Below are 142,078 nucleotides of genomic sequence, written 5' to 3'. Positions count from 1 at the left end.
TTTCCAGAGAAAATATCACACTTCCCTCTTCCGAGAATGGCAGGACTACATCGACAAACTCTGCAAAACTCTGATTGTTTCACAGATTTAATCGGAGTTCTCTTCATAACTTCTCATCGTGTCTCGACGCAGGGTAAACTCAGCCCATTATAACGAAATAGAGCGCGAAATGCAAAAAGTGTAAACCTGTAATTTTTACAGCTCGCCGTTCAACGTGACGAAAAACAGATTTAGCCGGGATTATAAATTTAAAAATTAGAATTCTAATTTAGAATTATAGAAACAGATATATTAATCGGATTAGTGAACCCTGAATAGGACCAGGTTCGCCTAGAGGCTCCTCACTTCGTTTGTTGACTCCACCACATCTCTCTGCGTTTTTTCATTCGTTTTCTCGTTCGTTCATTCATTACCTTCTTGTTTTCCTGGATAGTGACTTTTGGCTGGTTTTCGGCGAAGGTTTTGCAAATATCCTTCTTGATATTCTCGACTTGGAGTTTTCGGAATATCCCCAGACCATCATCCCTATAAAGGCCTATGAACGCTCCGTACTTTGGTTGTAAAAGTGATAACATGAAGCATACCACCAGTTCGATTCCGCACCATCGAAACTACCCATTGTTACATCGAATCCACTGTTCCCTTCTTTCTTTCACCACGCGTTTTCATCGTTTAATACAATCGTGCGTTTTGCATGAATGATGGTGTCTTTTTCATGGTCCTGAACAATATAGAGTATTGTTTGGCGAAGTCGATCGCTTTTACTAGCAGCTTTTCCGTGATCGACGGTTAGAATTCAACGATGTCAAAACTAGCTTCCTTCTTGTTTGCTTGAGAAATTCCGATACCTCTTTAGTACCTCACGAGTACTCTTCCAAAGGTTTACCCTGGTTTGGTCTACTATTGCTTTCACCAACCTTCCAAGAATGGTTTTACTGACGTGTCCTAGCTCTGATTTCGTTGGACTAATCAGTCTGCAAGCTGGTTTGTTGTCAAAATTTGGCTTGTGGTCTTTTCAGGTTAATGAGTACATTCTTTTCCGCGAGCTGTTCTATGCGGTCACTAAGGCCGATTTCCTCTGCGATCCACTTGGTATACTGGCCAGCATACACCTTACATGAAACCAAATAACATCCTGCAGTATGTGAATATCAAATTTAACCAGCCCCCTTCCATACTCAAGAACCCAGGGCAACAACAAGCGGCTTTCTGAGATATCATCCAAGAAGGAAATATTCGACAAGGCTGCGCTCGCATCAACCACGCCACACACCTGAGAGAAGGACCAGAAAACGAAATGTAATCTGGTATAATTCACCATACGGCCGAAACGTGAAAAAGAACCTAGGGAAAGATTGTTGACAGCTGCTTCACGCCAACTAGTAAGTTACACAAGATATTTAACGGAAATACGGTCAAGCTGTCGTACAGCTGCATGCCGAACATAAGAACAATCATCGAAGGAGATAACAAGTGAAAGCTTTAATGCGACGGGAACCCTGCGAAAGAGAGAGCGTGCAACTATCCGAAAGGCAAAGCATGCCCCATGGAAGGGCAGTGCCTAGCTAGAGACATTGTCTCCGCAAGATACTGTGGCTTGGTAGACAAAGGGGAAACATACGTAGGACAGCCACAGACTTTAAAGCGAGACTTGCAAACCATAAGGCCTCTTTCAAAGCGGATTCTAAGCGCAACGCTACTGAATTAAGTAAGCACGTCTGGCAGCTCAAAGACAATAGCTTAGACTATGCAATCAGGTGGAAAATCCTTTCGCGCATCGCACTACTCAAACGAAGCTATGTATCTTTTGCATGGCGGAAAAGTTTTTCATAATGTGCAAACCTCCTTAGCGAGCGTAATAAACGCAACGAGTTTGTAAGCAAATGTAAACACAGGGACAAATTCCTTTTGAATAATTTAAAGTAAATAAGCCGACGCCGTGTATCGCGCCATTCTAGCTCCACCACTGATAAGTTCAGGTCCGCCTGTATGAATAAAGCCATAAACAACAAAAGTTAACAGCGTCTTAACTCATTATTCATTCATTTATGTATTTATTTATTTTTTTTTTTACTTATTTATTTATTAGCAATATTTAAGCAGGCCACCCAATTCAGCATAGCTGGTTTAAATGGAGTCCTGACAAAAATATTAAATAATACAGAAAAATATACGATAAGCTACAATACATTACATAACAGGTTACAAAAATTTGCATGGAGCTAGTTACACAGGTATTGTTTGAGTTTAGACTTGAAAGCAGGTAGGCGCTGTTCGTTTGGCCAAGGCCACCCCAAACCACGCAGCAGCAGTCAAACAATGGAAGTATCATGGACCTATACAATGTGATACAAGCCTCCCCCGGAATGACCTTGTGCGCTTTACACAGCATACAGAGACTGAATAAAATTTGTGGGGAAATGTAATCTTGGTCATTCCAATAAGGGTTTGGATCAAGCATGACCTTAAGATACTTGAACTGATATACTCTACTTAGGGCTTTATCATATGCGGCGATGGGAAGGCTGCTTACCCTGCCAAGACGCTGATGTGTACCCACTAGCATTATTTTAGTTTTGGTGTAGTTAAGATAAGGACGGTTTCTTTCCAACCATCTGATAATGTTAATGAGATCTACAGATAAATTTAGTTTAATATCGGCCACAGAACTGCTGCTGAAAAAGAGTAGGGTGTCATCCACATAAAGCTGAATCTTACAACTGTTCACGACAAATGGTAAGTCATATGTAAGAAATGAATAGCAGGGGAGCGAGCAGGGACCCCTGAGGTACCCCGAACGCGATTGGTTGGGAGTCTGAGATGACACCATTGACAAAAACACTCTGGATCCTGCTAGTAAGATACACTTTGAACCAATTTGTAGCAGAACTAGAAAACGCTAAATCTACAAGTTTGTTTAACAGTATATCATGGTAATTAGTGTCAAATGTCTTGGAAAGGTCTAAAAAGACCATCCCAGTGAGTTGGCCCTTGTCCATGCTGTGAAAGAGCCTGTTTGTGACGTCAGTGAGGCTTCAGCCAGGGACCGGTTGATGAGGGCGGTCAGAGGCGGTCTTTGTTGCCTATCATGAAGAAAGCTGTGGTACCAATTGACTAAGTACGGATTAAGTGATAATTGTTTCAGCTTCTGCGACAAAAGATCATGCTTAACACAGTCAAAAGCTTTGCTAAAGTCCATCGTAAAGATCCTAACAGCTTTGCAATCAAAATTATCCATGTATTCACACACTTGATGTTGGATGGATATCAGAGCATTTGTGCAGTTCCCTCCTTTTCTGTAAGCGAACTGGGAGGGGCTAAGGTTAGCCTCGACGGGTTTCCTGGCGAAGTTTTCGTATACGACCTTTTCAAACGCCCTTGCGATGACAGGTGTGATGTTAATCCCTCTATAATCCTTGTCTTTCTTAGGGATGTCCATCTTCGGTAGAGGGTTTATGTTCGCTCTCTTCCATGACAGGGGCCATTCCTGTGTAGATAGAGATAGATTCCAGATTTTGTGTATTACTTGTACGAAAATTTCTGAAAAGTCTCTCCATATCCAGTGAGGTATCTCGTCAGGTTTCGTTGCAGTTTTCTTCAAATTTTCAAGGGTTCTCCATACCAACCTCTCAGATATTACTGGCACCTCCACATCCTCTGCAATATCTAAGTCAACCGGCTTCGTATAGTTGTCGTCACGGCAGAGTCGCCCGAAATACTCGTTAAGGCCGTCTAAAGATGTCTTAACCAGTGCGACCGTAGAATTGGAAACGCTACGTTGAGATTTGGAATCGACACTCGCCCACCAATCGCGACTGCCTAATATGGCAGAGGGATTCTTCCGGTTCTGGCTAATTATCTCCGAAATCCTGTGATTGATGACTTTCAAGCGCTCTTCGTTATTTGGAGTAGTAGCTATTCTCGACTTCGCCCGAAACAGAGATTTGACTAGCGGCGTCATCCATGCAGGGTCTCGTGTTGTCATTTGTACTGATCTTAGTGGCATGTGCTTGTCCATTAGTTTGTGAATTCTTTGTTCCAATCCTCCCACTGCTACGTTTACATTTGTTGCCTTAGTAACATCTCCCCAGTCCGTCTCAGCCAACTCCATGTACAGCGCCTGTTTCCGGTGTTCCTGCAATCGCGCACTTGCACTTTCCTGCGTATGGGCTTCAATTTACGGCCCGCTGGCAGCGCAAACCCATTGTGGTCTGTTTTGATAAGCATGTGAACTGGATATGCTTTTCCAAAGAGATCCGGGCGGTTGGTCAAGCAATTGTCAAGAATAGCATCGTCCCTCGTGAGGAAATCAACCAGAACGTCCCAACCAGACAAAGTCATTAGTTCTTGTAGGTTCAGTCTATTGAGATCACTGCCACATACCACAACAGTGTCAGGGTTTTTGTCCAACACAGAATCCACAAAGCTAATTAAATAGCTCATTAGATCCTCGTCACGGTAGTCATGCTTTGGAGGATTGTAAAGGCCACAAATTAGCATGCGATGCCCTGAAGACAAAGATAGAGTTAAACAAATCATTTCATAAAGTTTAGAACGATAAACGTCCAAAACCTTCAAGTTGTTCCGTAGATAGATTGCAACTCCGAAGCTGACAAGCCAGGCGCATGCTGCACTGTCCTTCCCAAAGGGTGCACCGTCCCCACCAAGAGAAACAAAAAAGGGGCTGGTTTCCAAACCAGCTCAACTAATAGCCACTGGTTTTGTTTAGGTAGAATTTGGCTAGGATCTGCAGAAATTCCTCAAGACTTCGATAATAGCCACTTACCTTGTGCGAACCAGGCATTCCTTCACATAGAATATGTTTAACACTATAAAGAGTCCCAATAGGGATAGAATTAATAAAGGGCGTGAGCTTATTGTACGAAACAAGCCTAGGAAGGGCTTGTTTCGCACGTGAAGTCTTAACTCATTACTCAAAAGGTGATTATATGCACTGTACCTTCTCTTACCCACCCCCCCCCCATTATAATACACAGCTACACTCCTACGCATATTTTCATCTGAATGTTCATATCTCCTTATCTCTTGTATTTTCCCCTGCAAATGATTTGCTTCCAGTAGTAACATAGGTATAGGTAGGAGGATATAGGAGGAGGGGGGAGGGGTGGTCATGGTGAGCGGTGATTGGTGGATATATGGTAGGAGGTGTGACGTCACAGCCACCGTGAGCCAATGGGAGAGCGGGATATTCGGGAGGAGGTGTGACGTCACGGGTGAGCTGGGATTGGCCCGAGGCGCCGCGACGTCACGGGTGACGTCTGGGTGGGGAAGAGATATAAACCGGGTCCACCAGACGAAGTAAAAAAAGAATATGGCGGATAACTGCTGCCCAAACAGTAACGACTTAAACGGCCCAGGCCACCCACACGACCCAGGTTGCCCAGACGAATTGAACATCAACATGTGCACCCTTACCGACGAGGAGTACGATTACGAGTTGGCGTTAGAGGATGGTACCACAGTACCACTAAACGAAAAAGAATACCAAACGCTACTGGAGAGGCATACAAAAAAGTTCACCCCTACCTTCAGGGATACAATTTTAACTGAGATCCTCGGAGAACCAGAGGGCGAAAAAAAGGCTAGATGCCCATGCCGTTCGTACAGATGTCAAATTTGCGAGGAGGCCACCACCGAACACGCAAAAGAAAACGAAGAAAGGAAGGTGAAGGAAAGAACGAGGTCATTAAAGGAATGAGGTGGTTTAAAGAACTGGATGACTACATACGCAGCGACAGGCCAAGGGGTAGAGGAAAGCCAAAAGAACAAGTGGAAGAAAAAGAAGAAGAGAAGAAGGAGCCAAAAGGAGAAGAAGCAGCAGTGGGGGAAGATGCCAGTGCCGAAGTTGTCGATGGTGCTACCAACAGCGGAAAAACAGAAGAAGAAGAAGAAGAAGATGCCAAGAGGAAGAAGAGAGAAGAAGACGGTCACGCCGCACACCTTTCGTACTGCGAGTTTATGATGAGTTTGCAAGAGGATCCAATCCAACCACCACCACTAGAAAAGGACTCTAAAGAAAAAGAAGGAGAAGAAGAAGAAGAGAACCACTACATCCGTGACGCTGGGAGAATGTTACAAGTGATCAACTACTTCGCCTTTGAGCATGTATCCCTCGACGGTTTTGGCTACCACCTTGTAGGTGAAGTGCACGAATGCTTCTTCACCGACACAAAGCGTTACAGGAAGCGTTGGGACAGGTGTTTCCACCATGTCCAGTCGTCGGCGGGACCAGTGATTTGGCACGGTTGCAAAATATTGGCCAGGGTACTGAGGGTTCCGTTAGGTGCTCACTGGGAGCCGTACATCGCGCGGACACTGGAGCTCCTCACCCCTGATGAGATGATAATAATCATGCAAGACTGGGTGGATGGACATACATGTGTACCAGAGATGATGAGGAGGGAGAGAACGATGGCCTTCAAACTCATCAACGAAGTTGCCAAGAGCATTGTGGATTCGTTCCCCTATACCGTTAAAAAAAAAAAGGACATTAGTCTTATATCTGTAGTTTTTGAGTATTTTTTTAATAAAAAGTGTGGTAAAAGAAAAAAGTTGTCTCATTACAATATAACTACTCCCTATTAATCATCTTCGTAGTAAGTGTTCATTATCAAGTCCGTAACAAAGCGTTGAAACCTTTCTATATCCTCATCCGTGGGGAGGTATGCTGATTCAGGTAGTGGTCTGGGACTGTTTTCTGCCACGAGGGTGTTGACACGTTGCTGTGCCATTGTGTTTATGAAGGATTGGACCTGGTCGTAGGTTCTTGGGTCTACAAAAGAAGGGGAATCGTTTACCGTTAAACGATCCAACATAAAGGATTGGTCCGGAGGGGAGGAGATTTCCACGTGCAGGGCTACCTCTGGTCCTTGTAGGAAGGGGTTGGGCGACGTTGCAGTAGGTGGTGGTGGCGAGGGGTTTGTTCCTCTAGAGGGAAAGGATCAGGGGTGGTAGGGCTGCCTGTCCTCTGCGTTGCATTAGGCGTTCTCTGCGCTCCTCCGTGCGTTGGGTGGTGGGTACTTGTGAGAAGGGGTTAGGTGACTGTCTTCTGCGTCGCGTCTGACGGGAGGATGGGAAGGGGTGTACCGTCCTACCCCTGCGTAAGTTGTAGACGACTTGGTCGCTTTGCAGGGGAGTTGGGGGGTCCACAGCCTGCGGGAGGGAAACAGCGTGTTAGATGTATCTGCACCCCACCAATACTATCAGTAATATCAGCGTTCCCTCTATGGCCATTCCAACCAAGTTCACCATGTAAAGTAAATATCTTAACCGCTTCTGGCGTATCACCTGTTGTTGGTTGGGTGGTGGTGTAGCTGCTTCCCTGTCAACCTCCTCATCGCTGTCGGATTCACCGTTTGTTCTGTTAGCACGGTGCGCTTCGCGTACTCGTTGGAGGGTCAGTGCAATTTGTTAGAAACGGAATTCTTGGGTACCACGTTCAGCCCAAGTCATGGGAGGGAAGCCAACCAGTTCTTCCTCATCCTCCGTTTCCTCGTCGGTATCGTCATTGCGTTCCAGGTCGCGGTTCCAGGGATGGTTGCGTGCTACCCAGGCTATAGGGTCCCGTGCGTACTCCTCCCACAGGCAATGGCCATAGGGTGGTGGTGGTACCTTGGCGGAGACATCGTAGTGTTTCAATGACCAACTTCCGTTTGGGCAAAAGTTCCACGCTGCGGTTGATTCTTTGAAAGCGTGAATGAAGGGTAGCGCTGCAGGCATCCCTGGTTGGATGAGTTCGACTTTGATATCTTCCATGAAGGCTATTCTATCGCTTTCGTATCGCGGTCTCTTGTCGTGCCCTCAAGGGGGTGGTGGAGGGATGACGTTCTCCCTGAGCGAATGGTACTCGTTGTTGGCGTCCACGTCCCAAAGCCACTCCCCGTACTTGGCAATGTCGTTGTTGTATTGGTTAGATTTCGGGTCTGGGGAACGGCGTGGGAGCAGAAGGGGAAGCTCGAAGTCGTGGCGGTTTTCCCTCTCGCACATTGTGTAGGCAATGGGCGCACACTTGTCGCACATCACTCCAATAAAGAAACGTGCTCTATAGTGGGCAGGGTAGAGTGCCATGAATTTTTTGTACCGGTCAAAGGCTGGTTGCATTTTGGTCTTCTCCTCTAAAATAATTTGCTCAGCAGGGTGGTCGTCGTACTTTGGCTTAAAGTTACTGTCAACCCACAGGACAATTTCTTTGGTGGAAGAGGGGAAGACATGCCTGCAGTGTGGGCAGGTAACAGCTTCGGTGCGGTGGTAGTGGGCCCATTTCCAGAAGCATTGCTGGTGGCATACCTGTCCACAACAGGGTAGACGATCGAGTAGGGTGACGGATGTGTTACTGGTAATCCTACCGTCTTGGCAAATGACACACGCCAAGTCCTCGTAGTTGTTAACCGCTTGTTCGCAAAGCTTTTTGTAGGTGGGCTCTAGGTCTATTTTACTCTCAGCCATGGTTGTGCTGTTGTGAGAGTGTTCGGGGCTGGCGGGTGTGATTTATACTATTGGGGTAGGTGACGTCAGTACTGACGTCGTGGCGGAATTGTGCTGTGATTGGTTTAGGTTTACGATGCTACTCTCTTATTGCCTTAGAGTGTTTCTTTGTGATAGAACGGAGTGTGTGATTGGTTGGCGTTATATTTTCAATGCTGATTGGTCCGTGGTGGGTTTCTTGAGTGTATAAAAGGGTAACACCTTGCTTCCGTGTTTCTTTATATTCTCATGGCACCAGTGTGGGAGGAAGCTTTAACCTCGTTTACCCGGGGGTGTTCGTTTGGAGTTGGGCTCTTTTTTGGCGCACGTGTTACTATTTTCTTATTGTGTTGGGAATTTACGGAATGGCTACAGGGAAAGATTCCCGTGGAGAGCAAGAGGATAAAAGATGGGTCAGTGGATGGGAAGAGTGGGGACTGATACCAGGCATAACATACTATACCAAGTATGTACTGTATGGTCCCTTTGACCCCTGTGTTGCGCAAGAGGGGGTCTTCCAGAACATCACATGCATTCTTGATGAAGATGGGTTTTATGTGGATGGCGAGTTTTTTTGCAAGGAAGTGGGATTCTTCCATCACAATGATGAAGTGGTTGGTCGGCACTTCACCTTCCCAATGAGATACAGCGAGCTCTCCCAAAAAGATAGGAGGTCAGTACGCTTTGTTACCCGGTTTGTCACAGGGATGAATTTTGATATCGCCCCAGGGTCCAGCGTTCCCCATGTCCAGCTTGAGCGTATCGTCAAGGGGTGGTACGACATCTATGGTCAAGGAGGGATCGTCGCCTACAAGGATGGTAACTGCGAGCGCAAACTTCTAATGGGTCTCGGCATCCCTTTTGTGAACTTGGAAGTGTTTGGCTGCCCCAAGTACCAAGAGTTGCATGAGCACTATAGCAATGCTCACGTGGACTTTATAACGGAAGCCCATGAGAGGGCTTGTCGGCACCACTTCTATTCAACCTTCTCCGACACCCCTAAGCACTGTCCCAAGGCGGAGGTATACTTGTTTGGCAAGTGGCTTAAAACCAATCAACGCCGGGTGTGCATGTTTTCCGATGCTGAGGCCTGTCATTACCACGAAAAAGGGGACGAGTGCAGGTGGCTCCAAAGGAATGTAGAAGAATGTAGTAGGATACGGAAGTGTACGCATGAAGTGTGTGGTGGTGTGGAGATTGTAAAGGGGGGAAAGAAAGAAAAGAAAGGGAGTGGGCAGAGGGAGTTAGTGCTACTGTGACTACATTAGTTAGTAAAGTGACTACAGTACACATGTATTAAGGTGTTTTATTGCTATTAAAATAAAAAAAAGGAGAACCGTACATCACAGTGTATTGTCTTTTTTAAAGGTCATCCCATCTTTGCGTTGTTTTGGCTATCCGTTTCGACACACGTCTAGGTGGCTTCGGGGTGGATGTTGGTGTAGGGGGCATCCAGTCTTCCAAGGGATGATGGGGTGATGGTGTAGTAAGCAATCGCCTTTTCTTTTTTGGTTTTGGTTTTGGCATTGGTGTGCTGAAGGGTGGTGTTGGTAGGGCTAGCTCGCCATGTGATATTGCTCGGGATGTGCTTGGTGTACTGTTTGGTGGTGAAGGGAGGCCGTGGGGTGCCCCAATTTGGGGTACTGCCTCTCTGTTTACGCTTCTTCCACTGTCTTTGGCTTGTTGTAACCAATTTAGCCATTGGTTTAACGCACTGTTGTAGAGGCGTATTTTGGTCTCCAGCGGTAATGCTTTGTTGTTCAAGATTTTCCGCATATCTTTGTCTAGCCGTGCCACAATGCGTAGTTGAGGTGGCATGGTAGTGTTCTCTTTAGTCATGAGTAGGTCAAGCACGTGTTGGGGTACCATAGCCATGCGATAGGCTCCCCCTTTTTGTGTTGACATGGTGGCTACCTTGGGTGAACTGAAGGGGTTTGCGTTTGCTCCTACTCTATTTATAGCCTTTTTTATATTTTGCCAATGAGTTTGTTAAGCAGGGGTATCCCTGCGCTTGCGCCTAGGGCACCTAGTAAGAGGGGGACAGCCCATCCACCTCGTTGGCTTACGAGTACCCCTTTCCTCTCCTTGGCTGTTAGTCTTTTGTTTGCCAAGGTACGTAACCGGTTCTTGTGGACACTCAGTCTATTCCGCTGGGCTGGTGTGAGGGGAATGTTACCCTTCAATAGGTTGTGGGCAACTTCCCCCAGGGCGTTTACTTGCTCACCGGTAGCTTTTTTTAAAAGATGTTGTCTCGCCCTACCCCTGGTATCCGAGAGTTTCTTCAGGAACTTAGCGTTCCTCTTCATTCGGCGTGACATGGTGAAATGGTATTGGGGATGGGGTACCTTCCCTATTTATAGAGTCACAACCATGCAGGGTCAATCTTGTCCAATTTGCGTCCTGTTGCCCAGAGTTTCCGGTAACGGCCACCCTGTTGCGTTACCTTACTAACGTTTAAGCGCCTACGGGTACGTCGTTTACGGGGTTTACGTGTGGTACGTTTCCTTGCAAAGCGTCCGCTCCTTCTCAGGGCCATGGTAGAATGATGCGGGTAGTTTAGGGGGCTTGCTATTTATTCGGTTCCCAACCACTAAAACACCCTTTTGAGCATTTCACCCATAGGTTGGGTAAAGGCGCCATTAAACATTTCCCCGAAAGACCGACCCCCTCTACCACGTTGACTCACCCTTCCACCCCGCTGCCTGTAACGGTAGGGCTTCCATTTTTTTTTACACACTGCTTTCCGTCTAGCGCAACGGGTTCGGCTCCTTCTCACACGGGTACCCATAGTAAAATGGTGTGGTGACATAGGGGTGTCTGCTATTTATAGGGTCACACCCAAACTGATCTCCATGGCAAGTTTCCCAGAGCGCTACCACCGCCAACTTGTTGGTTGTCTACACGTTGGGTGGTGACACAATTTGTCTTGGTAACATTGGTCCCATCCGCACGACGTCTTTTACGGGTGACGCACCTTTTCGTTGTTGTGGTGGTTCTTCCACCTCTCGCCCCCCTACCTCTACCCCCACGTCCGCCCCCACCCCCTCCCCCGCCATCACCGCCTCCATCCCCACCTCGGCGTCTTGGTCTCCCACGGAGGGAGGGTGTGCTGATACTGCTTCCTGTAGAAGGTGTAGAGGGGGTCCTGGTTCCTCTTCGTGACCCCCTTGGTCTCACCAGTGTAAGTGTGGAGGGGGTGCTGAGGTGGCCTGATGAGCGTGATCGGATGGAGGGGGTACGTGGTGGTGGTGATGGTTGGAGGTTTACCCCTGACAAATAGTCAATAGTAGATGCTTCGGATGGGGGAGGGGAAAGGGAGATGGAGGGGACGGGTGAACCCATATATGGTAGGGGTATGGGTAGGAGAGCACGGGGGTTACGTGGTGGTGTTTTTTTCTTAGTACTAATGCGTCCCAAGGCGCTCGACGTCCGTCTTGGGGTACCCACTCTCCGTTTCCGCTTTCTGGCTGGGTCACTGTTCACCCTCCAGGGGGATGTTGGCGGAGATATATCGGGTAGACCCATAGGGGTTGAGGAGGATAGGGGTGTAAGTGTTGGTGCCAGTGATAAAGATGGTGACGATGATGACGATGACGATGATGATGATGATGATGATGGTGATGGTGATGGTGATGGTGATGGTGATGGTGATGGTGATGGTGATGGTGATGGTGATGGTGATGACGATGACGATGACGATGATGATGGTGATGGTGATGTGCTGGATACCCTAGATCCCCTAGGTGAAGAGAGGGGGGAGATTCCCTCGGGTGGTGTGGGTGGTGGCAACCCATGGTTGATTGAGTAATGCTTCAGCTCTGTACCGTCCGCGGGCAAATGCTGTTGGGTCCCGCCTTGCGCTTGCCGTAGGGCGCAAGCGTACCGTTGGGGTCCACCCACCCCTTGGACCTCTTCCTCGTACGTTAGGCATCGTTGACTGAGGTACTGGTTCTCTTCTAACTTCTATTTATGCAGTTTTACCTTTAGAGTCTTTGGGTAAGTATGCGTACATGGGACACTGGTCGGGTAAGACGTGAGAACGGAGACGGAAGGCATCGGGGTTTTTTTGGTGAAAGTCCATCAACAAACAACTATAGGGCTCTTTAGTGGCTTGGTCGTAGGCGTCCATGACATAGTTTAATTGCCCCGGAAACGCTTGCTGCGCAAGCGTACGCACCCCCAACTTGTTCCTAGGGTCTTTGAATATCACAAAACAATGGCTGTTGATCGACGCGGTGCGTGATTTTCCCCCAGGGAATAGGTTCTGTGATATAAATATGGTTGTGATGTCGTGGTGGTGGGATTCTTGGGTGAAGATTTTCAATGCCTTATCGATTTGGTCCATCAGATCGTTTATGATGAGCAAACCAGGGGTGTCGTGTTTCCCAAACAGTTCGGTGACGGAGTCGGGCAATCCTTGGTAAAATTCTACCCCCAATTTTTTCTGCATCCAATCGTATTTGGGTTGCCATTGACCGTAACAACAGACTATTTTACGGAATTGTTTATCGAAAGCCCTGGGGGCTTGTCGCAACAAGTTCTGTACCCATGTGGTTTTCCCAGATTGGCTTGGACCTACGACCATAATGGCACAGGGACAACGAAACCGCCGGTCCTCCATCCTAGACGTAATTGATTTGGTGCCAACCACTTTATTTCCCCCTTATATAAGCAGTAGGAAATGACGACACAAGACACAGGTTTCCCAACACATGTTTTATTGTAATTATTAACTCTACACTATTACCACATTCACAAGTCACCCCCCGTACACTAAATGATGTTGTCTGGTAGCACACTGAAGCCAAGGGCAACGTCGGTGCGGTCTACCGTGTTGTGGTACGTCTTTCACATGGAAAGTATCGTGTACAAATGAACACACTACTTGATCGTTCCAATTGTGGTGGTTACTAAACCTCGAGATGATTTCCCTTAAAGTTTCCCCACAAGAAGAACAGGCAATACTGGCCACACACGGCAGAGTTTAAAGCTTGAAGACGGTATGGGTTCGTTATCAACCGGGGGCGCAGGGCACAAAAGTTCACCATCACCTGACCATACGCTTCTGGACCAAATCCAAAACTGTCAAACCATTCGCAGCGGTCTGGTGTGAAGAGGGCTGCTAACCAGTGGCTGCCAGGCTTGTCACTTGGGTCAACATTTATAATGTATGCCGCGTATCCATACCCATTTTCTGGGATGGTAGTAGGCAGGAGGTCTGAAGGGAGTACCCCTTCGAACACGGGTTCTATGCAACGATCACTGAGGGCCATAGCCTCCAATTCCCCTGTCGACATTGCATCCAGTTGGAGATCAGCATCCATGTCTCCTTTTTTTTTTCTTTTTTTCTCTTTCTGGTTTATCCTTGGATGTCGTACATCACATTACGTCCGTTATCTATCTCCATGGTGTTGTTGAATTCCCCGTACAGCACTACTGTGAGCACCACGGTAGGAGCTGTACTGAAGTTCAAGTCCAGTGACACCGTGCCTTTATACTGTGGCTGAAAGTACCCGGATGATGAGTTTCCTGCGGGTGTGAAGTCGTAGACAACCAACCCGTACCCACCAAAATACTCTTCCCGCGAGATGTTCAGACCTTTTGCGCGGGCTGCTTGCCCATTGACCCCCTCGTGCATCATGTAGTACAAATCTATAGCATCCCCAGCAATGTTTTTGATGTTTGAGATGGGTGTTTCGTTTCCATTCACTCGCACCTCAATGTTAGTAACGTTTGGGAAGTGAAAATTGAAGGGGTTCTTTGTGTAACTTCCAGCATAGGCCTCATTAGTGACGATGCCAAACACCATTCGCTTAGGGATGAGACCATTCCATAGATCATTGAACCTTATGGTGTGTTTCCCACTTTCAACCTGCTCTGTTTTGACTACAGCTGTGGTTACAGGGTACTTGGCTAAATTGTTGTGAAGCAGTTCGTTGGCGTGGCCCAGCGCAATCGTTTCTAAAGGGGTGACGTGATACAAACGGAGGGTTGAGCCTGGGCTGATTACGAATTTCCCGCCCCCCATGAGGGCAAAATTTGGTTTGGACATTTCCATCCTGATTTTCATTGGGATACCACTCAATAGGTACCGACCAGATTTGAAGATGTCGACGTCTAGAGGAATGATAATTCCGACTTCAGCGCTTTCAGCCGTGTAGCTAGCAAGTTTTTTTAAACCTTCGTTTGTTGCCCCAGCTCCTGACACTTCAGCAATGTCCATGTGACCAGCAGTATCTTTGTGCCAAATACCACAGACCAAGAATGATTCTTGGCCTTCTCTGGTGTAGTTTAGGAGGTTACTGATGTAAGCTTTGTATGGGTACGAGTCCGTTTGCAGGGTAACGACTCTGTTATTCAATTCTACCCTGATTTGTCTGAACATTGTATGGCCAGCATTGTTCACAAAGGCGGCATGCTCGCCGGCAGTGAGGTTAGCCCCATCGGCTTTGGTAATTTTCACTTTCATTTTGATGTGTGTTTTCTTGAGATCAACGTAAGTGGAAGGGGGGTGAATGTACCATTCAATGTGCTCGGAGCCTTCGTCAGTAGGGGTGTATGGGATAAAATGACCATCTTTTAAGGCTACGTCTGTGGCGGGCATTGTGAACAAACCCACACTAGGGTTTGCCACCTGTTGTGACCCTGAGAAGACAGTGGCGTCACTCATGGTGGAGCAGCAATAGAGGGTAGAGAGAGCTCTTCTTCGTGGCAAGGGTGGGCGTTAACTGGGGATGTGACGTAACCAGTAGGTAGTTTTATCTTTTTTTTTTCCCTAGTCGAAGATATCCATGGGCCTGGCCCCACCCCTTTGACGGTTGTAGGAGGGTGTGACTCTACGGCGGCGGTGGCGGCGGTGACTTTGTGGTCTTGGTTTTGTGGTTACAGTCCCAATAGGAACAGTTTTCGGCATAATCTTCACTCTATGGGAGATTTGTTTCTTAGCGCTAGGGGAAACGCTTTCGTACGTTGAATGTGTGATGGGGATGCTCCCTGAGGTGTCGAAGGGTAAGTCTGTGTGGAGTGGGCTGAGGCCACCACCTGTTTGTACTACCACAGGGTAACCGCTGAACGCTTCACCGTGACTGCTCCCCCACCCCAGTTGTCCAATGGGAGCCCCTTGGAACGCAGGGCTCCCCATACCGCGCTGCTCCCAATCAAGGAAAGGAGGTGGGTTGCTGATATTGTACCCTCTTATTGTATTAGTACCAGCTATTGCATGGGAACCACTTTCTTTTTGGCCACCAAGGAGAGGACCAAGAAGAGGGGTTAAGAGAGTTCCAGCTACTCCACCGAGGATATCACCTATAATATTCATGATGATGACGTACGTCTGAAATGAACTGTCACCTCAAAGCTCCCCGATGAGAATGGTATCATTCTCCCCGTATCGTCTGTTATATAGATATGGATTTCGTCGATGAGTTCTAGACGTAAAGGGAAATAGAATGGGCGGTCGAAAACCCGTTCCACACCCCTTCCACCAGGCGCACCCTTGTCTACCATCACGCGTAATACATTCCGGGTGCGGCTCCCTAGGATGTAGTTGTTGTTGGTGATATTTGAGTACAAGTACATGTTTTGGAAAGATTTGATGTCAAAGACGGGATGGTCCCTGGAGGGGTACTCGCGGGTGTTCGCATTGTTTGGCAATTGAGGAAGGGAGCAATCGAACACAGTCCATTTGGGTAGCAGATGTGGACTAACGATTCCCTCCGGTAGATTTGGGGCCTCTGTTCCGGTGATGGGGTAGTCGGGGGGGAGGGCACCCCTTATCACTATTGGGTGGGAGACACCCCCTACATCGTTTGGGGGTAACAATGTAGCGTAGAAGGGTCCCTCGTCGGAGAGGCTGGCGTCGGTGTAGCCAAGCCTTGCCGCAAGTCGTTTCCGCATCAACACACGGCTCCCCCACCCTACTTTGAACACCACTTTTTCGTTGTACTCATCAGGTACCATTTCTAGGTCCAGATAATTCTGTTGTAGCGCCTGCCTCGTGGCTTGCCTAGATATGTTAAAGTCGTCGATAGCCATCCGTAAGTTGGTAGTTAACTGTTCCCAATTGGTTATCTTCGATGGACGTAGGGCAACCCGGTGCCATTGGAGGTAAGGTACAGCTGTTGATGAGGGAGCTACGATTTGATGGTCTAGATGTTTGCACATAACCCAGATGTCGTGCTCGTCGGACGAGAAGATGTCATAGTGGGGTTGATAGTTGACGGAGGCAACCCCAACCTCCCATCTCCCATTACGTAGATCAAGCGTCTGGGAGGGTCTTACAACAAAATCACCAATTTCACCCCCCTCCTCCCGATCGTTACTAGATAAGGTAAGTATATACTTCCCACTTGCCATCGTTTAAGCGAATCGGGTGCGCCGAAAGTGTAATGTTCCCACAACAGCGCCAGACTGGAATGAAATGGGCTGTCCTTTTTCATCGGCTAGAAGTGGATCATATCCACGAGTTGAGTGCGTGTCGGGAAGTAATAAGGTGCGGTAAAATTCCGTTCCACAGCGTCACCATAGTTTCCTTCAGGTGTTATCACACGTAGGAGGTTGGTGTCAGCACTCCCTACGACGAGGTTCCCCTCAGACATGTTGGAATACACGTACATGTTTTGAAAGGGTTGTAGATCCTCGATGGTAATGTCACTCTCCTTGGAGGCAAAGGGACGGGATGACGGTGGGGTAAAGTCCCCGGACCCTGGGAACAAGCTCAAAGCATCGTAACTAAAGGGTATCCAGTTCAACAGAGTTCTGTGTGCTTCGGTTGGGCCAAACTGATAATCAGGTGGGAGGACACCATCGTCAGGGTGTAATTGCATGACCCATTCCCCCGAAATCCATTGCTTGAACCCTATAGCCATGGCTACCCGTGGTCGTAGGAGAAGTTGGTTCCCCTTCGCTATCGCTATATTGGTCTGTTTCGTTAATGTGTCTATTGCCACAAGCACATCCACCACATCACCTTGACCAAGTTGCTGCCTCACTATAGCCCTACCAGCGTTGAATTGGTCAACAGCCTTCTTGAGATTGAAGGCAACTTGGTGCCACTTTGGGGCTTGGAAGCCGTCTAGTTTGATGTGCGTCCATTTGTTATTTATTTTTTCTGGGGGTATAAGGGAACTAGAATTGTTTTTGTCAGCCCAACTGGCGTACCAATTGGGCTCAGGCACCTTGTGGTAGATCCAGATATCGCTATCCTCGGGTGGAAACTTTAACCATGTGTTAGGGTAAATAACCTGAACCAGCCCCACTTGCCATTTTCCCTCACGTAGGTCCAAGGTTTTTGGCGTTCGTATGGAAAAATCACTGATAGTGTTACCAGGGAGAGCATCTTGGATGGCATTGCTGGGTAACGTTACGTAGAATTGCTGTTGATCCGTCATGGTGCATGAGACAACTGAGGGTGAAATGCATGACTCATGCGATTTTATGCACTTGCTGGGTAGACACCCAACTGTTGTACTTGGCAGGCCACCCGCGCCACTTCACAAGGTACTCTTTTTTCTTCCCCTTTCCACGTGTCTTGATTACCCTCTCGATGCGAAACAGTTCCTTTTCCTCATCGAGGTGAACAGGTTGCAGTTCGGGTTCGTAAAACCTCCCTTCTAACCATGTCCCATCGTACTCGCGGAGCCGGTACTCATAGTCTTTCTGTTTCGGATCGTTGTACCGCTGTCCCACCGTAAACACCTCTTCTGTCCAGTTAGGGATATACCCTTTGGCAAAGACGTGCTTGACTTTACTGATCCGTACTTTATCTCCGACGTAAAATTTAGGTGGTGGTCTCTTCTTCTGGGCTTTCACCTTTGTCTTTTTCTTCCCATACAAAATACCCCACACCTCCTGAGCATCGTCATACGTAACTACATCCGCAGGAGCACGACGGATGCTACGGTGGTAGGAATGGTTGTAGTTGTTAATCAACTCTGGTAACACTTCGATGTATCGACGTGTCTCCCTGTGGGTAAACCAGCGCCACATCCAAGTCTTAAGAGTGCGATTGAACCGTTCCACCACAGAAGCCTTCAGCTCACTACGCGTGGAGAAGTAATGGATCCCCTTGGATTTGAGAAACGCTTGGAAAGTCCGATTCTTGAACTCGGTACCGTCATCCGTTTGAAGCTTCTCAGGTTGACGCCCACCCTTGAAAATGGTTTCGAACGCCTGAACAATCTGGGGACCTGTTTTGTCTTTCAGAGCGACAGCCCAACCATACTTGCTCAATACGTCAATCACACTGAGTATGTATTTGTACCCGTCATTGTACGAACTTAACGACTGCATATCACACAAATCTGCTTGCCATTGTTCATCCATGCCATTCACCACCACCCGTTGGCGTGAGTAACGGCGCCTGTAGGGTTTATGGAGCGTGTAAGTGGATTGGCTCCGAAGCCAAGCAGCCACTTGAGCACGACTCACTCCTTTGGAACGTACCGCTCGGAGTAATTTGTCCACTCCCCCCAAAGCTGCTGGACAATCCGGATCGTAATAAATTTGATAAAGAAGATGGTCGATAGCTTTCTTGGTCATCTTCTTCCCCCCTCCACCCTCTCCTTCTTTCTCTTCTTCGTACCATATTTTTTTACCTTTGCTGTCGTTGGGGGGTTTGCCATCGAGTTGCGAGTCTCGAATGTCAATATTACCCCCGCAACACGCAAAGAAACAACGCATGCGCTTCAACGCCGTACGACAATCGAAACGCGGTTGAAGAGGATCCGCACCAAAGCAACCCATGTCGCAAGTGATACCTCCTTTTAAATCCTTCCTTATTTATACAAAAATAAACACACTACCAGTGATGAAACATCTCTTTTTTTTTTATTTATTATCATTATTAACGGTCTTTTAAACTTTCTACAGTAGGTGGTAACCATAAGGGTAGGTACGCATGCCCCGGCGTACCCGTTTATTATACACTACCCTAAAAGTTTTATAAGCTGGCCCTGTATGTAAAGTTCTCGTCTGTACATTACGGTAAATGGCATAAGGGAGCGTCACATGGCGCTCTTCACCCTCCACGTTCAAGAGTTCCAGCATAGTCCTAAGGTTCACAATGTCCGCTGTACGAATGTTCAAGTGCAGTCCTTTCACCTTACATACAGAATGCCCATTGTGTGTAGTATACCCGTAACTCTTTGGGCCAGTTGAAGAATAACAGTTAATGAAGTCCCCCTGCCCCAACTCGCTCGTCAAGTCTCCTAGATAGTCACCAAGGGGTGGCATCCATTCCCCAGGACGTTGTAAGAAGATGACACTGTCCGTATCATGGTACAGGCAACGTTCCCCTAGTCTATCCATTACATTGTACAGCTTCAATCGTGCAAACGATGTGGTGAAAGCAGCAACTACAACATTGGTGTGTGGTTTCAGCTCTTGGAACTTCTCCCCCAATTTATAATGGACTTGAATGAGTTCCTCGTTCACAATAAACACGTCGTTCACCTCGACACAATCGTTTATCAACAAGTCAAAATACTCCTTAGGTTCGCTCACATATTTGGTGCGTCTTGGATTGGGTTGTTCGCCGAACTTGCCCCACATGCAATTGGGTTCTTCTCGATTTTACTCGGGTCCATACGAATACCTTGATGGTGTTCGTACTCATCAAGGTACCGCTGCTTGTCGGAGTCGGTGTTGCACCATGCGGGCCACCCCGAAGCTTCCTGCTTGTATTTTAAAAAGGTTTTGATATATTCCTCGAATAAGCGCTCCCACTTCTCCCAGTGCCACACTTCGTAGACACGAAGCACAGTGTAACCTTTTTCGAGAGCTTTAAAGATCTCTGGGTGACACCACGTCCCCGTAAATGCCCGCTCCTCATCCGAATGGGTGCAAGACCCTTGCCCCTCCATTTCGGCACAGCGAAGGCATAGTGGGAACATTATTTTCTGATTGACACGAATTTGGAGAACAGGGAAAAAGAGGTCCCGGGGAGGTAACACGCGAATTTTCATCAATCCTTTGTACACATGGAGATCCTCAAAGTTCTCGGTGACAATAGCGTCGGGGTGTCCAACTGGGTACTCACACGTTGCGTTCACCCAGGGATACAGTGATGTGAAGTCGTAGTAGTGTATTTGCTCACCCTCCTCAACTTTTGCCTCACAATGCAACTGAATGGCATTAGTCCTACCACCAAAGAAGGCATCACGGGGTTCGAGGGGTCTCGAGTGTTCCACATCCCCTACAAGGGCTTGTAGTTGTACATCATTGTTCAATTGGGCATCGAATTGGCATTCCCAAACTTCCTCGTAATTATACCCTAAGGCCTTGAGACGCAGCTCTGTAGCACGCGTGTGTTCACGGAGCTCCTGCATTGTGGTATTCGTCAAGGGGTTCACAGTATCGGGTTGAAAGCACATCGGGCAACCATGATAAAAACACCCTTGGTATTGGTACACAGTGTTAGTGGCTGCGGCATAACCATCCACCTTGATTCGTCCACCCAAGCGCACTTCCCCTCTGTTCCCTGCGTGTTGGATAAACACTCCATCACCTTCACGATGCTCCACGTATTTCAACCACTGTAGTGCCTTTAAAGACTGCACATCATGGCCACGATAACCGCGTAAGGGAATTAACCCAATAGCTCCCTCCTCCAAAAATTTTGAGCGCAAGATACGGCTCGACAATGAAGCTATGGTAATAGCTATCTTGAATGGATGGAGGCCAACAGCATCCATGATAAGTTCATCGAAAGCAACGACAGCCTTCTTTAACACCTCAACATCCTGGTGACAGTAAGTGGCAAGCTCCTCCTTTAAGTTAAACACCACACTACGGGAAACTTGGTCTTGATGCCATAGGGTTACAGCGTTAGCATCCTCTTCCTTCATACTCCGTAGATCATAGTAGCTTAAATCAGGCATTGGTCCCACATAGTCTTGATGTTCAGCGGTATTAAAAAAGTGGGGGAAAAACCCTTCTGGGTAACATGGTCAAATCCGAAGGCTTTAGGAAGTTTACTCAAAGGCATTTGTAAGAAGTCCAAAGTACACTTCATATCAATCTTTAGCGAGTCAATCTTCAAATGCATTACTTTTCCGCCAGTAAAGATCACATTAGGTTTAATGCCATTCTCGAAGAGGTACTCCAAAATAAAGTAGGAGTCGTAACCTTTGAAATTATGTGCCAAACATGTGTAGCCACCATTACTCCCACCAAACAACCAGTCACAAAACGCTTGAACTGTGACAAAACTGTGTTTCCGGAGACCACACGTACCACACTCCAGGCGGTCCATTGGCCACCCCTTACACGTGTCACACAGTTTTTGGACACCCACGAAATTCACAGTGTGTTTCTGTTCCAGTGGCATGGCTTCGAAATCGAAGATGATAATCCGCATGCTATCATCGTCATCCCCACCCTTGGGAAGGGCATCAGCGCCTACCGTCACGTAACACAAGTGGTCAGGGGGAACCACTTCCTTGCAAACGGAACACTTGTATTCCCCGCATACATGCTCCCTTCCCTCCTTCCGGGTAGCTATCATGTCAACACGTTTGCCACATGTCTCACATTTATGATATAGTTGGCAGTACGACCACGAGTTCACATCCTTCTTACCAACTAACCCTCTAGGCTTGACAAGCTTATGGTTCTCAAAACACTTGGGTGTACGGAAGTACCTATTACACTCGGTACAATGCCTCCAATTCCAACGGTGATCTTGTTCGGGTGGTGGCGCCAAAGGGGAGCAATCCAATTCACCGCACCCATAACACAGGTTCACACACTTGTGCTGTTTATTATTGTACCCTTTTTTGCACACTGTACAATAATAGCAACGCCCTAACAATCCTGCCATGCTACTAATGTAATCAAAGTGACCCTTGGCGTAATATAGGTAAAGCCTATACTTAGGATCAGGTAAGCCTCCAGAGTAGATCACAGTGTTAGCGTGTTCCCGGGATACTACATTCAATTCAAACCCTTGCCCTCCTAGATAACGCTGGAATTGTTGGATTTCCGGGATACCACATGGACCCTCGGGTACGCCCGCTTCGGAATGCAGCACCTTGGCCCGCTCCGTTTGCAAGGGGATCGAAGGGTTACGTGTGTTACTTCGTGTCGGTTTGTACAACTTGGTGTAGTTAGGGTCCTTAGTCAGATGCCCCATGCCAACCACAATAGCACGTGCCGCACACAGTTCATCACTGTTTCGAATGCGAATGATACTCTTTTTCCCCTTCCTCCACGTCTCTAAATCACATGTATTCAGGGTACAAGAATTCTTCACAGTGTTTTTCCCAGCCCCCAATGGAAGGTGGGTACGGATCACATGAAGTTCAAAATCACCTTGAAACACAAACTGTTCATTAGATTGCACTACCGTCTCTATGACACCCATGATACGCTGAGGAGTGAGTTGATGGCGGCGCATAAATGGTAACGCAATTGGGTTTTTCAGAGACGGAGCATCAATGGTGATACGTGCGTAGTCGTGCCCTTGGACCCCACGTAACGTGTCGTCGAGTACCCGGTCCAGCACCCCCTCCAAGTCCTCCAAAGCTTCCTTGATGGTGTCACGCAAAGGTAAATCGACCTTCAATTTGTAATCGGTACAATCAGTACGCATTTTAGTGGAACGCTTGGTGGATGTTTGTCGCAAATCGTACGCTACACTCTCCTTATCACTATTATCCTCCTCCTCTTCGTCATCGGAATCATACGGTCGCTTCACTCCACTACCACCACCACCTTGTTGCTCCCCTGAAGGACCAGCAACGTCAAAAAAAGGGTCCCCGAAAGACACACAGTCATCCTCTAGGTTACTATAGTAGTTGATGTAGTCGAACAGCTCATCGAGGGAAGCAAACTGAGGTGAGTCCGCAAGATTGTCGTGAAAAAAATCTGGGGGGAGACAGTCATCCTCTTCAGTATCGCTTGGGTCTGGTGACACCTCCAACAAGCGTCTAAGCCACTCGTCATCGTCATCATTACCATTACCATCTCCGTTGTAAGCCAAGGATACTGGAACTCTAGTGGGAATACATCCTCTTTTATAGTACTCACGGACCAATAAAACACTTCTTTTAAAAATGCTCCAATCACAGCCTATGTACTATAGGGAACTATGACGTCACCCACTATCTAGACCTCTGATTGGTCAACCCAGCAACCACAATTTACCCTAAACCAATCAGAGCCCTCCCTGATGACCTCACCACTACTGTCTAGACATCTTAAGGGGTAATATAACCACTAACCAATCAGAAACATCCCTAATGACCTCATCGGCGTCTATAAACAATTTAAAAGGTATAAAAGACAAAGCAGACTGCTAATACTCCACAGTCTAACCAAGACTCCAAAAAAATACAAGATGACCGAACAGCCTGCTACCCAAGACACCAACACCGGTATGGTTGCCCTACCTTGGGGAACTACGGTAAACGAAAACCTAAACGCAATTAATAGTGCGTTTTGCGACCACTTGGAGGCGGTCAACCTGTTGGTGTGCGAAAAATTGGATCACATTGGTGCGCAAGTGGTAGCCTTAGAGAGAGAGCGCGATGGGCTACAAACATTATGCGAGGACTACGCAGCAGAAAACTCAAGTCTCTGTAGCAAAGTGTATGGTTTAGAAAGGGAATTGCTGGACGAAAAGTCCATCAACGCATCTACAATACTGGAGAATGCCAATTTCAGGCACCAAATTGGTAACCTGGAAGACCGTGAGGAAATTTTACGCATGGAGTACGACAACCTGCGCATGCAGATAGATTATGCCGATTATAAAGACACTTGTGACAAAGGAACACAAGCACCGTCACCCGATGACGACAACGATGACCACCACCCTACCGACTACGAATTAGGGTACAGTGCTGCCGTACGTACGTACCAACCCATGCTGCTACACCTGGATGCACGAGTCCACAAGTTTCTGGATAAAAAATTGAAAACGAAGTTCCGGCTCAAAAAAGCCCAACTACTCGAAAAGCTCGAATGTGTTGGACACCGCCGCCACTCAAAGCGGAATGTTCGCAAGTTGCAAGATGTTAATCAGCTCTATGACTCTGAGTGTCTTTCACAACAAACACTTTTTTTATTATTATTACTCTATATATAACCACTAAATACATTTTTATACTAATAATAACGATAACAATAAAATACTAAAAATAAAACAGAACCAGTCTCTATTTTTTTCTTTTTAAGCTTTGCCAACAGGGAAGAGGTGGGCTTCCTCTCCTATACGGTGCGCAATGTCCCTGGTGACTTCCCAAACCTCTGTCTCCCTCCCTTTTAATATGTCAGGCAGCTCTTCATCACGGCACAGCTCTACCATATCCCTAGGGTAGACCCCACCTTTCACCATCTCTTCCATGAAGGTGAACCAATGGTCCCAGCGCATAGTGAGTCCAAGTACTTTACCCATTCTGTCCAAACCATCCCACATGAAGTCAGTGTTGTCTCTGACAGCGTCCCTGACGTTGTAGAAGCAATTTAACCATCCTCCCTTCCCTCCGTATTGGTTGTACTCCAACAGCTCCCCCATTAAGTCCCACACTACCTTCTTGACATAATAGTTCACACCCTGTAGGCCCCTGGCAGAGTCAACTACGTCGTAGTAGGTGTAATTATGCCACTCTTCCACGTCACTACTGTCACTATCGTCACTGTCCACCACCACTACTTTTTCTGTTTCTTCACCATCGGTGTCGCTTCCTCCTATTCCTCCTCCTCCTCCTCGCCCTCCACCGTATACGCAACCTTCGGTGGTGGTGGTGGGGGTAGGACGTTTGCGTTTACGTCCACGCGGGGGGTGAGGACTTGCTTCCTGCTTCTGGTTGCCTTTTTCTTCTTCATGGAGGGAGGTGTCCATAGCGGTGCTGGTTTCTTCTTCTCTGACTCCTTGGGTGGTTCCGCCCACACGAACTGATCGCATTTTTGTTAGGTGGTTTTACTGGACACTGAAAGTAAACACGCCCTTTGGAAAACTGACCGCCGCTTACACCCGCGTTGCAGATGAGGCCGTGGTCACACACTGGAAAGTCGGAAATGGTAGTTCCGTCAGGGATAGCTTCTTTTATGGACTGGGCGTCGTCAGGGTTGAAGTAGAAGCCACACCCCAGTTGGTCTTTCTTGAAGTCGACGGGTGTTCCACACTTTAGGGCTACCCCTGCTTGTTTCACTTCCACGTTGCAGAAACACTTCATTGCGAAGAAATCGTTGATGCTGTACTCGCTGGGTTCCGTCTTATATCTCTTTCCCACCCTGACGTCACCCGTGACGTCGCGGCGCCTCGGGCCAATCCCAGCTCACCCGTGACGTCACACCTCCTCCCGAATATCCCGCTCTCCCATTGGCTCACGGTGGCTGTGACGTCACACCTCCTACCATATATCCCTCAGTCACCGCTCACCATGACCACCCCTCCCCCTCTCCTCCTATATCCTCCTACCTATACCTATGTTACTACTGCTTCCTTTTCTCTGGCATTATGACATCTAGCTCCGCATTACATCTTTTACACTAATTCCAATAATCCAGCTTGTCCAAACTTCTCTCCTCCGTGTTAAACTGCGTTAAACCTAATCAACGTACAAAAAATATCAGGGTACTTCGAACACTGTCTCGCCTGCCTCACCTTTTCTTTTCAATGCTCGTTCAGTGAGGAACAAATCTGCGGTGATTCATGACTACATCTCTGATATCAAAGCTGATTTGGTAGCTATAACCGAGACCTGGCTGAGTGGCAATGATGATTCGATCAGATCCGAGCTCTGTCCGGACGGATATCGAGTGTTAGATCAAGTTCGTTGTGGTCGTCAGGGAGGCGGTACGGCTCTCATCTTCGCTTAACATCGAATAGCGCTTAAAATGTACTAGAGGCGAAGGTCCATTGCAGCGCTGCAAGAGGCAGTGGCTGTTTGACTGCTGTGCGCCGAGAACATTTCTATGTTGATCTCGCTTTCGGTGAGCATGCTTTTCACCCATCTAGCGATTGTCGAATTCGTGACCGGCTTGTGCGGTTTGCTGTAGATGATTAGTAGTGGTCCTAAGTGTTGGTTACTTAGCGAGTTCGTTCCATGTAATGAGTGAAGTGCACAACAGGGTAAATTCGTAGGTCGTTATCATAGTCTTGCGGCTCAATTGGCTAGATATGCTTCCCTGGTCTAGAGGTCTTAATTACGTCCTTAATAGTAAACACGTTTTTATTTGGCATGATCTGCATATACTGTGTATCTGACATCGTTGGACAGTGAGAATTGCCAGTGTAGTTTCTTTGTCAGTGTTTTCTGCGGTAGACTTGATATGGCCGGCAGGAATAAATCGTCAATCGAGCTAGCTACAATGTGACAAGTCGATTAAAAGTTAGAGAAAGTGATATTCGGCCGTGGCATATTAAGGGGCTTGTCCTCAAAACTGATAATTGCCCCTTTGACAGTGGTAAGGAGTTCTCTTGCCTCGTATAAAAGCATTTTTTTATGCATCCCACACGAAAGGTATCACATTTCACTTTGAAATACTCGATAATCTCACCCACAAAAGGGTCAATTATAACAATTACCGATGCTTTTATGTCTGCGAGACGGTGAATCAATTCTTTTCTTCCGTTCGTCTGATTCCGTCCCGCAATCTTGTACAAAACATAGATATGCAGTGCGTACGTGGAGCTATTTGCAATATTGCTTCAGTTGCTGATTGCTTGTTTGAGCCATTACGATGATTTATATTGTGCACTCCTCAAAAGTTTGTGTTATGAGATGTGTTGTTATTTTCACAACCATGCATGCAAACCATTTTTAACAAATATCCTCAAAATTACCATAAACTTTGCTACTATAACTGAAGATCTTTTTTGTTATCTTGATTATTACAGTAAAAAATAGCAAATGTCTTTTTATATTTTTACGTGATTTGTAATTCTCCCTTTTTTCACAGTGTCACATATACTATCTATTTGAGTCGCTCTAGCAGGTGTGATAACTCCACAGTTTTTTTTATTTTTCTAATAAATATTGTCATGGTTGTGAAGTCCTCATGACTTGACAAGCATCATCCCACAGGAAAACTTGATCAAACTCATCCATCACTAAACGTGTTGTTAGTGTATAGTCATATGCATTTGTGCCATGAGTTGAATCTCAGCAAATGCCTCTGTGACCAAATTTTGTCAGCATATCTTTTTGAATTTGACTCTGCAATAAAAAAAATCGGATCTCTGTAGGTCATACCCTTCCTCTGCTAATTGCTCCTGTAGTTTATAGTACAATACGGGATTGTTTTTCTCTGAGCTCCACTCTGTTATCCATGCGAGCACACTTTGTTGGTTATTTGGATGAAGTTGTATATCTTTGAGTCCATATGCTCTTTCAATGTTTTGAATGTCTTTACGCTCCAGAATGTTGTGTTTACCTATGTTCTTTATTAAAACACTGTCCCGTACATCTTGTAGAATTGTTTTTTTTTTTGTTTCTCCCTGCTTCAATTTGGCAGCTATTTCATCTTTTTTTTTTCTGTCGGCGAACGAAGGTGGTGGATATCATGTCCCTGACCATAATGGGTGAGTACTGCCTCTACTGTAACTTTCCCTTTTAAATGTTCAGTTGCTGTGAGGCACTGCAGTTGTTTTCTATATTGCAGGAGCCTAGAATATGAAAAATGAAAAAAAAGTATCAAGAGCATACATTGCAAAAATCTTATTGCAAATATTACAGAAAGTAATGCATTCAAAATGTTAGATCTGCACTTTGCAATAATTGTGACAGAGAAATGCACCAGGTGTAATCCAGATGAATTGGATTACTCTTTTAATTACTGTACTTGATTACTTCTGCAAATACTGCACCTTGGGTTTTTGTGCTTCTCGGTCCCTTCACAACAGATCGATATTTTCCTCACCTATTTCCTCCCCTTGAAATACTTAATTGCTGCCCCAGTGTCTTTTTGGTATTTGTCCCCAGTAGACTTCACAAATGAGCACTTGCAAGATGACAGTGTTTTGTTTCCATGATTCAAAGTCTACAAAACCATAAAAAAAACAAAGTGGAAGACTTGGAACGTTTACTCTAGGATTGATATTAAAACGCTACAGTGGAACCTTACAAGGACAGTATGAGTAATTCCCGCACGGTTTAGTTGTCTTACGAGATAGAGACTCTTGGCGGCCTTAGTGGTGATAAGAGTCAATATGCGCAGACCATTTAAGATACCATAAAAAACCTAGCCATTTTACCTTATCGTATGACGGGATTTAGTTACGAGGATGAGGTTTTATACATAAAATCCCCTTTACATTCTTGTGTGGGAGGGAATTGAATTCATCTGCATGGAACTATGGGGAACAATAGCGACTTCAAAGAGATGCAAATTAGGATAAACATTTTATATAAAGAATACTAACGAAGGTGAAATTTTATATAAAACCTTCATCCTAATTTGCATCTGAAATAAAACTAAAATACTTGACAGAGTTCTCTAGATTTTAATGTCAAATATAAAAAAGTGGGTTCAGCATCTTACGCGGTTCCATAGAATTGGCGCTAGATATGTTGATAGCTTTATTTGTTGGCTTTATAGGATACCTGGTGTGGAAAATCACTAGCTGTAGATTAGAGGCTGATTTGACTCGTGATCCCGAACCGTTTATCAATCCAGGCACAAATTCCGTGGAATAGTGCACAATTGCTGAAGGAAATGTAAGGCTGAAATCTGAAATCGCACAAAAATAACTAAACAATCCTTAATCTACGTATTCCGGGGATTAATTCGGTGCTAGTTACGTAAGGGTTCGTGATGTATGAAAGGGATAAGAGCGAAATTTTTCGTGTTGAATTTGTGTTCTTTTTCATGCAATGTTTTATGTCGAATTGGCATTCCGAATAACTGCATGTTGAAGTTCTAAAAAGACTCTCTTTTCACAGTTAGACGTTTTTATATGAAACACTTATGCTACGAGACTACATTTTTGTGAAAACTATGTGTGGACAAGTTGACTCTACTTGTGGACGAGTTGACTCTACTTGTGGACGAGTTGACTCAATTTGTGGACGAGTTGGTTGTGGACGACACGGTTTGTGGACGAAGTGACTTAATACCCTTGTGGAAAGTCACCCCAATTTGTTGTTGAAGTTGTTCACTAGTAGTGTTCTGCTTCTGCTATAAAGGCTTGTATTCTCCAAGTGTGACTCTATTTGTGTATTTTTGGCCTGTCGAATACATGTGGCTTTTCATGAGGCATTTTTTTAATGACAACAAAGATAGAAAGGGGACGGGGGGCAGAAAGTAAACTTACAGAGAAATCATTTAAACACTATTACTCTACATTATTTGTATCCTTGCCTGTGAATTATAAAATGACTAAATTGAAGTGCCCCAGAGAAAAAGCCATTTTTCACACCTATTATTGTCATACTACCTATAAATGCTATTTTATTTGTTTTTTTCCTACTTTTCAGCAATTGCAGTATATTCCAGGTCACCATCCGAATATTCTGCCCTGAAGAATCTTGAGATATTGCAGCTGCACTGTGAGCGCCAGGTGGAGAACCTAAACAATGCATCTTTCCACATTTTTACCAGAATAATTCGAATGAGAACAGCTGTACTGTGATTCTATGTGATTATTGTGAATACAAAATATCCTTCGTGTTTGTGTTCACTTGTTGCTGATGAGAAATTCTCTTGTACAATAATAATATGATAACTTTGCCTTTCTGCTTTGATTTTGCTTCGTGACATCTTGATCAGAATAGCAGTGTATAAGGCCTCCTTTTAGTTGCTGCTGAAATTTTAGAACGCGAGGGGAGAATTCACAAACACGTGTAGATTTTACTATCGGCTTGTACGTAGGCTTCTAAACTTTTCAGTTTTGTCAGACAAACGGTTCCTCTTGTTTAACCCTCGAATGCAAATATCTCAACGCAGTTAATAAAGTATATAGAGAACAAAGAATTCTCAAAGCATACTCTAGAAACACATGTATAAATCGACATTGATACTATATCTAGACTACTACGTATTTCATAAAATTCTTACTTACCCTGAGGAATTTACGCCTGAGTTTATAGTAAGTACGAATATCATGGCGATTGTCAGTGGAATGAAAACTATTCCACTTACCCACCAAAATTATAAGCCAATCGGAATTCAAGTAGATGGTATTTTAGCCAATCAAAACAAAGATGGATGACTTTGATATGACATCTTGATGTCAAACTAAAGCTGTACTGGTACGGTGTTTTAGTTTGAGCGATTGGTTTTGGGAAAAAAACATGAACAAACGAGCATTATAAAAACATAACAATAAAAGAAAAATAACTGCCATATCCCCAATACAAATCGTCGTCAAAAACTCACCTTGGCAGTGTTTTTTGTCGCTTTTCTGTTTGTCGCCTGTGGTTGTGTTCTCCTTTTGTTATAAACTGTGAAATTGTCGACTTTCTGCTATCAAGGAACTCGTCGACAAGTGAATTGAATAATTTTTGTATCTGAAAACAGACATCAATCCAAGGCCCTTTCTTTTCAGGATCCCCTTACATAAATATTGACGTGAATGAATATAAGTAGAATGGCAGTAATCCTCTTTTTAGATGCAAAACGGTTCTTCAAAGACTTCAGCCCATTTGAATCCTCATTAAATACTATTTCCAAGCTGCCTTTTTTCTGTGAACATACAAACTTTAAAGAGGCGGTAAAAACACGTAAAAGCGTAAGAGTTAGTGGAGCCTGGGAGTTGCACAGCTGACTGGATTACTTACTGGCGTGTGACACACAGGGTACCCGCGCGACGACCACAAAAACCAAGTTGCATAGCTATACCATATTTCTATACCCATGGAGCTCCGCGCGCGGCCTGCGGCCGCGCTAGCTCCGCTATTTTACACGTTTACGTTTAATAATAAATAATTTACTTCACAAAGGCATATATGACCATTTCGTAAAGGTATAATGGCCATATCGTAAAGGTATAAAGAAAATAACTATAGACAATTATAACAGACTGAATAAATAAACTAAATAGATGCCAGGAAAGAGTGATAGTACTAACTGGAAGGCCATTCCACATTCTTATTGCGTGTGGAAAAAAGCTTTCTTCGAAAACGCTAGTTTTGCAACTGACTAGTGCAAATCTTTGTGGATGGTATTGTCTAGTTGTTGTGTACATTTGCTCATTGTGTACTTTGCTCATTTCAACACAAAGATATGGGTGACCGACGACAGAATCAATTAGTTTTTCACCCATATGATTAGTAGAGATGATGGGATTTTTCTTCTTCGTGACAGTCAGGAGCTTACATTTGTCTATGTTTAGCTCCATCTGCCATTTGTTTGACCACTCGTATAGCTTATTGAGATCGTTCTGCAACTGGATGACATCATCTGAAGTCTCAATCGTCAGATATAGAAGGCTATCGTCAGCGAATAACCCCAGCTTAGAGGAGATTTCATCGCCCATGTCATTAATATAAATTAGGAACATGAGGGGTCCTAAGACAGTTCTCTGAGGCACTCCAGAGCGAGTCTTGACAGGTGTAGATGAAGCTCCATCCAGAGTTACTTATTGGTATCTTTTGGTTAGCCAAGTGGCTATCCACCCGTGGGTATTACCTTCCACCCCGAGGTGGTCCAGTTTTGCCATGAGTCTTGTGTGTGGCACCTTGTCAAAGGCTTTAGAAAAGTCTAATATTAACAAGTCAACTTGAGATCTGTTGTCGAGTCCTCTGGCTATATCATCGACTGTAATAATGAGTTGAGTTTCACAAGATCTACCTTTCCTAAAGGCATGTTGGAAATCCCTTAGAATGTGATGCCTGTCTAGGTGAGCGTAAATGTGATAATAGACTATGTGCTCCATAACTTTGCAGGTAACTGAGGTGAGAGCGATTGGTCTATAATTCGCTGGGTCTTTCTTTGCTCCTTTCTTGTAGATCGGGCAGATGTTTGCAGTTAGCCAGTCGTCAGGCAGCTCCTGCACAGAGTAGGAATAGTTGAATATAATTTCCAGGTATATTGCAACCTCATGTGCACACTCCTGTAAGACTCTAGATGGTATCATGTCAGGGCCATTGGCCTTTGAAGGGTTGACCTTGGACAACAGTTTTTCAATGCCATTCACACTAAACTGGAGGTTACTCATACAGGGCCAGCGAGGAAGCACAGATAGATCAGGAAGGTTAGGATTTTCCTGTGTAAATACACTTTCAAATTGTTTACTGAGGACTTCTGCCTTTTCCTTGCTACTAGAGACTTCCAGTCCACTGTCTTGATCTTTCATGGTTGCGATGCTAACATTTTCCTTCCTTAGTGATTTTATATACTTCCAGAACTTTCTCCCCGTATTGAATCTCTCTACGTTGCTTTCTTTTTCATTCACATCCAAGAGGCCCATAACATACTCATTGTGCGCAGTATTAAGTGCTTTCTTGACTGCCCGACGAGCTGCCATGAAATTGGCTTTGTGATCTTTCCTCCCACTTTTTCTTTGCAGGTTGTAGAGTCGTTTTTTCCTTTTTATCATCCTCTTAACATTCGGGGTCATCCAAGGGACATCTCTCCTGGGACCAAGGGTCTTCTCTGGGATGTTTTGCTTTACTGCCTGCATAAGGATATCTTTAAATAAGGTCCATCTCTCTTGAACAGATATGCAAGTAGTGCTCGTAAACACCTCAAACCTTGATAGTAACTCTCTCTTTACACCGTCCATATCCCCTCTCTTAAATAGATAAACAGTCCTGGGTGGTTTTTTGACATGTTTGATCTTCATATTGATATCTGTAACAATGTAATCATGGTCACTCATCCCTGGGCACACCAGTGTGCTGTTGATAATGTTGGGATTATTGACAGAAACTAGATCTAGTATGTTGTTATGTCGTGAGGGTTTGTGTTTTACTTGTTGCAACCCATTTTGAACTGTCATGTCAATAATAGCTTGATTAACTGCACGTCCATATTGAGGGTTGGGACTAATTGTCTTTGATTTCCAATTAACACTTGGTACATTAAAGTCACCAGTTATGATGGCATTGGGCATTGGCTCATTAATATAGTCTATCATAGCACTGAGCTCTTCTATGGAAGTGAAGTGTATCAGTGTGTCGTAAACGGATGAGATATACAATGGCCTAGCCCCTTGGGTCTCAATTTTAGCCCAGACTGTATCTATACTCAACGGCTGGGTGTTCACCTCGCATGCCAGGATCTTTTCATTTACCGCAATAAATACCCCACGCTCTCCAATAGAGAAGTCCTTACGGAAAACTTGGCCAGCAAAAGGGCCTGGTAGGATCTCAGAATTTTTAATTGAAGAGTCAAGCTTCAATTCCTGTCCACATATGATGTCCGGTTTGTGGGTTTCAATTAAACCCAGGAGCTGGTTCTGTTTCTCTTTGGATCGGAGGCTGTTGCAATTGACTGTTAGTATTCTGAGATTTGGGATGGTGCTCTTGATGGCATGTCTTGATCCTTGGTTGTGTTTAGGCGATGATGTATATTTAGGGGACATCAATGGGCTGCACTTATTAGAGGTCAGTAGAGGTTCAAATGGATTTGTTGAGTGCTAATTGAGTCACAGTGAGCTCGAAAAATTGGGGAGCCCACATTTGCAGCATATCCATGTGCAGGAACTGTTAGCAAATGCTCCATATACATGGTTATTCATCGCTAGGCAGCGAGTATGATACCAGAGTTCACAAGAATCGCACTGTATCCCTTTTTGGTTTGATTTGACAGGCTTCAAGCAGTCCCCACATGGGTACTTGTACTGTGGTCCCGGGTTAGTCTCCACTAAGCCGTTAAGAAGAAGCAATGTGAGGAAGAGACGAGTGCTTGACCAACGAGTGACTTAGAAGGAATGACGCAATTCCGCTTCCAATAGGTCTTTCATTAGAAAAACTTATGTCCCTGTCATAGATGCAATGTTTAACTTGCAATATAGGTGGAAATGACGCAAGCTGGACCAAGTAACACGCCAAAATAGCGAAGGAAAGGCACACGATAAAATTTGTGGCAGCCATATTGGATCACCGCTGACACTTTTGAAACAGGTATATATATATATATATTTTTATATATATATATCCATGCAGATACTCTGCATGGATAGCTGAATACTCTGACCTTATTCACCGTTTTGGTCGGCCAGTCCCTGTCCTAAGCATGATCTTTTCTACTGTACTCGACTATGTTTACAATCTACACAATCACCGGATAACCAATTACAACGTGACTAGACTTAACCCTGCCAGTCTCCAGATCTATGCCGACGCAATCTATGCAAGAGGTGCAGCCTTTGGCAACTGTTTTGGTTTTGTGGATGGGACTGTAAGGCCCATTTGTAGACCAGGCGAAATGCAAAGAGCAGTCTTCAATGGACACAATGGCTTCACATGCCATCCAGGATCGCGAATATAATCGGTAGATATCTCAGGCATTAATGCTTCGGCCTCACTGACTTGATTTTCGGAAGACGTGATGTCGACGTTTTTATCTTGACCCGGTAATGTATTATCTGTTTGAGGGACTGCCAAAACCCGTCCCACGAATGTCGGGTTATGCTCTAAAACTTCACCCTCATGTGTATCTTTTACTTGACTTACTCTTGTATTCGGTTTGCTTCTACATACAGCAGCGAAGTGCCCAACTTTGTTGCATTTATCACAACGCACGTTAGCTGCTGGACAGTTGATTTTGCCTCGAGGATGGTCTCTGCCACAGTATCCGCATCTATCAGGTGTCTGTCTCCGTTGACTTTTTGTCTCGGACCGCTGTGCATACTGGGGCGCTGTTTTTCCTGGTGCTCGCAATCCTACCCTCTCGATTGTTGCCGTCTTTGATTCTTGTAGTTCTCGAGTAGATGCTTTTTTCATCGAAAGGATTGTTATTGTTTTATCGAGTGAAAGCCCTGCCCCTTCATCGTACAACTTCAATTTAGACCTATCATCTACACAGGAAAAGGTAAGCTTATCCCTTATAGCTTGCTCGAGGAAATCGGGTGGGAATTTACATTCTGCAGCCCTTTCTCTTACAGTGACTACCCAGGAGTCAAAACTCTGATTTGGTTCTCGTTGGGGCTGGAGCCAGAACTTCTCGCGGAGCATTAACTGTGGGTCTCGTTTAGTAAAATATTGGTCAAACTTCTCTATCACCGTCTTGTAATTATCCGGGTTTTCGCCCGGTATAGGGTCTCCACCATCTGGGTTTGGTTGATCAGGGCGAAATATAAAGTTACTATATATTTCTAGGCATTTGTCTCCAATATGATTGAGCAGTAAACCCAATTGACTTGGCCAGGCTTCGTGGAGGTGGCAGTGGCCTTCAAATAAATTTCGAATTTTTGCTTCCACTTTTTCCAAGCAAACGCTGGATTTCCGCTCGAAATTTCCAATACTTCGGGTGGCTTCACGAATGGCGTGCTGCTTGCCATCTTCTGACACCATGTAGTAAGACGTTTATTGTGTCTAAGATACTCTGAGGTGCTACCATACAATCGTAGTCCGATCGCTCTAGGAGGCCGCCATCTTACTCGCCCCCAGTCCCTCTGCTACTACAGGTAGCCCAATACTACAATTGCTTGACCACACCTTTTGTGCTACCTTATGGGGGTAAGAATTACTGACCACACCCAAAGTGTTATCCATTAGGGTTGAGATCGATCATCCCCTTTTGTTTTTATGGAAGTCTCTTTGGGTAAATGGGTATGGTGAACAGCAATTTTACCCAATCGCCATATCTGAGTAAACTTGGATGTTTCTTTTTTATGCACCTTAAATGAATGGCATCTTTTTCACCAATTTGCTTTGCCAGCCCAAAGAAGGGGGGTTAAACCCCATGGCAACTAATCATAATTTCCTTTATAGTATAAATTTAGCTTGCAAGATAATTCCAAATAAAACTTTATCAAGGAATTCCTCATAAAGATTATAATAAGACTTCCTCGTCGTTCTAGGAACAAAGGATAACAGCATCTTCAAGTTGGTTTATCAAAAATTTCCCTGATTTACCTACCTTACAAATAGTGTATTTAACGGGTTTGTTGTTTCGCCGCCAAGAAAATAAAAATCTTAACAAACTTTGCAAACTATAAAAAAAGCTCGTCTCTTGATTGACACGGCCAAATAGTTTAAAGTTGCGATCGCTGTAACAAAAAGACATAACAAAAAGTTATGATTGCCTCGGTGGTTGGGGACTTGGGAAACGAAACTTTTCATTAGGCTCGGTTAATTAAGAAAATGATGTCCCATGGAGTCGCAGGGATAAGCACAATTTAGAAACGCTAATTGGAATAAAAATTGACGATAAAATTTTAAGCAAACGATAATTTGCTTTACCTAAAAACCTCTTGTGAGCTGGCCTGGGCTGAGATGGCTGAAGGGGCGTGGAACCAAATTAGCTAACAAGAAATGTGTTGAGCTTAATAATTAATAATAGCCGAGGATCCAGGAATAAATGCTGACCTGTTAACAAAATTAACAGAATGAGCCAATGCAGCTCACACTTATGCCTGGTTCCATTTGATCTCTCGCGATTGCACGATCGCTAAAATGGTGCGATTACATGGAAACCAGCCTTTAACGTAACTCTGACCGTCTTCACCTGTTACGTAAACATGTGTAAAAAGCCTAAATGAGCTTATGTTTTTCGTTTACTTAGCAAAAATTAGACCTTTCTTTTCAAGGTGTTATCATAAGAAATCAAGTTAAAGGATTTAAGTTGTACTCATTCAAATTACAAGACTTAGAAAAGCCCTGTATTGTTATTTCTTGTCACTACCTCCCTGAGTCAGGATTGGGTAATTTGCGCGCCTGCTGCCTTCCTTGGATGTGTTAGCCGTTTCTCAGGCTCCCTCTCCGGAATCGAACCCTAATTCTCCGTCACCCGTTGTAACAATGGTAAGCCAACACCTTACCATCGACAGTTGATAGGGCAGAAATTTGAATGAAACATCGCCGGCGCGGGGCCCTGCGATTCGAACAGTTACTATGAATCACCAAATGACCGGGCAGAACCCGCATTGGTTTTGAATCTAATAAATACATCCCTTCCAGAAGTCGGGACTTTTCGCATGTATTAGCTCTAGAATTACCACGGTTATCCAAGTAGTAAAGGTAGAATCAAATAAACGATAACTGATTTAATGAGCCATTCGCAGTTTCACAGTTCAAGTGCTTATACTTAGACATGCACGGCTTAATCTTTGAGACAAGCATATGACTACTGGCAGGATCAACCAGATAGCTACACGGCGGATGGTCCACACGGGCCAACCTGCAAAGCAACGGGCACACGTCGCTTTCCTAGTGACTTTTCTTTTAACAATCTCCAGCAGAATCGCTTGGGCCGACGACGCATTGTCGCGCAACCTTCCGCGATCTTTCTCTTTGCCACGTCTTTTAAAGGTGAACCTCGAGCTGCGACAAAATGCTCCCTGAACAGGCTCCTCACGTCCTGGACCGAAGGCACTCGACACACAACCCTCAATGAGACCTTTGCTTACGCACGCCTCTCGCGTTTCGACACGGTGCTTATCCATCGGACAGCTCCGAACACAACCACGATTTTCCTTTCGAAAAGTGCCATGGCTCTTTCTGAATCGGGCCAGCACTGCAAATTCTGAACGGACCGCGATCGCGTCGGGCCCACGCAGTAACTTTCGTGCCGCCGTCGCCTATTGCCGCCATGCCTTTCCTTTGCCTTTCTCAAGCACACACACCCCCACATATACTCTTAGTTTTCTCGGCCAAGAAGTGCAACAGGGGCACTTTGTCAAAAAATTGGACCTGGAGTGGACCTTACAGTCCTGCTTGAGTTGGCAAAAGGCGAGTGCCAAACTCGAGAGTATGGCCAAAAGGTATGGTATGGTTTGAGTCCTCTCGGATACCGATCACGATGAGCTAATTTTTTTCCCCATATACTCAAAGTTTGGCACTCGCCTTTTTTCCACACCTTGGAGGACTAGAAGTTCGACTATGGCCAAAAGGTATGGTATGGTTTGAGTCCTCTCGGATACCGATCACGATGAGCTAATTTTTTTCCCCATATACTCAAAGTTTGGCACTCGCCTTTTTTCCACACCTTGGAGGACTAGAAGTCAGCGCAGATAGGCGTATATCCCAATCCTAACAGAATTTTTGGAAGAAACCCTAGCCCCTAGTGTCCTTTAGGACCATGGATGGGGTTAGGGCTTGGGTTGGGGTAAGGACTAGGGTTGGGGTTAGGGTTAGAGCTAGGGTTGGAGTTAGGGTTAGCCTAGCGCCAACCCTTACCCTAGCACGATGGCACACACAGGCTTAGGGCTAGTTGACACGGCTTGAGCTCTACGGTACGATACAAGTGGGCGCACATAGGCGTATATCGGAATGCGCTGAAAAAAAAATCGAACAAATCGTAGAACAAAGGCTTAATCTCAGAAGATCGTAGCAACAAGGCTACTCTACAACGTACAATACCCCGTTCTTTATTTAAGTCGTCTGCAAAGGATTTATCTCCAGAAATTTTAAACTTTGATATACTTTAGTGCCTTGAGGGTTGTTGTCCCTCTTGGCACATTGGGACGCAGGAGAGCGGGCAAACCCGTTCTCTATCCTTGTTCGCCTAAGATTCTCCGGAGGTAATTATCGTTGCGTTCTAGCAAGGATTCTGACTTAGAGGCGTTCAGTCATAATCCAACAGATGGTAGCCTCGCACCATTGGCTTTTCAGCCAAGTGCAAATGCCAATTGCCTGAATCTGCGGTTCCTCTCGTACTGAGCAGAATTACTATTGCAACAATCAGTAGGATAAAACTAACCTGTCTCACGACGGTCTAAACCCAGCTCACGTTCCCTTTTAGTGGGTGAACAATCCAACACTTGGCGAATTCTGCTTCGCAATGATAGGAAGAGCCGACATCGAAGGATCAAAAAGCAACGTCGCTATGAACGCTTGGCTGCCACAAGCCAGTTACCCCTGTGGTAACTTTTCTGACACCTCTAGCTTAAACCTCCTAAAGACTAAAGGATCGATAGGCCATACTTTCACAGTTTGTATTCATACTGAAAATCAAAATCAAGTGAGCTTTTACCCTTTTGTTCTACATGAGATTTCTGTTCTCATTGAGCTCACCTTAGGACACCTGCGTTATCGTTTGACAGATGTGCCGCCCCAGCCAAACTCCCAACCTGACAGTGTCTTCGACACGGATCGGTCTGCAAAAGAGAGACCTTAAATCCAGAACGTGAACCTTGCGGTTCGCTTCCGCTTCATCATCATCAAGTAAAAAAAACGATAAGAGTAGTGGTATTTCACCGACGTATTGCTACTCCCAGTTCAGTTTTCTGAATCAATATTTTCAGCGAATTCTTTCCTCTCCACTTTCTGACCAGCTTGCAGCTAATCTCTTGCTTTTGCTTTCCTTTGACATTGTTGTTTGCGTTCTCCTTTGCTCCTTTCTTCTCTTTTCTGGGACAGGGAGGGCACCAAAAATATGGGGATGTGTAAGGGGGGGGGGGCATGGAAAATTTTGTTCCTTCTTAATGGAGGGGGGACTAATTTTATCCCTTACTTTTATCAAAATCCTCACGCCCCCCCCCCCCCCCCCCCCCCTCGGGATAATAAATGAACTTTCCCTTAGTTCAGTTAATTAAATAACTATTTTCGAAAAACTCCGACGTGGGTCACCTGTGGTTTTTATCTGGAATAAACAGTGGGCCGTACGGCCACATCCAGAGGTTTTGAAGCGTACCTATATTTTTGGAATAGCGATTATTTTGTTTATTTGTTTGTCAAAATCCGCAATCTGCCTAGACCTTGAAGACCTTGGTGTCAGCCAATTTATCGTCCCCTTTGAATATACATATACCCGGTACCTGTCCAGCTATAGCGAAAGGGGAAAAAACGCATCGCTGGGAGTAGATTTACTCATTCTTTAAAGGTAAATGAGCGAAAACAAGGCAGATAAACACAACCAGAGGCAAGGATACGTTTATATACTACTACAATTAAATATTACAACTATACTAACTATACCATTTATTTATTTCATACCATCAAAGAGTCCAAAAAAACATACTCCTGCTCCGTTTTTTAGACTTAGAAAAGCTTAATTTTCAAAGCGTGTAAGGCTGTTCACTGGAATTTCACTGCAAATGAGACCTAAAAGGCGAAGTGTGGGCTAACCGGTGGTAGAGCTATCGATCCAACCAGTGTAGCACACAAACATCCCTACCATCCTCTAATATCTACGCTGCGTGGTAGTTGGTGCACTTAAAACATTCGGGGTGTATAAATAGAAATACAACAGACAAGCTACTGAAAAACTAGATGGCGTGGCGTGGTGGGAGCTATAACATTATTATCACAAGCCATAAATCAATACAAAGTTTAAAAGTATGCTGTACTTATTCTGTGAAACAGAGTTGATATGCAACTCCGGGACCCCGTGCAAAGCGATTGTTCTCAGGCGGGGAGGGGGGACGTTTTTGAAAATATTTGGGGGAAACCCATGTCCTGTGTGCCCCACCCCTTGCTACGGCCCTGGTTCTACATGACTATAAAATACACAAAACGACGCCAATTACATGATTACAAATAATTTGGCTATCCATTTATCCGGAGTTAGGCCCCGCACTCGTAGATCTCGACCCTCATCGCAGGGTTGACATTCCACGCCTTCATCACGAACCGGATGTACCTGGCCTGTATGGTGACCGGAAGTGTGTGTGACACCACCGAATCATGGTCGGTATTACAAGGAAATTCCTGGAAAAAAAGTTACAGGTATGAGATGTTAAGCGAAACCTTCGACAGGCTAGAGAATTTACCAAGTTCATTGAGGCCTAGTGATTTTAGCTAAATAGTCAAGACAAACAGCAAAGATCTCTATCAAGACCAAACTATTTATTAATCGAAAAAGACCCATTTTTGGCCGCCTTCCTGCGCACCCCCTGTGAACGCGCCTGGTATTTACATTTAACGTGCCAATGCATATGTTTTAATAAACACATGTGGCACTATTTACATATAACTAAAAGATCTAGAGTTAGGCCAAACCATAAACCCTTGTCTTCAAGACACAAAGGATCGTAGGTGAGGCCAAACCATAAACCCTTGTCTTCAAGACACAAAGGATCTTAGGTGAGGCCGAATCGTAAACCTTACATTCAAGAACTACACCAAAGAATCTACTTTTACTCACGTGCGGGTAGGTCGTCTACGTGACACCGTCCAGGCTGTAGCTGAGTGCATAACGCGTCACCCAGTGAGTGTGGTAGTGGTAACTCGAGGTATAGGGCTGGCCTTGAGTGGCGACTTTGCTGATGTTCTTCACTGCGAGTAAATCCACCTGTAAGTACTCATCGACTTGTGCGCGTGCTGGCCGCCAACAACCGTACGTAATCATATCTTGGTATCGATTGCGCATGCGCCCGACACTTGGTAGCCAAAAACCATGGTTCCAAGGCGATGAGCCCGTGATCTGAGAGTCGCGAATCCTGCGGTCCTCCATGCCAAGTGCCGTGCAATTCACTATTAACAATCAGGTTTGGATTTATAACTTTCCCTCTACTATATGGTGCAACCAGGTGCCATACCCACAGCCTAATTCGGATGGCGCTGTAACCAACCCAGTTTCTTGGGTTAAGGACTCAAAACCAATTGGGTAACTCGGTTCTATTTATGGAAATTCTACGGGCCTTATACAAACTTCCGCAAGATGTTTTCAAGAAAGTACCTTAATCCTAAGATTCCGCTATTCAAACCATATTCAAACGAAGTGTCACGTGTACTATTTTTCAAATTAGCCAAATAATCAGAGACGTCTTCTATAGAGAATATCAAGTAACGAAGATTACAAGAGAATCGCGCTAGTTAATCGTACTGTTTGTTAGACGGACGGACAGACACACAAATGGGCGGGCGGGTGGTTAGGTAGGTAGGTAGATATCTATCTAAACGATTTCAGCCCATATGTTGTAGTATTTACTTTTGGTAAAGTCATTTTTACATCTCCGCGGAGGTTATAACTGGAGTCCCTGATATTGATCAGCTCAGAAATACTAGAACTAATTTTGAAAACTATAGATAGCAATTTTTTTCCTAGCATTTGATTTGCTACAGTTTTATGGCCGTTTCTATCAGTTTTTTGTAATTTGACCGGTGGTCAAAGTATACGAAGGGTAGCGCCCTTCCATTTCCTTTTTCTAATTTGTCAGACAGGCGATTGTTGCAGAAATGCCACGTTTCGGAGCAATAGTTCAAATGGGGGGCGATAAAAGCTTGGTAAAGCATAGTTCAAATGGGGGGGCGATAAAAGCTTGGTAAAGCAATAGTACAAATGGGGGGCGATAAAAGCTTGGTAAGCAATAGTTCAAATTGAACACTTGCGCAGTCGTCAAAGGCATCTAACGTACATCAAATGCAACCATTAACGGTGCAACCGGTAAAACCGTGAACAGCGGAAATACGCATGGAAGCTTTGTTCCGACCAATCTCGGGTCGGTCAACGGTCAACTATAAACATATCTCTTGAATTCTTGCGTCTGACAAAAAGCATTAAACATTTCACACACATCTTAGTTCACGGTTTTAATGGTTTCGTTATAACTTTTTATAGCAAAAAAATACCTTCCTGACTGTACACGATTTCTTTTGGGCAAAATGAAATTGATTAACCCATTGCATTATTAGTATTGTATTACTATCAGCAATTAAAAAAAAATACATTAAAGAGCCTTTAGCACTCTTTGAACTTTCAAGAGCATTTTTCTCTTTTTTTTCAATCTTATCTTTGAAGTTCCGGTAATTTATTTGTTGTTATCGGATTAAATTCCGGGTTTTTTTTTCTAGAACACTAGGCTCTATAAGCCAGTTCAGAGTTTAAGAAAATACGCAGGGAGACTGGGCCGAATCGATCAAATCGGACCAAATAAGCGACTTTGCAGAAGAGTTTGTATGGCGGTCTTGAAACCATTTTGAAAGATATGGGAAAACCAACCACATTTATGTGTTACATTTTTATTGTTTTACCTTTCGACCCCGTTTTGTTATGAATACGGCCCGATAAAATAAAACATTAATAAAATTTTGAATTTTACGGTATAAAATTGAAACGGCACTTCTACCGATGCATTTTATACTCCGATTCGGAGTTCGCCGATAAACTTTTACAGTATTTGAGTGAAGGAATAACTCAGTGCACCCAGAAAATCGCTCCGTAGAAATACCTTTTGCGCCTAATTTATCCCAAATTGCCCCCTATACGAAGTGCAATAAAGTCCTCACGTGTTGCAATGAATGATTTCACCATTTCTTTTAAAGCTGTTTTGAAGAAAGGACAAGACCGCAATACAAACTCTCTTGTGAAATCGCTCTTTTGGTCCAAAAAAAGCCCAGTCCCTCACGGCATTTCTTAAACTCTGAGCTGGCTTATTTCCAGCCGTCACATGGTCCCACGTATCGTTGACACGGGCTACTAAAATTACGATTTTATAGGGATGTTACTAAAACGGGGAACATGGAGCGGGGAACAGGGATCTGGGAACAAGTGGTCAGCGGTAGGGCACAGCGATGTAGCAACCTCACGTGCGTCTCTTTGGCTCTTCTCTCGTTAAAATGGATGGTAAGTGAAATATCTGACTCTGTTTCTAAGAATTATGAATAATTCACGCGCCCATTGAATCGAATCTAATACGTTTCTCTTATTTTATGTGATAGAGATCAAGTCAAGTGAAAGGTATGTTGAAAGGGATAATATGATAACAGTTTGCTTGGGTTTAGTTAGAGCTAAAATCGCAATGGTAAACTTGAAAAGAGATTTATGGAAACATATTTTGAATCCATTGATATTTTTGCAATCCTACATTGCCATGACTTCAAATTCTCATCCCATAGTGATGAAAAGCACTCTTTACAAATTTGAGGTGCTATTTTCAGTATTTTTATGATTATTGAAGTTGAAAGCTGCTGTTTTCCGTGACCATGACCCTTCTATCCTCTAACACTAAGTTGACTGTTTACTAAATTAGACTATTGCAAAATGTTTATTACTTTTCTGGCCCCAGCTTATTTGTTCCTCTGTACACTTTATTACAGCTCAAGCTCAGACTCAAGCTCAGACATGAAATTGAAATTGTAAAAAAAAAAATGCGCGGGTAAGGGGGAGGGGGAGAGGGGGAAAAGAAGTTTGAAATCTCTGAACTAAAAAGGCTAGACATCCTGTAGGCGTTTTTTCCCCCTCCCCCTTCCCCGCTCATTTTTCTCCCCTATCCCCTGCGGAGCGCGTTATCCAAGATGGCGGCCATGGTATGCGAACATCGTGTTTTGGGGGTTTTGGTGCCGGAAAAACTATCAAAGTCTACAAGTAGGCTAACTACTGAATGATTATTCTGACATGGTGTTATTTTATTTATTTTAGTGTCCCAAGGAAAACAGAACCTCTAGACAGGCTTGTAATCAATGCCTCTGTTTCCTGTTATAATGATGTATTAACATAGAGTCTGTAAAAGTGCTTAATACCGTGCTGTAGAGCGGTAGATACAAAATCAATGCATCTAAACTACTTTGCCTGACAGGCCTGTTTAGTACAGTTCGTGAGAACCTCACTACAGGTGTATCTATTTATTTATTTGTTTGTTTGTTTGTTTGTTTGTTTATTTATTTATTTATTTATTGTAGTGACGAATATTGTTGTGACGAATATGGGATAAACTAATTTATTTATGTAAAATGAGTCCCAAATGCTCTGCTGAATTTATTACACCCATTTAGTAAAGCAACCATAAAGAATGTTTGGTTTCATTCCAAAAAAAATAGGCATGCAATGCATTCTCTTTGGGTACTGCCCTAGCATGTGCCCTGACCATAGTTTTTGCCCAAATTTTGTTGTCTAGGGAGATTAATTTTTTAAGTCATTTATGACATCACACCACAAGACTTTTGATATGTGTGTAATGTGACTAATGTGATTAACTTTACCCAAGTTTGGATTGTCATATATTAATTTACCAAATTTTGATGAGCTCATCAAAGAAATCGAAGGCTACTGCTTATATATAGTAGCCACCTAAAAAATTATTAACCCTTTTTATATAATTTTAAAACATATCTTAAACATCTGTTGTCATAGCAACATTACACTAACATGTTACATCAAAATGTTCCTTGATAAGTTATAGATTTTAGAAAGAGTCACAAAGTTCATTCTAAGATGTGTAAAAGTTATCACAGTTTTATTGGATTGGAGGGGGGCCTCTCTCAATCTGGATTGGGTAGAGGCCTGATTTTAAGCTGTGACTAAGTGCTTCTATAAGCAGAGCCACTAATGCTATCGAGTCGTGAGTGTCCGAAACCTCAGTCAAGGGCTTTAGAAAAATATTTTTTTATCATCAAAATTTGATATAACATTATATCATATCCATTTCTCGATAACAGTGGGTGGGTGGGTGGGTAGGTAGGTAGGTAGATAGATAGTTTATTGGGCAATATTAACAATAGCAGCCAAAGGCTGAATTGCATAATATTGTACAATTACTAAGAGATAAAAATGAATAAATATATATTAAATGGAGACCTATTTACAAATATTGGGGAATAATAAAACTGATCTAAAAGTTGAAAATCGACTATTTACACAAGGTCTGCCTTGCAGCACATTGCCGGGATGAACGAGTTCTTATACCTATTTGTACAATAGCGCGGGTGGTCGAATTGACGCTTTTTCCGGGTGTTATACAAGCCCAGGTGTTTCGGGGGCAGTAGAAAACTTTGATACAGCTTGCTGAGCGTCTCTCACTTAAGCTGTGCAGATCAAAGTTCGCAAGACACTCTTGATAGGAGAGATCAGGAGCTATAATGCAGAAAGCTCTTTTCTGGACACGCTCAATGTCATCAGATAGATATTTTGGAAGAGCGTTGTGGTAGACATTTGAACAGTATTCTAGTACAGGTCTAATCATGGTACAATATATATTGACAATATCGCTAGAATTCAGACCAGCCCTTTTAAGAAGGACTAAGAAAAACAATCTCTTATTCGCTTTCTTAATACACTCAGTTACGTGATTGTTCTAAGTGAGATCATCAGATAGAGTCATCCCTAAGTTTTAGCAGATTTGACTGCAGGCAGTTCCTTTCCATTAACCGGCCCGAAAACATGTTTGTTTTTCTTAAAGTCAATCGTCATGACCTTACACTTGTCAGCATTCAGTTCCATATTCTGTTGGTTCGACCAATCAGCCACTACTTGAACTGCGGATTGCACGTCACCCAGCCCGCCTCGCGGCCCGACGTTGGCAACGGTTGTATCGTCGACGTACTTCCAGGTCTTAGCTCCAGGAACCCTTAGGTCATTTATCATAAGGATAAATAACCAGGGGCCTAATTTGGTCCCTTGTGGAACTCCAGCGGAAGACTTGATGACAACCAACTCGTGATATTACATAAGTATTAAGTGATATTACACGCATATGCAAGACACGGCATGATGTCATCATCGATGACGTCATCAAAATTTGGAAAAATCATCTTGCTAAGGAAAGATTGGATAGCAATAATAATAATAATAATAACAACAACAACAACAACAATAATAATAATAATTGTTAGTCCGCGACAAAAACATGTAAACAAGCCTTTATATTATATGAACTCGTTACCGCATTGATAGTAACGGAACTCAATACCGCATCATTAGTGAAGGACAATAGATAGTACTTTTCGCTTGCACGTGGATATTTGTTCAGTATATTTTGTTCAGTTGCTTAACATGCATGTCAGTTTTTGTGAGTTGCTAGTACGGACAGCAACGATTAAGTGGTTTGTAAATGAAGTAGCGCCATGGTATTTAACGGTCGGATTTCCGATATGGCGCGTCCACATTCGTAAAATTAACTGGGTTCTTCGTCCTCAACGAAAGTCATTATGGAAGAGAAAGAGATGTCAGATTTTGAAAGCAATATTTGAGCTCAGGTGAGCCAGTTAGAATTAAAGGGAAGGCAAACCGTTGCTCTTTCTGCCGTTTCGAAACAGCGAACTCGTATCGTCAAATTAATGTCGTCCGAGGACAACTTAGTCAAAGTTAAAGATGAAATCGAGAATTTGAACTATAAGTTTAACGCTTATATGGACGCCTTTCAAGCACATATGAACAGTATATTATCTGAAGTAGTTCAGGATAAAAAAAAAACAAGCGTTATGATGAAAAAGTGAAATCTGTGTGTGAATTCGGAGAGAACGTTTCAAGTTGGATATCCAAAATTAAAAATCGTTTAGTTTCGCACAATGATAGTGTTTCACAAGTTGGTTCACGAGGTTCTCGGTCTTCAACGTCTTCTAGTTCAAAGTCTGGGAAATATTCTATTAAGAGTGATGCTAGTCAGAAGTATCTTACAATGGAAAGGGCTAAAATCGCTGCTTCAGAAGTTGAGCGACAAATGTTAAAACGAAAGCAGGGACTATTGGCAAGAAAGCATGAGCTTGGAGTTGCACAAAAGGATTTGGAACTACAAACAGACATTGAAATTGCCCGAGCTAGGGAACATTTTCGCAACCGAAGAATTGTTTGAACGTGGGCGTAAGCCCTCAGACATTGCTGCTACAAACACACTTTTCTTGCCAAAATCCTCAAACGGGTTTGAAGGGGTTGACGGGGATCAAAAGGGTGATCATGTTTCCAGTATTAGTGCGAATGCATTGTTTGAGACCATCGACCGAAAGTTGTATTTTCCGGAAGTTTCTACTCCCGGAAATCCATTTTTACCGGACGCAATCGCCGACCGGAAATCGCGCCTTCCGGAAGTTACTGCTGACCGGAAGACAGCTGCGCCAGATATAACCGCAGACCGGAAGCCAGCTGTATAAGACGTAACCGCTGACCGGAAGCCAGCTGCACCAGACGTAACCGCTGACCGGGAGCCAGCTGCGCCAGACGTAACCGCTGACCAGAAGCCGGCCATGCAAGACCTTCCAACACAGGCACCCCGAGGATCCCCCGAATATCAGAGTATCACTCGAAGTCAACAAGAACTCGCAGCATCTATGCTTCTTCCGCAGCCTAGAATCCCTAGCTTTCGTGGCAATCTACTTGAATATACATCATTTATTTTGGCGTATGAAGCGCGTCTACACTCAAAGGTTGGAAGCAATTCGGACAGGTTGTATTATCTTGACCAATTTTTAGAGGGAGAGCCTAAAGAGCTTATAGAAGGGTGTTTGTATTTGGACCCTGGGGTAGGGTACGACGAACTCGGAAACTATTGAAGTAAGAATATGGCGATCCTTATAAGATTTCCATTTTTGTAAGAACACGATGCAAAACATTGATCATCTCACTGTTTTGGGCCACGCCCAAACTATGCAGTGTATAGTTTCGAAGCTCCCAAGTTTTCTGCAGAATAAGTGGCGCGATTTGGTTACTAAACGGGAAAAACAAGAGAAGAAAATCGTGCGCTTTGATGATTTAGTTGAGTTTATTGTAACCGCGGCAGAGACGGCGAACCACCCAGTTTACGGAAAGCCAGAGACCAAGCAAACTCGAAGTAGTGACAGAAAGCAGATTCCGCACCCGATTCCAATGCAGAAAAGTGATTCGTTTGCTACGGATGTTATTGCTCCTACTGTTTCATCTCCACATCAGCGAAGCGTGGTTCCCAGTCTTCCAAGGCAGCATGCTCCTCAACAACTGACACTTGTTTGTATTGTAAGGAGAACTATGATATTGATGTATGTAATAAGTTAAAGGAAATGTCTTTGGAAGAAAGAAGAGACTTTGTCAAAAAGAAGAATGTATGTTTTGCTTGCTTTCAATGTGGTCATGTTTCTAAAGGCTGTTTGAATAAACGAACATGTAAAACTTATGGCAATAAGCACCCCACTTCTATGCATAATGAAAGCCTTGAAAAGAAGTCTGAAGGCGGTCAAGAAAATACTGTGAACTCTGCACGTGTAAATCTAACTGATACCAATAAAGTTAGTAACTCTGTTGTGTTACATACGATAATCCCTGTCAAAGTGACCAGTAAGAACAATAGAAAGACTGTCGTCGAAACGTATGCCATTTACGATGGAGGGAGTAGTGGCTGTTTTATCACCGAAGACCTACGCCAGCAACTTGGTGAAGATGGAGTAAGGACATCAATTCAATTAGGAACAATCAATGGAAAAGAAATCGTGGATACAGTTACTGCATCTCATGTGGTGGTAACCGGTTTAGATGGCAACAATGCTGTGGAACTACCGAAAACGTACACCAGGGATTTCATTCCAGTTGACACCACGCAAATACCAAGGCCAGAGATAATCAAGCAGTGGGATTACTTACGAGAGATGGCCAAGGAGATTCCCGAATATAGACCGGAACTCCAAATAGGACTGTTGATAGGAAGCAACTGCCCAGCTGCTTTTGAACCACTGGAAGTACTTCCAAGTCAGCGTGATGGCCCCTTCGCAATTCGATTGCGCCATGGTTGGTCAATAAGTAAGCCCTCATGTATAATTGCCCAGTGTCAAGACGTCAAAGACATCATTGCTCCCGAGACACTACTGAGGATGCCTAACAATAGAGAACAAGCCTTGAACGAGTCATGTGGCAAAAGAAGAAGATGGAACGAGATGCACGATACCATGCAGACTATTAGAAGTTCATCGAGGATATGATGAAGAAAGGTTATGCGCGAAGGGTTCCCGCAGACCAACAGTGCCCCGCTGATGGCAAGGTTTTCTATTTGTGTCATCATGCTGTGTAACATCCGTGTAAGCCGGACAAGATAAGAGTTGTTTTCGATTGTGGCGCGAAGCATCACGGGACGGCGCTAAACGACAGGTTGTTACAAGGCCCGAACCTGACGAATTCATTAGTTGGAGTGCTTCTACGATTCCGAAGAGAAGATATAGCGATAATGGGTGACGTTGAAGCAATGTTTTATCAAGTGCGCGTACCACTAAAACAATGTGATTTTTTGAGATTCTTGTGGTGGCCTGAAGGCAACTTGAAGAACTATTTGGCCGAATATCAGATGTTATTACACATATTTGGGGCGACATCATCACCCAGTTGTTCTAATGTCGACCTCCGACGATGCCGAGGTCAATACGGTAAACTAGCGGCAGATACCGTTCGTCGGAACTTCTACGTTGATGATTGTTTGGTTTCAGTAGAATCTGAGGAAACCGCTGTCGAGTTAATCAAGGATCTTCGTGGCACTCCAGAATTACAAGGTATCTTGATACACAGACAATAATGATAAAGAAAGAAATGCTTTCTAGCGTCAGAATGGCAGCAGGCTTGAGATGCCCCAAAAAGAAGTTCTATACCCACAGCTCCGAAAGTACTAACCATGTCATCAAACACAAAGAGAGGTACCAGGAAGTTTCTCTTCCAAAATTCGTACATAATATGAAAGAGCTGAGATCAGACTACGACGATGAGTTCGTTCAAGCCATCACAGAAAGGGGCGAATACAAGATGAATCACCCACACCTCGCACTCACGAATGATCAATGGTTCAACATGACTGTGAAAAAAAGGGAAAACTATATAAGACCTCTAAGGGGAATGATCATGGAAGAGGTATTGCAAGCTGACAGCAGTACCCTCCATAATCTCACATCAGTGCCTACTGCGCCCCTTTCAGCTTCATGGGAAAGCGTACAAAGTAATCTTGATGATGTTGTGTTGCAAACAATTTGGCAAAAAGCTTGTGAGTTTCCCTGGAGCCATCCAACCCGCTCCTTTTATGCCAGGTTCAGATGGGTCCACATTTCTCGTTCTTAGTGAGGAAAACAAGGAGAACTACAACACGGTAAAAGTTGGGGCAAGTACAGTGAAATGCTCCTGCTCAGGCTCCAAGTCTCTTGCAATCTGTTCGCATGCTGTCGCGGTAGCAGAGAAACAAGGCCATCTGAGATATCCGGACCTTTTCAAGCTTAAGGGGAGCTTGAATATAACAGCAATTAAATTGGCTGGAAAAATGACCCAAACATCGGACGAAAGAAGTCAAATCCCCGAAAACGCATTAAGGGTCCGACACCAAGCATAGAAACAGTCGTACCATGTGAACGTGTCTTTGGACTGACTGGCGGTCCAGGACCAGGTGAGAGAGGCAGGTTGCCCTTGTTTTCCCTTGTGCCAACCACAGCAAGCACAGCAACAACGACAGTATCAACTGGGTGCGGTGCGCTAGGTGGCAACGATGAGAGATATCATATTTCATACCATCAGCCATCGAGAATGCAAGTACGTCAGTTCGCTGTAGACGAGATGAGCGCAGTAGATTGGGATGGTATTTTTTTCTGATATGGACCAGAATTATCATCTGCCAGCCTCATACTCGCATCGGTCGATCTCTGGAGAACATGGAACGTCACGTTTAGCTACTGCTCGAGCATGCAGCGGTGAACTTTACAATCCGTACACTGATGTACACTCTTCTACTTCATACTTATCAAGCCAGCTCACAGCACCTAGTGCAAGAAGTACCGCATCCTGTAGTGTAACTGCAGCTAATTGTGACCCCCTTTTGCTCAGACGACATCACAGTAGCAGCCCTGTAATTAATCCAGACAAGCCATTCTCATTCCTGCAATTCCTCAATGACACAAACGAGGTGAGATTCGAAAATGCTCCAAAGAAAAAAAGCCAGCGATGCCAGAGCCTAACTCCCCCTTTCAAGTTGGAACAATCTGGGGAAATGTAAAGAAGTGTTTCGGCTGCAAGAAACTTTTTGCCTCAGCCCCAGATGACCAGTACGTACTCGTAAGGCAGGAGGCAGATTGGTACCCTGACAAGCAAACTAAGAATTGGCGACTTGGCAGAAAGTCAGAAAGTCAAACAGGTACTACCATATGAACCCAACATGCATCAAAAGGAACTTTCCAAAGAACATAACTCAAGGATAACTATCCCGACAGATATTCCCCACGTTGCTGCCACCGCTCTTATGTACAGGTTCAACTTTGTATAAAGCAACGCAGTTTGAGTTATTAATCATTTGGACTGAGAACACTAAAGGGAGGACTTATTGTTTTACGATTTCTGGAGACTGTCAGATAAGGAAGAACCTAAATCATCACCTTTTGATGTTTCCATATATTGTTAATGTTTCATTGCAACAGAATCTTTCTTGAAGGGCAATGCAGTTGTTAATCACCGAGAAGGGATTACTTATTGTTTTGTAATTTCATCACCTTTTCATCTTTTCATATATTGTTACTGTTTTATTGCAACAGACTTAATCACTGTGAACACTAGAGAAATAACTTATTGTTTTATGATTTTGGGTGATCAACATATACATGTCGTTGAAATTGTAGTTTATGTTTAATGCCGTTGAATTTATTTTAGCAATCTTGAAATTGTAACACGTTAATGAAGATTGTTTTTAAAAACTATTGTGGTACCGTTCATGTTCTCTCATTACAAATATGTGAGACAACAAATTATTTTCTGAGACTTTTATAGCATAACCTTGTAATCAGTGATACTCAGGTTGTCACATCAATAGCACTGTGGAGGCTCAAAAAAAGGGAACTGTTTGAGAGAGTGGTTAGAGGGAAGGCACCATATTTTAACCACTACAACATGTACACAGCAGGGCCAAAGGAGGCAGGAGGATGGCCCTCCCCTTCCCCCTTCAAGAAGCAAAAATACAGTAAATGTAAGGGACATTTTTTAATGCAGGTAAACAGACATCATACCTGTCAACCCTGAAAACTCCAAAACCCAGAGCTTTGGTTTCAAGTACAAGAACTGTATGAAAAATCATAATGGAACGTTTCAAATTGAGACAAGACTAAAAATCTGTAGAGTTGGCAGGCATGAGACATAGAAATAACTTTATTGCTACATTAAAGCCCAAAGGGTGCATGTGTCAATAGGCTTTATAAGAAAGGCCCTTTGTCCTCCCCCCCCCCCCACCCCTATGAAAAATCCTGGCTATGCCTCACTTGAAAGTAGGCTCTGTTTAGTACATGCTTGACCCATTTCTGTTAATATATTTTTGCCTTCTTTAAGTAAGTATAAGTACATACAGTTTTCTAATATTTATATTTTATTTCCCACTTTTTTTATCAAATAAATGGTTTAATGCATTGAACAACAGAAAACTATTAAGAATTTCTAACGCAGCGTGTTTGTATTGTTTCTATTGACTTATTTATTCTGTTTTTGTTTTCGGGTGTTTCGAGTGTGCCTTCGTATTGTCTTGTGCCGGAATGTGGGCTGTTAGAATTATCAAAACCGACATCTTTTTTATTTCATATTACATTATATTTTATTATATTTTGTTATCATGTATAAATGCTTACCCGGAATAGAAAGAAAACGTTTTGGTGTTTCTTTTTTGACAGAAGAATGCCATCTTTGATTTGTCGATAGCCGCTGACCACTCGTTCCCCGTTCCCTGTTCCCTGTTCCCCGTTCCCCGTTTTAGTAACATCCATTTTATAGTGTACATAGACGACGAAAACTTTCAATACCGATAAAAGAGCTCAATTCAGAATCGCTGGCCCTTTCTAATACTTTGAACTCACTCTTTCGCCTGTGTAATACAATGATTGTAAAGGCTGATCTTTATTCACCCTGATGAACGCTTCTGAACCAAGGTAAAATATAGGTTGCCTCTTTATCGAAATTGCATATATTTTAATTGAACAAAGAATTTTTAAGACTAAGAGATACTTATAGTATATATAGTTATTTAATTTCGAAGGCTGTATCCGCAAAATTAGATTAGTAGTTATTTTGTCCAGAGCAATAAGCAAGTTTCCTTATCGAGGCCACATCCCCATTTCTAAAAATAAAGTAATAGTCCATTTACCTGTGTCGTACGTTTCCTCAGGTAAGCCGGTCTCACACTGACATTTACCAGTATTATCGCCATAGTTCGCGCGACATTTCCCGCCATTCGCACACTTCAGTTGGTCGCAAGGATTCCGAAAACACATGCAATTGTTGAAACGTTGCTTGCTTCGAGCACGAGTCAACACATTTGTTCTAACAATTTTGATTTGGAGAAACGCCACGTTGTTGATGTGAATTCACAGGGATCAACCTCCCCGTATCTTCTTTGCCAAAAAGCCTGAGAATCAAGGATTTTAGGTGCGGGCGTAAAATTTGCCAAAAGATGGAATGTGTAGACTGTTTGAGGGGTGAAAACCTTGAAGTAAAAGAAACCGAAAATTAGCGATATTTTGACCCAAGATGGCTTGTGTTTTTTTTTCAATTATCGATGTGGACAAAAAACACAAAGAAATCCGGGCAAACAAGGATGATAAAAATAAGAACCCTTCGCAAAGACTGTTACAAACAAAATTTTATAATTCATATACGGTCTAAACCCTTCTTCTATAAAGTTGAACTTGTCTGAGGCTTTAAACTTGTCATCAGACAGAAGTTCGCACCAGGTCTTATAAATCTAATCAGCAGAGTCTTTTTTTTCCGGCATTGATCGACAAGCAAGACGGGAACTCATCCATGCACTTCTCCCAGCACATCATCAAATTCGGTTCCATCGTCTTCACTAGGGATTGCACCGCTAGATAGTAATTCAGATGTTCGTTGAAGTTCGCGAAAGAGAATTCATCCCCGTCATTAACCACTGGCTTTTGTTTTTTACCATTTGTGCTACATGCCATTAGAAGGCATGATACGAGAAAGAAATACATGGTCCGTGGATCAAGAAGCGCAAATGACTTCCCTCCAACACAGCCAACTGAGACTCGCAAACAAACTTACTAGTTATTTTATGCGGACCCAGATTAATGGCTTCCCTGCTAGCAGAGGCCTCTTTTCTCTGTATTTCGCTGGGCTGGAGTTTGCGAGGAAAAGATACCTCTGCCATGGGTCGCAAGTCCGTTTGATCAAACCGCCGTCCACGATCGTGGACGAGATCCAGAGCGCATGCTAGCGCATGCATGAAACGTATATCCGCTGCGGGATAATAAGCCCGCATTCGAAACGGCGTCCTCCGTAAAAATATCACGCGACGAATTATAAAAGAAGCCATTCAATGCCTTATCTTCATTCAAAATTTTCTCTCTTTTGACTAACGAGTCAATCTTCCGTTTACAGGTTTTGCATATTCTTCTATGAATAGCTGATCTAAGTTTACCAAAAAGTTTTGTAACATTTTCTTCGAATCCAACTGTGTGATATTTACGTTAAAGAAACTCGCCTGCCCAGATGTCTTGAAATTAATCCCACCAACAAGAAAAAACTCGTCTTTGCTGCGTTTGTTGTTCAATCTTTTTAGTGACGTTTTAGGTGATTGAAATTGAACAGTTGTTTTCTTTTTCGAAGAGGAGAACTAACCGGAGTTTGATTCATGATTTCCGTCTAAACCCATGCAAAGCATATTGACAGCTTTCGCGCGATGGTACAGGTTTTGGCACGTCGGTTGCTTATTAACGCTCACGCATGCGCAACAGAAACAGTTTCCACCCATGGCAGAGGTATCTTTTCCTCGCGAACTCCAGCCAAGCAAAATACAGAGAAAAGAGGCCTCTGCTAGCAGGGAAATTAATGGCGTGCGGCAGGCGAAATATTTTATCGGCCCCGTGCTGAGATCTCACCCCCACTCACTTAAAGTCTTCCATTTGGCCATCTCGGAATATACTAAAACTGCACAAATCATATATTTGCACGCATTAAGATAAATCATGCAAACATATTTTATAGTCGCGAATCAGGATATAATAGACCGTGTTCGCGATGTTGCACGCCCATCCAAAATGCCACAGGCTGGCAAGCCACATCTGATCCAAAATGCAGACCAAGGGGATCTTTGGTAAAACCAATAAAATACTACCTGGGTTACCTCGTAATTACAATTTACGAAAACGCGTTTTAACTAAATTAGATAATGTTTGTCGTCAACCAAATGTATTATTCATTATTTTGAGTCTTAGAGCAATTCTAATTTTCTTTTCTAGATCACAAGAGTAATCTCAAGTTATCAGTTTAACAATGTTAAATGACAAGTTTTTATCGTTTTCATGCTTTTGTGTTTTTAGATTGATTGTTTTCAGACACAGCTTGACATTTATTTTCAAGTATGTTTGGAATTAAGGAAAATTCGTAGATCAATTTCGAAAATGTGATGTTTTATTTGATTTCAACCATTGTTGTGAAGAATTTGTAAATTTTGAGGCATAAAAAGCTAGTCAAAGTGGTAGAGTACTCAAAACAAAGCATACGCGTTATCATTTTATTTTCTATATCTTTCTGTTTTTAAATTCTGCTTAAAATAAGAAAAAAACAAGGATGTAACTTAAAAAGAAAGCTCTAACTTTTGCGTAAAAATGTAAAACATAAGTTTATACTGTTATTCAGGCCTTTTTACATATGTTTACGTATAGGTGAAAACGGTCAGAGTTAGCTGGGTTTCCGTGTAATCGCACACGATCGCTGTCCATTTAATTCATTAGAGATCAAATGGAAACCAGGCTTAAGAATGAGCTGCATTGACTAATTCTGTTAGTTTGGGCGGCAGTGTTCAGCGCTGCTTTTAGTCAACTGGTCAGCATTTTTCTCTGGATCCGTGGCTATTAATTATTGAGCGCAACAATTCTCTTGTTAGCTAATTTGGTTCCGCGCCTCTTCAGTCATAAGCCAGCCCAGATGAGGTTTTTAAGTAAATCAAATAATCGATTTCTTATAATTTTATCAGGCATAAATAATGTGAATTTTTACTCCACTTAGCTTTTCTAAATTGTGCCAATTCCTATGACATCAATTTCTTTAAAGAAATTAAAATTACCCTTAGACCAATGAAAAGATTCGACATTGTTTCCCAAGTCGCCAACCACCGAGTCAATCATAACTTATGTCTTTTTCTTACAGCGATCGGAACTTCAAACTATTTGGCCGTGTCATGTATTAGATATACACGACGAACTTTTTTTGTGATGTTTGCAAAGTTTGATAACATTTCTATTTCCTTGGCGGCGGAACAGCAAACTCGTTGAATTCACTATTTGTAAAGTATGGAAATTAGGGAAATTTTCGATAAACCAACTTGAATATGCTGTTATCCTTTGTTACTAGAACGACACTTAGAGGAAGTCTTATTATAACCTTTATGGTGCTTCTATGATGAGATATGAGCATTGCCGTTTTAAGAGACGTCAGCGATGGCCTTATGCCAAGACGCCATATCGTTGCACCCTCCTTGACACCTACATGGCATCTGCCATGTTAGACCGCCCAATGATGTTTCTATGATAAGTTATGAGTATTGCCGTTATTAGTGATGTCATCGATGGCCTTATGCCAAGACGCCATATCGTTGCACCCTCCTTGACACCTACATGGCATCTGCCATGTTAGACCGCCCAATGATGTTTCTATGATAAGGTATGAGTATTGCCGTTTTTAGTGATGTCATCGATGGCCTTATTCCAAGACGCCATATCGTTGCACCCCCCTTGACACCTACATGGCATCTGCCATGTTAGACCGCCCAATGATGTTTCTATGATAAGGTATGAGTATTGCCGTTATTAGTGATGTCATCGATGGCCTCATGCCAAGACGCCATATCGTTGCACCCCCCTTGACACCTACATGGCATCTGCCAAGTTAGACCGCCCAATGATGTTTCTATGATAAGATATGAGTATTGCCGTTTTTAGTGCTGTCATCGATGGCCTCATGCCAAGACGCCATATCGTTGCATCCCCCTTGACACCTACATGGCATCTGCCAAGTTAGACCGCCTAATGATGTTTCTATGATTAGATATGAGTATTGCTGTTTCAGTGACGTCATCGGTGACGTCATGCATAGCACTCCCCTTAACACCTACATGACATCTGGGAAGTTTGGTTGTCTAATGATGTTTCTATGAGTCTAAATTACAAGTTATAACATTTATGGGCGACGTGTTACTATTTATTGTTGATTGTTTATTACATTTATGGACGACGTATTATTACATTCATGGTTGTTATTATATTTATGGGTGATACACATGCGACCTTAGTTTGTCTTCTAGCGGGCATAGTTGAATTCGAAACTGGATTTATTGCTTATTATCAACAGAAGTTTCAGTGCAGAACATACAAAAAAACGCAAACAAGACTTTTCGTTTAATTATTTGGTATACTTTATTGAAATCGAGAATGTCTAGAAATAACATAAAGACATAAGGTACATCAAGATCTGCCCAAGTCATCTAGAGATCGCCAACTCTCCCTACATCTGTACACGCGCTTCATATGGGACTCACTGCAGAATACAAATAAAGACAAAAAGAACCGTTGAGCATGAAGGAAGCGTTCTACACCTGTATCACAGTGATTTGATTATTTTTGGGGTTTATTTAAGGTGGCGTTTAAGGGTGTTCGGACCGCACTTGCTAAACTTTACACCAAAAACGACATAGGCAAAGAGAAAGAGTGTCGGTTGCGTCTTGGTTTGATATGTGATGATGATAGGTGACATTCCTGCTAGGTTTCGCGTAAAGCAAGTTTTAAGACAGCTTGTATCGCCTGTTGCAAGACTAACCTTCTTCTGCCCAAACACAGTTGGACGAGTAACTATGCGCTTCTACAACGAGAGGGGAAAGTTAGAGTGCCATGCAGAAAGGTTTAGAATAAGGACTCAGCTGTTGTGTCTGAATGAAGACTTGAAACTTTTAACGGAAAGGAAATTTTGCAGAAGAATTCAAGGATAAGGATGATTACGATGCTTGACGTGAGAATGCAAGGGAAGAAAACAGATGCGTTCCCAGGATTGTTTGAGGGAGGGGTGGGGGGGGGGGGTGGGGGGTTGCGTAGTCATAGGAATCATATGGAAAAACATATTATTTGAAGATTCCTAAATAAGAAATGAACCATTTTTGGCCGCTAAGGGGGGGGGGGGGGGGGGGGGGGAAGGGTGTACGCGCCTGGAAAAGGATATTTAATGTGAGAATGCAAGGGAAGAGAATGCGAAAGGCGCAACATGTCTTACCCATTCCTTGATAGCCTTCTTTATGAGGGCCTGAATCTCGGGGTTCTCCTTGGCGCACTCTACGTACGTTTCGTCATCAGGTGACTTGCCTGTCGGGTCGGCTCCCTGTAAGCATAAGCGGATAGATCTGGATCCACCTCAAAGTAAAACGCTAGCTTATTAAGTTTATCAGTGTTAAATAGCCGATAAGGTTTTTGTTAAAAAGATTACGCTGAAGCAGAAGGCGTGGCACTGTTCTTTGTAGCTTAGTCGCTGAGTTCTTAGGGGATGTGTTACATAATTTTGCCAAACCATACATTTATTCTATACATTTTGGATAAGTAACGGGTCTAGTAATTATCCACCTTCACTTTATTCACCTATATCCATATGAGCGCAAATTATATGAAAATTATATTATAAAAGCTGGCAATTTCCCCCTTAAATTATATCAGAAAAATGGATGCTTTGAATAAGCGCCCCATTACGTTACTTATAATAACATATTTCTATATAATTATTTTTATCTATCCCGCCTAATGAATATGGCCAAATTCTTTTTCGTTAAGATATATCTTCACAATAATTAATGACATCCATATTCTCGCTCTTCCTAATAAGGCTAGAATTAGAAAAAACACTTCCCTTATACACCTATTTCAAATAACGATACACTCGAAAACCGTGCGTCGTAGCCCGCAGTGCTTCATGGGTAGCGTATAAATGGGCTGAAATATGGTTTCTGAAATCCGTGCGAATGTTCGACTTCGAATGACCTCTTGATGACCAAATTTACTTTTTTTACGCTTATTTGCCTTTTTATTCAAGACTCGTGAAGCACGGCGGGCTCCGACGCATGGATTCTACGAGAACAACATTATTTGAAATAGGTGTATAAGCAGACGATTGAGTTCGTCACTTGGAGACTAATTTTCGCAACTGGGCGCTGCTCTTCCAATAATGTACAATCTCACATTACGAGGGGATTATAATTTGATTTTTCAAGTTTGATTTTTTTTAGCGATTTTTATTTCCTTATTAGGAAATAAAAGGACAATCGCCACGATGAAGCAAATTTGTTGACAAATTAGTTCGATGTCACGTCCTGATATGAGATTATCAGCACAGCATTGATTAGGTCGAGACAATAATAAGATATCAGGAACGTCACACTTACAAATTCCAGAAGGACCTTGACGCACGTGACGTCGCCGTGCCAGATTGCGATCAGAAGAGGTGAGACACCTGTGTCGTCTTCAACCTGCGGATAAAACACCGTAATAATAAGCAAATTCTCCCTAACGAAATCAATTTTAAACTGAATTATTAGGTTTTGAGACTCTATACATCCATGAACTCAATTATGTTATAGGATATTTTCAACTTATTGCAGCATGGTGTTCATCTGAGCTTTGCCTTATTTTTTCATTTAGGCTCTAGGAACATAGACGTCTTTTCCTTTCTTAAATATCAGATATTTGTATAACATATGTAAAAAAATATTGAAGTACCCTTAAATTCCTTAAACAAGGTGCTTAATCTTTCAAAAGACGTGTTAGGGTGGGGGTCTTTAGGGGGTCTTGTGGGTCAGTAGACAATAGCGTAGGGGGAAGTTTGGAAAATCGCTAGAGCATCGTAGAATAGTCCAAGACATGTCTGTGTTATATAGAATTAACAATCTGTAAGTGAAGATCTGTTTCCCGGCGGATTTCTCCAAGCAAACACTTCCGTTACGCTACTAGGAGCGCAATACGCAAACTCCACCAACTGAAATATCCTCCATCACATGTTAATTCCTTTCTCCTTGCGCTGCGTGCCTCAGGCTGTTAACCCTGCAAGCTAACCCTGCTATGAGCGTCCTTGCCGTGTGCGTCGATGATTTCCCATCATCGTTATCCTTTTTATTTATAATCCTATATATTTACATTTTTATTTTTTTTGTATCCATTATTTCCTGTTTCATGTGTTGTCATCCGACGCACGTACCACCTTTGTCCCCTCATTACCGAATTGGCTTGCTATAGGCAATTAACTCATGTAAACATTAATTTAAAAACTAAACAAAACCAATCCGTATTGGAACAAAAGTCCTATCTCTTTAGGAGTTATCTTGGTGTTTTTCTCCCAACAAAAAACAACAATTTAGATCTATTCTGTATTCCGTGGTCATATATGAGTGGTATCGCGACTTCCCTGCCTTTGCCATGAAGACGTTGTATCGAAGGGTGATTGGCTTCCCCCCTGAAGTTATCTGTTTCGTTATTTATTGGTATCGATGCATGGTACAGCCCTTCTTTGTAAGGTTGGATTTTATTAATCTGTTGACATATACATCACCGCCATACATGTGCTATATTTATAATTTAGGACGATACTTTTAACGCTTCGAACATAGATTAATAAGCCTTGATATTCAGCGCTAATAAGTGCTATTGCCGACAATGTAATTCTTAAGCCCCCGGAGCGAAATTAACTTCATCGCGTGTTATTTTGTCCACGTGGTAATTAGCATACACACCGCCTCGCTGAGTCGAGATAAGCATTGCTACATGTTTCTAAATACGCATCACTTAACAAAGCCAAGAGCGAGAAAATGTAGCAAGAGTTATCGCATGTGCCGTGCTTGAAGTAAAGAGTAGTCGAAATGGCTTGCTAAGGGTCGAATTAAGCCTAGTTAATGGACAGAGCTGAGAACTGTAGTCATGACAACCGGAATAAGTCGAGATCGTTGTCTTGAAATGTAATACATACAAAGGAAAGATATACTCCGTGTGTCTGTAGCGAAAGTAAAATGACCATTTCTGTATTTCAATAACAGAGTGTAGTTGTATTGTATTTAATAAAGATCCGAGTCCTTTTACTTATTTTTTTAAAAGAAGCCCCACTTAACAAGTCTAGCGGTTAATATATTTAAGTTTTTAGATACTACAATGTTTAAATATTTCACTTACTATTCAGTGTAGCCATTGAGTTCTATGGAAATCATAATTAAGTTGATAGCCGTGACGTACCAGTGGATTTGCCCCATGCTGCAAAAGATATCTCAGGATATTTTCCCGGCCGGCCTCTGCAGCTAGGTGAAGAGCGTTTCGGCCGGCGTCTATAACCATATTCACCTCAGAGCCCTGCGAAATAAAGCGTGCTATCACAGCAATAATTTATTCAATAATAAATGTACAATTTCTTTAACTCAGTAACTACAAATTAAATAGAAGCACTTTGTTTTCCATAACGGGGTCAGACAGGAGCTCACCAGAATCATAACACCGTGCAAAAGAATCCCCGTTGATCTAATTGTCTTGATCTATCGTGTTTGTCACCTACAAAAAGTATCTGCCAGCGTTTTAAAATAAACTAAAAGAGTTATGTTGATAAATCTTTCGAGTATGGCGCAATAATATGCACATTTTGTGAAACAGCAGTATTCTCGTTGAATCTTATTCGAAAAAACAGAAAAGCAAGCCTTGTTAGTTGGCTGTCGTGTACGGATGGACCGGCCATGACAATTCAATTGAAAGGTGTTTACATACCGGTTTTCGTAAGTGTTCCTGTACAGTCGGCAGAAATCCATTCTTGATGGCACTACAGAAGTTCTCGTGCTCTGCGTACTTAAAATGGTGGCTACTCATAGTGAAGCGCGAATACAGGCTCGACTCTGTAACACGTTCGTGTAGAAATAATGTGTACGTCTGGCACGACCTGGGGGTATGGACCCAAACAACGCCTTGCTATTGACGCCTTCTAGTGTCAATATGGTAAATAAGCCGTCAATCACACCGCGGTTGGTCTGGTCTATCTTCGTCATACTGCATTAGTCATGGCACAGGCTTACCGACCTCTCAGTCAGTCTCCAGTCAATCCCAGTAACTATCTCGAATATTTTCACGATTCATCACCTCCTGTAATAGTCCTATAATTGTCTTAATTCCTAGAATAATGGTCGCAAAAAGCTCTCATTGCTTTGTGATTCAGAATAGGCGGTATTTCTAACGTTTGAGCGGTTGAGGGATTCCGCGTTCAGAGCAGTGTGTGCTCGGCGTGTCTTGCGCTGGACGCATATCATATGTAGCCTTTATTTGACAGTACCTTCGTTTCTAGGTTAGCCTTTGTCTAGGCAAAAGGGAAATAAAGAAACACTAAAACATCATATTATAAGCTGTATAGTTTTATTTTTCAGAATAAAATATGTTTTTGCTAACTTATAAATTTTCCCTTAGATTTCTTTATAAAACCACTGATAGTGACATTGGCTACCATGGTAATCTCTTGCGTTATGCGATGATAAAGCTACACCACACTCGAATTTTCACAAGTCTATTTTTAGGAGAATGTCTGGGCACCACCAACTTTTGAAGTGTTTGGATAGAAATTGGACATTAAGAGTTTACTAGTGAACAGTCATCAGGTTAAACAGAATGCAGAAACCGACTGGAGTCATTCAAGGCGAGCCAGGTGTGGAGCTAGCAATGACAGACCCTACCAACGTCATGTCTCACAACCACTATCATGTACAGCGACACAGCAGAGCAGAAAACAATCTCAAATAAAAGTCATTACCATTTAGTTACACGGACATTTTATTTTTTAGTTGAGGCTGATTTCAGTTAAAGCTGGGCCGTTAAATAAAAGTAAAAAATATTAAGATTGTTATTATTAACACACTCCCATATTCTGCATTATAACACTAACAAACAGTAGTTTGATGGTGTACTTTCTTACTAACCTCTGCTGCTGCAGATAGAGGCCAGCCGGGATGCATTATGATCTGGCGTTTGGAGTCTTCTATCAGCGAACGGTCCACCGAGGATCGCTAGAACGAACCTTTCCAAATAGAGGGGGATGGGATCCAAAAATGATGGATTTTCCTAAAAAAATTCGATCTGCTTGTTGTTACCATGACATTCATATCAATCAATCTTATAAACATTTGTTTTTCTAGTTCGCACGGTCAATCTTCCTTCTTAGGACATTACATACTATGTTTGGAAGCCCGCTTCAAAAATCTTTTTTTTTTTTGTCGTCTTACAATTGTGTATGTCGACACTTTCCACGTAAACTTGCAGGAATTGGTGTTTACTACGATTTTGCAGGCCGCCATTTTGAATACAGGCGGAAGGCCGAGGGTCTAACCCTTTTAGAACAAGTGAACTTTAAAAGCACATCAGCATTCGCACATTGTTCCAGTCGGGCCAAGACGGGACGCTAGCACAGTCTATTGCCAGTGTGTGTATGCTAGTGTGCTTTTAAATAACTTACTTAGTGTGCTTTTAAATCGCTTATAGAACATAATTGGTTTCCCACACGGTCGTCACAGGCTCTTTTTCGATTTAAATGCTCTCTTTTTATATTTTGTTACTGTTTTTCAAGTTTATTGCTTGTTTGACTTTGTAAGTTTTTTTTTTTTTTTGCCTTGGATATCTTTTGGGGAGGGGTGTGGTAAAGATTTTTTTTGCCTCGGATATCTTGTGGGGAGGGGTGTGTTAATTTGCTCTCTTTCATTGGCATAAAATGCCTCTACATTTACATATTAAAGGTGACATATAAAAACACATGTTTGTATATGCGTTCATCCCGATCCTTTTCTCTGTTAGAAGAAGAATAGCCTAAAAAATCAAGCTAGTTTGTATAAAGAATCTGCGGAAACTCTAGATAAGGGGGACTGTTTTCAAAGGCTCGATTTTCTTTATCAGTCGAACTTTGTAAATCGTACCTCTATTAAGCGGACACATTCAATGTACCGAATTTTTTTACCAGTCAACTTTGTTAATAGGAGAGCACTTTTTTCACAGTGCCGTTTTTAAGAATGATGTCTTCATAGGTCAGCTTTGGCATTTAGTATATAAAATAATCTGCCAAAACAGTGACCCTCTCATCACAAAATATTTACAAAATCATCAAAAGGAAAATAACCTACAAGTATTAACAGAATCTTAATTCACTATTTGGCGCCCCCCCCCCCCCCCCCCCTCCCCTATGCTGACTAACCTAGACAATCTCTAGTGTTGTCTTGTTTTTCAGATATTACTATCGGGGCAATTTGAGGTAAGACTAATCGTTGATATCATATCTTTCAAACCCGGCTCGCCCGAAAGCCAGTTCGCTGGTAGGTGAAGTTGTTACGCTCGAAACCTTGGTTGGTTCGCTCGAAGATTTAATACCGAGTTTACGATCGTTTTAGTATTTTTTACGAGTTAATAGCGATGGAAAAGCCATATGAAAGTTCAGATTTCCAAAAGTGTAATGTTTGCCTTTCAACTTTGATTACAATAAAACAGGGCATCACGAACCGCTTTGAATCTAGGGTATCTTGGGCTACCTTGGGCACATTTTTCAGAATATTGCGGGCGCTGCCGATTGACAAAGCATCGAGCAACCGAGGTGAATTTTAGACCCGAGTTAAATTCTTCATGTAAGTATATCAAACCAATTTTTAACTCTAAATAAATACAATAAACAAGTCGTCATTTATATCTTAATTTTAATAAACTTAAAAGTTTCTAAATATGATAAAATAATGACAAAATAAAGTTTTAATGTTGAAGCTAATAAAATGATAAACTTATAAGTCTATCGAAATGGCGTTGCGTTTCTTTCTGCCCCCCCCCCCCCTCTACGTGTATCAATATTGTTTTCTTCTCGGTTATTTTTGGTCTCTTGTCCTTGTTTATTTCTCATTCACGTGGCTTCGTGTGCCAAGTGCAAGGTTCATTCAGCTTTGTCGCTTTATTGTTGACTCACATAAGTACATTTTAGGTTGACTTCATCTATCAAGTAGGCCTTTAGTTACCTTTTTCGTCACAATGGCATACTTGTTTTTAGTTATATACATAGAGTTTGACATAGCACCCTGGGGCAGGAACAGCCTTGTGTATACCGTCGTTCACGTCAGGGGGAGATTAGATTACCTTTGTTACACTGTTTTTCGGTCTATTGTATTTTAATAGTGAATAGTCTGCCTGCCTGGCCGCGCTGGTCTGTGTTAATTTTTACATGAAACGTAATGTTCTTGTCTGCTCATGGAACATAAAGTCTCCAAGTCTTTTTCCCATTATAGACCGGAATATTATGGAGCTCAATATCAGTATTCATATGTATTTTATAGTAACGCTTTATGTAGTTTCATTTTTTTTTCAACTTCAACTTCAATTTTATTGTACATAAATACCTTGTTTCTTTTATGTGCTCACCCGCTAATAGAACAGGCTAATCTAGGCGGGTTCAGCTTAAATAATAGTTACAATAATAGTAACAATAATTTCAGAAATAACAAAAACAGGACGAGCAAGACGAACAGGTACACAACGGGAGGAGTTTAGTTTTCCACATGATTTTTTTCCTGAACTTCACATATGGCGCTGCGAGCAGGGTTGCAGGCTTTGTCCAAGACCCCTCTCTGTGACAGTGGCTATAGGATGCGTGAGTATGTTTTGTTAATGCGAAGGGGTATGTCACCTGACTGCTAGTAAACACAATGATTAAAGAGGAAGTCAGTGCATCGAGGAGCGAGCCGGAAGGTTTGAAGAATGTTCTCGCTCAAAAGAGTGAAATGACTGCGAAGGCTGCGACAACTCTAGAGAAAAAGATGAAAAAATTGATTAAAGAGGAGAAGCCTAAGAGCGAAAGTGAAAGTCAGCAGGGTGGGAAAATCAAGTTTTATATGTACCCTGTCAAGAAAGCTGGAGAGGTCTACTAAAACCGGTGATCCAACTCTAGAGGAGTGGGTGGAGGATGCTCGGTAAAGCTGTGAGAGCAAGGAGTTGTCTAAGAAGCAGGGGGCCCTCTTTTTGACTGAGCACTTGGCTGGAGAGGCGAGACGGGAGATCCTCGGGAGGGGGGAGGCTAACAGGCGCGACCCTGAGGATATCTATTCAGTACTTCTGATTGTTTGTTTGGGGGACGGCGATAACCTACCGCAATAACAACAGAAATTCTTCTCTTATTGACAGCAAGAGGGGGAAGATTTAGTCGCTTGTTCGCTTAAAATTGTCCAGATATTTGACCGGATCGTTGCACTCGACCAGTCCTTTTAAGGAAGGGAGGAAGGTACAATTAAAGAACCGGCTCGCGGAGGCTATCAAAGAGGAGAATGTTCGGACTTAGCTGAGAAGCCTGAATGCTGAGCACCCATAGCTGACCTTTTTTGATTCAGGGGATAGAGTGCTAAACCTAATGAACCCACCAAGTAAAGCATAGAAGGTCACCGTAATCACCCCAGCAGGAGAAAGCGTCAGATTTAAACTAGCGTATGTCCTGAAGGGAGCGGAGAATTTTTGTAGTCTTGACCTCGCCCATGGTTTCCATCTAATCCCTTTTGAAGAAGCCGACATCGAGAAGACAGCCTTTAGGACCGGTACTGGATTGTTATACGGGTACACGAGGATGCCTTTTGGACTCTGTAACGCCCCGGCTACGTTATTGAGACTCATGGATAAGGCATTTTGCGACATTAATTAACAATCATTGTCGATCTACCTTGATGACATTCTTATTTCGGGGAATACCTTTGAAGAAACCTTGTCCTGACTTCATGTTGTGCTGTCACGTCTGTCGAATCTGAATCTTAAAGTGCCAGCTTTTCAGTGCGAAGGCTCACGATATTGGTCACATGATCACCAGCGGACCAAGAGAAGGTGCAGGCGGTTGCAGAATAGTCAAGACCAGATAATCTACGTGAGCTACGTGGTTTCCCAGGCTTGTCCTCGTACTATAGCCGGTTTGCGCCTAAGTATGCTTAAGTAGCCGCACCTCTACAACCTCTACTCAGAGGACAAGACGACTCCAAGAAGATGAAGAGGGGGAAGGTAATTATGCTTGACGGTTCCAGCAGCATCGCAAGCCGCTGGGATCAACATTATGAAGAATCGTTTCAGAAACTCAAGCAACTTCTAACTAGCGCACCCATCTTAGGATACCCGGGCTTCACTGCAGAGTTTACGTTGGAGACCGACGCTAGTTTTCAGGGACTTGGGGCGGTGTTGTCCCAAAAGCAGGAGGGCGGAGTTGTAGTTTTAAGCTACGCTAGTCGAGGGCTCAAGCCCAGTGAACGTGATATGACTTATTATTCGAGATTGTAGCTGGAGTTGTTAGCTTTGCATTGGCTGTGACGCAGAAGTACGGGGATTTTCTGATTGGCGCAAAGTTTACGGTATATACTGACAACAACCCGTTGAACTATCTGCAAACGACCGCAAAGCTGGGCGCCAAAAAGATGAGGTGTCCAGTTCAACTTGGCTCAACTCAGTTCAACTCGGGTTGAGCCAATCAAAATACGGATGCCCTGAGCAGGAAGACTGCACATGGGGCCAAGCCGATGACTGCTCGGCTAGAGGAGTCCGTCGCTAGCCTCGAATTGCTGGGAGGTGAAAGCACCAGAATACCAGGACCCCTGCGTGTTTTCATAGGATGGCACCGGCAAATGCGTTACTGAAGAAGACTCGAACTAGGTCGGAAGGAGTTGCACTTGATTGAATATCCACCATACCATCAGTTTGGATTCCCTGCTAGCAGAGGCCTCTTTTCTCTGTATTTAGCTGGGCTGGCGTTCGCGAGGAACTTTGCCATGGTTCGAAACTTTGATTGATCAAACCGCCGTCCACGATCCAGAGCGCATGCGCCGTTCATTGTTTACTGGCCACTATTTGAGCCCACAATGACTAGCGCATGCGTGAAGCGTATATCCCCTGCGGGATAATAAGCCCGCATTCGAAACGGCTTCCTCAGTAAAAATATCACGCGACGAATTATAAAAGAAGCCAGCCTTATCTTTATCCAGAATTTTCTCTCTTTTGACAAACAGTTGTTTTCTTTTTTCGAAGAGAAGAACCAACCGGAGTTTGATTCATAATTTGCGACAAAACCCATGCAAAGCATATTGACAGCTTTCGCGCGATGGTACGGGTTTTGGCACGTCATGCGGTCGCTTAGAAACGCTCACGCATGCGCAACGAAAACAGTTTCGACCATGGCAAAGATCTCTTTTCCTCGCGAACGCCAGCCCAGCGAAATACAGAGAAAAGAGGCGTCTGCTAGCAGGGAACAGTTTGGAAGGAAGATATGGCGACTATGCGAAGGTTAATCGAGGCGATTGGCAGGTTCAGGTACTACTTGGATCAAAAGCACCCTCCTACACTCCGCAATTTGAGAGAAGCCAAGCCAGTTCGTAAGATCCTGAGAGGTTGGCACCCAATGATCGAAACAGATGGAGTCCTGTACCGCGTAGTCCAGCTTCCAGTCAAGAAAGTAAAGCAGCTCCTTATACCACACTCACTAAAGTCAGACGTCCTCAGCACTGTCAGCCGAGAAAACTACAGCGCTTGTTAGGGAGCGATGATCGGAATGGTAAGCGACGTCTCTGAGTACTGCCGCAATTGCGAGGGTTGCACCCCGATAGGGGATCCCTAACGGCGAGTAGACCCTTGAAAGTTATTGAAATTGACTATATAGTATTGGAACGCAGTAGTTTTGGTTTTAAGAATGTCCTAGTACTAACGGATGTGTAGGATGTAAGTTACCTAGGCAATCCCAACCAATGATCAAAAGGCGCCTACTGTTGCACGTGCATTTGTGAAAGAATGGTTTGTGAGGTACGGCGTCCCAAAGAAAGTACATAGCGATCCAAGGACTTAACGTCGAGAGGCCAGTCATCAGGGAGCTATGCAGCTTGTACGATACCACCAAAGGCCGGACGTCACCATATCACCCTGTAGAAAAACGGCCAGTGCGAAAGATTTAATAGAACTATGCATGAGCGTCTCGCTCGCACGCTTGCCCCCCCCCCCCCCCCTCCCCCAGCAGAAGCGAGCCAGTTCTCTCTGTCGACATGGTCGAAAGAGCTGAATGTATCGAAGAGTGGGTAGCTGAGCTCCAGAAACTATAGGAGGTTGTTTTTAAACTCGCCGCTGAGAGGACCGAGAATGAGGCAAAACGTAGGCAGGCAAGGAGCGACACAAAGGCGGAGGATTCTAGTATTCCTGTTGGTGCTAAAGTTTTTCTAAGGAATAGAGTCCAAAGTCGGAACAAGATACAGGACTTATAGAGCGTGTCTCTCTTTAAGGTAGTGCGACAACTAGACACTGGTAACACGTACGTTGTATACTTAATGGAGAATGATGAGTTCCGTACAACTGTGTACCGATGCGACATCTTGTATGCTGAACATCTAGATAAGAAGGAAAGTGAAAGTAAAGATTTTAGGGAACAAACAGAAAGTCCATCGAGCAAAGTGCCTCAGCAGAGTGTCCGCGGTATTGCAGATAGACGAGGATATTTAATTTTAACGTCGTGCAAGACAAGGACAGTGGTGCTTGCGGTGTACCACGAACATTTTTCAGATTTTGATTCACATGTTATTATAATCACTTGGCTATCTCTCTGGCCTTATAGGAAGATACGTCATTCTCAAACACAATTGGGTCAATGCCATGAGGACTGTGTTCTCATCAATATTTTTTTCTATTTTACAGTAACAATTAGACGGAAACATAAAAATTAGTAAACGTGTGAAAAAAAATTAAACGGTTCATGATATCTATTGACTGTTTTTTTAGTTATGACGCTGCACTCAATCCCGTTTGTACAGAATCGGTACTGAGGAGCTGATTGGCTGGATGTTTGCTTTGTGATTTGTCAATTGATAACACTTGATCTTGTAACTCGCAAAACTTTGCGGAGAGTTCAGAAGTTTAGGAAGTTTATTAAAAAGTTTGTATGAGCAAAAAAATCTTGTTAAAATAAATATTTGACTTCAAAATAAAATAGTAGTTTGACGGTGCACTATCTTATTTGCCTTTTTCTGCTACTCAATTCCGCGATAAATTGCCATTGTAAGTTGTTATAGACGCTGCGAACTCTCCCCGCCACCTCCTGCAGGCTCTAGCCCGGAGGGGGGTAGGGGTGTGGGTTGGGAGGGGGTGGGGGCATAAAAAATCTTTTATCAGAAATCTCCCCTCTCACCACCCACCATCCCTCCTCCCCAGAAAAATAAGGTCCACTTTTTTGATTTCGCGGCCCCCCCCCCCTAGAATCGCATTAGCATCATTGAGTGATTAATTTTCCAAATATAAATATTTATTATTTATAGTGCTTATTTACTGTTCTATGTATTCTGTTAACTTTACTGTTTTATAAACAAATGTCCCAGGCGGTTATTTCTTAAAAAGACCTAATGCCATGTCATTTTTTTTTCATTTTCCGTCAAAAGAAAAAGTGTCAAATTAACAAAATCTCTACTTCAAACAACCGTTTTTTTTCTTTGTTACTTTGAGTAGTCTCTTTGCTACAAGGCTTAAACTCTCTTTGATTTGGCTGATTCCCGTTTCCATTGTGGCGGGGCTGAGTCTCGTTTCCATTGTGGCGGGGCTGAGTCTCGTTTCCATTGTGGCGGGGCTGAGTCTCGTTTCCATTGTGGCGGGGCTGAGTCTCGTTTCCATTGTGGCGGGGCTGAGTCTCGTTTCCATTGTGGCGGGGCTGAGTCTCGTTTCCATTGTGGCGGGGCTGAGTCTCGTTTCCATTGTGGTGGGGCTGAGTCTCGTTTCCATTGTGGCGGGGCTGAGTCTCGTTTCCATTGTGGCGGGGCTGAGTCTCGTTTTCGTTGTGGCAGGGCTGAGTCTCGTTTCCATTGTGGCGGGGCTGAGTCTCGTTTCCATTGTGGCGCAGCTGAGTCTCGTTTCCATTGTGGCGGGGCTGAGTCTCGTTTCCATTGTGGCGCGGCTGAGTCTCGTTTCCATTGTGGCGGGGCTGAGTCTCGTTTCCATTGTGGCGGGGCTGAGTCTCGTTTCCATTGTGGTGGGGCTGAGTCTCGTTTCCATTGTGGCGGGGCTGAGTCTCGTTTCCATTGTGGCGGGGCTGAGTCTCGTTTCCGTTGTGGCAGGGCTGAGTCTCGTTTCCCTTGTGGCGGGGCTGAGTCTCGTTTCCATTGTGGCGCGGCTGAGTCTCGTTTCCATTGTGGCGGGGCTGAGTCTCGTTTCCATTGTGGCGGGGCTGAGTCTCGTTTCCATTGTGGCGGGGCTGAGTCTCTTTTCCATTGTGGCGGGGCTGAGTCTCGTTTCCATTGTGGCGGGGCTGAGTCTCGTTTCCATTGTGGCGCGGCTGAGTCTCGTTTCCATTGTGGCGGGGCTGAGTCTCGTTTCCATTGTGGCGGGGCTGAGTCTCGTTTCCATTGTGGAGGAGCTGAGTCTCGTTTCCACTGTGGCGGGGCTGAGTCTCGTTTCCATTGTGGTGGGGCTGAGTCTCGTTTCCATTGTGGCGGGGCTGAGTCTCGTTTCCATTGTGGCGGGGCTGAGTCTCGTTTCCATTGTGGTGGGGCTGAGTCTCTCTTTATTTGTGACGACGCTAAAGTTAAATAAACCCAAAATGATAATGAATCTCTTTCAAGATATTAAAAAAATTGTTTGAGGTTAGAAGCAGCTTCTTCTTGTTGTAGATAGAGTTGGTAATGGGCATATGGAAATGGCCGCTTGTTTTTATCCCGGCAGATAGACATTTGACGTAAGGAAGCCCACACCGGCTGATGGGAATGTTAGATTGTAATATGACCCAAATCTTCAAAAACTGCCCCTAAAGTTTGCAGCAAAATGTATCATCTTTTTGGGAATGCTTTGAGCTCAAAATTTTTTTGGTGCATTGTTTATAATTTATAAGAAATTATATCATATCAAGATTTACCCACGACAGAATTAGTACTTTTTGGGTCATCTACATTTGCTCCTATGAAATTCAGAGCCATGCAAACAAGAGGTTTACGATTCTTTTATTGATCTCGTTAGTCTAAGGTTGTGTGCTTAGTCTTTGTCCAGCACTGTAATCATGTCGTCTCGCAAATTGTCAAATGTAATTAGTGCTCATCCTGCCAGTATAATATATTTTTAATTAAACTTTCTTTTTCCTAGATACGATACGATATTATTTCTCTACGAAACAAGAAAATACCAAAAGAAAAATGGTTTTCTTCACATCCCACTCATTTCTATTTTACTAGTGCGTGCAATCGAAAAACAATTAGGCCGGGTAGAATTTCTCTAAAGAAAAAACGCGTGTTCTGTGCTAAGACCGTAGTATTCGAATAGAGATGCTTCTATAAATAATACAAATTGCACTCACCAGTATCATGTCCAAAGGCAGCGTCCACTGCTAAAAGCACAAGAAGAAAACTTGCTGTCGCCGATACATCCATAGTGTTCGCCGCCCACTTCTGACTGTGGCCAGTCCTTAATAGATCAGCCTATTTATACTTGTCTTGTCATCAATAAAGGTGTCTTTCAGATACTACAAATGAGCAATTTTAAGAGCAAGCTAAGCACCATGAGCTGCTTATAATCTTTACAAAAAAAGATTTAGTGTCAAGATCGAAAGCGCTAAAATGTGTTTTTGTTTGGTAAGAAAAGGCGGCCTCTTTTGTGCATTGTCTTTTGGAGACTTTCTCCAAACTTAAGAGCCTTTTGATTTGATTATAAAGCACTTAAACAAAACTCTTATCTATGCCAATGTTAGACTTGAGATTGCGGAGGATTTTATTTCTGTAATTTAAGTAATTCTCTTAATGCTGTGGTCGCTGTGCAATTCGTAACTGTGATAGTCCTCCTATTAAAGACAAAGTTACCACAAACAATAATCGAATTTTACAATATTTATTATTCGAACACTTTGATTACTATTAAAAAGCCCCGTTCATTGTTTCGTTTTTCGCTTATTTTTCTATTCACGCAAGATAATTATTATTTTTTAAAGTTGTTATCAACTTCCCATGAAGTGTTGGGATAATAAATTTTCTGAAACTCTTAAGGCATTATTGGAACTCATTACCTACAGGAAAGCATTAAATAGAATAGTTTGATTAATTACTGTTCGCGCTCTAAAGGAAAAAGATACATCCGCATAATTAAAGCTGCAAAAGAGTGAGCGCAAAGAAAATGATATTACTTCGATGCAATCTCAAGCAGTAATGGCTTTTTTTAACAGTTATACAACATATTTGTATATGTTTCTAGCAAAATTGTAGATTTTTGATTATCAACACATTTAACATAAATAAAGAAGTAAAAGTGAAAGCCTCTTAATGACTGAATAACAGTTCTCAAAGCTGAGAGTTCCATATACAATTGAAAAAACTGATATTTTGTTAAATGATTTCCGAGTGTTGACATCGTTTGCGCGTCATTACCGATGGAGCCACGTGATTCTGTTCACGTAAACACCTCTTTCTAAAGGCTTTCACAGCATCCGATATTTCCCTCCCATCAGTCCACATGGAATCGTCACGATATCTTCCATCGAGACGGTTTGATTTCATCTTTTACAGCACTAGTTGTAAGTTTATTGATTGTGCTATTACTCTATTTTCTCTGTTATAAACTTTTGACACGAGAGGAAATTTCCAGGTGCTTGACTAAGTTGTTTTCTCTGTCTTTCGCACTACCCAACCCATGCCCTCGGATGGCTAGACGTCGTCTTTTATTGCATCAACAAAATTGCAAAATATCGTTAGAAAGTGGGAGTGAGTATTGTTGTTACTAGCCTCCAAGTAACAAGATTAAAGCCTAATACCGCAAAATAAGCAAAAGGACGCCGAATATTAAAAACGATTTTGATTTTGCGGAGCCAAATTTTAAACATCTAAATGCTAAATGCAACAGAGCCCTGAGCTCAAGTTATTGGCATCCTTTGAAAACAAGTGTATTTGCTATTCAGCTATGGGCAAGTTCGTCTCTTCATATCCCCTTGTGCCCTACCAACGCTACTTTTAAGGCCTTGTGTTCGTCTCCTCATTTCCTCTTTTGCTCTACCGACGTTACTTTTAAGGCCTTGTGTTCGTCTCCTCATTTCCCCTTGTGCTCTACCGTCGTTACTTTTAAGGCCTCGTGTTCCCCAGGGTAAATCCATTTGTTGAACATGAACGTCGATAAATCATGTGTTTTCGGATCTTCGACCACAAACTGAAAACAAGTAGATACAGAATTTGTCGTATATCCTTGTTTTTATCCTATTACAAAACAAAAAACAAAAAAACTTCATAACAACAGACTTAAGGAGAGTTTACAGCAGGCGAATAAATGGCGTTTAGCTTCTGCCTGGGAAAAATTTTCAGACTTTTTTTTATCACCGAGCGATCATCATTTTAAAATCATTCAACTTCCGCTTTTTTCTAAGCTCCGGCTTTTAAATGCTTGTATCCCCGCTATAAAAGGTGTTTCGTTTTGCGTTATTTGTGGTTATTCTATCCCTCTTCTTCTTCATTATCAAGATCGCTTCAAGCAACTCTTTAGGTGGAGTAACTAATGAATTGTGTTTTAAATGGTTTCCATGCGTGTGGGGTTAGCTGTGGGCTAATGTTATTATGTTACCTTAACTGGTTTCCATCCGTTGAACCATCCAGATGTATGGTAAAGTCTGATCTTTATCGACTTTATTTTTCCTACGTAAGGCGCGGCGAATGACAGCGTTTTATCACTAAAACACGAAAGGCAATAGTCAAAAGGCAAAAGTCTCCGTTTGGTTGAAATAATAGTAATAAAGTCACGAATTCAAATACGGTAACCCCAAAAGTATATTATAAATCCAGAAAATGTTCTATGATAAAAATGAATGTCTTAGTTGGTGGCCATCTTAGATTTTAAAATTTCAATTGATAGTCATCTTGGATTTTTATTTTTTCAGTTTTTAGTCTTTTGTCTTTTTTTCTTGAGTGTTTGTTACACATTTTATCCTGCGTCACCGCTATACTCTCACGTGATACCTATGACATTTTTTTATTTGAGTTAATCAAATACTGTATCTCAGGATACGTTTCTTTTCTCACAAAAAAGTTTCGCTTCTATGGAACTTATTGGTGGACTAATTTGATGACCAATTTTGTTGTTGTTCCAAGGTGCAAGGTGTAAGTCAACTATGTCATGAGATCAGCCCCATTGAGTCAACTCCCAGTTTTTGGTGAACCATATTTTGTACTCTTGTTAACGAACACGGTTAAATACACATGACACACAGAATAGAAACACATGATAACAAGACCGGTATGAAATACACATCTTCTCTGTAGCACTTAGGATGAAATGCCATATATGGATTGTCTTTTGGGAGCCCTCTGGTATCAATCGCGTAGTTGTACCACAGAAGCCCCGAGGTACAATAATCCAGTTACTCAAGCGGTTTGGAGAGAGAAGTTTGTTAAGTTACCTTCCCCGTTCAAAATCGTCATGACTACCGCCAGTTTCGAGTCTCTTCTCTCCAGTTTCCGCTCCATTCTCACCAATAATGTCCATTTCCACGTTAGCGTTTGTGCCCGCGGTCCAGACGTTAGCGGTTACCACACGAACATTGTAATCAACCACTACATGATGTGAGATTTCAACAGAATTATTACAATTGTAAAAAATAATCTGCAGTAAAGCAAGACGTTGAGGCACACGGCCTTTGGAAAGTGGGGCGTGCGAATTATACAGGGTTGTGGGTGTGTCCTAATAGAGAGTTGTGGGGGTGCCCTTATGGAGAGTTGTGGGTGTGTTCTTATGGAGAGTTGTGGGTGTGTCCTAATAGAGAGTTGTGGGGGTGCCCTAATGGAGAGTTGTGGGGGTGTCCTTATGGGGAGTTGTGGGTGTGTCCTAATAGAGAGTTGTGGGTGTGCCCTAATGGAGAGTTGTGGGTGTGTCCTAATAGAGAGTTGTGGGTCTGTCCTAATAGAGAGTTGTGGGTGTGTCCTAATGGAGAGTTGTGGGTGTGTCCTAATGGAGAGTTGTGGGTGTGTCCTAATGGAGAGTTGTGGGTGTGTCCTAATGGAGAGTTGTGGGTGTGTCCTTATGGAGAGTTGTGGGTGTGTCCTTATGGGGAGTTGTGGGTGTGTCCTTATGGAGAGTTGTGGGTGTGTCCTAATGGAGAGTTGTGGGTGTGTCCTTATGGGGAGTTGTGGGTGTGTCCTTATGGGGAGTTGTGGGTGTGTCCTTATGGGGAGTTGTGGGTGTGTCCTTATGGAGAGTTGTGGGTGTGTCCTTATGGAGAGTTGTGGGTGTGTCCTTATGGGGAGTTGTGGGTGTGTCCTTATGGAGAGTTGTGGGTGTGTCCTTATGGAGAGTTGTGGAATATAAGGTGAGTCGTTGTCTATTAAAAACTTGTGAGTGTGCACTTACGATCATTAGAGAGTTGTGGACAGTTGTACAGCATATTTATCTTCACAATATCGCCCGGGGAGAAGTCGTTTTTTCTGCCGAGTTTCATATAGGGATCAGTAAGTGCTTCCATTGTCGGTTGTCCTGAAGCGCTGGAGTCATAGTTACTGTAATGGACCAAGGAACGGAAATCGTACGGCAAACCGCTCGTATCTTGGTGGTACTTTTTGAAGTTAAGCATACGCTCTGCCAACAAAAAGGCCATCGCAGCCGTTAGTGGGGATGGGAGCGTTGCGCGGGAGACTAGAGCTCGTGTGTCCTTAGAAATTGTTCACGGGTGGGGAGCCTGTGGTTTATCATTCCCCAACATTCAAGAAAGCCTTCCCGGCAAAAGTCTAAAGCAGATCATAGTGAGCAGTATTGAAATACTCACCCGGGAAGATGCGATCTTTGTGCACTGTGATGTGCTCGTCCCGGTCCATCCGAGTCTGCTCGTGCAGGAAGCCAAGGGCATGCATCAGCTCATGCATCACGTGACCTTTATACCCGCAGCCTTCACCAACTGATAGAGGCTGCTTTCCACCACGCTTACCAATAAGAGACCAGCATCTTCAACATGCAGCATGGACACAACATTAACCAGACAACACTGATACAACATGAGGACACAACTAGAGCTAGACAACACGGACACAACTAGAGCTAGACAACACGGACACAACTAGAGCTAGACAACACGGACACAACTAGAGTTAGACAACACGGACACAACTAGAGCTAGACAACACGGACACAAATAGAGCTAGACAACACGGACACAACTAGAGCTAGACAACACGGACACAACTAGAGCTAGACAACACGGACACAACTAGAGCTAGACAACATGGACACAACTAGAGCTAGACAACACGGACACAACTAGAGCTAGACAACACGGACACAACAAGAGCTAGACAACATGGACACAACTAGAGCTAGACAACACGGACACAACTAGAGCTAGACAACACGGACACAACTAGAGCTAGACAACACGGACACAACTAGAGCTAGACAACACGGACACAACTAGAGCTAGACAACATGGACACAACTAGAGCTAGACAACACGGACACAACTAGAGCTAGACAACACGGACACAACTAGAGCTAGACAACACGGACACAACTAGAGCTAGACAACATGGACACAACTAGAGCTAGACAACACGGACACAACTAGAGCTAGACAACACGGACACAGCTAGAGTTAGACAACACGGACACAACATGAGGACACAACTAGAGCTAGACAACACGGACACAACTAGAGCTAGACAACACGGACACAACTAGAGTTAGACAACACGGACACAACAAGAGCTAGACAACACGGACACAACTAGAGCTAGACAACACGGACACAACAAGAGCTAGACAACACGGACACAACTAGAGCTAGACAACACGGACACAACAAGAGCTAGACAACACGAACACAACAAGAGCTAGACAACACGGACACAACTTGAGCTAGACAACACGGACACAACAAGAGCTAGACAACACGGACACAACAAGAGCTAGACAACACGGACACAACTAGAGCTAGACAACACGGACACAACAAGAGCTAGACAACACGGACACAACTAGAGCTAGACAACATGGACACAACTAGAGCTAGACAACACGGACACAACTAGAGCTAGACAACACGGACACAACATAAGGACCCAACAAGAGCTAGACAACACGGACACAACTAGAGCTAGACAACATGGACACAACTAGAGCTAGACAACATGGACACAACATAAGGACCCAACAAGAGCTAGACAACATGGACACAACTAGAGCTAGACAACACGGACACAACAAGAGCTAGACAACACGGACACAACTAGAGCTAGACAACACGGACACAACTAGAGCTAGACAACATGGACACAACTAGAGCTAGACAACACGGACACAACAAGATTTAGACAACACGGACACAACTAGAGTTAGACAACACGGACACAACTAGAGTTAGACAACACGGACACAACTAGAGCTAGACAACACGGACACAACTAGAGCTAGACAACACGGACACAACTAGAGCTAGACAACACGGACACAACTAGAGCTAGACAACACGGACACAACTAGAGCTAGACAACACGGACACAACTAGAGCTAGACAACACGGACACAACTAGAGCTAGACAACACGGACACAACAAGAGCTAGACAACATGGACACAACTAGAGCTAGACAACACGGACACAACTAGAGTTAGACAACACGGACTCAACAAGAGCTAGACAACACGGACACAACTAGAGTTAGACAACACGGACACAACTAGAGCTAGACAACACGGACACAACTAGAGTTAGACAACACGGACACCACTAGAGCTAGACAACACGGACACAACTAGAGTTAGACAACACGGACACAACTAGAGCTAGACAACACGGACACAACTAGAGCTAGACAACACGGACACAACTAGAGCTAGACAACACGGACACAACTAGAGCTAGACAACACGGACACAACTAGAGCTAGACAACACGGACACAACTAGAGCTAGACAACACGGACACAACTAGAGCTAGACAACACAGACACAACTAGAGTTAGACAACACGGACTCAACAAGAGCTAGACAACACGGACACAACTAGAGCTAGACAACATGGACACAACTAGAGCTAGACAACACGGACACAACTAGAGTTAGACAACATGGACACAACAAGAGCTAGACAACACGGACACAACTAGAGTTAGACAACACGGACACAACTAGAGTTAGACAACATGGACACAACAAGAGCTAGACAACACGGACACAACTAGAGCTAGACAACACGGACACAACAAGAGCTAGACAACACGGACACGACAAGAGCTAGACAACACGGACACAACTAGAGCTAGACAACACGGACACAACTAGAGCTAGACAACACGGACACAACTAGAGCTAGACAACACGGACACAACAAGAGCTAGACAACACGGACACAACTAGAGCTAGACAACACGGACACAACTAGAGCTAGACAACACGGACACAACAAGAGCTAGACAACACGGACACAACAAGAGCTAGACAACACGGACACAACAAGAGTTAGACAACACGGACACGACAAGAGCTAGACAACACGGACACAACAAGAGCTAGACAACACGGACACAACTAGAGCTAGACAACACGGACACAACAAGAGCTAGACAACATGGACACAACTAAAGCTAGACAACATGGACACAACTAGAGCTAGACAACATGAGACATGACTCATTAAGTGTTAACTTGCCCAGTTCCCGGGTAAATGTAAAGGTAATCGTTATCGCTGTCCTTCTTCGGCACAAACCGTATGCAGGTCTCTTCGTTAAACCTTTTGATCGCATTTTTTAACGCATTAACTGCTCCGCTTGCTGCAACAACAAAAGAAAGATAGCAATTATTTATCAGCATACTTACCAACGAATTGGTGTCATGAGTTGAGGGAGTTTATGTTCAAAGTACACTTTAAGGGGAGTGGATTTCATCAAAGGAGAAAATGGGAAATGTTACGTAGAGAGTTTGCTCCATCAGGGGGGGAGAGCTACTACGTTTGATGTGCGAGGAAAACATGACTACACTGCATTAGTGGGATAACGACATGTGCGATGGAGGCGGGGCTTAACATGTCGTCCACCCAATGTGTGTGAGTGTCTTCTGGCTATAAAGCAACGTGTTCTAGGTGTTATTGGGGCTAGGAGAGGTTCACAGTACGCCCAATGAGCATCTGCTGCCGATAAGGCAATTTGTGATAAGGCAACTTACTATGTGTTATTGGTGTTTAGTTAAAGAGGTTACCCACATAGTCCGCTCCAAAACCATCCAGTCCTGAGCTCATAAGGGATTCTGATGAACGATTTGCCGTGCTCATCCATCACTCTCGGCCACTTTTCTAAGCCGTGAATAAATCCTCTTTTCCGGCTCCCTTTAAGCCTTCTCAGAAAACGGTGGTCAACCATAATGTCGTCCTCTATTATATCTATCAAAATAACATTATGAGATCCCACATGGAGTAAACAGGCGGAAGGGACCAGTGGGTGGAAAGAGGGTGGCAATGTTAGAAATTTACTTTTTTTTGTCCTATCTTTATTTGGGCTGGGTTATTTATCTTTATTTGAGATTGTTACGTTTTGTCTTAATCAAAGTGTGTAACACACCTGGTATTCTACACGCGGAAGGTCAATATATGATGAGCCGTGTAAATTGGAAATGTCTTTTCAGAAGGACAACCTTTTCAAGTTCGACTGTATGTAGAATTAACAGGGGTGAATGAAGACAATGTGAAATCTACTAACAATGTAAAAAAGGCGAATGCTGCTGTTTCGCAACGCTTACCTCCTACTTTGAGATCGCTTATAGTCTTGGGCTGATCTTTGTGATTTGCTGCAGAAAATGCAATCATACATCTTTTGTGTCAAGAAGTACATCATGGCTGCTGCCCAAAGGTTTTATGACAGATTTGTAACATTACCACATAAATGCGAGAATAAAACTAGTAGAAATACCCAGAACATTACCACATAAATGCGAGAATAAAACTAGTAGAGATACCCAGAACATTACCACATAAATGCGAGAATAAAACTAGTAGAGATACCCAGAACATTACCACATAAATGCGAGAATAAAACTAGTAGAGATACCCAGAACATTACCACATAAATGCGAGAATAAAACTAGTAGAGATACCCAGAACATTACCACATAAATGCTATTATGTGTCGATAATATAGCTCATTTAAAAGGTGACTGTTCTCCAACGCGGGCCGATGTTTGTCACGCCCAATACAAGTAGAACAATTCAAGCCACATATATTACCTGCTGTAAAGCAATCCACTGTTTGCCAGCCACTGTGCGAATCTTAATTTTCAAAAGCTTATTGTGCAAAAACAGGATTATTGCATATCTAAACAAGAACTTCAGCGAGTTTTTAAACAATTTCTTTGAATTTGTTACTTAGCAATAGAGAGAACAACAAATTCTTTGCCAAATCAAATTTAAGGTAATACTGTGGAAATCATAGATGTTGTAACGCTTTAACTACAGGTCAAACTTCACCTTACCTTTCGAGACACTCTTGGAATTGTGTTTGCTCTTAGCATGAACAGAACTCGAGGAATAAAAAAAGAACAGAGCGACGCAAGCGAAGGTCAAGTTTCTTGCTCGTGACATGGCTTTAACACGCCGCTATACGACACAAGCCCTTTCCATCCAATACCATCAAATACTTTCCTAACGCTTCAAAGAAGCATTGTGCAACAATAAAAATGGATATGCCACAGCAAGAAATATAAACAAGTTATTGAACAACTTGTGAGCGAAAGTAAGAACCGTAAAATAGTAGTTTTTGAGATTTCGCTCTTGGTACCTGTTACAAATGAGAGGGTTGATAGAGTGGACTGGTGGTAATGGGTGTCTCCAGGTGCCTCATTGATGGCGAAATGAAGACGAAACTGTGTCTGAGAGCAACCGGTGTAATAATAATAATAATAATGTCTGTTATATTTGAATTCGTAGTATTCAAGATTTCAGATGTTTAACATTTGTGAAAACCCTAGAATTCGAACATCGACAAAAATGGTTCATTGTTTTTTATCAGCAAAAGGGTATTTATAAAAAAAGGCGATTGAGGGATTTGATTGGATGACCTCTTTACACCTATCACTCTTTTTTAAGAACAATATTTATGAAAACGTCCAGATTTCATCAAATTTTAAAAACATGCTAAGAACGTATTGAGGCTCAGATAGCAAAAAAATACTGTTTTTCTAGTGACATGTGTTATCAGCAGAATCAAATTGTGTTCATAATAACAAATTATTGATCACTTGTGCAATTCTCTTTTTTATACTTTATTGAGTATTATATGATTTTTATATACATTGATATTAAAAAATACTTACAGCTTTAAAATGCTACAAAAATAAGAATACGGCCCAGCTTCAACTGAAAATTAGACGTTCTTTTATTACGAAAAAAGTAAAATCGAGTTAACACCAAATTTCACTTTCGCTATTGATGAATTATGCTAACAACAACAAACATAGCGATACGAAGTCACGGGAAGGCGAAACTGAAGGCAAACACTGGCGTTACTGATATGTAGAATATAAATACTGATTTATAGATTATAAGCTTTTTTAAGCCCAATCCTAGGTTTCCACCCACCGGGGTTCCTGTCCTTGTAGATAACCGTTAGGAGCAGCTTGAGGTCTGGGACGAGCTCTTTCCTGTGACGTTTCAACCCTTACCACAGAAAACCCGATCAGAGACCCGGGTAAGACTCTTAGAACGAGGCTGAACTTTTTGTGGGAGCATGTATGCCAAACATAGGGAGCTCAATATGTACCGCTATAACTTTATTTGCAATTCCAATTCACGGCAAAAAACAGCGACCAGAAAATGCAGAGAATATGATTTTATTCCTAGCGAATAAAACGTAGAACAATTGAAGTTTTCGCTATTTGACACCACGGAACAAAGTCTTTTGTGTTTCCAACAATAAATATGTGATAACTGACCACTGTTTTAATTACTCTTTTTTACTTATTGCTTGGCTGATTTCATAGTTCTGTGACCATCCCTTACACGGGATAATTAGTTACTAATTGCCTCTTATATGAAAGCGATTGGTAGCGATTGACATGTACGTCAACAGTCCGTCTGCACAAATACTCGTGGCCTACAATACGAAGAAGAGCGTTTACAGGCTTGGCAAAGTATTAATCTACTGAGCCAAAAACAGGTTTACACATTGAAAACATCGCAGCGCACGTCGCCTGGTAGCGACTTACGAAGCTCTGGTGATCGCTGGTCCTAAAACTGGGATCTTGATTGTGTGCTAAAGACCTTGTGCCCGTCTCATGCGTGAAATCTGGCCTTATAACAGCAGAGAAGCCCAACATAATTTCTTTTTCACAGTAAGTTGGCAGTTATTTTAAAGCAAAACTTTTTCTCACTTGATAAAGAAAAACCTTCTAAAATTTGGGGCAATGCCTTGTTCAATACCACATATTGCCTCGTTTTCATACTTAGACGGGAGCATATTTTTTCGTGTTACACGTTTTGAGTCTTTTTATAGTATTTTAGTGGTTCCCCAATAAATGAGCTAGAATTGCTTGTTTGTGCTTTTGCCTATGGTTATTGTTCGCCTTTTATGATTCCTATTTCCTTAGGTCACTGTCTATCGTCAAATAACAGAGACGCTAAAATCTCTTACAAAACCCTCCTAACCCTCCTGATATAAGGAGGGTTAGGTAACACTAGGGGCATACGTTGTACTATATTCCTTTAATAAGGAAATATTAACTAGTAGTCAACGCATCTAGACAGAGTACGCGTGCATTTAGTTACGTTGGAATGCCACCGTCTAAAAGTAAACAAGCCATAAGTCACTCACGCTGTTACAGTACGCCACGCTACGTAAAAATCGCCTGTTCGGGTTAAAGTGCTCCTTTAACTCCCTAGCTAGGAGTGCATCATGTATTTTACGTTCACAGGAATCATAGCTATTGTTTCTTTTATGCCAAATGGATCACGCCTTAAGATCTGATAATATAATTCAGAACCATTACAACAAGGAGAGACAAATGGGGATAATGAATACATTATAATGACCAATCCGGCATTACTAAAAAGCGGAACCGGCGGAACCAGTGCAATCAGCATATTGAGCGCAGGTGCGAAGGGGAATATAGTGGTAGGGATGTTATACGAGGATTACGATTTATTTTCCTAAAATCTGTCTGTGTTTTTTTATAACAATAACGATATTGAATAAGTCAACTCAAGAGCCACGGACTATTGCGTTAATTGTTAAAACTTGAAATAAATCCTTTGTTCTTTACGATTTATTCTCACCGTGCGGCGTCTAAGCGAGCAAATACAGTTACAAAAACACAACAGCACCAGCTTCGTAGCCTCGTGTCGTCAGGACTCGTCACGCTCGTGTAAGCCCCATCAAACGCCACATAGCGTGACGAGTCCAGGCGACCGCGGGTTTGCACACACGTAGAAATTGATAAATAAGGTAATAAATTCTTAGTATGATATGACAAATAAACAAAGTTGTAAAACAATTTGTTCTTTTTTTTTTTGTAATCTGCACAGGTACACAAGGACACTGCGAGCGCTTGTTTTACAGTATGTTTTTTGTTACTTATCCGGAACTTTCAACGGAAATTTTTTACAAATTGCATATAACAGAATGTCAAATGAACGTAAAATAATGTAGCACATTTGCGCTTGGTTATGTATTATGGCAAACTACCAGTCTGTTTAGAACAGGAAAGAAAAATATTTTCGATAGATAGATATTTCATAAAAGAATCGTAGTAATCGGCGTACACCCCTACCCCTATACTACCCTTCAATCCTGCTTTCAAAATGTACTTGTTCCGTTGGTTCCGCTGGTTCTTCCGCTTCCTCTTTTTAGTAATGCCGTGGTCAATCTTGTTTTGAAAACTGTCGTTTTTCTAGCTCACTCTGTCAATTGAATTTGGGGAGAATGGAGGGGGTGTTCGCTGCGATTTTTCGGGCAATATATTATTTTGAATCATTATTTTTTCTCAAAAAGCGAGAGGAATAAAAGCATTACCGGCCTCAAAAACGGTTTATTTTGTCAATTCTCCTCTTACGTTAAAGCTTGAATTGGTGCGAAAGGATCACCAAATGAGATAGATATTGGGGAAGCGGCCTTGGTATTACGCTTGCCTTATTTTTCAAAATGGCATCCTGAAAATCGCAATAAAAAACGAATTCCTACAAGTTTAATTGGAAATTGTCGACGTACACAGTTCTAGGGTGAAAAAAACGGAACAATGAATGGAACGGACTCCCGAATGAGCCCAAGTGAGCTAGAAAAGCGACAGTTTTCAAAACAAGATTGATTGATATCCAAAAACGATTTATGTTCGTCAATACCTAATATCTCTCTTTGTTAGTAAGATCGCTATCACGATCCTTTTTTTCACGGCCTGAGAAATATTGAGGATCATTTTTATTCAATGTATAAGGGTCCTCTCCTCCATCCTGTGGCATTGCTAATTATGTTCCCATCTTCATCATCAGGTACCCAACACAAAACATGCTGACCACTGGTTCCCAAACCCCCGCGCTCAAAGTCACTCTCGAGGCTGGACAAGGCAGAAAAGGCTCCAAGGATGACGTCACAGACAGAGATCGCTCCCCCGTTGAGGACGCCTTCTACGAGTCTTTCCTCCTCCAGTCTCGTTCTGATGTCGAGAGTCTCTACGCGTCTAACATCTACTGGAGTCAGAAACACGCCAAGGAAGTCAAGGACTTGGACAGGTAATGAGTGGTATCACTGCAGGGACAATCATTATTCATCAGCAGCCATCATCATCACCACTATCACCATCACCATCACCATCACCATCACCATCACCATCACCATCACCATCACCATCACCATCACCATCACCATCACCATCACCATCACCATCACTGTAGTGTCTAACTTCCGGATGGAAAAGATTACACAGGATGATTGTCAACACAACGCTTTACTCGCTCAGTTTCCGCATGTACATAATCCAATATGGCGATTTACTTTACCTCGTACCCAGGCCTCGCCCGGCTACACAGCCTACCCACTCGAACACTACATCCCTCCAAAACAAAAAACGCAAATGACACATCAGTTAACTGACTGCTAAGTGTCCAAGTCCTAAGAATAATAATAATATTCTGAATAAACGTTTGGTTTTGGTTCCCTAGTGGAACGCCGACATTTCAGTTCCGTTATTGGCTGAGGGTCAACTTCTCTCTCAGACTGCACAGCCTTCTCCGTTGAGACCTCCCTCCCAGAGTCTCCCGTTAATAAGTCGTGGTTTTCTAGACCCTCTGGGGTCACTGATTGTTGCGCAACAGCACCATTTTCTGTCAACAGCGCGGGCAGATTTACCTGATGTGTTGGTGCTTTCCTCAGGTACTTTGCATTCCTAACAGAGAGTTTGCCTGAGTTGACATTGACAACATCAAAGGCTCCATCCCCCTTCTGTCTTAAGATCACATGTCGATCTCCCAGATACCTTGGATCAAGTTTTGATCTGTTCATATTTGCCACAAACACGATGTCACCCACTGACAAGTCATGTGGTATAGCACCCCTTCTATTTTCAGCATAATCACGCAGCTTCTGCTGATATTGTCCATACCGTTCCTCAAGATTCACCGTCTCTGTGTCCTGGACACAAGGAAGATTTGTCACAATCTCCCGGTTTAACAACAACTTTGCTGGCGTGACACCTGTCCTGGCATGGGGAGTCGCTCGATAAACCTGTAAGATGCCTGGCAGTGCATCCATCCATGATATTCCATCTATTTCTGCGGCTCTCAGTCCATATCCTAGGTATCTATGAAATCGTTCAACCTGGCCATTAGCCTTAGGATAATAGGGAGATGAACGTGAGTGCGCAATGCCCTTCGATTTCAGAAAATCTTCAAATTCACCCGAAATAAATTGACTACCATTATCAGTCACAACTTCCTTTGGATTTCCAAATCGAAAGAAAATATCAACCAGAGCTTTGATGATACTCTTGGATGACAGACTGTGTAGGATTACAGCCTCTGGCCACTTACTCTTATAATCCACAAGTGTCAAAATGTAAATCTGACCTGGAAATGGACCAACCAGATCCAAGGCACACTTGTCCCAGCACCGTTGTGGAAGAGGGGTTGATTGGACAGGTGTATCCTTCCTCAATGGTTGCAGGCGAACGCAAGTTTCGCAGTTCCGACAAAATTCCTCGACCTCTCCATCCATGTTATGCCAAAACAGACTTTCCCGTAATCTCTGTTTCGACCTGACCATTTCTTGGTGTGCGGCATGAGCCACATGAAGGGCCTTTCTACGCAATTTCTGAGGTACATAAGCACGGCGCCCACGCCACAACACTCCCTGCGCATATGACAATTCATCCTTCATGTGAGCCCATCTCTTTGACTGTACTGTGGAGGTAGTCCATCCCGTATTTATGGACTCCACCACATCCTGCAGTTTGCTGTCTTCCTTTCCAGCTTCCGCAATTTCCTCAAGTGTCAGAAAATCCAGATCACATGCAACGTAACAGACATGTTCTTCTATAAAGTCACATGGCCCACAACTGGGGTTTGCCGGCAGTCGTGACCATCCATCTGCAACATTACTTGCCCCTGGCTCATATGACAACACAAAGTCATAGTTCTGAGCTCTCAATGCAATGCGCTCCAGCCTAATGGATTGTGATGCCTAAGTAAACACAGCCGGCAATGGCTTATGATCCGTCACCGCCGTGATGTGACGTCCATACACATACGTATGCATCCTTTGCAATCCAAACAGCACTCCTAACGCCTCCCGTTCAATCTGTGCGTATCTCTTCTCAACATCAGTCAGTCCACGTGACGCATACGCCACTGGCTTGAATTCCGGACCATGTCGCTGCATCAGCACAGCCCCTAGACCGTATGGGCTTGCATCCACTATTAACTTTGTTTCAGCTTCCATTGAGTAATGGGCAAGACATGGCGCCCGGACAAGCATTTCCTTTACTGCTGAATATGCTTCAGATTCCTGTCGTGACCAGTGCCAAGCTACCCCCTTCTGTATAAGCTTCCGTAGAGGTGCTATCACAGTTGCTAAATTGTCGACATACTGCCACAAATACGTAATACTGTCAAGAAATGATCTCAGCTCTGCAACATTCTTGGGTGTTGGGGCATCAACGATAGCTTTCACCTTTTCAGGATCTGGCTTCACCCCCACATCCGAGATGACGTGACCCAAGAACTTCAACTCTGATACTCCAATGATACACTTCGATGCATTGAGTTTGAGACCAGCCTCTTGAAAGACACTCAACCCTCGCCTTAGATTGTCCCAGTGTTCTGCCTCAGTGTTTCCGTAAATCACAACATCATCGAAATATGTCAACACACCTGGTAACCCTCCGCAGATGATACTCATCATCTTCTGATATGCCTCAGGCGCCGAGGCTAGCCCGAACGGCAGTCTCGTGAACCGATACACCTTGCCTGCAGCCATAAATGCGGTGATCTCACGTGACTCCTCTGCTAACTTCAATTGCCAATATGCCTTGCGCAAGCCCAATGTTGTGAACATTTGAGCTCCATTGAGCTGCCTCAATACATGTTGTATCCGCGGAATTGGAAATCTTTCCCTGATCACAGCCTTATTCACTTCACGCAAATCAACACACACCCTGAGTTCACCATTGTCCTTGTAGACAACATGTATCGGTGACATCCCACGATGCACCAGTTGCCTCTTCTATCACACCGTCCTGAAGCATCCGCTCCATTTCTATCTTAAGCTTTGTTTCCAGCATTGCCGGTACTGCTCGCTGTCGCTGTGCTACTGGTGGAACGTCTTCATTAACTAGCACTTTATACTCATAGCCCTTAAATTCTCCCAGTTCTTCACTGAACACATCACTGAGTTCGTCCACAAGTTTATCCGCTTTCGAACTATCCCCGGTTGTCACTGCGTAAACTTTCATCAAATTAAGTCCAGTTATCGCACTCATTCCCAGCAGTGGCGGCCCTTGCACATCCACCACAAAGATTTCTTCTGTGATCTCCTTGCCTTCATAGTTGATTGTCCCTATGAATGTCCCAATGCAACGTATTTCTCGTTGTAGCTTTCCATCAGTCTTCGCTTGATACCAGGACTTGGGAACTAATGTCCTGGAGCATCCAGTATCAACTATCATCTCTATGGGAATACCATTAATTTTAGTTGTAACACTAAGGTTCTGAGCACCTTTTCTTTTGTGAAATGCACAAACTCATGGTCAATGTCCTCCTGTCCACAATTTGAAGCTACGTCCGGCTCAACCGAGTTAACCTTCATTTCTTGCTTCGCATCCTTGATTGGTTGTCTACAACACCTTTGAAAATATCCAACTCTCTTGCACCGATGGCACTCAGCTGCCCTTGCTCTGCACTTTAGATCATTTGCTATGTGATCCGTATTTCCACATCGATAACATTTCTTCTCCCTTTTCTGCGTCGAAGTCTTCTGCACTTGATTCACATCAAATGTTGTTGACTTTTCCTGTCCACCGAGTAGTCCAGCGTCTTTCTTGGCCTGTTCTATTGCCCTTCCTAGTGATTGAGCCTTGTGCAATGTCAACTCGTCACCTTGTTGTAGTAGTCTTTCTCGTAGATAGCTGTCTGCACATTTCTCAATCACCTGTCCGAGGATGTGTTCTTCCACCGCTCCCCCAAAGTCATACGTGTCCGCTAACACCCGCAGTTCCGCGACAAATAAGTCCAGGCTCTCACCACGTTCCTGAGCCCTCTTCTGAAACTTGTATCTCTCAGCCCATTTATTCTTCTTAGGGCTGCAGTAATCTGCTATCACCTTGATCACATCTTCGCACTTGGTTTTAACCCCTGGTAATCCCGTCAGCAATCTCTGTACTCCCACACCGGCTAAATGTAGTAACGTCGCTCTTTGCACGACATCCTCTTCTTTATTCAGTTTTGTAGCAATGCTGTAGTTCTGAAACGACTCTAGCCATTGTTTCCACTCATCGCCGAGATTCGAGGCTTCTAAATTCACCGGGGGAAGCGGGGCCCGCGTGAAACCATCTAAATTCATTACTCACTCTTCCGTTGTTTACCCTCGTCGCCAATATGTAGTGTCTAACTTCCGGATGGAAAAGATTACACAGGATGATTGTCAACACAACGCTTTACTCGCTCAGTTCCCGCATGTACATCGCCCGGCTACACAGCCTACCCTCTCGAACACTACAATCACCATCACCATCACCATCATCATCATCATCATCATCATTATCATCACCAACATCATTATCATCACCAATACAAAAGGCCCAAATAGTCGTGATCGTAAATCAGAAGAATATATACAGTACACCAAACACTGGTATTCGACTCTGCCCTGAAGAAGTCTTATAAAAGACGAAAATTTCGCAGAGTCGAATACTATGAGTGTTTGGTGTATTCTATCATTATTATTGTCATCTTCGCCATCATTATCAGTTACATTGTCCTTAACTTTCTTTATTCTCTCTACCCCTTTCAGACAAAAAATGGTATCCTTAACATCCATGACCAAAGGTCAAAAAGACATGCTGAAGAAGATGAACCTCTTGCAGCAAAAACAAGAGCAGATTCAGGAAGAAAAGCGGCGCAAGTTGGTAGCTGGGAAGGCAAATGGCCGACGAACACGGCCGCTGTCGACCTCGGCAATGCCGAACGATCATCGACGAGCTGAAGAGAATCGATTGCGCTCTGGGTCTATGCCCTTTTTAGATCCGCTAGATCTTTCGATGGCATCACGAAATTTGTCCAAGTCGACTGAGAATCTGAGTGCGTCTCCAGGACGACTGCGAGTCGGCTCAGCAAATAAACTCTTGTCACGATCTTGTGAGAATATTTCTTTGCTGAATCGCGAACAGAAAAGCCCTAATAAAATAATTCTCCCGTCGCTTGACAGCTCTCCTGTCTGTGATTCGATCAACATCAGTGAGCCGAGTGCTGACCGAATACTGTCAATCGATGGATCGACGACAGATGAGCCAAGTGCTGCCGACTCTGATGACGAGTCATCGACATTTATTACCCGAGCGCCAGCCGCTCAGCCGCCGAGAAGGCCACGAAAGTCACCGAATCTGCTTAAGCCGCTCGGATTTGACCCGGGTCGACGTCGGGGGTCTCTGCCAAACCCAGCGGAACTTGAGCGCCAGCTGGACATAGAAAAACGGCGGGGTTCGGTAGAAATAGAACAGCTAGGGGCAGATGGGACACGTGCCAAATGGGTACCAAGGGGAGGGCGATCACTACCTCCCATCTAAACTGTGCTAAATTGCGTGAGTAATGAGGCATTCTAATAGTACAACCCAAATATCAAGGTAGTCTACGATTTTGCGGGGTTCGGATCAAGGATCAAGTTTCATTTTGAATACACATTTTTTATAGGAACGTCGAATTTTCAGGCTGGATCGTTTTTTTTTTTTTGTAGCATTTTAAGGATGAAAATGTTCTTAACAACACTCACAAATTTCGCTGTATATAACAATATAACACCCAATGAATTATTAGGGAGAGAAATGATCCAAAGCATTCAAGCCTCGGCATGTTCTTAGGATGTTCTTAAAATTTGGTGAAATCTCAGGCTGGACGTTTTTATAAAAAAGGTTATAAAAAGGAGTGTAATAAGCCTTATAAACAATACAAATGTTTTGACTCAAATGGCCCTATTTCCTGCCAGTCTGCAATTCTCTTTCTCTTGTAAATTGAATAAAACGCTGTTTGTCCTTTTTTATCCCTGGGCCTCCCCTTATATCCCCTGCTACGTCACTGGGCCTCCCCTTAAATCCCCTGCTACGTCACTAGGCCTCCCCTTATATCCCCTGCTACGTCACTGGGCCTCCCCTTATATTCCCTGTCGCGTCACTAGGCCTCCCCTTATATCCCCTGCTACGTCACTGGGCCTCCCCTTATATCCCCTGCTACGTCACTGGGCCTCCCCTTATATTCCCTGTCGCGTCACTAGGCCTCCCCTTATATCCCCTGCTACGTCACTGGGCCTCCCCTTATATCCCCTGTTATGTCACTGGGCCTCAAATTGTATCACTTTTTATGTCACTGGGCCTCCCCTTACGTCCAGGGCCACGAAAACACGTCACGAAAACACTGTAATATACCGGAAATAGTGACGTTACTGAAAATATATTTTGAAAAATCCAATCCGTCTGCCTGTATTCGTACACCAGGACCAGGACTCGTTACTTAATTCAAAGCTAGGTATTGAGTAACAACGTTTGTATATGTATCATCCAACTTGAATAGTCTATGTGAATATCAATTAAGTAGGAGCAAGTCAGAAAAGGTTTCGGCAATTTCCTTCCAGTTTCCAGCGAACCAATCAGAGAATATTGGTAAGAACCCTAAAAAATCCGGTACTCCTTTATTTACCCGAATATCGTAGCAAGAGGACCACTCAAATAAGACAAAGCACAGAGCCAAGCGAACTGTTCACGGAGCGGATGAGAGCGAAATATGTCGAATTCGTGGATAAGCGTTGGATTTGACGGGCCATAAGAGAAAACGGAAGAGAAATTGAGTTAAGAAATGATCAATATTAAGTATGACTTATTTCACTATAAATAATAAAAGTTATATCCAAGCGATGAATCATCGGGCGAAATTGATGTTATGTAGCCGATTAATCTATCAAACAAAAATGGGCAAAATGGACAGATGATTGAAAGGGAACTGATCAAATAATCTCTATCGGAATGTTTTTTGTATTATTTGCATTTTTTCTCTTGAATCCTTTAAGTATTTCAGGAGCATGCCTTTATTTTGAATGAAAAAATTTGAATGACTGGAAAAAGACGGGATTTAATAAATATTATAGGAAACGCTAGAAAATGCCCCGAGATTCGAATTACCACGAATCAATTCCAGTCTGTCCATACAAGTTCTTATATAGTTGATGTAATGAAACTCGAATATGGAAACAATTCAAGTGATGTTATTACGGCCAGGCTAAGCGAAGTCACTGGGCCCTGTAATAGCGGGATTGCCAAGAGAGATTTACGTTATTTTATTAACCGATAGGCTAAAGATATTCTAACGATTTTTTTGAAAAAATCATTCTCCCTAAAAAAACTTTTATCAAAACTGACAACAATAAAAACTTTCTTCTTATATTAAAAAGAGTATCTACGATTATATTTAATTCGTGTGATATGTCTTCGTGTGATATGTCTGCTGTTATTGCTGTTCACTATTTTATACAAGGAGAAACAGAATATCTGGTCCAATGATCAAAGCATACATGTAATGCAAATTTTCAATGATCGGCTTTCCCTTCATCTTTTCGGATGCCAAGACAATTCGTTTCTAAGCTACATGACATGCTACATGACAATCATTTGTTATCAGGGCAACTTCTGACGTCATTAGCTATAACGTCAAACGGCAAATGACGCCAGAAACTGCCCCTAGCGACAAAAGGTTAATTATTTAGTTAACACATTGACCCCTCAACCGGCCTGTACCGGCTTTGGGAAACCCACAACCCAAAAAATTCATAAATGCAAAATAAAAAAAACAAGATGAAGATACTCAGACATCAGTCTAAGGAATAAATGGTCTTGCAGATGGGGGAGAAAAGCAGAATCACCCCTCTCAATAAAACGCTCAAAATACCACACAAGGGAGAGAGATCAGCAAACACAGCTCAAGACACAAATAGATACCTTTATTCTGATCCTCTAGGTACATTTCCTTGGCCTCAAAGCACAATGTACATTCCTTGAAGGATTGCACAACCACGAAAATGTCTTTACGTATTGCAAAGCATTCTGGGAGATCCAGGGGAAAATTCACGAGGGGAGGGCCAGTCAACACTCCTCCCAAAAGTCAGATGGTTTTTTATAAGTCTTTTCACCCCGAAGCCAAACAAATCAATTCCAGGTCATACAGACCCAGAATAGCAGTGTAAACAATTTTGGAATCAATTTGGTTTCAGAAAAGACAGCATTTAGGAGAGCTGTGGTGATTCATTAGAAAATTATTTTCTCATCCAGGCAAAGCCAAACAAGAAAAAATCATCATGAATCCACCTTTGCTTGCAAATATCCATAAGCAAAGCACTCAATTATGCCCCAAAAGACTTCATGATGTCCTGAGACACTCTCCTAATATGCTCATAGCTGTATTTTTGATGAAAAATACAAGCAACCATCAACTTGTGCTGGCTTCAGCACAACGACGAGGGATTAAAAGTGGGGACCGCAAAGCACTGTTGGAAAGCTTGGATACCGCTGACTAGGTGCAGCTGTGTTTGACTTTGACGGGCTGTATAAAACTCAGAATAGGGGGGGAGGTATCTGTTTTCAGTCTGTGTATTGTTTATTCAGCTCCAAAAAAGCCAGGAGTCAATGGGTTAATTTTTAAAATAATTAAAATTATTTTTAAAAGTTTATTTGATCTAACTGTAACGAGAGGTACCAAGTACTAGGATCTTTGATGGCACTGCTTTACTTGAAAAGAAGCCGTACCGATTGAAGTGAAGTGAAGAGATCTACAACAGAGCGTTCAGGCCCTTTTTATAAGGCTCGGCTCGGGGTTGTTCTCACGGTTTTAAGGAATTATATCCTGTTTACTAAGGATGTGCTAGATTAGAATCTTCTGAACAGCTGGGAAAAAATGTTTTGGAGTATCGTTGGAATTCCTCTGAGCTGAGCCTTTCACAAATATTGATAAATATGATAGAGCTGACGAAGGGGAGTTTCCTACAAAAACGTCTTTGCAGACGAGACTTCAATGCTAACTCTATGTTTCCGCTAGGGACTACAAATAACTAAAACTAGCTTCGTAACACAATGTTAAGTAGTCTAGATCTTATCGCTTGTTTAAATTTTTTTGGTTACGATATCCTTGCCGTTTTTATTCTCTAATGCGAAATATCACAATGCGTCTTTAAATGTTGAATTAAAATGTAAAAGTAAATCATACCAAATACCATTCAGTGAAAAAAGCATGTTGTCTAGGGAGGAAGACGCGGGGCCTGACCCAAGCTGGTTTAGCGCGGCCAACATTCTCCTCGCACTAAAGAACCACTATAACATTATCATTTTCCATACATGCCAATGAATATGATAAAAGTTAAATAGTGCTAGAAAATAAAATGGTCAGATAGAAAGAAAGATCTATAGAAGGCAGAATACTCGTCCGAATACAAGGTTAGGGTTAAGGTTTTTATAAGATTGTCCAGAATCCAAGCCGTTAAGCGCAAAAAAACACTTTTTCTTAGTTGCAAATTAATTGTCATCGAAAGTCCTTGCAATCACGAGACTGCATCATTATTTTGATCATCACTACCGCACCATAATCATCATAATCATAATAATCATCATCATTATCATTATTCTTACTCGGTCATTCACCAAAAGGCTTTTTGGAAACTAAAGCGGCGACCATAACCTAACCTTTGTCATTATTAGTTTGAAAAGAACTGGAATCAAAGTAACAGTGGCGCAGAGTTTGATGCTGAACTCAACTGGATACAGAGAGATAAGGTAAAAAAAATAAAAGTATAGAATGCATTATAAACAGAACAATCTTGACAGCCACAAAGTATCACAATTCTCATTTTGGAAGGTGTTTACATGGCCTTCAGAAACCATTTGCGAGCAACGCGATTTCGATTGGGTTCGAAGTATAATCCAGAATATACCAGATGAAAAATATCAGAGATACATTCATCAACAGATTAGGTCCATTTCCTCTTCCACCTTCATCAGCACTGCCATAACGTCCATTCCCTCTTCATCAGCCCTGTCATAATGTAAATACTTGCCACTTCCTATTCCACCTTCTTCAGAACTGCCATAACGTCCATTCCCTCTTCATCAGCCCTGTCATAATGTTAATACTTGCCACTTCCTCTTCCACCTTCATCAGCACTGCCATAACGTCCATTCCCTCTTCATCAGCCCTGTCATAATGTCAATCCTCGCCACTTCCTCTTCCACCTTCATCAGCACTGCCATAATGTCAATCCTCGCCACTTCCTATTCCACCTTCTTCAGAACTGCCATAACGTCAATCTTCGCCACTTCCTCTTCCATCTTCATCAGCACTGCCATAATGTCAATCCTCGCCACTTCCTATTCCACCTTCTTCAGAACTGCCATAACGTCAGTCCTCGCCACTTTCTCTTCCACCTTGATCAGCACTGCCATAACGTCAGTCCTCGCCACTTCCTCCTTCATGAGCACTGCCATAACGTCAATCCTCGCCACTTTCTATTCCACCTTCTTCAGAACTGCCATAATGTCAATCCTCGCAACTTCCTGTTCTATTATCATCAGCACTGCCATAACGTCAATCCTCGCCACGTCCTCTTCCATCTTCATCAGCACTGCCATGTCAATCCTCGCCACTCCCTATTCCACCTTCTTCAGAACTGCCATAACGTCAGTCCTCGCCACTTCCCCTTTCACGTTCATCAGCACTGCCATAACGTCAGTCCTCGCCACTTCCTCTTCCACCTTCATCAGCACTGCCATAACGTCAGTCCTCGCCACTTCCTCCTTCATGAGCACTGCCATAACGTCAATCCTCGCCACTTTCTATTCCACCTTCTTCAGAACTGCCATAATGTCAGTCCTCGCCACTTCCTCTTCCACCTTCATCAGCACTGCCATAACGTCAGTCCTCGCCACTTCCTCCTTCATGAGCACTGCCATAACGTCAATCCTCGCCACTTCCTCTTCCACCTTCATCAGCACTGCCATAACGTCAGTCCTCGCCACTTCCTCTTCCACCTTCATCAGCACTGCCATAACGTCAGTCCTCGCCACTTCCTCCTTCATGAGCACTGCCATAACGTCAATCCTCGCCACTTCCTCTTCCACCTTCATCAGCACTGCCATAACGTCAGTCCTCGCCACTTCCTCCTTCATGAGCACTGCCATAACGTCAATCCTCGCCACTTTCTATTCCACCTTCTTCAGAACTGCCATAATGTCAGTCCTCGCCACTTCCTATTCCATCTTCATCAGCACTGCCATAATGTCAATCCTCGCTACGTCCTCTTCCATCTTCATCAGCACTGCCATGTCAATCCTCGCCACTTCCTATTCCACCTTCTTCAGAACTGCCATAACGTCAATCCTCGCCACTTCCTATTCCATCTTCTTCAGAACTGCCATAACGTCAGTCCTCGCCACTTCCTCTTCCATCTTCATCAGCACTGCCATGTCAATCCTCGCCACTTCCTATTTCACCTTCTTCAGAACTGCCATAACGTCAGTCCTCGCCACTTCCTCTTCCATCTTCATCAGCACTGCCATAATGTCAATCCTCGCCACTTCCTATTCCACCTTCTTCAGAACTGCCATAACGTCAGTCCTCGCCACTTCCTCTTTCACCTTCATCAGCACTGCCATAACGTCAGTCCTCGCCACTTCCTATTTCACCTTCTTCAGAACTGCCATAACGTCAGTCCTCACCACTTCCTATTTCACCTTCAATGCACTGCAACAACGTCCTCCTTCCGCCACATGAAATAGAAGTTACCGCCGAGAGATTATGAATACAAGATCAGGTTTTTACCATATAGTCCTTTGTTATCTGAATTTGTTATCATTAACCTAAAGCTTGGTTGTTTTAGATTTAAAGTTATGATTTTTACGGTTATAAAGTATCGGATACCTTTATTCTGTTTTCTAAATTTAAATCACTTTTATTGTTATCAATGATGTAGTTGGGGAACTTTTATGCCAAAAAGTGTTTATTTTTTAAACTAGCGTAACCTTCAAAATATAATGGTTACATTTGGGGCAATTGCAAGTGACTAATTGTTCTGGGAGACATTTAACAAAAACGTTGGATCAGGTGAAGAATGACAGTCGGTTAAACCAGACCAAAATGATGGCATACCCGCATCTGCTTTTATACTTTTTAGAACATTAGAGAAAGAATAGTACAAATTAATAAAGATCGATGTCAGTTTTGTAGCTCTTATCTGCAGCTCTGTGTGCCAAGGAGAAGTCGTTATGTTCCAGGGTAGTGACATGGTAAAGACAGACTAAGTAATCATACCAATGAGGCTGTGGCTACCGATCAACAGATTTTACGCTTAGGTTGTCACATTCATACAAAGTTATCTAAAAGAACAAAAATATAATTTCTTCTTAAGACTTTTAAGAGTGTATGCATGGTGAGGAGATTCAAGATGTGGCAGATGCCTGCATCACATCAGCCGCATCATCCTCCAACACTGCTTGTTACGGAGCTTTTTTTACAGGAGTATAATCAATTATTGTACATTAGTCGATTTTTCTTTCAGTGGCTGTTTGTTAGAATAAAGATGTGTTTTGTATTACTAGAACGTAAAGGGCGGCTCCTTACATCACTTCATCACACTAATTCCCACACTTGACGATCTTTAATATTGTCATGTGACTCTCACGTCCTTTCATCAATGCCAAAGCTTTCAAAGAGCAGCTTGACTATGCGCTACCACCATTCGTGTTCGTTTATTTCGACGGACATTTTCTTTGAATGAGTGAAACAACATTAAGCCGTGTGATCCAATTTTTGCTTCTAGAGTTACCGTAACAACGTAGCGGTTCAGAACAATCACGATGGCCGTATGGAAGATCACCTTGAAGAACCGGTAAGCAAGTCTTCAATTCTGCCACAGAATAATCCGGATTATGATAACCATGACATTATACAAACGAGGCATAACCATAAATGGGCCATGACCTTAACTGTGATGCTAAATCTCAATTGTGATCCTTAATGCGTGAACATATCAATCATTCTTTTAAAGGATTACAGCATAACATGCCACGTGTGCCACAAGATCTACTCCCGTCCGTCCACGCTCAAGGCGCATCTGCGGGTCCACACGGGGAAGAAACCATTCAGGTGCCCAACGTGCCAGAAGTCTTTCTCCCAGGATGCCAATCTCAAGGCGCATCTCAGGGTGCATTCCAAGGAAAAGCCATTCAAGTGCCACATCTGTCATCGCAGGTAAGACCCCTCCGTTAATCGAATAAAGAATAATGCAGTCTGATCTATTAATAACGGTATGTCAATCACCAATGTAGACCTCCCCCGCCCGACAAAATACACATACCCCCTTAGACATTCGCCAACCTTGGATGTAATTCCATTTATTATTTGAGGATTGACTTATTCGAAAAAAAAGCGTGTTTAGGAGTTGGCAATCGTTGGTAAAAGTTTTCAGATTCCTCTAAATTGCAGTAATAAGGGGATTGAATTCAGTGGAAGTTTATTAATATTTCAAGTCCTGAGGACAAAAATAGGCAAGGTAACATTGGCTTGATTTTTGCTTGACAGGTTTGCGCAATCTTCATCTGTCACTACGCACATGCGTATTCATAGCGGAGAGCGCCCATACAAATGCAAGGTATGCGCGCGCGGATTCTCTGACAGCTCCACGCTGACCAAGCGCCTGCGGACTCACACTGGTGAGAAGCCTTATCAATGCCGGATTTGCGGCATGAGCTTCTCTCAATCCGGGAACCTCAGCCGGCACATGCGCATTTACAGGAAGCGTAAATAGTTCCGCTGCCAAGCGAGTCTCCTCAAGGGAATGAACTAACGATACCGACAAAGGCTAAGACTACGGGTAACGAATCACCTAACATTACGCCTGGATTAGATGTGTTTAAATGTATGCTTTTGAAATGGGATCAATATAGGGAGTGCACAGCGTCACGAACAATAAATCACACAATCATTAAGGTCACTGTTAAGGTCACAATCATTATTACACCGCTTATTGATAAGTTCACCCATACAATTACCATTTCACGAAGTTAGTAAATTTCGAATTAAGGTTATGGTTTAATCCCCAAATATATTACGTTCTCTTTCTTCTCCCACACATAAAACAAAAACCGAATGAAGATCTGTGCTCTCGCGAGTCGCAAGCAGGAAGTGACGTCAAAAAAGGCTCCCTATATCGATATTCCCATGATACATTGCAGTGTTCGTCTTAGGCTTACTCGAATTTTGTGTCAAACTACAGCATCAATTGAAAGAAAGCTATCAGTAATAAGTCATTGAAGGATCGGCCTACCTGTGGATATTTGTGTTCTTTTGGACTGTGTTATAAAAATTGTAGCACGTTGACTTTAAGCGGCAATCTATTAGCCAACGACTCAAAATTATCAGTCACTTATTCAAAGAAGCTTCCAAAATCTTTCCACCGTTATCGGGGATTGTTACGTAAAGGATAGGAAGTAAACTGACGCGATTGCCGCTTTAACTATTAGTACATAACAATAGTTACTATTTGACAATGCAATGAAATAGTCAAGAATGGACCTAGAGGATCAGAATAAAGGTGTCTATTTGTGTCTTAAGCTGATCTCTCTCTTGTGTGGTATTTTGAGCGTTTTGTTGAGAGGGGTGATTCTGCGGTTTTTTTTCCTTGTTCGATTTGAAATTTGTCAAAGAGCCTGAGCTGTTATTTGGCTAAAAAGTAGTTGCTATCACCTTGGTTGGATGCATATCAAGACCGTTTATCCCTTAGACTGATGCCTGAGTATCTTCATCTTGTTGTGTTTATTTTGCATTTGTGATATTTTTTGGGTTGTGGGTACTTCTTAAGGCCGGTGAAGGCCGGTTGAGGGGTCAATGTGTTAAAAACCTGCAAAATCGTGCGTCACGCAAGTCGACTCAAGGGACTTTAAAACAAAAATGAATGAAAGCAACTGAATGACTTCCCCCAGAGATTCTGTAGATTTATTGTCGCTCAAGGAATCGTTATATTCAGTAAAACAGGTTACCAAAAGTATACAGTACACACTTTTTTAAAGAACCTTTTTGATAAGAACGTCCAGCCTGAGATTTCAACAAATTTTATAGCCAAATTCGTTGTTGCGCGACCTCCCAGAATCGAAAATTCCTTTCTTCGTTTGGTTATAGCGCGTAGTCAATCAAACCAAACAATCAAAACCAGACAAACCGCCCCCAAAGCTTGTGTCTGACTACGCGCTATTCCAAAACGAGACAAGGATTTTGGATTCGCCGAGGTCGCGCAACAACGAATTTGGCTGTAAACACGAAGTTCCGCTATAAAAGGTAAAGCTCCTCCCATCCCCGGGCTCGAATTTGCAATTATAATCAGAATACCACCACGCTAGCATTCACAAATTACAAGTCTCCTGTTAAAAAATGCTTATCCCTTAGCCTCAGTCGTTTGGAATAAAACTATTTTTGTACAGGTAGCAAGAAAATTGTGTTAAGAGTTCGATAAATTAGTGATTTGCTGTCCACTCACGTTTTCGGTGCAAAATTAAATTATGCGCTATCCATAATCTAGCGCATCTGCATAAATTATAACTTCGCTGTAATGAAAATTCTCGTATTTTAGAGCGCACACAGCTTGATATAACATTATTTTACTATAAATAGAAACATTTTAGGTGTACAAGTCGAGGAATGTTTGATTTGGTTTTGCTCTACCCCCTCTGACCCTATCACCCGCTACCATAACAAATTCTCCCTATTCTTGATTGTCCCTTTCCTTCCATCCCACTCATCACTCAAGTCCTTTAGGATAATATTTATACTTTATTACTGTCTAGAAAATGCCTTTAAAGTACGAGTAAAGAGTAAGATTGTAACCATCAATAATTGTAGTGTAATGAAATTGTGTTTGTCCGTAATAAAGTTGTCAAAATTACATGGTGTCAAAGATGTAACAGCTTTTATAAATCCCACCAGGCCATAACATAAGAGGACTACTACAGAGTCCTTAAACGGTTGATTTGAAGTATGCGACTCCCCCCACCCCCCACACTTTGTGTGTGCAACCTCCTCCGTGAGCAATTGATGGCCGTGCCCATGGGTCATTATAGCCATCAGCTCTCGAAAACTTGCCTCCTTTCACATAAATTGGTGTTGCCCTGTCTAACTGTGTTGACCTTAATCCCCCTGCGTCTCTGCTATGTCTGTGAGAATCTCTGTTTCACGGGGGCCCTGTGTAGTGAGCTCATCACTCAGACGCCAAATTTTGATGACGCCTTCACTGTCCCCTGTTGCAACCAGCTGGCGCCTAGGAGAATAAAAACTTGAATTTATATAAACCGAGGGAAACATTTTTTATCATAATTAAGCATTGAAATACCTAGACTACTAGGGAAATAAACTAAATATTGTCGACATGCTTCTTCTTGTTTAAACCCTAGATTTGCCTGACATGATAAAAACGTTAAGATTAAAGTGTTAAGGTCGGCATAGGTGTTGTTATTTTATTAAAAAAAGAAAATATTTGTCATGAACGAACCGTAACTTGCATAGAGATGTCTAGATTTTCTTTTGATGATTTTGCTCTCTAAAAAATCCCTATTTTATACACTTTTAATCTCAAGAACGGATCATCTGATTTCGTTTCAGATTAACTAAGAAACCTTTATTCATAGACTTATTAGTTTAACCAAACATCAAACCCCGTAATATGATACATCACATCTTGTCTGACCTGTGGATATTGTACTCCAACGTATGAACAGGTTTCTTGTCGGATACATCAATGGTAGTGACGGGGTTTATATGGTTCACCTGCAAGTTAAAAAAGGCAAATCACGCCGCCATTTTATGTTCCCGTTCAGTGCTGAGTCAAACCAAGAATCCATTTCCATCGGTTAATTCAAGAAAGTAACTGAGAGACTTTCAATCAATTATCATCAATAAAGTATCAGACCTCAATAGTGGATGGTTATTTTGAGGTTTTCTTGCAAATAAAACGCTGTATTTCCAATTATAAACAATAACAAACGAGTGGTTGGTCGACATTCTTTAAGACGCTGCTTTTGTACAAAGCGACTTGCACTGACTGATTGCGGACTTTTTGGGTGGCAAACTCGCGCCAAAATAAACATAAAATGACTGCGCCCGTCACGCCAGAGAACGACGAAAACAAACACAGAATGACTGCGCCCGTCACGCCAGAGAACGACGAAATAAACACAGAATGAATGCGCCCGTCACGCCAGAGAACGACGAAAAATACAATCTTTCAATGGAAATAAGCTCTTTCTGACAAAGAAACTTTTTCGCTTATTCGTAAGCCCTAAATTACCTTTGTTGCTGTTATTCTGCCGCTAAAATCAAAGTGGATAGTGTAGCTTTATCCTGTCTTTGGGGAGTAACATTTATCGACAGAACGGGCAATATAGATTTATTCCAATTCTGCCAGAGCTGCATGTAAGTTGCTAGTTCATTGTGAATTTACCAACCATATCATATATAAGCAGTCTTTTTGGGGACAGTACCTTCGTATCCTATATAAGCAGCCTTTCTGAGAACAGTACCTTCATATCATATATAAGCAGTATTTTTGAGAACCCCTACCTTCATATCATATATAAGCAGTATTTTTGAGAACCCCTACCTTCATATCATATATGAGCAGTATTTTTGAGAACCCCTACCTTCATATCATATATAAGCAGTATTTTTGAGAACCCTTACCTTCATATCATATATGAGCAGTATTTTTGAGAACCCCTACCTTCATATCATATAATTATGAGCAGTATTTTTGAGAACCCCTACCTTCATATCATATATGAGCAGTATTTTTGAGAACCCCTAACTTCATATCATATATAAGCAGTATTTTTGAGAACCCCTACCTTCATATCATATATAAGCAGTATTTTTGAGAACCCCTACCTTCATATCATATATGAGCAGTATTTTTGAGAACCCCTACCTTCATATCATATATGAGCAGTATTTTTGAGAACCCCTACCTTCATATCATATATAAGCAATATTTTTGAGAACCCCTACCTTCATATCATATATGAGCAGTATTTTTGAGAACCCCTACCTTCATATCATATATAAGCAGTATTTTTGAGAACCCCTACCTTCATATCATATATAAGCAGTATTTTTGAGAACCCCTACCTTCATATCATATATGAGCAGTATTTTTTGAGAACCCCTACCTTCATATCATATATAAGCAGTATTTTTGAGAACCCCTACCTTCATATCATATATGAGCAGTATTTTTGAGAACCCCTACCTTCATATCATATATGAGCAGTATTTTTGAGAACCCCTACCTTCATATCATATATAAGCAGTATTTTTGAGAACCCCTACCTTCATATCATATATGAGCAGTATTTTTGAGAACCCCTACCTTCATATCATATATAAGCAGTATTTTTGAGAACCCCTACCTTCATATCATATATGAGCAGTATTTTTGAGAACCCCTACCTTCATATCATATATGAGCAGTATTTTTGAGAACCCCTACCTTCATATCATATATAAGCAGTATTTTTGAGAACCCCTACCTTCATATCATATATGAGCAGTATTTTTGAGAACCCCTACCTTCATATCATATATGAGCAGTCTTCCATCTCCAGTAGCAACAGAGAATACCAGAGGCCTGACAGGAGACCAGCGGATGGCGAACAGGTAGCCCGCGGCAGGTTCCAGAGATAACAATGGCTTGGCCTGGAGAGAACACAAGTTTCGAAGTAAAGGGTTTGGAAAGAGAAGGCTGGATGGTGCAGATGGTACAATGTTAAAGCCTCAGTGCCTCTCATTGCTGGGTTCTGTGTGTGATTACTGTTGTCTGTTGGTTTTCACCAGCACTCAGAGGTGTTTTTCCTCTCTCCACAAAAAAAAAAAACAACAGCAACAAAAATTCGCCTTGGTCCCAAGTTGTTCCTATGTGTTCCATGGTAAAAAAAACTAGTGCAATGGCGGCAGAACATGGTTCGAAATCATATGCCTTAGACTAGACCAGATTAGATCTGCACTATGGTAATAAAGCAAGATGCATGGAGGGTGACAAGCCACCTAAAACATATACCACAACGCTGTTCCATAGAGATTTTCACATAATTAATTGGTATACCGGTTCGGAAAGGATAGAATATATTTTTAATGTTGAGAGATGACAGACAAGTACAGCAGTCGGTACCTGTAGCATTGTGTATAATCGTATTGTGCCATCAGTACCACACGTGAGAAACAGGTTGCGATGATAAGGTGAACAGTTGACTGAAAACACGGGGCCAACATGTGGCGCAAAGGCAAACGTCACAGGGGATCCCAGGGGCACTGAGCTAGTAACATCTATAACAATGAAAAGAAACAAGTTGAAACAGTATAGATTAATGGGAAGGGAGGTTGGGTGGCTTGGCCTTACGATAAATTGAGCAAACACCTACAAACTTTATATTGTTAAAATTAGTTGTAAATTTATTGAAGTTACATTAGGTGATAACGGAAAGACAATGCGCCAACTTGGCAATCAAAATTCACGTCAACTTTCTATAAAATATGTTTACAAAAGAGTAGCACTTTTAACAGCCCGAATTCCCAGCTGTGTGGGCATATGCAGAGGTGGATCCAGGAGTTCCTAAAAAGTGGGGGGGGGGGGGGGAGAAACCAAGGGTTTTAAAAAAGGGGGCCTTGATTCATTGTTCTTCCATGGATTTCCTTCTATTTCTTATTATTTTTAAGCTAAATATCTAAAAGGGGGGGGGCTGCGCTCGGCCCACCCATAGAACCGCCCCTGATGTCTTTCAGTTTGATTTCAGAAATTTAAAAGCCTCTAGCAAGCATTTTCAAATAGATGTGAAAAAAACTACATGTGTGGGTTTTATCAGAGATTCTAGAAAAGATAGATTTGTAAAACCAGAGTTAGAATATGAATCATTAATTAAAATAAAATATCAATTCAGAAGAGTTTGTCCAGGCCACTAACATACTTCCAACTGGTGGACCCCTTGAATTCACAGAACACTTGAAAATACCACCAGCCTCAGAGCCAAGCACAAACAATGTCTTGTCCTCGTGCGAGAAAGATAAAGTAGTAACTGAAAGAAAGTCAATCAAACAAAGAGTTCAGTCATTTGCAAACAGGCATACCAAGTGGTGGTGCGATAAGTGGTAGGATGAGTTTGGCATAGTTCTTGAAAAATCAAAAATTATCCTGGATGTCCCATTGGCCAATTGCTGAAAAACTAATCTAACACAAACAGTTTAGCTCTGTTTAAATTAAAATGATAAATGGACGTGTTTTAAATTAAAATGAAGAATGAAAGTGTTTTATCAGATGAAGAACTTTTGGGTCAAACCCTGTCGGTCTAGCTGTATCTAACTTTTAACTGACATTTTAGCCATCTATTTCTATATTGAGGTGGGATGATTTGAAATAAGGAATAATGTATTAATAAACCAGGCTTTCCACCTGTGTTCTCTAGTGCTCACCCCCCATCTCCATGTCGCCCTTGGCTTTACTTGTTCTCAAGCTTCGAGGAACTGCCCCGGTCTGCAGAATGTATCCGCCAACAAGCCTGAGGTCCTGAGACTCTATTGGTGGTACTTGCCAGAGCAAGACTTTCCCATCACCACTAGCACTAAGAATCTAAAATGGAGTAAGGCTGTAAGATGAACATGAAATAGAAACATTTTTTTATACAAAATAACCCTTAATTTCCAGATTCCAAAAAACATCCCATTTACAGAACTATATTACCTACCAAAAAATATGGAAGTATCGCTTACAGTATCATATTGAAATGAGAGGGCACAGTGAAAATGTTATTGGCAGATAGTGAAATCTTGTTATGCTTTTCACCTGGTACTTTTTGCCCTTTGAGTCTGGATCCAACAACCACATGATCTGGAAGAAAAGGATTTACAGAAATAAATGGGTTACAGGTCATCAGCAGAATAGGTCATCAGCAGACAAATGGGTTATAGGTCATCAGCAGACAAATGGGTTATAGGTCATCAGCAGAAAAATGGGTTACAGGTCATCAGCAGACAAATGGGTTACAGGTCATCAGCAGACAAATGGGTTACAGGTCATCAGCAGACAAATGGGTTCCAGGTCATCAGCAGAAAAATGGGTTACAGGTCATCAGCAGACAAATGGGTTACAGGTCATCAGCAGACAAATGGGTTACAGGTCATCAGCAGACAAATGGGTTACAGGTCATCGGGAGACAAATGGGTTACAGGTCATCGGCAGACAAATGGGTTGACCATACCTTGTTGACAGGTTCCCGATGTGAATCGTTGCCCATCCCTGATGAAGCAACCAGCATTTCATCCTCACAACTAAGGTCCCATAAGTGTACCTCCCCTGAAAAAGGTCAAAACCAGGGATGTGACAGTTAAGACAGCATGTAATAAATAAAAGGTTTACCCCTTCAAAAGTTTTGTGTTAATGACATACAGTAGAGACTGTTGTGGATAATACATCAAGTAAAATATAAAAAACTTCTATAAAACTTCAGAGTAAAATAGAGTACCATTGAAAGTTCCTCCTGCAATCAGTGCAGGTGACTTCGGATGGAATGCAAGACTGAGCAGACAACTCTAAAAAAGGAAAACAATACATTTATTATATAACTAAAAGAACAGAGAGGAAATATCATGAAAGACCTTGAAGACAACATCTCTTTCTGACAGTTGTTTTCTTCTTGAATATATATGTATTTTGTGTAACATAATTCCTAGATAATTTTTATATTGATTGTGTGAACATGTTTTTTTTCTCTCTCTGTTCATGGGCTTATTTTTACACAGTCTTTTTTGCTCTTTTTTATTCTATTTCTAATTGTTACAGTTGGCAATCCAAACTTGAAAATGTACTTATCACAAATGGTTCTCTCTATCACATTAAACTTATTCCCACCAAGACCACCAATGTTGGAAAGGTACTGTATTGTTGCTTTGTTAATTTAACTTACAGACAGATCCACTGTTGTATCTGCTTTGTTGACATTGATGCCCCTTCTATCCAAGTTCCAAGTACAAAGAGACGACTATAAAAAGCCAGAAATTAGAACAAATAAGTGGGTGTGGCTCTAAAGTCCCAAAGGTGGGAGACTTTCTACAGTTTATTTGCAGTGGGTACTATTTATTACCTTGTGTGTACACCAATCTTCATGATCAAGCCGGCCATATGTGGTATTAGTTAAGAAAAGTAACCACAAAAAACATTGAAGTAAACTGTGTACTTTTAAAAGCCTTGATTGCTTTTATGGCAGCCAATTATAACAAAAGCAGACAACTCTGATTTAATACTATGTTATTCACAATCACTTTTCAGTTAAAAGGATATGCAGCAGCAATTACTGATCCTGTTGAGTTCCAGGAGAGACTTGTAATTTGCAGCTGAAATTCAATAACATCAATTAGCAAAATCTCATGCCATTACAAACAAGACTCCATATTATTACAAGCAAAGGAATAATTCAAAAGGTGTGTGACAAAGCATAAGAGAAAAGAAATGTGACCAAAAAATGAGACAAAAGACATGCGACAAAAGAGTAAGAAGATCTGGAGAAGGAAAAATACCTGATTCCCCGATGCTTGATTGATCAGCCTATGTTGACAGGTGACAGCACTTGACTTCTCTTCCCAGTCAACATCATAACCTGATAAAGTAATAGAATTGACAAGGGTTGATTTTCAATAGTAACAGAGGTCTGTAAACAAATTGAGATTCACCAGTAAGTGATCAGAAAGGAATAGAAATTTAATCACTCTCCTTGCAGGTGGAGTGTAGATACAATGAGAAAAAGGTAAAGGTATAGGAAGGGGCCTCCATGCAGCTACCATGGGTCGACCACAGCTTAGATCAATATTGCTGATATCAGGGGAGGGAGGAAAACTGAAGAAAAACCCTTCAAAAAAGGTGAAAACCAACTAATCCTCAACTCACATCAAAACAAGATATCAATACCCAGAACCCGGTGGTTCTGTGACACTGTGTCAGCTTGTGAACCCAGGCTCCCCAATAGAACCACTTTCCTGCTCTGCATCCATCATGTGTGGATTTGTAATAGAAATGGATGCAATAAGAATCCCTTTACCTTCCCCACAGTGTTACATTCCTTATAGACCTCAATGTTGTTAGAAGTCTTACCATCAAAAGCATGTCTTATAGCTAGGTAACTTAACCCCAATGCTGTTAGAAGTCTTACCATCAAAAGCATGACTTATAGCATTAGCCTCTAGTTGTTTGCTGACATCAGGATAGACACGAAGCATAAAGTTAACCAGGTTCTAGAATTAAAATGACATTTGAACCAACCAGAAACACAAAGCATTTAGTGGCTCACAGCAAATGACATTTAAGACTTAAAGTCTCTTTTTTATCAGTCTATCAGGGTCTTTTTCATATTACATTGTATGCAAGTAATTTACTCTCTGAAAATACGAAAATGTGGCTGAACTCACAGTTTGCTGCCCCCCTGCCAAATAGAGTTATTACATGTATTAAATTGTGTCAACAGTGCTCATTGTTATAAATCAGACATTTTGTCCTTTTTTTTGGAAACAAATCCTTCTCATTTTTACTTTTAAGGTTTACCTGCGAGTTATCATGTCCAATAACCATCTCCTGCTCAGTCTCCTCCTCTGTCTGGCACTATTAGATAACAAGAAGTCAAACCTGGTCACACCTGTTTCTTGTTACTAGGGTTAATGTAAGGGGGGGTTGCATGTGTGACATCAGAGTGACTGAGGAGAGTAAGGGAAAAACACTGATAAATGGGTCACCTTTAAAATGGAACCACCTAATAATTATGTTATATTTAATGTCAGTGAAATGCAAAAATATAAGAAAATGTTTTTAGAATCTTGCTATAATGAGTTATTTTAAGACAGTTTTAATCACATGTATTTGTTTTAAGCCAATCTCTTTTCTTTAGACCCCAAATGTGCTAAAAGTATTAAACAGATCTTTTCTTTATATAACAAATACTGTAGCTACCACGGTGTACCTTATAAAACCTCCTCCCCATAAAAAAATATCCAAGCTAAAGCAAAACTTGAATGGTATAAATCTTATGATATTTTCATCAATTTATAAACAATAAAATCCCCTCCATGAATGTAATGTTTAATAAGTCTAACAACACTTTTACAGTTTTTTCAGTTTATCGCAAAATAAAAATTTGTTCTCAATTGATTCAGAAGCTGTCATTTCCCCCTAAAATAGAATAAGCCCTCCCCCCTCCCCAATAAGTACCCCTTCTCCAATAAGCCCCCCCCCCTCCCCCTAAAACACTGCATAGTTAACTACTTACTCCAGCATCAGCTCTATTCACAACTTGGACATCTGCTTCGTAGGTGATGATCTCACTTGTTTGGGCTCCACTTTCCTTGACATATCTATAGAATGTTTATGCACAGAGGAACTGATATAAATAACCGCATGGATGAGTGAGCTATATGTAATGCATAGCATCTTTTTTATTATCTCAGGGGGCAATCCAGGCCATGAGTCTAACATGGCCTGGATTACAGATTTGGACAGAAAGTTGTGCAGATTTACAGATTTCCCAAATTGCAATGGAATGGAGACAAGGAGATCTTTAAAAAAACTGGTGGAATCAAAAAGCCCAAACTGTCGTGATCTCGTACCAGAACAATGAATACAATACACCAAAAACTGGAAGTCGACTTAATGAGTCTGCCCTGAAGAAGTCTTATTAAAGACGAAAATTTGGCAGAGTCGATTTCCAGTTTTTGGTGTATTTTAAAAAAACTGGGGTAGAGCTCGCATTAACAAGGGGCATATTCCTTTTTTCCCACCCTTGCCTTTCTGGGCCTAGCTCGGGATTTAGAGGTTTAAAAGATAACGCCCCCCCCCCCCCCCCCCCCCAAGCATCTATGTCAAGGATGTCATCTGAGACGTCTGATAGCCACATACTCACAGAAATACTGTGAACAGCCTGTCGACACTAGTTTTAGCCTACCTTGTTAGTTTTCCGGCACGAAAACCCCTCGAGACTAATAAAACTAGAGCAAACTTGACATATTAAGATTCTTCTTGATGCTGCGGGCATGCAGGCGGTAGTGGCGGTCTCGGCAAATTATCATTTATACTTATAATACTTGCCTTTCAGTTTTCCATGAGGATGTAAAATAAACAGGTTCATGTGATTCGTCGCTGAACATTTCAGCCAGAGAGAGGGAATATTCACCGCGAAATAACAAGCTCTTTCATCTTCTTACTTGGTGTTTTGGTTTCCAAATCGCGCTATTTTATCCCTGTCGTTATATTTCGGGATTGACCAAACTTTTGATTATCGATTGACTTGCGATCTGTTTTGTATAGAAAACCAAGAGAAAACACAGCCCATCTCTGTCAATGCAGCTTCGGAACTATCCGAACAATCGACGATGTAATATTGACGTTGCTATCGCCAGGGTTGCTCTCGGTCTCCATGACGACAGAGGCAACATTCGGGTGAAGTGAAGAGACCAAAATTTGCCAAAATGGCGGCGGCTAGCAAAACTTCGGCTAGCTTCCATAACATGCCACATAGGAATGGCACCTATATGGCAACTCACGGTTCTACCTCTTCTTCTGATGCTACGCCGGACTTGCATCTAAAAATGTCGAAGAAAATTGCCCAGCTAACCAAAGTTATTTACGCACTCAACACGAAGAACGACGAACACGAATCAGTGCTTGACACCTTGAAGAAATCACACGAAGAGGAAATGCAGCAGCTTATTGCAGAGACTAAGAACAAGATAGAATACTTTAAGAATCGTTTAGGGGTTGTAAGTGAACAGAGACAGAAGATTGAGTTGTTAGAATCGCACGTTTCAAAAGAGAGACTTCAACGCGAAGAGGCTTTGAGCGAGTTTCAAATTTTCAAACAACTGGCCGAAGAACGGGAGGCTAAATTACGGAACGAATACTCAGAGAAAATGCTGGCTATTTCTAGGGAAATGTTAACATCTAAGAAACACTTTGAGGATAGATTGAAGGATTTCCAATCAATGAGGAGAAAATTTGAGGAAGATAGAGATAAAGCGGTAGAAAGTTTAACTGGTAAGCACCACGAAGAACTCGATCAACTTATGAAAGCGCATAGAGTTCGATATGATGAAGTCGTTAAAGAGAAACAAAAGGTCGAAAAGGATTTAAACGAAAAGCTTGCTAGGGCCCTAGCACAAGCCGAAGCTAAAACAGATAACGCACTCGACGAGAAAATGCGGATTGAAAAGGAATACCAAGATAAAATGGATAAACTGAAAACTTTTTACGAGAAAGAATTAGCTGCCTTGCGCACAACTCTGGAATCGCAAGCGAAAGAATCTGTCGAAAAATCTTGGGAAGAAAAAGAAAATCAACTTAAGCAGAGTTGGAGTCGCCAGGAGAGAATATTTAAGGACAGAATTTCGGAGCTTTTAAACCAACTAAGTGATGGCGAACAAGAGTTATCGAATTTAAAAAGTCAGTTACGAGAAATGGATGGCCAAGTTCAAAATAAACATAGCGATGCTGTACAACTATCGAGGGAGTTAGAAGAGTCGCGAAAGGAAACATCAAACGCATTGGCGGAAGTGAGAGAATTACAGAACGAATTGGTGATATCAAGGAAAAAGTGTAAAGATCAAGGAGCTGAGATTTCAAGACAATCATGTAAGTTTAACTTTTGATTGTTAATTTGGTTTTACAAGTCAGTCAAAGTGATTGACAGATGAAGGGGTAATGCTCGAAATAGCAGCGCAACTACGTACTCTGCTGTTTTTCACAGAGGTAAAAACATACCTTCTCAATCTTGTGTTGATGTATTGTCTTGGCTATCTGTTTTTTTTTAGGGGGCTGTATATGTCAGGTTGATACCAATTATAAGCTCTTTAAAGTATATGAGTTTGTTATTGTTATATCTGCAGTTAATTATTGTACATTGTCATTAACATTAACAATATTATCAACATTAACAACATTAGCCAAAATTATGTAGACCTGTTACAAAGGGTCTAAAGTTATAGTTTATCTTTTTTTGTACTCTCTTCTAAAACCAGTAGTTATGCTTTTTTACCCTGCAAACTAATTTTGTTTTGTAAATGTAATTCTTTTTGTATTCTAGCTCACATTGGAAAGCTTGAAGCTACTAAATTATCACAAGAAACAAATATTCGAAGCTTGAAAGCTAACATCAATGAGCTGAATAGTAAATTAAGCAAGTATGAAGGGGACTATGAAGAACTTGAGAAACAATACAAGACCCACTTTATGGAATCGGGAGAACACATACAGTCTCTTAAAGAGGTAATCAAAGGTATTAAACTAATGTATACATTTTATAGGCAGGAGAAGGACCTACTATTAAGACTTAATAGAGTTTGCTTGTTAACTCAAGCTCCCAACTGAAATACAGCCCAAGTTTAGGGAGTTACTTGAAAAAGTGGAAGTAGTATGGGTTAACATGGAGTTTGTAATGGCAGGGTTCTGTTTTTCCAGACTTCCAGGCTTGGCTATTTGAGTTTTGACATGTTTTGAGCATTCTTTTCATCGACACAGATGTGGAGTTTTTATGGTATCAGAGACAGGTGCAAAGCTCATGAAGTTTCAATGTTTGTATTTGATTCTAACAGGATGTGATCCAACATGTTGTCATAACAGATCAGGGGCCTGTAAGCAGCCTCTTACTGATATGCACCTATGCACAGCATCACATTACACACATTACAATCATTTGCACTGCACCTAAAAATTAAAGGTTAAACTGTAAGCATCTTTGTATCAACAATCATAGAGTTGAACCCTAGGAGGGAGGGGTCCAAGGGTACAAATATGACTTGGGATCAAAAAGGGGTCTGACATTTTCATTCAAGTATTTTCTAGGTGTAAACTTGATCAAAGATATTTTGATAAACTTTGTTTGGTAATTTTTCAGAATTGTTTTGTTTAAGAATTATGATCTTTCAGCATTTTTTAAACTAGACATTGCGCTGGCAGATCCCTTAGCCATGTTTACAGTCAATACCCCACCCCAGGTGTTGCACACACTGTCACAGCATCACTTTTAACTATGCCTCAAATAACAGTGACTGAGTGCTGATTTTTACACTGATTTTAGGAGGCAAAGCACCTTGTAGGACCCCTGTTTTTCTCTCAGCATGTCTAATTTATTTTGTAGTGTATTAACCAGAGTTATATAATGTCATCTAGTGTGTTTAATCTTGTTTGAAATTGGTGATTTTTTAGCAGGGCTTACCTCATCCATTTCAAAGAAACTCATTTTGCTTGTTTATTTCAGGAAATCAGTAAGGTCACTGCACAGAAACTGGAGATTGAAGGCAAATACCTGAAGGAATTAAATCTTTCTAAAGAGAGTGCATCTGAGAGAGAGAACAAACTAAAGTCAGAACTGGAAGAAACAAGCAAGAGGTTAAAAGCAGAGCATACCAGTGAATTGGAAACTCTTCATAGCGAGTACAAAGACAAATTAAGAAAGCTTGATGTAGAATTGAAGGAGCAAGCACAAAATGAAAAAGCCACTCTTTTGTTAGAGAAGTCACAGGCTGTTAGTAAAATTGAAAAAGAATGCGATGAACTGAAGAGGAAGCTAAATAACATTGAAGTTGAGGCTGCAAGATTGAACTCTCTGGTTCAAGAGAGTGAGAAGGGACTTGGGTCAGCTTCTTCACATATAGACAGTCTTAAACAGTCATTGAACCAGACTAAAGATGCCCTTGAAAAAACTCACCAAGAACTCCAAGATACCAATGAAAGATTTCAACTATTACAGGTTGGTGTTTACTCTAGTACCTACTGGTATCAGACTTTATTAAATATTCAGTTTCTAATTCTGAAAGAGGTGGTCAGTACAGGCTGTCCCGTTATTATTAGATTGTTGACACATCAATTTTCCTTTCAGGGTGAGCATGCAAAACTCCAGTCTGAATATGATCAATACAAGATTGATGCTGCGGCTGAGCTCCAGAATAAATTATTATCTCTGAAGACTGACATAGATGAGAAATGGGCTGAGAGGTTGAGGTGAGTCTTATTCTTGCAAACATTATAAAGTACAATGTAATGTATTTCATTGCAAGAAATCTTTACTCCCATATTACTTTTAATAATAACTAATAATAACTCCCATATTTCATTTCAAGAAATATTACTCCCATATATGGGAGTAGTAGTATATAGTAAGCTAGGCAATACAACAAAAAAAGAATTTCAACTCTGCTGAATTTTTGTCTTTAATAAGACTTCTTTGGGGCAGACAAGGCAAAATAATGGAAGCTAGGTTTTTGTCACCTTTCTTGAATTCCAAGAAATTTATTTTTAAAGTGACTCTACATATCCCCCTGAATGCTTCAAATAGTTCATAAGTTTTCACTCTTGATGGTTTCTTTCATACTTTAGTTTGGATTTTAATAAAAAAAAAACCCTTGTTATTTGGTCTGCAGCAAAGAGTGCAGTGAGTTAAGAGAAGGCTTGCAAAGTCAGCACAACAAAGAGAGAGAACTTGCCCTACAGGAAATGAGTTATATCAAGGACCAGGAGAAGGAGGAGGTTCAAACAGAGCTACAAAACAAGATAGCATCTCTAAGAGTCACGGTGAGCCATGCGTCCTCTTTGTGTTAGCACTGGCATCAAGGGGGGGAGGGGGGATTTTGCTCACAACACACACAAACAAAAACCCTGATTACATTACTAGATCTACATAATCAAATTTACAGCTTTGAATTTCTACCGTTTTTTAAACATTGCCATTCTTATAAACCAAAGAAATGATTGAAAATTGACTTCAGAGAAGAGCTAATAGCATTTCGTCATCCTGACCTTTTTTGTATTGTGGGTGTTGTCAATTCTTTTTAAGCCGTTATTCCAACATAACAATAGTACCATTGTTTACACTTGTCTAAAACAAAATACCCTATGTATAAATAAAACCACATAAAGCCAAGAAATTTATTGGTTGGGTTCATACTCTACATAATGGGTTAAAAGGCACCAAAACCAAGCTTTTGTCCCAAATTACCATTTTATTATCCACGACTTGGCAAGGGCCTTGCCTTTTGATTTAGTTACAGCTCTATTTACTTTAAAGTAGGGCTAGCCTTTTTCTAGACTATGATGTTTTGTCAAATTTATCTAAATGTGAGACGAATAGTACATATAATGCTGAGACCATGATGTTTGTGTGGTATACACAGTTACCCATTCTACAGTTGAGTATGTAATACTGCTATTTGGTAAATACAACACCAAATGCTATATTTTTATGTTAATTTTTTTTATTGAAGTCTTATCATATCCCTTTGTGCATTCCTTATTATTCTAAACTTGTTAAACTGCTTTTCCAGGTGGAAAGTCTTCAGAAAGATAATGCTAGCCTCCAGCAAAACACTAATGCATATGTTAGTATATAAACTTATAAATAAAAAAAATATACCTTTATTCTAAAATATAAAATAAAGCTGAAAGTTAGTCTGGTAGTCATTATAAAAATTATAAAACATTTGGTAAAATAGAAAATTCAACATTGGATGAATATGAAATTTGCGTTTGCATTTTGCGTTTGCATTTGAGGTTTTATAAGCAATAAGTTATTTGAATAAGGGTTAAACTTCTGTCTCTAAATAAAGTGAAGAAAATTCAGCATAAAAACATTGCCTTCAAAAGTAAAAACCTTTCTAACTTAACTATGGCAGCTACCTATAGTATAGGAAAATTTGTAAAATATAAAATCCAATAATAAACATAACACTTTTTTATCATTTCAGCATACAATGATTTTTTCTAAAATTAGGAAAATATTGTGCATGTAAATGTTTAGTAATTAGTTTTCAATATAGCATACCTTGCATTACATCCACAAGGAAAGGCTAATCTGGTAAACTGAAATTTGTTTGCCAATTGCCTTCTAGATTACAGAGTTGCGTAGTGCTCTGGACAAAAGAAAAGCAGATGCCTCTATTGCTGAGCAGGAGCTACGGGCAGAGCTGAATCAACAGCGTCGACGTCTGGAGGAGGAGCTTGCAAAGGCAGCTTTTGAGCATGGCAACAAGATGCAAAGTATGCAGGAAGAGCATGCAGAAGAGATGAGGAAGGCAAAAGAGATGGCAGAACAAGATCTTAAGGTGGGCACAACTACCTGCTTAGGAGATGCACCAGACTTATCCTTGACTTATCCTTGACTTATCTTTGACTTATCCTTGACTTAAATCTTATCTATAGTGTATTTTAATTTACTCACACCTATTTTTTTATAAAAGTGCATAACATAATTAAAGCAATTCACAGAGCCCTGTCATTGAGCCCTAACTATGCTGTCTTTGGAAATTATATTGAATATGAGCCTTTCCCAAATTTGATTTTATAGGACTTTTATTGATATAAAAGAACTGTCATACTTAACCAGCTAGCAGTGTCCTTCAAACTATAAATCAACCCAAGGTTGAATGTATGTTGCATGCCTCTTTAAAACAGAGTAGCTGCACTGTTGACATTTCTAGCGTTAGCCTCTTTGGCTCTGACAAATGGCTAAAGCTCAAAATGTCAGTGCAACAACTACTTAAAGAGGCATTCAACCTACTTTTTCAATGTCATGTTGATTCATAGTTGTCCACCACGCCTACGCAGACCATCTAGTTTTTCTACAGCTTGTTTGTAATCTAGTGATATCAGTAAGCAGCTCCTTGTCATTGTCTGACATCAAGCATCTTCTCCCTAACAGGATCTTGAGGCTAGATTAGAAGCCAAGTACAGAGAGGAGTCCAGCTTTAACCTACAAGCCAACAAGGTGGCTCTTGAAGCTGTGAAATCACAACAAGAAAAACAAAGACAGAAAGAACTAGCAGACCTAAAAAATCAACACGAAGCTGACCAAGGTTTGAATTCTCCCTTGTTTTCCCTAATTCAATTGTTTAGACAAAAGGAATCAGGTTTTTTGGCCAGTCAATTACTAATAGTGATCTTTTTTTTTACATTGGAAAATGTTATCTGTTATGGATTGATTTAAATGGGGAATTAGTGGTGAATGCTAATAAGGCTCCAGAAACAGCAGGATGTGACACACATTGGGATTCAGTAGTGAAAAGGTTAAATTCCAGATTCATATTCAAATGAATGCAGCTTATACACAGATAAAGGTGTCAGACACAAATGGTTTTATCTTTTGATTTATCCAATAACTTTCACTTCACAGAGGCACTGCGCAACGAGTTAGTCCGCAAACAGCAGGCTGATGTCCAGAGGCTAAATAAGGAATACGAAACACAAATGATGGCACTGAAACTACAGCTTCAGAGGACCGCAGAAATCAGAGAGCGACAGGTATAATGACATTCTTGATTTAAGCCACAAAGACAAAGGTTTATAAAAGTTGGCAATTCGTTTTGATAGACCTGGACCTTGGGTGGCTAGTTTATTGAAAGCATGATAAGAGCATGGCTTTCCTGCCATGTCAACATGACGGAAAAACCTGGAAAATGCGCAATTCCAGATAGAGAGAGAAGACACAATTTCATACAATGGTTGGTTCAATAGGTTCCTTGTATTACAGACTGATTTTCAAAACACAAATAACGTGAGGCTGAAGTGCACATAACCAGATTTTGGCTTTTTACGATAATTTTTCCTTGATCATCATTGCCCTGTGTATCAACTCATCAGCTCAGGGAAGAAAAGCTCAAATTTCAATGACACTTTACAAAAAATTGCATCAATTTAAAAAAAGTTGCACTTGATATTTTGTTTGCTATAAGTTACTAAGTACTCAGAGAAATTCTCCGCCTTATTCGATGTGAAATGGGCTTATTTGACGCGTCATGTCATGTTTTCCGGTCATGTCAGCCATGTCAATTCTGTAGAGAAAAAAAGGCCATCGTTTAAAATAAAATCTTAAGCTGAAAGGAAATATTATTCATTAATTAAAATCCCCAATCCTAAGAGCTTAAGAAGCAAATATCAATAAATACTTAACTGTCAGTGAACATTATCACACACAAAAATTCAACTTTTTGCTTTCATCAAAGGAAGCAGAATTTGAGCTGAAGCTGGATGACCTGCGGGCAGACATTCAAGAGAGAGATTCCCAGATCAAGGAGCTTGATTCTGAGATGGCAGAGGTGACAGAGAATATTGCCAAGCTCCAGCATGAACTACAAGGCAAGGGGCAGGAAATACTGTCCATAAGAAGAGAAAGCAATGCACAGTTCAGGCAAGTTCATGTTCAGTTCAAGTTTAAATTATACAAGTAATTTTTTTTTAAACAAAATTTTCAGAAATGAGTCATAGGTCATACATTGAGTGGATTTGTTTCTTTCTCGTCCTTGTTTCACAGTCTATCAGCTTTTCTTTATTTCTGTATATGCTTTATTCCTTGCTAAATCGTTTTTTATCTGAAAGTGTTATATCTACAATTAAAAAAATCAATGTGGATTTCTTAATAAGCCTTTTCATATAAGAGGGTTTGTGTTTTTTGGAAAGCTTCTTAAAATATGCTTTTTTTCAATGATGATCACAATCTCCTAGATTACATCCATACAGCATATCTCTACGAAGATCGATAGTAAGGCCAACCATGCAACAGCAAAATGTGTTGTCTATCTATGGCTTTATCACTTCAATCTTAGCTGCCATGATCATGGCAATCACTAATACAGTGTGTGATATTTGCAGACTGCAAAGCAGGAATATATACAGAAAAATATATTTTGTAGTCTACAAATGTTGCAAAACGCAACTAATCCTTCAACATTATTTATTCATTTTATAGTACTTAAAGGAATTCTTTTGCTATGTGCAGAAAACGCGAGGAAGAACTTGCCAAACTCCACCAGAGAGAAGTTGACTCCCTCACGGCAGACCACTTGTGCGAGACCCAGTCCATGCTGGAACAGTTCAACCGAGCCAAAGAACTCCAGCGGGACAAGATATCAGCATTGCAACTCATGTAAGACTATTAAAAAGTATATTCGTAAAACCAAGGATGTTTCAATTTCACCTTTTCATCTGTCAAGCATAATTGGGCTCTTCTAAACCATTGAAAGTCGAAATTTGATACCATATAATACACAGGAGGTCTGTAAAGAAAACCCTATTCCATGTTTCAACCAATTTTACACAGAAAATTTATTGTAAGATTCTCCTTAAATAATTTAAGTAAAAGCATCACAAAGGCTTTAAAATTAAGTTGGGAATTTGTATATGTGAATCTGTATGGAAATCCCAAATCCTTGCAATCATTTGTTTCCATGTACTCACTGTAGCATCATAAACCATTTGACTGCACACAGCAAGGCCATTGTTTAGTCACAGTGGTATGATAGACTACTGGTATGCGCTACTCCCAGATAAAAAAAGGGTTTGAATTCTTGGTAGCCTATACCTAAGTCAATTTAAAAATCAAAACTCACACTATGAAAATTCTAGTAGGACTCATGTAATTTTTGTTTCCTTAGGCTTGAAGAAGCAGAGATCAGGTTCAAGAGTCGTGAGTCGAGGACTGAGGACTTGGATCTTATACAAGAGCTTAAACAAATGTTAGCAGAGAGAGAGCTGGAGATGAAGAAATTACTGGTAAGTGGATAACCTTCTTATCACCATATAACTGATCATTTTGAGTTTGATGATAGTGAATCAATCAATAAACAAGCTTGATAAACAGCTATGATAAACAAACCCTGAATCAAACAGACCCAGGCTAATGCCTTTCTTAAAACTTTATGTATTATTGGCCAAAGCACATGTGACACTATATAACATCAAAGCTATTTTAAAGGGCAAAGTTTCAAACATTTCATCCTCTTGACTAGTAGGTGTTGTGAGGGAGGGGCTGATGGTTCCTCCCCAGATGCTGCCCTCTTTCTCACTCCCCAACACTTTTGGGTGCTACTTGAAAACCAGTGATGAGGCCCAGCTGTAAATTGCCTTTAATAACACCACACCTATTAACAAGGGCCAAAATTTTTTTTAGCACTGGTATATATGTACAGAAAGAAAGTGAGGCTGTTTGATAGGGCCGTATGATGGAGATAGAACATATGATTGTGAGCACAAGCCACTTAGAGGTAGTAGTAGCTTATTGGGTTAAGTAGCTGTAAGGTCAGCGATTATAGATGATTTATTAATATTTGATACTTATGGGTACAGTGTGGTATGCCCTGCTGCAATATTTTGTACCAAAATGTTGTTTTCTGAATTTCAGGAGGAGAAACGATACTTCCAGCTGGAACTCTTAAACAGAGAAACAAACTTCAACAGAGTGTTCAACAAAAATGGAGCCCCAAATGTAGGAGTCATCAACCCCCTTAATGCCAAGACCAAGGTTACAAGTAAAGCTAGCCAAAGCACCAGTGGAATGTTGATGTCTTCATCTAGATTGGATCCCATACCCCAGATGCCTGTCCATGAAAAAAGGCTCAATAATAGTAAAGTGTTGCCGCCCACCCCGCCCAAAGACCCTCCTCCAAACCACAGAAGAACAATTGTATACTGAAACTATATATTTTTTTCAATTTTGCAAAATTTACACTGTATATAGTAAACTATGTATAGTTTTTATAATATCACATAGAGTAATTACCTAAATAATTTATTAAACATATTGTCAAGAAAGCTGTTGGTGGCATAAATGTACAGTATATACAGATTGATGAGTGGAGCACTTGTGGATTAGAACACTTAGAATAAACAGTGTTTGTTTAAAAATGTGTTGCAGTATTTTGATTTTAAAATGTGATTTTTTATGGGGGTGGAGAGCAAAACATAAAGTCTTCATGGTTATTTGGGGTGGGGGCTACATGCCACCAACGTGTTGCTATGGTATTGGGCATGTGAGGTCATTACACGCCAGGGGGTTTCTTTTCATCTTGACCTAATGCGATGCGTGTACTTTTAGGTGGGTAACTGAGAAAAAAACAGCTTTTACATGCTTCTGGAATAGCTTTAGTGGGAGAGGGTACTCCGATACCATATTCATGTCTCGATTAAGCTCCCTGCACTTTATAAATTTTATGTTTTCTTCTTTTAATATCAATTTTATTACTACAACAGTTTTCCTTTCTCTCTATTACCCTAACAACTTGTAGCTTTTCTCAATAAACATTCACCCATTGGATATTTGACTTTTTCTTGAGCTGTCCAGGACTACATGTATACTAGTCATTTTTTTTTAGTTGAATAAAACCTAGGGGGTGCTGATATGGGGTGGCGCTTATTCATAGGCGGTGCTCAACAGAAGCAAAAAAAAAAGATCATAAGACATTAATCTTGACAGTATTCCAAATTAATCATGGATTTTAATGCAGAGGTAGATGCCTCTTAAGATTTCAGGTGATTTGTTGGGGAGAAATTTAAATAAACGAATGAGATGGGATTTCATTTCCTATTTTCGTACTGTCGGTAAGGCTATTCTAGTAATGTGAGATTTGAAGGGATGGCTACCAGTGACTAGGCTACTCACGAAATATTTTTCATTATTTTTTTAATAAAGTGACAGCTAAATATATAGGAAGTTCAGAAGAATTAAAATCAGTTCTAATCAAAACAGTATCCAGACAATGTATTTTTTTGCACTGTTTACGGTCAAATAGCAGTCCCGCACAAAAAAAAAATCGTCAGAACTAATCTAGGATTATGTAACTAAGGATTGTTATACAACAGAATAAAGCAGTCCATATGAAACTAGGCCTATACTTTTTGTATAAAATCATAATCAAATTAAAATCTCTGTATTGTCAGTGTGCTGGCAATTCGTGTCCCAAGAAAAAAACAGATTTAATCCACGAAAACTATCATGAACTCTATCAAACTTCAGCGACGAAGTAAAGAAATAGGTTGTGCATCAAATGAGCTAAAATATCAAGAAGATCAAACATGAGCACAGGATTAATCCAAATCTTTATTTCACTTAAAAACTCTAATGAAGAGAGGTAAGATGCGTTGAATAAACTAAAAGAATTGTTTAAAAAAATGTATTTTTGTTTTAAAAAAATACATTTTTTTTTCTATACATAAATATAAAAAGGTGTACACGATGAATCTATGTAGCGAAACATGAACGATCTGCGGTCACAGAACAAGAGAAGGGATCTTGTATTTCATACACGATCTTACAAAGCCATCATGGCCGACCACATGCGTTTTCCTTCGGACGAGTGCGATGAGAAAAATCGAAATACGCTAAATATACACAACAAGGCACCCACTAATCGCTGACAAACGGTTAAAAGTATAGAGCTAATAGTACAGCACACAAAAAAAGGTTTAAGCACGTTCACAAAAGCGACAAAATTTTTGAAAACACAAACACTTTTTCAGAGTCCTTCGACGAACACTTCAAGCGAACACCACAAGTCGCCAAGCTAAAGTTCTGTAGATTTTATGTTTATTGTCTTTTGGACGGAAAAGTTTGGGTGTCCGCAGTGTAAAGGTTGTCGACGAGCAGATCAACTCTGGACAGCAACTTCAGCAGCGCCATTTGGCTCATCTTGTTTATCATCTGCTGGTTCGCTAGGCTCGGCCTTCTTCTTCGTCGTCGTTTTCTTCGGTTTGGGCATCGGGTCCTTGTCTTCGATTTCGGGTAATGTCTCCCCTGTTTTCATGTTCGCCACACGCCTACTAGCACGGCTAGGGACATGACTCTCCTTCACTTTCTTGGGCTTTTTGGTGGCAGGTTCGCCGTCAGCTTTTTTAGGACGGCCTCGTGCCCGCTTGTCCGCAGCATTGCCCTCTCCATCTTTGCTCGCGTCCTTTGTCTCACTTTCTTCAACAGCTTGATCTTTAGAGTCCTCTGCAGGCTTTTCTTCAGGCGCCTCTGCCTTCTTTTCGGGCTGAGCCTCTGCAGCTTTAGCTCCTTTTTTGCTTGGCATTTTCGAAATAGCAAACAGCGATTTAGGGAAAGCGATGCAAAAAATCGAAGAAGCGAATACGGCTTTCGAAAACTGCTGCGAGAAGCCACGATCAGTTCCACTACAACACAACAGCGGGAAACTCGACGAGCAAAACCGGTTTTTAACCTGTTCTAGGAGAATAGCTAACCAATGAAATCAAAGAAAAGCATGGAAAATCACATTGATTGGCAGGTTAGCTGACACAAGGCGTCCTTGGATAACTGTGACAACTACTCGACAATATTTCTTCAATGAAAGGGCGACGCCTGGTCAATTTCAAATCCGCGCGCTTTCTGATCGCAAAATATAGTAGCCTTCAAAATAGAAAAATATAAATAAATCATGAAAATACAAAAAATATGTAAAACTGAAAAAGCGCAACCCAGTTGATATGTATAAACCGGTAATACACGTGGACTCATTCAAAAGTGAAAGTTTGATAGGAATACAGTTTAAAAACAATGCTCCGTAAACAATTGAGGTATACTGCTGTTTTACTATATACAAGACCCTGTTAGCCCGAGAATATGCCGAAACAGCTGGCGGGAACGTCTCATCTAACATAATTAACCAAACCCGAGACAGCTCGGAAACAGTCGATCATGATCCGGGGTTTACCCTGAGAAGCCGCTGTTTTTGCAGGCTCAAAGCATACTATACCACAGGCAAACCGCGTTATAAACTTGAGCCCACCTAATCAAGCTCAAAAACCCCAGAAAATCTACTAGGCTCAAAACGTTTTTTACCACTGGTGACAACCACTGGTGACAACCACTGGTGACAACCACTGGTGACAACCACCCGTGACAACCACTGGTAACAACCACTCGTGACAAAACCACTCGTGACAACCACTCGTGACAAAACCACTGGTGACAACCACTCGTGACAACCACTCGTGACAAAACCACTGGTGACAAAACCACTGGTGACAACCACTCGTGACAACCACTCGTGACAACCACTCGTGACAAAACCACTGGTGACAACCACTCGTGACAACCACTCGTGACAAAACCACTCGTGACAAAACCACTGGTGACAACCACTCGTGACAACCACTCGTGACAAACACTCGTGACAAAACCCCTCTTGTGACGGCTACTATTTGAAGACCGTTCGTGACAATTGCTTATTAGATACAAACGTAAAATTTAACTCAATACTTTAGCACTATAAAAAAATAGCGTAATTATTAATTTGCTTCATTGTTTAACAATTATAAGTTTGTTGTCGGCATTTATCAGCAGCTTAGATTTTTCGAAGCAGGAAAGAAATGTCATACCATAAACATGAAAAGTATCTGTGTAATTAAATCCTTAGATCAAATCCTTATACGCAACTTCGTGTTCAATTCTATATTATGAGAAACATGAAAGTAATAATAAGTTTAATTCAACCTCTCGAAGTATAGACTAGATTACAGGTGAGTCAGAGATACAAGTAAGCACTACAACAAAGTACAATTAATTTAAATGTAATTAGCATATTTAACAGTAACGAACTCGTTGAAACGACTCGTATTAGTAGGCCTCTGATACGATGTAGATTTAGACCTGAGGTTATACCCTGAATCATGTGTAATGCGACGCCCTTTAATGATAGGAAAAAGAGGATTCTGTAGTTTGATTCTGGAAACGACTCGCCGGCATGCAATATTTCTTCGCTCGTGCAACGTTGGAAGGTTTGCAAGTGTGAGTGAACCCTCATAACTAAGACCTGGGAAAGTAAATGTTCATTTCATACTATTTCATTCCTGTTACCTAAGTCACTTGGTAACGAGGTTTGAGACCTCGAGGGGTAATAACAAATTCTTAAAAATAGTAATGTTTTTTTTTTGTAAACTAAAACTCGCTGCGGGTTAAAACTCCACGGGTTTCTTTGGTATTCTATCTAGTACCGCGGTGTTATTTACATATATTTATGGCGCCTGTCAGGGAATGAGGCGCATATTCATTCATACTAAGATATGGTGAGGGGTGAAAATTTATTTATAATGAGGCTGTCAATACATACTACAGTGTATTGCCCCAATTACCGACGGTTTTTGCATTTACCACCATAACTTTATAGAACACTTAGAATAGAACACTTTTGATATTTTTCCAGTAACAAGATTAGACGTTAACCTAATAAAATACTTATAATATATTTACATATTTTTCAAGTTTAGGGCGCCATGCTCGAAAAGTATGGGTCACTGATTTGCCCTAATCCCGGTCTTCGTAAGATCTCTCATCCACGTTAATTAGATTGAGATCGCACCAATTTCCGGGAAGAAATTAACAGAATACCACTCGTGACAATTGGCTTTAATTCGATAGCAATTGATCCGAATCAAACCAAACTCATATAGATGAAGGGTCTTAGTAAGGTCTCTCATGCACGTTAATTAGATTGAGATCGCACCAATTTCACTGATTTGCCCTAATCCCGGTCTTCGTAAGATCTTTCATCCACGTTAATTACATTGAGATCGCTTTATTTTCCTGGAAGAAATTAACAGAATACCACTCTTGACAATTGGCTTTAATTCGATAGCAATTGATCCGAATCAAACCAAACTCATACAGATGAAGGTTCTTAGTAAGGTCTCTCATGCACGTTAATTAGATTGAGATCGCACCATTCTAGGAAGAAATTAACAGAATACCGCTCGTGACAATCGGCTTTAATTCGATAGCAATTGATCCGAATCGAACCAAACTCATACAGATGAAAGGTCTTGGTAAGATCTCTCATCCACGATAATTAGATTGAGATCGCACCAATTTCCAGGAAGAAATTAACAGAATGCCACTCGTGACAATTGGCTTTAATTCGATAGCAATGGATCCGAATCAAACCAAACTTATACAGATCTCAATGCAATTAACGTGGATGAGAGACCTTACCAAGACCTTTCATCTGTATGAGTTTGGTTCGATTCGGATCAATTGCTATTGAATAAGAGCCAATTGTCACGAGTGGTATTCTGTTAATTTCTTCCAGGAAAATAAAGCGATCTCAATGTAATTAACGTTGATGACAGATCTTACGAAGACCGGGATTAGGGCAAATCAGTGAAATTGGTGCGATCTCAATCTAATTAACGTGCATGAGAGACCTTACTAAGACCCTTCATCTATATGAGTTTGGTTTGATTCGGATCAATTGCTATCGAATTAAAGCCAATTGTCACGAGTGGTATTCTGTTAATTTCTTCCCGGAAATTGGTGCGATTTCAATCTAATTAACGTGGATGAGAGATCTTACGAAGACCGGGATTAGGGCAAATCAGTGACCCATACTTTTCGAGCACGGCGCTTGAAAAATATGTAAATATATTATAAGTATTTTATTAGGTTAACGTATAATCTTGTTACTGGAAAAATATCAAGTGTTCTATTCTAAGTGTTCTATAAAGTTATGGTGGTAAATGCAAAAACCGTCCGTAATTGGGGCAATACACTGTAGTATGTATTGACAGCCTCATTATAAATAAATTTTCACACCTCACCATATCTTAGTATGAATGAATAAGCGCCGCATTCCCTGACAGGCGCCCTAAATGTATGTAAATAACACCGCGATACTAAACAGAATACCAAAGAAACCCGTGGGGTTTTAACCCGCAGCGAGTTTTAGTTTACAAAAAAAAAATTACTATTTTTAAGAATTTTGTATTACCCCTCGAGGTCTCAAACCTCGTTACCAAGTGACTTAGGTAACAGGAATGAAATATTATGAAATGAACATTTACTTTCCCAGGTCGTAGTTATGAGGGTTCACTCACGCTTGCAAACCTTCCAACGTTAAATTAATTGTACTTTGTTGTAGTGCTTACTTGTATCTCTGACTCACCTGTAATCCAGTCTATACTTCGAGAGGTTGAATTAAACTTATTATTACTTTCATGTTTCTCATAATATAGAATTGAACACGAAGTTGCGTATAAGGATTTGATCTAAGGATTTAATTACACAGATACTTTTCATGTTTATGGTATGACATTTCTTTCCTGCTTCGAAAAATCTGAGATGCTGATATATGCCGACAACAAACTTATAATTGTTAAACAATGAAGCAAATTAATAATTATGCTATTTTTTATAGTGCTAAAGTAATGAGTTAAATTTTACGTTTGTATTTAATAAGCGATTGTCACGAACGGTCTTCAAATAGTAGCCGTCACACGAGAGGTTTTGTCACGAGTGTTTGTCACGAGTGGTTTTGTCACCAGTGGTTGTCACCAGTGGTTTTGTCACGAGTGGTTGTCACGAGTGGTTGTCACGAGTGGTTGTCACCAGTGGTTTTGTCACGAGTGGTTGTCACCAGTGGTTTTGTCACGAGTGGTTGTCACCAGTGGTTGTCACGAGTGGTTGTCACCAGTGGTTGTCACCAGTGGTTGTCACGAGTGGTTGTCACCAGTGGTTTTGTCACGAGTGGTTGTCACCAGTGGTTTTGTCACGAGTGGTTGTCACGAGTGGTTGTCACGAGTGGTTGTCACGAGTGGTTGTCACCAGTGGTTGTCACCAGTGGTGAAAAACGTTTTGACCCCTGCTCCAGAAAATAGACGAATTTAGAAACGATTAAATTTTATTTTTGAGTTTTCTTTTTTTATGACTAAGATAATTCAACGCTAGAAAAGTGTTGGAACTCATATACAAACTAGGTTTGGCTACCACAGAAGCCTTGTAGAGGGGGATGTTTCGCCTAGATTTATTATTTTTATTTCTTTGACAAAAGACATCATCATATTTACTGGCAGTGACTACAACATTTATTTAATTACATTGGAACCTCGATAAAACGAACTCCTCCGTATATGGTATAATGAACTATTTCCTTCAGCCTGGCCAAAAATGTCAATATTTGATGAAAGATAATTAGCAAACAGACCAACAAGGATGAACTTTCTTCAATCCTATGAAATGACAATAGCCGCTAGTTACAGATCGACATAATCTTGTCTGCCTTGTATACATTATATTAATTTCTTTATCTTTGAAGGCTTTTTGTGGGAAAAGAATAAATAGCTGTTTGTTGCCAGTTTCACTTCTTAAATGATGACATAAATAATAAAAAGAACTGAATTGGATGTTATCTATTTAGCATCTTGTAGTTTAAACTAGTTTTGTTTGTATGTTCAGGTTCTCTAGTTTCGTACAGATCTATACTGAGACGATAGCTTTGTGTTGGAATTTTAAAGAATGATGTTTGTTTTATGGTACTGTATCAGATCCATAAATCCTGTTTTTTTACAATGTAACACCACTGAAAATAAATTATTACAAATTAGTCCGAAATAACTTCTTGACCAGTCCTTTGGCACTTCGTTAAATCAAGGTTCTCTGTATGCAAATTCAACAAATTTGAAAAAAGAACAATATTTTTTTCTAAATTTCTCTCTGGGCCCAATATGATCTAAGCAAACATTTAACATTATAAATACAGGCAAGATTTACTATAAATGGTCAAAATTCTAAACTATTTTTTTCTCTCAAAGTACCAAAATATATATTTATACTCCACTTCATGTTCCTCGATTTTGGAGTTTTTCCAAATTATGAGTGCAAAAAGAGTTTGACTGTACAGTTCCTGTAGAAATCAGGGTCCCTCTTGTGGGATACTAAAGTTCAGGTTGATAGGTGAAACATCTCCTGGGGTCATCGCTGCGGGTTGCATGGCCTCCTCAGCTAAGTGTCCAATGGAGAGTTCATGGCTGTACATTTCATCAACACTCACACATTCCCCTCGACTTCTTGAAAGAGCAATTTCTTTTAACAGGCTTTTACCCTCCTCTCGGCTCTGAGAAACGGAAAAAAAAATTATTATTATTATTATTATTATTGTGATAATTATAAACCTTTTTTAAATAATTATTTCAATAATTAACAAATGGACAGGAATTATTTCCATTAATCAAGTAAAAAGACCATCTGGTAGTACAGAAACCAGCATGTGATGCACAGACCACCCTAAAATAAACAGACCATCTTGTTTATCAATGGAGGTGTGTGTCTCTCACGTTGAGGGGGGCACTTGAGCACCTCTTACTTAAGCACTTCATTTATAATCAATAAGTCGCTAATGCAACACATGTGTAATAGATATCTTTACCTCGTTATATTCACAGCATTTGTGTGCGTAAACTTCTGCCTCCATGAGCTTCTTTTTCTTGAGGTAATATCTTGCTACAAATGTATATGCTATACAGAGCTCTTCTGTGGAAACAACCTATAAAGCATGGTAAAAGATGATGAGTATAAAAGGTCCAAAGCTACCATTTCCTCAGTCTCCTTTGCAGCCCGACCGCTGGAGGCTGCCAAGAAAACTCTACCATTTCCTTTACTCAAAAAGTAAATTTTGTATCACCAAACACCATGATCTGCTGGCTCAAATTTTGACGGGTCCTGGAAACAATATTTGATTTTATTGGTAAATAACATCCTACCCCAATCATCTCTGTCTGTTCGATGTAGCGTAAATAATATTTGGCAGCATCGTCTTCTTCATGGAGTTGGTCATGGAGTCTGGTAGAGAAAAGCCAAAGAATAGCAGGCAGTATTACAAGTTTTCCTTAACAAAAACTAATGAAATCCTGAAAAGCAATTTAGCTTGTTATAGGATATTTTTAGGTGTTCGCAGATTTCAAGGTCTTTGGACTTGATTTTTATATCCACCAGCAAAACCATCAAAAGTGCAGTCTCTGTTTGAGAACACTGTTCAAAAGTTGAAGATTGAGAACCAAAAGTGTGGACAACTTTTAAGTATTTTAATTGGTGCCCTCCACCAATTAATAAATACTTTTTTTAAGAGCAGTAGCAAAAAAGATGGCAAAAAAATTTGTGCTTTTAATTTGGCTGATCTATGCATGGTGCTGTTATACATAGCACTTTTAATTCTGAGAACAAAATGTAATTAAAGCCATTGAAACAGTTTTATGCCAAACATGGAACAAAGAAAATACTTAGTAATTCCAAGTTGATACCTGTTAGTGATTAGTTGTAGCCATAAAAGCTATTTTGTGTAAATTCAGCCATGGGTCAATGGGTTAAAAGTGTCCATACATTTGGTTCTTTTACTGTTATTACAGTTTTCAAGAGCAGTTAAACGATTTTGGAAAATGTCCATAAGTAGAGTTGTCAAGATTGTCCATTCCTGGTGAAATGCATTATAACCTATTGCAGGATTTTACCCAGTAAAATTTAAGACTTTAAAGACTTTGAAAGAGCATAATAAAATATCACCTTGCCAACTTTATGACAGCTATGCCTTCTAAATCACCCACAGATATGGCCCTGAAGAAACTCTTTGTACCAAACAAAAAATCACTAGTAAGTATATTGTACAAGAATTAAAACTGTATACAAAAAATGCTTTATAAACATTAAAATAAAAAAAAGAGAGTATTACCTTTTTGGCCTCTTGTAATTTCTCAAGCTTCTCGTAACAATCTCCCAAAGCAACAAGCATTCTAGAATCATTTGGCCTGAGAAAAGGGGGCAAATAGGTTAAAAAAAGTGTCATCTTAACCTCAAAAAACATTTCCAGACTGACAAAAATTTTCAGGCAATTCAGAATTTTAGATGTTTTTTTTAGGCAATTTCCTGATGCTGATTTTTCAACAAATTTCGGAACATAAGTACTATTGTTTTCAAACGTGCTTGGGATTGTGATGGAAGTAACATTTTGCTATTAAAGATGAGGTCATACCCTCATAACCAAAAATAAAATCAAGAGGCAAGCAATGTAGAGAAAACAGCAGCAGTTAAAATGAGCAAAAGTTCTTAGCTAGAGCAGACATTATCAGTATGCTATTTTACATAAAAAAAAACCTCTCAGATTTTTTTTCTCCAAACGGTCTAAAATATTTTTGTGTATAAAGTATGTACCATTCTAGTACAGAAGAAAAAGGACGGGGACCATCATGGCAAGGGGAAGAGGGCCAAAACACATTGGCCCCTTAACCGGCCTGTACTGGCCTTGAGAAGTACCAACAACCCGCAAAATAAACACAACAAAGATGAAGATACTCAGGTATCTATCTGAGGGAAAAATGCATCCAACCAAGGTGATAGCTACTACTCTTAAGCCAAATAGTTCAGGCTTTTTGACAAATTTCAAATCAGACAAGTAAAAAAAAGCAGAATCACACCTCTCAACAAAACGTGAAAATAACACACAAGGGAGAAGGATCAGCAAACACAGCTCAAGACACAAATAGATACCTTTATTCTGATCCTCTTGGTCCATTTTCATGGCCTCAAAACACAATATCCACTACTTGAAAGCTTGTGAAACCACTTGGATGCCAATGATTGCAAAGCATTCTGGGAGATCCGGGGAAAATTTCACGAGGGGAGGGCCAGTCAACACTCCTCTCCCCAAAGTCTTTTCACCCCAAAGCCAAACAAATCAATTCCAGGTCATACAGACCCAGAATAGCAGTGTAAACAATTTTGGAATCAATTTGGTTTCAGAAAAGACAGCATTTAGGAGAGCTGTGGTGATTCATTGGAGAATTATTTTCTAATCCAGGCAAAGCCAAACTAGAAAAAATCACCATGAATCCACCTTTGCTTGGAAATATCCATAAGCACAGCACTCAATTATGCCCCAATAGACTTCAGGATGTCCTCCCAATATGCTTATAGCTGTATTTTTTATGAAAAGTACAGGCAACCAAAAAGCTGAGCTCTGTTGGAAAGCTAGGAAACCGCTGACTAGGTGCAGCCCTGTTTGACTTTGATGGGCTGTATAAAATGCAAAATAGGGGGGGGGGGGGGGGAGTCAATGTGTTTAAACAATCCTCATCCAAGATGGTCATCAAAGTCCCTCTGGACATCCTTGATTTGCCAAGTACCTTTTGTTTAGATAGAACTCTATCATTATCATTGTCGTCACTGCACCTTAGTTTTTGTGCTTGCTGGTAGTAGTACAGACAGTAGAATGGCATTTTAAGGATCTCGTATGTCTGGCCAAGTCCATACCATGCCCTGTAATCTCTACAGTTAATGTCTGAAAAGAGAAATGGGTAAGATCAAGAGAACCTTTATCAGGATTGTTATTTTTTTTAAATCTCATAATCTAGCAATACATTAAAATAAAGCTATGCTATTAAACAATCTGTGTTTTCTAGGTTTTTAAGATGAATTCAACATATGATTTTCTTTTCTGATTATCTGAATGCTTGTATAAGGGCTGTACAGAACAGTATAAAGGGGGGGGGGGGGGTTAAGAAAAATTATTTTTATATTTTAGGCTTTGCCAAATAAGAAAGCATGTGATTGTACCAAATGCCCCTGATAAACCTCCAGCTGAATATCACATTTCATACAAACAATTTAAGTCTTGTAGGGCTCAATGGCGGCAGTTATCTAGAATACCAAATTTCATACCAACAGCCTTTCTGTATGATTCAATAGCTGCAGTTGGATTCTTGAGCTCCATGAACTCGTGACCCATCAGTGTCCAGGCAGAGGTGTACTGCCGGTTCAGCTTAAGTGCTCGCTGGAAATAGACTATGGCTTTCTCATGGAGACCTTGCAAACTGTAGTAGTTTCCTAGAAAAGGAACAACTTGATCAATACCTGTACCTTGGCAAGGGTACACACACCCACCCCACTTGACCAATCTACTGTATCAAAGCATGGGTAACTTTTTTTTAAAGCAGCTAAAGGATAATAAAATTTTATCACCTTATCAGACAGACAGGCAGGCAGGCAGATTTATTAGAGTGCCGTGAATATGATTGAGATTGATAGTGAATAAGATTGTCTATTAAAAATCAGTAAAAAATGTATTAAGCTACAATGCTATGGTGTTTTTTGGGGGCTATTAAATCTTTAAGTTTGGGAATTGTCTATTTAGTTGTTGCGAAAGAGTATTTCTAAGTTCTTTGTAAATTGGGCATTTGACAAGAAAAAGTTCTTCATTTTCCATAGTGTGACATGTGACAGCGCAGGCAAACCAGTGATTCTGGTGTTATATAATTTTTATTGTAGCAACCTCTTTCAATTTGTAGAATGTGGTCACTTAAATTCTTAGTTTTTTTAGTGCCCTACGATATTCTATATTTGATTCTTTTTGTAAATAATCCTCTAATTTCTATTCTGATTTGAATTTTCTGAATGTTCTTAGTTTGTTCCCTCCAATTGGTCTGGAATTATCGTTGAAAAGGCTTGATGTCCAATCTTGCATTTTGATATCTTTTAATCTCTGTTTGAATTCGCTTTGGTACTCCCAACAGTAGCCATAACTGTTTTGAAATAAAAGTGATTTAATTTCCATTGCCCAGTTACGCGAATTTGTAAAACTTAATTGGTCCAGATGTTTGTTATGCTATTCTGTGTTCATCAAGTGTCAGAAGGCGCGCCCAAAATGATATCGCTTTTGCTTTCATCTCGACTATAAATGGGAATTGTCCTAGTTCTGCTAATGCCTAGGATTAATTTACAGAATCTTGTATGAACTTGCTCTATCGGGTCACGTAACTCGTATAACAACTATGACTGTGCACACCCCTTAGCAATTCCTGGGTATGCACCTGATCAATACACAACCAATCAAGATGGTCCTAATTATTGATTAGAACTTTGAAAAAAAAACTGTTATCAACAATCATAAGCGAGACTAAATGCACCTGATCAATACACAACCAATCAAAGATGGTCCTAATCAGATTAGAACTCTGAAAAAAACTGTTATCAACAATCACAAAGTGTGACTAAATGCTTTTATAAATCCCCTACCCTTGGACAAGCCTACCCATCATATGATTTCAGATTGGCACTTTAATTTTAAATAAATTGCTTTACCAATAACACAGCATGTTTCCTCACAGTACTTGTCAACTTGACATGCATGGTGAGCAAGATGGTTTAGCTCTGGCTTCATTTCCTAGGTTATTTTCAAAATAAACTCATATTATGTGACAAGAACATTTTAAAAAGCTGTCATAAAATCTCAAGAAAAACCAAGTCCAATTTGCAAACTTCAATATATACTCCTGAAAATCTGCTTCAACAAATTTGCAGACAAACATCAAGGCTATGAAATTTAGTATAATAATATAACATATGGATCTACAATCACATTTTGGTCACATTTTTATCCTATCAATAAACTAGAATATGTCAAATACTGTGCTAAAGAATTCCTACTATCAAATATATATATTTTTTCAAATAAATATCATTCTTGACAATTGATTCAGTTTTAAGGATTACCTTGACATATAGGATGTTAGAGTATGTGTCAATCTGCTCTAGTGAGTAGGGATCTTTCTTCTGTAACTTTGCAAATACCCCAACAGCTGCATCAAAATCTAAAGAGCAATAGCAATAGTTCAGTAAATAATGTATCTTCAAGCCATACTTAACATGGCATCTAGCACAATGTAATATTTATTTTCAAATAATATGGGACTTTTATCATGTGGCCAATGACAATGGCAATATTCAGCTCCTTAATAAACTACTTGTGAAGATCATGGACAATTCTCAGCTGTTTTATAATAATTATAATATAAGTTTATTATTCCCTATTGCAGTTGAGACTGAATTGCAGGGAGAGCGCCAACAAACTTACAGTACACACAATTAACAATTAACATATTTTACAGTTACAAAATCGTTTAGTCTTTTGGTTTTTGTCATCTGTGTGCGCCTCGTAGTACCCAACCTAAGACTGTATTTGGCGGACACTACACATGTCCTCGAGCCATGTTTTATATTTAGATGCCTCCAGCATCATGTCAAGTGATGACTGCTTGCAAGTTCAGAAGTCATGGAACTTGGTATCTAGGGGGCTTGTTAAGATTAAAGGTTACTATTAGTAGTTGTGGAGTATAATCAAGAGGTATACTGTGTGGTTCTGTACCTCTTAGGACCTTAAAATGTTGAGCTTATCAGAGATTAGGCTTTAAGAAGGTTAAGAAGCCAAATATAGTACTTTGTGACTAAGATAGTTAGCCACATAAATAGAGGTTGGCTGCTCAATGGAGGCAACATTGTATCATAAAAAAAGTTGTTTTGTACTGGATCTAAACTAGTTTCTTCCCTGCATACAATGAAAAAGGATTTGCAGCCCCTCGTACCTCTGGCTTGGTAGTTGGCCAGGGCAGTCTGAAGCAGAATATAATAGCTTTCCCCAAAGCCTGCAGCACTCAGGTTAGCGTACTGCTGTATACTATCATCACTTGTTTGTACCTCCAGGGCAACATGGGCAACAAAAAACTCCTGCATCCAGTGACCCGGCAGCTTCAGATTTTGCAACTGAAAAAAGAAGACAACGTTATTCATAACTCTACTCTCAATTTCGCTCTAATACACAATACATACTTAATGAATATACAAAAAAGGACAGTGGACGCCTTGAGCTTTTTTAAAGAGGAGCACTTATTTATAACATTTTGCACCAAATGGGGCACTTACTTAGGAGAGGTACTTGGAAACTATTTGCTAATATTAGCATTTATGAAGACACATTAAAGCAAGGCCATTCACAGCATGCTACAGATGCTTTTCTATGCTGTGATTCTTTCAGTGGGCTGAATGATTGTCTAGCCTTACATTTCTGAGTTTAGTGAAAAGTGAGGCCAATTCAAGCCATCCACCCTTAGAGCAAGGGCTTTGTGCTAACTATAAGACAGACTCTAAGCATACTACCATGTCCTTGCTGGTGCAAAGGGAGGCCAATTCAAGCCATCCACCCCAGTGCAAGGGCTCTGCATTCACTGCCTCTTCTAACACAGCAAGGGCATCCTTCTTTAGATCTAGCTTCTTTAGGACCAAACCATATCTGCAACAAACATGAGAGATGGCTAGATTGCAAGGATGGATAGATTGCAAGGCCTAGCCACAAAGAAAAATTATAGCAATAATTTCCCAGCTTTGCAAGAAAGTGTAAGGTATTTTGTAAGAAAATGCAAATTTCTAAAGAAAGCATGCCTCTAGCACTGCTAAGCAACAGCTGTGATCTATGTCTTGCCTGACTGCAGTACTGAATGCTAACCAGACCACTAACAATTCCCTTCTACTTGACATACAAATTCAGAAGTCAATCGTTTTTTTGGTATATTTCTAACAATTATCAATTCAGGCTTTTGTGTGTGCAGTATGAGCCTATATCATTTATATTAAAAGTATCATTTATATTAAAATAGAACGGGTAAGAGACTAAAGCTAGAAGTGAAGCAAATTATAAATAAAACAAAAGTACTGTATTCTATACTTACAAATACAAACCAAAACCATCAAGTTCCTTATGCCTTTTAGACAACTCTATTCGCAATGGAACCAGAGCTTTGTTTCTGACAGTTTCTTGGGGACCTATAAAAAAGGATAAAATAAAGTTAGGTATACATCAAAAGCTTAATCATAACTGAGTGCGAGCATAAAGCCATGTGATGGTTTTGAATAAGTGTTTTCAATTTTTGTCTAATATTGTATTAAAAGAACACACTCTCATTGTCCAAAGTTTTGTTTTTATATTCTTCAACAGAAACCTCACACACTGTACATTTTTCTCTTGCAAGGGTGTCCATTTAATAGAAGTTCCAATCCCCTAATTCAATCTTTTTACCCTTTAATTGCTACCATTTATTCCATTATTTATTGACCCTTTTTCTAAAATCTAAAGGGTTGTCCCCTTAGAAGAAAGTTCCTTTTCATGTGCTACCCCGCTACAATGATCATCTGTTTATTTTTTTTGTCCCTTCCTATTTGTTTCCATATGTTATTTCCTATTTCTACGACCATGTGATGACCTATGACCACCCTGAATCATTCCAAGGGATGTGTCACATGAATGCAATGCCTTCTACCCAGAGACCAAAAATTTGAAATACAAATAGTGACATGTAGAGTTTTAGTCTAGAGGCATAGTCAGTCTGGAAAATTGGGTCACGATCAGTAAAATACCCAGACTGGATGTTAGGGGAATACAGGCATCAACAGACACCTTCTAGAGGGTAACCCCCCTAACTCCTACCTATGACATCCACAATCTCTTCTTGTTGGTGCTTGGCCCCAGACTACCATCAAACAGAAAATAATGATTACTGCCAAATTCTTAGTTCAGTAATTTGCAAGCACTCAAAATCAAGATCTTGTCTGGAAATTTAAGCATTATCAATCAAACCCCCTTGACAAGTCATAACACCTACCACAACCATTACTATGCAAATGATGCAAAACTTGAAACATAGATGGTCCATGTCCTATTCCCAGACAAGAAATTTTATTCTCAATGGGTGTGGAATTATTAATTTGGATATATAATCATAATACCTTTTAACCCTACTATTTAATCTTTAATTGAATTGGAGAAAGATAGGGGTTTATGGGAGAGGAGGACTCAACTAAAGATCCACTCAACAAACTGAAAATATGGAATACCTTACACTAAAAGCTGATGCAAAACGCCAAGGTCACATTTTCATTGCTCTCAACAGTAACCCATTCCCTCTTTGTCATAATTTCTGTGAAAATGGTACTTAGGTCTAGTAGTAACATTGAATAACACATTTGTGACTGGTAAATGGTCTGAAATACAGTGAATATTTAGGACTTTTGGAAGTGGAAGCTGACAAGATACTTACAAGGTACTTAGCATATGCATATAAAAAATATGCTTTGTGACTTTTACAACTTTCCAGGAAAAAGGCCGCCCTATCATACTCCTTACAGTCCAGGAGTGTCTTCGCCCAGCAGTACGCATCATATTCTTGGACGAACTGGGGATCGCTGTAATCTGTTTGTGGCAGGTGGTTACTCATTTGGAAGGAGGGTAAGGAGAATGAAAGCTCCGCTGACCTGTCAGTAAATCAAATATTATAATATGTTAGAATATATTTGAAATATACAGAGAAAGGCGTGTGAGATTTCTTGAGAGGGACACGTAGCTAAGTCTTGGCATTCAAATAACAAGTAGTTTACTAAACCTGTGACATTTTCCAAAATAACTGGATCATACCCTTTTCCTCAACCAAGCCTAGCATTGCCCCTAGCATGATTAAAGATGTGATCAAGCGAAGTGATGACTCACTAAATGTTTATGAAATCAGCAAAACTGTACTACATGTTGTATTGTAAGAGTCCACTCTTCGGCGAAGATGTTAGTAAGTCAAGTACTTTACTTATCATGATTATGCTTAATGTGAAATTTTTGCTATCAGACAGGGGTTCTGTTGCACATGAAAGTCATACTTGATATATACCGACTAAACATGCCTTACCATTTCGCCGAGTGTACAAGTCCCCTATCAGAGCACTCTTTAGAGGCGTAAAGAAGGTCTCTTTTGATCTCAGCAATGGATATGCTTGACATGGCCGCCATGTTGAATTCGAAAATTGCGCGGGGAACACTGATTCCCATGATCCTTTGCGTTCACTAAAGGCTAAGAGGAGAAAGTACGGGGTTTATTTTTGAAACCGATAAAAAATCTAGTAGGTTCCACCTACTAGATATCCTTATTAAAAATGGGATAAACGGAAAAAAATGATATAGTTATTTCAAAGGTAGACTCACCTTACGCAGGCCCGTACCCAGGGCGGTGCAACGCACCCCCCTCCCCCCGACAACGGCCGAAAATCCACTTTCGGTTCTCAATAGACGTGCTATTTGTAGACAAAACTATAAAGCATAAGCTAGATAATTCTGGTATGTCATCAATCCAGAAATCAGGCATTTTTATAGCAAAATCCGAAAATAAACGTTCTGTGGAGATACTGCAACGTTCTTTCCCCCCTTCCCTCCACAAAAATTATGTCCACTTTCTCGGATTTCGCACCCCCCCCCCCCCCCCCCCCCCCCCAAAAAAAAATATATATATATAATCCTGGGTAAAGGCCTGTCACGTCGCCGTCACGTTCAACCTCGACGGACAGGAGCACGTGGGACAGAAAGATAGACACAAGCGTGGATTCTCTGGATCCTTTCTGATTGAATTATCAAAATAATCCTGCTTAGTGCATAATAAATAATGACTTATAAAAATTTCTGATTGTTGAAATTGAAAGCAGCGCACTTGTTATCAAGTTGAATAAATTTTGTTTTCTCTACTTTTAGCCATGACAAATTCAAGCTTTTTATTTGCTGTTTTAAAACACATGCAGCTAGAAAACTGTTGAAGTGTTTTCAACAGTTTCACGTTTACATAATAAAATAGTTCTAAGTTCTAGGACTATCACGTCAATGACCAGATGACCCGTGGGACTTGAAGTAATACATGAGTAGAAACTATTTAATTTTTTTTCAGTCTATGTGTTTATAATTTTAGTGGCTCCAGTCGCTATAGGGGTGGATCCTATCGCGACTCGGTGTAAAATCTGTGTATTATGCATGAGTTGCGTCACAAAGCTTCCTTTGTTTGACAGAACGAATCATGTTGAAAACAGAGCTAAATGCAATGGTGTCCTTTGGGAATGCAGGCGCGTACACAGGGGGAGGGGATGCGCAAGGTGCGCGCATCCCCCCCCCTCCCCCCTTGGCGGCCTGGGTCATTTCTTATTAAGGAGTCTCCAAATACTATGCTTTTTCCATATATATATATATGACTGCGTCCCCCCCCCTCGTCCAATACAGGGAACGCGCCTGGAATGGTTCTTACACCGAGGAATACCCCGATAGGGCGATGCAAGTTTATGTTTCTTTCGTTTTAAGATATCCCTCCTCTATGGCGATGCGGAGGGACATGATTGAATTATCGAAGTTATTTAATAAATAATTGATTCAATTTGTTTTAATTGTCAAAACAAGCTTCTGTGACTGTATTAGCAATATTCAATACCCAAATAACTAAATATTACATTATCTTCTAAGGCTATACAATCTTTTTTTATAAGAATGTCCAGCCTGAGATTTCACCAAATTTTAAGAAAATGCTAAGAACATGCGGAGGCTCAGATACGTTCTAAAATGCAGAATCAAATTGTGCACATAGTAGCAACCTTATCATTGCTATTGATCATTAGTGTAATTCTCTTCCTAATAATTCATTGGGTATAATTATATTCTTATATACACTAAAATTTAAGAACATCGGTAAGAACATATTCAGCCTGAAATGGTCCCAGCTCAACTGAAAATTTGACGATCTTATAAAAAGAGTGTAGGGCGCCACACAAAGTGCAAAATGATTCTTCGTAAAATAACTACAAAATCCACTAGTATATATAGTACTTTTGGGGGTATTGGATGATCGTTTAAAAGTACAACCCTATTTCAGTCAAACAAAAGTACTCTAAACTATCGTACAGTTACAAAAAGGTCTTCGATTATAAATCTACACACACAACCGTGGGACTCCAGTCTCATGGCGATTCGGTTAACCCAAGCCGTTGGCTTGACCTTTAGGAAGCGAGCCCGAA

The 142,078-nt window shown here is 41.5% G+C and overlaps 13 protein-coding genes across 20 annotated transcripts; 3 read left to right on the top strand and 10 right to left on the bottom strand.

Annotated features, from left to right (window-relative positions):
* Positions 1-2,962: 2,962 nt before the first annotated feature.
* On the bottom strand, positions 2,963-4,111 carry LOC116619713. The gene has a single exon (XM_032384764.2). It carries the CDS (start codon positions 4,109-4,111, stop codon positions 2,963-2,965), a length of 1,149 nt encoding a protein of 382 aa, XP_032240655.2.
* Positions 4,112-13,843: 9,732 nt separating this feature from the next.
* Positions 13,844-15,154, bottom strand: LOC116619714 (uncharacterized protein F54H12.2-like). Its single transcript, XM_032384765.1, has one exon. It carries the CDS (start codon positions 15,152-15,154, stop codon positions 13,844-13,846), a length of 1,311 nt encoding a protein of 436 aa, XP_032240656.1.
* Positions 15,155-19,982: 4,828 nt separating this feature from the next.
* LOC116619715 lies at positions 19,983-21,329 on the bottom strand. The gene has a single exon (XM_032384766.1). The coding sequence runs from the start codon at positions 21,327-21,329 to the stop codon at positions 19,983-19,985; it is 1,347 nt and encodes a 448-aa protein (XP_032240657.1).
* A 20-nt stretch (positions 21,330-21,349) lies between these two features.
* Positions 21,350-23,680, bottom strand: LOC116619717. The gene is made up of 2 exons (XM_032384767.2): positions 23,670-23,680; positions 21,350-23,477 (listed from the first exon to the last, which is right to left on the bottom strand). Exons 1-2 carry the CDS (start codon positions 23,678-23,680, stop codon positions 21,350-21,352), a joined length of 2,139 nt encoding a protein of 712 aa, XP_032240658.2.
* Positions 23,681-58,498: 34,818 nt separating this feature from the next.
* Positions 58,499-63,107, bottom strand: LOC5515095 (myotrophin). 2 transcript variants are annotated; one of them, XM_032384819.2, is made up of 6 exons: positions 62,880-63,083; positions 62,361-62,474; positions 60,527-60,610; positions 59,371-59,475; positions 58,924-58,965; positions 58,499-58,644 (listed from the first exon to the last, which is right to left on the bottom strand). In XM_032384819.2, exons 1-6 carry the CDS (start codon positions 62,976-62,978, stop codon positions 58,642-58,644), a joined length of 447 nt encoding a protein of 148 aa, XP_032240710.1. In that variant the 5' UTR covers positions 62,979-63,083; the 3' UTR covers positions 58,499-58,641. The 2 variants fall into 2 exon arrangements, with proteins under 2 accessions (XP_032240710.1, XP_001635291.1); XM_001635241.3 differs by lacking the exon at positions 58,924-58,965 and having other exon boundaries at positions 62,880-63,107.
* Positions 63,108-71,397: 8,290 nt separating this feature from the next.
* On the bottom strand, positions 71,398-73,605 carry LOC125567993 (eukaryotic translation initiation factor 3 subunit A-like). The gene is made up of 2 exons (XM_048729202.1): positions 73,447-73,605; positions 71,398-72,678 (listed from the first exon to the last, which is right to left on the bottom strand). The coding sequence occupies exons 1-2, from the start codon at positions 73,517-73,519 to the stop codon at positions 71,633-71,635; spliced, it is 1,119 nt and encodes a 372-aa protein (XP_048585159.1). The 5' UTR covers positions 73,520-73,605; the 3' UTR covers positions 71,398-71,632.
* A 354-nt stretch (positions 73,606-73,959) lies between these two features.
* Positions 73,960-82,888, bottom strand: LOC5515111 (high choriolytic enzyme 1). Of its 6 annotated transcripts, none has more exons than XM_032384793.2 (9): positions 82,562-82,887; positions 81,833-81,880; positions 81,300-81,476; positions 80,751-80,871; positions 77,878-78,053; positions 77,466-77,690; positions 76,519-76,672; positions 75,687-75,792; positions 73,960-75,278 (listed from the first exon to the last, which is right to left on the bottom strand). In XM_032384793.2, the coding sequence occupies exons 1-9, from the start codon at positions 82,668-82,670 to the stop codon at positions 75,162-75,164; spliced, it is 1,233 nt and encodes a 410-aa protein (XP_032240684.1). In that variant the 5' UTR covers positions 82,671-82,887; the 3' UTR covers positions 73,960-75,161. The 6 variants fall into 6 exon arrangements, with proteins under 6 accessions (XP_032240684.1, XP_001635293.2, XP_048585156.1 ...); XM_001635243.3 differs by lacking the exon at positions 82,562-82,887 and adding an exon at positions 82,199-82,276; XM_048729199.1 differs by lacking the exon at positions 82,562-82,887 and adding an exon at positions 82,153-82,222.
* Positions 82,889-84,066: 1,178 nt separating this feature from the next.
* LOC5515110 lies at positions 84,067-92,747 on the top strand. The gene is made up of 3 exons (XM_001635189.3): positions 84,067-84,418; positions 86,568-86,807; positions 91,579-92,747. The coding sequence occupies exons 2-3, from the start codon at positions 86,584-86,586 to the stop codon at positions 92,348-92,350; spliced, it is 996 nt and encodes a 331-aa protein (XP_001635239.2). The 5' UTR covers positions 84,067-84,418; positions 86,568-86,583; the 3' UTR covers positions 92,351-92,747.
* A 5,292-nt stretch (positions 92,748-98,039) lies between these two features.
* Positions 98,040-100,614, top strand: LOC5515101 (zinc finger protein 70). The gene is made up of 5 exons (XM_001635190.3): positions 98,040-98,515; positions 99,049-99,094; positions 99,628-99,696; positions 99,856-100,058; positions 100,389-100,614. Exons 1-5 carry the CDS (start codon positions 98,040-98,042, stop codon positions 100,612-100,614), a joined length of 1,020 nt encoding a protein of 339 aa, XP_001635240.2.
* A 1,998-nt stretch (positions 100,615-102,612) lies between these two features.
* On the bottom strand, positions 102,613-112,169 carry LOC5515096 (cytoplasmic dynein 2 intermediate chain 2). The gene is made up of 17 exons (XM_032384786.2): positions 111,964-112,169; positions 111,149-111,233; positions 110,431-110,487; positions 110,042-110,123; positions 109,413-109,492; positions 109,177-109,229; positions 108,980-109,019; positions 108,803-108,877; positions 108,362-108,428; positions 108,098-108,192; positions 107,683-107,727; positions 107,313-107,469; positions 106,811-106,918; positions 106,018-106,172; positions 105,420-105,545; positions 103,543-103,622; positions 102,613-103,116 (listed from the first exon to the last, which is right to left on the bottom strand). The coding sequence occupies exons 1-17, from the start codon at positions 112,020-112,022 to the stop codon at positions 102,987-102,989; spliced, it is 1,494 nt and encodes a 497-aa protein (XP_032240677.1). The 5' UTR covers positions 112,023-112,169; the 3' UTR covers positions 102,613-102,986.
* Positions 112,170-112,290: 121 nt separating this feature from the next.
* On the top strand, positions 112,291-122,538 carry LOC5515093 (protein FAM184A). Of its 2 annotated transcripts, XM_048728515.1 has the most exons (13): positions 112,291-113,502; positions 113,954-114,135; positions 115,127-115,618; positions 115,748-115,869; positions 116,289-116,439; positions 117,189-117,242; positions 117,753-117,965; positions 118,562-118,715; positions 119,033-119,160; positions 119,862-120,046; positions 120,635-120,781; positions 121,290-121,407; positions 122,036-122,538. In XM_048728515.1, exons 1-13 carry the CDS (start codon positions 112,344-112,346, stop codon positions 122,324-122,326), a joined length of 3,396 nt encoding a protein of 1,131 aa, XP_048584472.1. In that variant the 5' UTR covers positions 112,291-112,343; the 3' UTR covers positions 122,327-122,538. The 2 variants fall into 2 exon arrangements, with proteins under 2 accessions (XP_048584472.1, XP_048584473.1); XM_048728516.1 differs by lacking the exon at positions 117,189-117,242 and having other exon boundaries at positions 112,292-113,502.
* A 1,739-nt stretch (positions 122,539-124,277) lies between these two features.
* LOC5501420 (chromo domain-containing protein cec-1) lies at positions 124,278-124,700 on the bottom strand. The gene has a single exon (XM_048728987.1). The coding sequence runs from the start codon at positions 124,698-124,700 to the stop codon at positions 124,278-124,280; it is 423 nt and encodes a 140-aa protein (XP_048584944.1).
* A 4,581-nt stretch (positions 124,701-129,281) lies between these two features.
* LOC5515092 (cell division cycle protein 23 homolog) lies at positions 129,282-140,077 on the bottom strand. Its single transcript, XM_001635245.3, has 15 exons — positions 139,945-140,077; positions 139,309-139,522; positions 138,699-138,741; positions 137,944-138,037; positions 137,375-137,507; positions 136,804-136,981; positions 135,935-136,032; positions 135,524-135,605; positions 134,105-134,269; positions 133,616-133,724; positions 132,120-132,195; positions 131,954-132,015; positions 131,158-131,236; positions 130,824-130,940; positions 129,282-130,511 (listed from the first exon to the last, which is right to left on the bottom strand). The coding sequence occupies exons 1-15, from the start codon at positions 140,043-140,045 to the stop codon at positions 130,311-130,313; spliced, it is 1,752 nt and encodes a 583-aa protein (XP_001635295.1). The 5' UTR covers positions 140,046-140,077; the 3' UTR covers positions 129,282-130,310.
* Positions 140,078-142,078: the final 2,001 nt, after the last annotated feature.

This window comes from Nematostella vectensis, chromosome 6, assembly GCF_932526225.1.
Source record: "Nematostella vectensis chromosome 6, jaNemVect1.1, whole genome shotgun sequence".
Taxonomy (NCBI): domain Eukaryota; kingdom Metazoa; phylum Cnidaria; class Anthozoa; order Actiniaria; family Edwardsiidae; genus Nematostella; species Nematostella vectensis.
This window is presented reverse-complemented; position numbering and strand designations above follow the sequence as displayed.

Coding starts and splice junctions, on each gene's coding strand:
- LOC5515096 (XM_032384786.2), bottom strand. CDS start 112,022: ATGTTCAGCGACGAATCACATGAACCTGTTTATTTTACATCCTCATGG. Junction 110,488..111,148: donor TGAATAGAGCTGATGCTGGA/GTAAGTAGTTAA, acceptor GTTATCTAATAG/TGCCAGACAGAGGAGGAGAC. Junction 109,230..109,412: donor ATCAAGCATCGGGGAATCAG/GTATTTTTCCTT, acceptor ATTGAATTTCAG/CTGCAAATTACAAGTCTCTC.
- LOC5515110 (XM_001635189.3), top strand. CDS start 86,584: ATGCTGACCACTGGTTCCCAAACCCCCGCGCTCAAAGTCACTCTCGAG. Junction 86,808..91,578: donor GAAGTCAAGGACTTGGACAG/GTAATGAGTGGT, acceptor TACCCCTTTCAG/ACAAAAAATGGTATCCTTAA.
- LOC5501420 (XM_048728987.1), bottom strand. CDS start 124,700: ATGCCAAGCAAAAAAGGAGCTAAAGCTGCAGAGGCTCAGCCCGAAAAG.
- LOC5515111 (XM_032384793.2), bottom strand. CDS start 82,670: ATGTCACGAGCAAGAAACTTGACCTTCGCTTGCGTCGCTCTGTTCTTT. Junction 81,881..82,561: donor TTCCAAGAGTGTCTCGAAAG/GTAAGGTGAAGT, acceptor CATTTTCTGCAG/CAAATCACAAAGATCAGCCC. Junction 78,054..80,750: donor TACATTTACCCGGGAACTGG/GCAAGTTAACAC, acceptor TGCATGTTGAAG/ATGCTGGTCTCTTATTGGTA.
- LOC5515095 (XM_032384819.2), bottom strand. CDS start 62,978: ATGAGTAGCCACCATTTTAAGTACGCAGAGCACGAGAACTTCTGTAGT. Junction 60,611..62,360: donor AGCATGGGGCAAATCCACTG/GTACGTCACGGC, acceptor TTTTATCCGCAG/GTTGAAGACGACACAGGTGT. Junction 58,966..59,370: donor AGAAGGCTATCAAGGAATGG/GTAAGACATGTT, acceptor CTCTCGTTGTAG/AAGCGCATAGTTACTCGTCC.
- LOC116619713 (XM_032384764.2), bottom strand. CDS start 4,111: ATGGAGTTGGCTGAGACGGACTGGGGAGATGTTACTAAGGCAACAAAT.
- LOC125567993 (XM_048729202.1), bottom strand. CDS start 73,519: ATGGATGTATCGGCGACAGCAAGTTTTCTTCTTGTGCTTTTAGCAGTG. Junction 72,679..73,446: donor TGCCTTTGGACATGATACTG/GTGAGTGCAATT, acceptor ATTTAACTTTAG/CGTCGTCACAAATAAAGAGA.
- LOC116619714 (XM_032384765.1), bottom strand. CDS start 15,154: ATGAGTGACGCCACTGTCTTCTCAGGGTCACAACAGGTGGCAAACCCT.
- LOC5515101 (XM_001635190.3), top strand. CDS start 98,040: ATGTCAGTCCTCGCCACTTCCTATTCCATCTTCATCAGCACTGCCATA. Junction 98,516..99,048: donor TTCTTCAGAACTGCCATAAC/GTCAGTCCTCAC, acceptor TCTTATCTGCAG/CTCTGTGTGCCAAGGAGAAG. Junction 99,697..99,855: donor AAGATCACCTTGAAGAACCG/GTAAGCAAGTCT, acceptor ATTCTTTTAAAG/GATTACAGCATAACATGCCA.
- LOC5515093 (XM_048728515.1), top strand. CDS start 112,344: ATGGCGGCGGCTAGCAAAACTTCGGCTAGCTTCCATAACATGCCACAT. Junction 116,440..117,188: donor TAGCATCTCTAAGAGTCACG/GTGAGCCATGCG, acceptor CTGCTTTTCCAG/GTGGAAAGTCTTCAGAAAGA. Junction 120,047..120,634: donor GAAAGCAATGCACAGTTCAG/GCAAGTTCATGT, acceptor TGCTATGTGCAG/AAAACGCGAGGAAGAACTTG.
- LOC5515092 (XM_001635245.3), bottom strand. CDS start 140,045: ATGGCGGCCATGTCAAGCATATCCATTGCTGAGATCAAAAGAGACCTT. Junction 138,038..138,698: donor AGAGATTGTGGATGTCATAG/GTAGGAGTTAGG, acceptor CCTTTTTTATAG/GTCCCCAAGAAACTGTCAGA. Junction 136,033..136,803: donor GGCCAACTACCAAGCCAGAG/GTACGAGGGGCT, acceptor ATTGCTCTTTAG/ATTTTGATGCAGCTGTTGGG.
- LOC116619715 (XM_032384766.1), bottom strand. CDS start 21,329: ATGAAGGAAGAGGATGCTAACGCTGTAACCCTATGGCATCAAGACCAA.